This window comes from Lampetra fluviatilis, chromosome 20 (genome assembly GCF_964198595.1).
Source record: "Lampetra fluviatilis chromosome 20, kcLamFluv1.1, whole genome shotgun sequence".
Lineage (NCBI taxonomy): Eukaryota > Metazoa > Chordata > Hyperoartia > Petromyzontiformes > Petromyzontidae > Lampetra > Lampetra fluviatilis.
Genome location: NC_136294.1, coordinates 9245757 through 9389935, shown reverse-complemented (window position 1 = coordinate 9389935; position 144179 = coordinate 9245757). Strand labels below are relative to the sequence as shown.

The 144179-nt window shown below is 52.1% G+C and overlaps 1 protein-coding gene across 1 annotated transcript; it reads right to left on the bottom strand.

Moving 5' to 3' along the window:
* Nucleotides 1-24045: 24045 nt before the first annotated feature.
* Nucleotides 24046-141817, bottom strand: LMX1B (LIM homeobox transcription factor 1 beta). Its single transcript, XM_078865578.1, has 9 exons — nucleotides 141358-141817; nucleotides 133398-133508; nucleotides 118699-118867; nucleotides 39850-40082; nucleotides 34443-34639; nucleotides 29840-29917; nucleotides 27428-27542; nucleotides 26669-26857; nucleotides 24046-25886 (listed from the first exon to the last, which is right to left on the bottom strand). The coding sequence occupies exons 2-9, from the start codon at nucleotides 133462-133464 to the stop codon at nucleotides 25726-25728; spliced, it is 1209 nt and encodes a 402-aa protein (XP_078721704.1). The 5' UTR covers nucleotides 133465-133508; nucleotides 141358-141817; the 3' UTR covers nucleotides 24046-25725.
* Between the last annotated feature and the right edge of the window lie 2362 nt (nucleotides 141818-144179).

The window sequence follows — 144179 nt, the reverse complement described above, 5'->3', positions numbered from 1 at the left end:
ATATCGAAAAATTTGCTTTATACTAATGCAAATATAAGAACTTAAAATATATGAATTGCTTCCAACATGTCGTTTTTAAAATGTTTTAAGTGAAATAGAACAATGAAACATAGAACAATTGTTAAGTTAACTAAGTAAAGTTATAATCATAAAAAAATCTAACAATTCCAATAAGAAAGTAAATAGGACTTTTCAAATCGCAAAAAAAATTGCAGCCTTTGCGATTTGCTAATCGCATTGTTTCAAATTTCGATTTCAAATCGATTAATCATTCAGCCCCACTGCACGCGGCTCTTTAAGGATCGATGCCTCGTGATGTCGTTTGTGAAGGGCACCCACTCCACCGTCACGTGTCCACCGTCACGTGTCCACCGTCACCACAGTGCATTGCGGCTCTGGAAATATCGAGAGGGGTTTTTTTTTCGTTTGGTTTGACCGAATTCGAAACAAATAGCTCCTTGCGTTATTTTGGCTGCCGACCCTTGGTCTAGCGCCACTTGAATCCAGTGCTGTGGAGGCAGGGTTGGTGGATCAGAGAGAGAGCGATCAAAGCATAAAGGACCATGTGCTTTGAAGAAGGACCATTGCCTGAAACGTCACTTATGATGTAGGTTTTTATTTTAAGGCCATAGTGTTATTGACGAATGTGTTGAGTTTATTTTATTTTATTATTATTTGTGCTCGTGCAACACTGCCAATGCAGCAGCATCGGTATTTAATTTGATATAGATGGATGTGTGTGTGTGTGAGAGAGTAGAGAGTTTCCCATACCTGGGCAGTGTGCTCATGACCGGCTCCAGTTTATCAGCAGAGGTCTCACTCCGAATCAGTCGAGCGGCAATATCTTTTCATCGGTTGCGTGACGCTGTGTGGAAGCTACCTGGTCTGTCGCTCCGCACGAAGCTTCAGGTCTTCTCGGCCACGGTCATTCCCTCCCTTCTCTATGCTTGCGAAACGTGGACCCCCCTAGTGGAGCATCTTCGCCGGTTGGAAACATTTAGGCTGGCCTGCCTACGATCCATCCTGGGTTTAACCAGGCTGGATTGTGTGAGGAGCTCACAAGTCCTTGAAAGATCTGGGCAAAGTCCCATCAGTGAGCTCCTCCGGCAGGCAAGGCTGCGTTGGCTGGGTCATGTAGCCCGCATGCCCAGCCACCGCATGCCTAAACAGCTTTTGTTCGGCCGGATCGAGGGGGCTAAACGGGCGCGGCACGGGCTAGAGAAGAGATGGAGTGATGTGGTACAGGAGGACGTGGAGCTGAGTGGACTTGCCGATGACTGGTACCAGCGGTGTCAAGATCGGCCTCAGTGGAGGAGGCTCGTGAAGGACGCTACTGGGCAGTTGGAGGCAGTCGCCCTCCAACAACAACGGAGGGCGGAGGAGCGACGCTCACAACAACGAGCGGAGCGCCGGGTGGCTAAAGCACAGCAAGTTGGCACAGTAGGGGGCACAGGTGGTGCATCAGCCAGTCATCTCGGTCATCTCGGTCAGTCGACCCGTGGCACCTGGGTCTGCCCCGTGACCTCCTGCCAGCGGGCGTTCGACACTTCACGTGGCCTCAAGGTGCACATGGCCTGGCACAAGCGTCGTGGTGACGTCACCGCCACTTAGTGGCGAATGGCGGTTGTTGTTGTTGTTGTTATGCGTATGCGTGCTTGTGTGTACGTATGCGTGTACATTAGGAGCGATGTCACGGTGCGCTACGAACCCGGCGACCCCACTTCACGGCCAACAATGGTGACGAATATCTGAACCAATCCATTGGCCCTCCCCTAGGTCGACTCAGCCTCAAATTAGTACTTGGTGCGGTGTGTAAACAAAGGCGGCCGAGCGTGTTGCTGCCCACCCACCACCCCCTAGTGTGCCGTTCTGCCATTCATAGGTGCTCGCTAACAGCACTTGCCCCAACAGTCTGTGAAGGCTATACGGGGGTTATTTGTCTTTATGTACGCGCACTTAGTTGTGAATCCATCAATCCAAGTTCAATTCCCGCTCACAGCCAACATTCTGTTGACAATCTAGGTCGACTCATCTTTACATGGGTACTCGGCGCGGTGTGTAGAAACAGAAAATCAGCACTGGGAAGACAAAGGCAGCCGGGCGTGGTGCTGGCCACCAATCCCCCCGAGTGTACCATGCTGGCCTTCATGGGTGCTCGCGAAGAGCACTTGCCCCACCAGTCTGTTTGCGCTATACGGGGGTCTTTTGTCTTTGTGGGAGGTAGTCTGGCGGAATCAGTCACGTGGACAGTTGCCCGAGGGACTCACTTCACTTCTGATCCACTGCGAGACCCTCTGGACCGAACTGCCGCAGGGCAATGTTTTCCACATGGTCGATGTCAAGTCATGTCATTAGTAAGTTTTGTATGTAAGTGGGAGTGTCAGTGTATAGGTAACTATGTGTGTGCGTGTATGTAAGACTGTGTGTGTGTGTGTGTCTGTACTTGTGTAAACGTTGTGATAGGCGCTCGCTAACAGCACCTGCCGCAACGGCCTGCTAAGGCTATATGGGGAATCTTTGTCCATATGCGTGTGCAAGGTAAAGGCGCTGCCCTGTAACTTCTGGCTCGCGCCACTGCAGGGAGAAGACCGTCCACTCGAGGTGGCTTTAGAGAGCCCCTCTACGCGGTAGTTTGGGCTGAACATGCGAACGTTGGACTGACGTTGGCAATGCGGTTCGAACTGTTGGCTCAACATTGGATAAAAAAGCACGGACATTGTTAAATAAAGTGGAACAGCAACTCAAAAGCGGACAAGTAAAGCTTGCAGAGAGAGAGAGAGAGAAAGGCGCGTGCATGGAAACTGCACTGGCAATCGCACTGACTGAAGAACATTCAAGTGGGGCTTGTACAGGTCGCGTCGCGAGGATGGATGATGGGCGGTCGTCGAGACGGATGATGGAGTGGCAGCTGAAGAAGAAAACATCGCCCCCGCAGGAGGCCACCCCCACGGAGACGGAGCGATGAAAGCGGTGGATCTGCGTGCGGCGCCAGACGGGCCGCTGCAATGGTAACCGCACGGGACGGCCTTCATCCAGTCGTCGATGGAGCACGGCTGATGTCGATCATGTAGGGGGGGGGGGCTCTGGTGAAAGTTCTTAGTTCAAGTCCATGCCACGCGCGCTGAATCAGACCCGGCGCCCCTGTAGGTCAACTCAGCCTAAATGCGGGCGGTATTGGCGTCGTGGAGACAAGGGCAGCTAGGATTGCATGGTGCTGGACCCAACCCCCCTCTCCCCGCCCCCACAACGTACCATCAATGCCGTGGTCAATCCACCGCTGGATGAAAGCCTCCCCAAGCCGTGGCCACCTCTCGCGACCCTGCGATGTAGTAATCCACCCGGCGCCGGGACTACAACGAGCTGACTTCTAAACGCGCTCCATCTCCTCGGTGACACGTGATCTCGGACGCTCCATTTGTCGGCTCCGTTTATCAAACTAACTACTGAACTGAACATTTTTTTTCTTTCAAATTTTACCAGGTAAGGCTCACTGAGCTATGTAGTTCTTTTTCAGAAGCGACCAGATGATAGCCCAACGTAGTGGCTCATCATATGTAAATTTGTCGCAGCCAAATACTCTAAACGCACATTTCTAAATGTAGAGGGAAAAACCGAAGGACCCAAAGAAAAATCCACGCGACCATGGGGGAGAGAGAGAGAGAGACACGCAAACTCCAAATATACAGCCGCAGGCGTCAGGGTCGGGATCGAACCCACAACCTCCTCCATACCAGGCGAGGTAGTAAACATCTCCTAGCCACCGTGATGATGATGATGAGAGAAAGAGACGCGAAAACTCCGAATATAAAGCAGGCGTCAGGGTCGGGATCGAACCCACAACCTCCTCCATACCAGGCGAGGTAGTTAACATCTCCTAGCCACCGTGATGATAAGAGAGTGACGCAAACTCCAAATATACAGCAGGCGTCAGGGTCGGGATCGAACCCACAACCTCCTGCATACCAGGCGAGGGAGTTAGCATCTCCTCGCCACCGTGCAGCCCGATTCGTCTTGACCATCGGCGGTCGTCATCCCCTCCAGCCAAGTGTCCAGCCCAAGGCCACCCAACTCTTCTCAAGAAGTTTGGCGATGCTGCTGCGTTGGCCGTGGTTACAAAATTAACAAAACAAAAACAACACTCACAGGGTGGCCCAAAATTCACGACACATCGGACCATCTCATGTATTTTAACACTGGCATGAAATGTCTTTAAATTTTGTATTCTTTGAAGTTCATATGTTATCTATTACCATAAATATCGATCGTTCGTCTTCCGTTTTCAGATGACGTTTAAACATCGTATAGGCCAATCAGTTTAAAAGACAATGCATATATTGGCAGAGCGTGTATGTTTGCATGCTCACCACAATTACTGTGTGGTTAATGCACACTTGATCTCTTGCAAAAGTTATCGTTTTCTATTTGAACATCTTAACACCTCTTGTTTTACTGTCAGAAAGGGTAACACCTATGATTATTTTTCATACTTTTGATACTGCCAAAAAAAACGTCGCATAGAATGAAACAAAATTGTCTTATAATAATATCATAATTGTTTTTTTACCCTTTTATCTGGCAACAAAACTGACACCTTTTTTTTACAAGGAGTCATGTTTGCATTGACCACAATACCTGCGGTCGGAATGCAAACAAAAAACACAACTCTGATAATGTATGCACTGTCCTTGAAATTGATTGGTCCACACCTGAGATAAAAAACGATGTCAGTTTTGTTGCCAGATAAAAGGGTAAAAAAGCAATTATCATATTTTGCTACTGGCAAAGGAGGTTCCAATGGTGTAAAATGGTCTTATTTAGGCCACATTGCTCTGTTACATTTCGATATCAATTTCGGATTTTCGTAATCACTCCAACCTCTTCATTCCACCTGTTTGATCTCCGTCCGCCTTCAATGTCTGCCAGAGGTTCTCGCGCTCCGCTGATGTCCCGTTGCATCTCCCCACCTTAATCTGCCGCTGTCGAGCGAACTTGTTACCCGGCCCCGCTTTGCACACGCGTATTCCGAGTTCAACGCTGCAGCTTTCTCTACCAGGTTCTGAAATTGGCCTCAGCTTATTGGAGAGTATATTGAGTACATTGATTATATTGATGTAATTTAAATTTAGTTTTTTCACATCGGGTTATTGTATGGTAGTAGAGTATTTGTAGTTCTTTAGAATTATACAAAACAATTCCCTTCCTTTATTACTGCTGTGGCGTGATCCATCTGAAGACGGAGGCTTGTGTTGCTTCCGAAACGTCGTGATTTTATTTAGTTGTTTTCATTTATTTATTTTTTACCTACGTGACTTTACCGAAAAAAACAAAGAGTATGAATCCTTGCAGTCACTAAAACTTAAAATCTAGAAATAAAATAAACTTGTGGTCACCCGTTCCAGCTGTTATTCAGGTTCATCCTTGCTTAGCTTCTCTGATCGAATGGGAAAACAAAACTCCCAGCGCTTTCTTTGTTTATAACACTGTGACATAAAAAGGAACACGATAAAATGAGCAACGTTTCTGGCAACGACCCTTCTGCATAGCACATACATAGAGCGACTGCAGGTTACACCACGGGGTCTGATGAGAATTACATAAAAAGAAAACGGATTTTCTGACGACCGGTATTACACTTAATTGTAGATTTTAAGTAGGAGACAAACCCGGTGATGGTCAAACAGTTATTGCTAGATAAACAATCTGAGTACGACGTTTCGCGAGTAATTACAACTAGCTTCATCAGGCGACAGCCCAGATTTGTGGAGAAATCCTCCTGTTTCGTTCCTTAAACAAATGGGTAGATTGTGATGGCACATCACTTGTGAGCCCTTCTTGAGCGAAGTAAAGGGGGATTAATGAATGCATATCAATTACAATGGGTATCCATTACCGGTTGGATAATTTACGTGGCAATCGACACACCTTACGTATGGCCATTATGCGTTGCTGGCGCATTGCAGTGTGGGAATATTTGTTCCTCCAATGGGATTTGGCCATTCGAGGCGAGTTGGTCGGAGGGTTGAACCCTCATGAATCACGGCCGTGTGGTTTCCTCATTGACTATCATGAATGAATGAATCATCTCTATCTATGATCGATTGTTCGTTTTAGCCCTCGTTTTGTTGTCGTATTGTTGAATCCGAAATGTTAGACTCATCTTTAAGCGTGCAGTGCTTCGCGAGGCTGAGCGTGAGTTATCTGGTGAATGGGGCGGGGTAGCCGGGACCACACGTGCTATGAAGAAGGACTATGGCTCGAAACGTCGTCTATTATATATATTATTATTTTTAAAGCCACGGGGTTAATGTTGGATATCTTTTTGGCGCCCCAAATCCCAATGCCTGGGTTCTTGTGGGAGACTTTGATATCTCGCTTCTCCGTAAAAAAAAAAAAGTTGTAGCAACGAGATCAGCTTCTGTGCGTGAGATCGACCGACCGACCGGTGACGCGCCCCGAGTGACACTCGACGGCCTGGCCAGGCGTTCATCCAGCAGTGGATAGATCGTGGCTGATGACGACGATGACCATTTGCGACAGCATCATCATCGACAAAAAAATATTCGGCAATTTCAAACGATCGTGGGCGGGTCCTCCGACGGCTGGTCCAAACTTGACTCTCGTCTGCAGCCAAGACAAGCTCTACCAGACAGATGAGTCCCCGAGTAAATGTGCCAAACAAATGAAATAAATAAAAATATGCCAAAAAGGTGCAGTACACACACACAACAGAACCCAGCATGTCAACGTGGCCCTCCTTCAGAAGTGAAGCGACAACATCAAAGCTGGAGTGAATCATAATTGATGAGCGACAGGCCGGTATTTGTGGTTCACGTGCCCTTGAGGCTCGCAGGCTTAAGTTTGCAATTCCTCCTCCTCCTTCTTGCGAGTGCTCGGGGCCGGGGAGTGCTGACGATTCACACGCACGGCGTGTCTGTAGGTGAGCGTGCGCGTCTGTGTGTGTGTGTGTGCGTGGGGAGCGGTAGTGTAGTGGTTAGCGCTACGCTGCGCTATGAACCCGGCGACCCGAGTTCACTTCCCGCTCACGGCTAACACCCAGTGACGATTATCTGAACCGGTCCTGGGTCTCCCCTAGGTCGACTCAGCCTCAATTGAGTACCTGGTGCGGTGTGTAAACATTGCCACTGGGGAGACAAAGGCGGCCGGGCGTCGTGTTGGCCACCCGTGCCTGCCTTCACAGGTGCTCGCTAACAGCACTTGGCCAAACAGTCTGTTAAGGCTATACGGGGGAGCTTTGTCTGTTGTGTGCGTGGTGCTGTCCACACCACCCCATCGTGTGCCACAGCTCCGGCCTTCACAGGTGCTACTCGCTCACAGCACTTGCCCCGACAGTCTGTTGAGGCTACACGGGGGATCTTTGTCTTTGTGTGTGTAATATGCTGCTCACTCTGAGAAGGAGTTCGAGGCTATTCTGCTGAACCTGGAGTGTGCCACTAAGAGGTGGGGCCTTGCCACCCATAAAACTAAGCACCTGCCTGGGTATTTTGTGTCATCAAACAGTCCACCCCCTCAACTCCCCATGAGTGATGTGGCGGTTGCAGAGAGAGAGAGAGAGTTGAGACGTCTCCATACTTGGGTGCTACTGACCGGCTCTGGTTTGGCAGCAGACATCTCGAAATCAGTCGAGCAATATTATTGTTTCATCAGCTGTGTGACGCTGTGTGAAAGCTACCAGGTCTTTTGCTCCATACGAAGCTCCGGGTCTTCTCGGCCACAGTTATGCCCTCCCTGCTCTATGCTTGCGAAATGTGGAACCCCTCTGAAGCAACATCTGCTCACTTCTGAAGCATTCATTGCTGGCCTGCCGACTATCCATCCTGGATTTAACCCGGCTAGATTGCGCGATGAGCTCAGAAATCCTTGAAATATTTGGATACATTCCCATCGGTGAGCTCCGGCAGGCAAAGCTGATTTGGCTGGGTCATGTAGCCCACATGCTCAGCCACCGCATGCCCAAGCAGCTTCTGTATTGACGGATATTTAGGGATAAACGGGCGCGACACGAGCTAGAAAGGAGATTGGTTGATGTGGTATAGGGGCATGTGGAGGTGAGTGATTTTGCCGATAACTGGTTACAGCGGTGTCAAGATTAGCCTTGAAGGAGGGGGCTCGTGAAGTACGCTACTGGGCAGTTGCAGGCAGTATCCCTCTAACAACAGCGGAGCGCAGAGGAGCGACGCTCACAACAACGAGCTGAGCGCCGGGCACCTAAAATACAGCAAGTTGGCACAGTCGGGATCACAACTGGTGCCAGCCATCGCAGTCAACCTCTGGCACATGGGTCTGTCCCGTGACCTCCTGGCAGCGAGCCTTCGACACTTCACATGACGGCCTCAAAGTGAACCTAGCCTGGCACCAGCGCTGTGGTGGTGTCATTGTCACTTTGTAACTAATAACGGATATTGTTGCATATGCAGGTCAGTCACACAGTGGTTCGCGCAATGCACTGTGAACCCAGCGACGTAATATTGATTTCCCGACCACGCGTAACGATAGTGGAGAGTGATGTCAGAACCAATCCTCGGCCTCCCCCTGGTTGGAACTAACATCACCAGCCATGAACTATCCACTGCTGGATTAATACAAATTTAATCATTTGCGCTTAATACGCATTCCACAAGTAATGACTAATCCCATATCTGCATTTCCCATAAATATGCTAAATTTCTCTTGATATGCAAATTCTTTTGTCAAGGCGCTCTTCTCCCTCCAACCCAGCTTAAATATACGCTGCCAAGCCTGGTTGTGTTTCATTCAGACGCTGTCTTTCCGACAGACCTGTTCTTCACCTGAGGACGGCTGCTTGCGTTGTGGCCGAAACGTCGTGAGAATAATTTTATTATGTTTTATTTTTATTATTTTATTATTTCCCTTCTACGTGACTTTACCGAAAGAACCAAGAAGAAGCTCAAAGGCCTCTCCCCAAGCTGTCGCCATTTCTCACTGGCCAACAATCCACCTGACTCCTGCACACAAGCTGATTACATCGCTCCATCTCCTACGACGATCGTCCTCTTGGGTGTGTTCCCTCCGAGAGAGGGAACATACGACACTGAGTATAAGAGTGAAATCTTGCTGTGCACATTGATAACCATAGCCTTGTCTTCTTCCCCATGCAACAGAGTGCGAGCGACACCCCACAAGTATTGTAACGCCTCTCGTATTTTTCTTGAAACATGTTTGACTAACTTATACATCGAATTTGCAACTGCACTATTGGTAATGTTGTCAAGGGGTGGAGTGGTTTGCACAGTGATCTTTTTCCACTGCGCTTTGAAGCCGGCAACCCAAGTTCAACTCCTGGGCACATCTTAAATCAGTGGCGAATTTATCTCGACTCGCTCCTGAGTCACCCCCTCCAGACTCATTTGCCGACTCCAACTAAACCAGCGTGGTGAAGTATGGTCAAACAACCCTCACGACCAGCAAAGCATAGCGAGGCCTCCCGTCCACCATTGGACCCGACAAATGGCTCTAAACATTTGGCTCCTTTTAGCACCGATGCAGAAACACGGTAAAATTCGCCGTGAAAGGAATATCATCGGTGACACGTCGCCATTTGATAACATCGCTCCTTGTTTTTGTTGTCGTGGTTTGTTATTGACTTTTCTTCTCTCTCTCTCTCAAAATGTCGCCCATCCGAGGACACCCCCCCCCCCCTTCGTAAGAGAACCGCACAGGCGAACAGTTTTAGGGCGACAGATTTGGGCCGTGTAGCAGAGGTCGCAAACGGGTTTTGATTCCTTACCCGTACCCGGCCGCAGCAGGGTCGCAAACGGGTACCCGTACCCGGCCGTACCCGTACCCTACCCGTACCCGGCCGGGTACGGGTAGTGTACGGGTATCGTACACTACCTGATTGCGACCTCTGGGATGAAGCCATGTTGCAGGCGCGGGTGGGTTGATTCTAGGAACTTGAATTGTGAGAAGAGACAAGACGTTGGGAAATGAGTGACAAACAGTTACTCACCAGTGACTCACGGTCTACCCGTACCCGGCCGCACCAGGGTCGCAAACGGGTACCTGTACCCGGCCGGGTACGGCTAGCCGGGTATCGGGTAGGGTACGGGTATCGGGTACCCGGTTGCGACCTCTGCCGTGCAGTGGACGGAGAATTGGCACAGTCGACCCAACAACGCGGCCCTCCATGGCCTCTGGCTGGCGTGTGTCCTGAGGAGGGCATCAGTCCCCTTCACCGGTGGCTCTCACTGGCTGCGTGGGGACCCCCTGGGGCATAGGCGGAGATTGTGGAGGGGTGGGGGAGGGGCGGGGGGGTTCGCTTTGTCATTCCTCACATCAGGAATCCGCGGGTGCATGTAATGAATTTATTTATAATCTTAATTGTAAACTACTGAAGATAAATTAATAAAGGTATACAAGTTTTGGCGGGGCGTTGCCATCCTCCTCCCCCTCCCCGCCCGCAACGCCCTGGGGTTACCACGTGTTAACGTGCCAGGGTGGAGGTAACGCGAGGTGATTGATGTGTGAAGCCACATCGTGCGCGAGAGTCATTGGAGAATCATCACGTGCGAGTCCGTCAATCGAATATAAAAGAACTGCGATACATTTGAACTCCATATGGTAACCAGGAACGAAGACGAAAGACCTTTTTTCTAAACTCGCCGATCGTAAGCAACGTTGGTTTACAAGGGTGACCAGCGATCCCGAACGAATTCCGTCTGGTGTCCAGAATGTCCGCTGAAATGGTTTTGTGTTCGCTTGCGGTTGCTAGCCGGTTAGGACAACCTCACAAAAAATGTGCAATTGGTTAAAACATTACGTTCATTAGAGGCCGTCCATAAATGACGTCACGCACCTAGGGGAGGGGGGGGGGGGTCAGACATTTGTGACGATGTGTGACGAGGGGGGGGGGGGTTAGGAATGTGACGTCACATCAAAATGCGCAACTTTAAATAAATATAGACAACACGTTCTACTTAATTAAATAGAATTTTTAATAAATGTTTTCTCCTACAACATCAGAGTGCAGCGCCACATTAAATACGCACTACAATTACAATAGTTTAAAGCGATTTGAAGCATGTTTCATATTTTTTAGGGGGGGGGCAGAGCTTTGCGACGTCACATTTGAGGGGGGGGGGGGGTTTGACTTTTTGTGACGCCGTGTGACGAGGGGAGGGGGTTAAGAATCGTCTAAAATCGCGTGACGTCATTTATGGATGGCCCCTTATTCATACATTTCTTTCTCAGAACCATGTTGGGTCAGCCAAGGTGAGGTTACTCGTTTGAAACAAAATTCAACAACAGGGAGGGTGGGGGGTGGGTAACACAGCAGCCAAACAAAGGTTAAAGTTCAAGTTCATGTATTAGGTGAGCCATTCGGCTCTTGAATCGGGTTCAACCGCAACAAACAAAAAACAAAAACATGAACAAAAAAACACCTTAAAGTGAATATGTGACTAAGTGCAAACAGAAAATCCAAGAAAAGACAGCAAAATATTGCAGAAAAAGTACCGTACACCAACGCTGTGTGCAAAAATCCCAGTGGGATGCAAGTCAAACAACAACAACAACAACCACAAGTCAAACAACAAGTCAAACAACAACAACAACAAGTCAAACAACAACAACCACAAGGATGAGAACCAACTATTCTCTTAACAAATAAACTTTCATATTCTTAGGTTTTCTTAGGTGATACAGCAATCGTGCTGTGACGGTTCCACCTGAAGACGGAAGCTTGTGTTGCCTCCGAAACGTCGTGATTTTTATTATATTTTTATTTTACTTTTTATTAAATTACATTTTTTACTTACGTGACTTTACCAAAAAAACATATGAATCCTTGCAGTCACGAAAGCTTCAAATCTAGAAATAAAACTTTCATCGCATCCATGGCGTTCACAAAGCGTCGTAGGGGCTCAGTGAAGAGTTAGCGAGCGCAAGACCCGACGAGCTATTGATGCTTCAATGTTAGCGTTGCCTTTTGCGCTGTTCTCCCGTCTGACACCGGCGATGAGGCAAGGCCATCAAGGAGGCTCTCTCTCTCGTGTAGGCCAATCAGTTTCTCAAGGACAATTCATACATTATTATTATTATCAAAAGCACGACTGTTTGCATGTTCTACCACGAGCATGTGCGATTAATGCAGACTTGGTGCCTTGCAATAATAGGTGTGTGTGTGTGTCTATTGGGGAGCGATAGTGTAGAGGTTAGCGCGCTGCGCTATGAACCCGGCGACATGGGTTCGATTCCCGCTCACGGCCAACACCAGTGACGATTATCTGAACCGGTCCTGGGCCTCTCCTAGGTCAACTCAGCCTCAAATGAGTATCTGGTGCGGTGTCTAAACATTGCCACTGCGGAGACAAAGGCGGTCGGGCGTGGTACTGGCCCACCCCACCCCCTCGTGTACCGTTCCGGCCTTCATAGGTGCTCGCTAACAGCACTTGCCCCAACAGTCTGTTAAGGCTATACGGGGATCTTTGCTTTTTATTCGGTGTTTGGACATCTTGACATCTCCTGCATTGTTACCGGAAGAGGGTCAACGCCTTTTTTTAAATTGTAGTTTTCCACGGAGCATTGGGCTTGGAGGTTTTCTCCTGGTGTGCACAGCACAATCTTGATTTGAAGCTTTCGTGACTGCAGGAATCCATACTCTTTGGTTCTTTCGGTAAAAGTCACGTGGGTAGAAAAATAAAACAAATCACGACGTTTTGATCGCAACGCAGGCAATCGTCATCAGGTGAATCTCTCGCCTGCTTCAGCAGATTTTTCTTGCTGTGGTTGTCCCACCTGATGACGATTGCTTGTGTTGCGATCGAAACGTCGTGATCTAACACATTCCTGCGGAGGGAGCTGGTAGGAACGTTGGGTTGCTCGGTCAATGGCCAGGGTCAACGGCGGCGTGGTGTATTCCGCAAATATGCCCGACTGTGAGGGCGGGCACAAGCCGGCGTGAGTAGGTTAAACGTTGAGTTTTATAAGGGCACCACGGGGTGACCAGCCCCTCCCCACCCAGCCCCACCCCTCCCACCCCCCACCCAGCCCCTCCTCTCCCCACCCAGCTCCTCCCTGCACGACGGACACAATAATCCCCTGTGGGCTGGTGTAACCAGGAGATTCCTACCAGTATTCTTGTTCTACCTACGTGACTTTACCGAAAGAACCAAGGAGTCTGCACAGCACATGTTATTTTCTGATGCACACCCTGTGATGTAGACATATAACAGCGTACTCATTTTTTTTATGTAAAGCTTTCGTGACTGCAGGGATTCATATTCTTGATTATTTCGGTGAAGTCACGTAGAAGGGAAATAATAAAATAAGAAAAATTAAACATAATACAAATTATCACGACGTTTCGATTGCAACACAAGCAATCATCATCAGGTGTGAAAACTACAGCAAGAAAATTTTAGTAAAATTATTTTTTATTGCTGTAGTTTTGACACCTGATGATGATTGCTTGTGTTGCAATCGAAACGTCGTGAGAATTTTTATTATGTTTTATTTTTATTATTTTATTATTTCCCTTCTACGTGACTTTACCGAAAGAACCAAGGAGCTAAGAATCCCTTTTACGGGTGATATTCGAAGCCGGTTGGCACACTCCGTGCTCTGCGCAGTGCTGCCCCTGCTGTCAGCTGCTCGCCTCGGCGTCACCGCCTCCAGTGGAAGTTTGGTAACGCACCCCCCCCCCCCCTTTCTTCAATGTGTGAGCACTTCTCATGCGCACACACACACAGTACACGCGTGCAAATCCCAACTCACGAATGCCACATGTGCACACGCAATTACAGTTAGATGCATACACACGCATGCGAATGTATTAATCACATATCATGCATATACTAAAGACAAAGCTTTCCTGATAGTCTTAACAGGCTGTTGGGGCAAGTGCTGCTAGCGAGCACGACCGCCTTTGTCTCCCCAGTGGCGATGTTTACACTTCGCACCAGAAGGCATGTACACGTGCATAAACATGTGCACATGAAAGACACACAAAACAAGGCTTGTGTTACCGCCAGCGAGGAGATGGATCAGGATGTATTGCCCGTCTGTGCATGACGTGAAAATCCATCGCAACAAGACAGAGGCAAAAGGAGTCACACATTCAGTTCTTTTGAGCTGGTGGTCTGGATAAGGCTGAGAGTTTTTTTTTTTTTACGCAATGCCGTTCACCTGTGCGTGTGTGTTTGTTCGGTCCGTTTGGTCTCATTCACGGTTGGTTTTCTTCTCGTTGATGACGTGGACCGAGTCTGTAACAATGCATACAATTTACACTGACAAACACAATGACACTTTGCACGTGAAAAAGAAAACACGGCAGAATCGACTGTCGTTTATTTTTTTGGACAATGTCGCGTGTGTGCATTCGTAAAGAGAGGAGAACAACAATTTAATTATTTTTGGATGTAATTATCGGTGTAGGTTAATGCGAAAGCGTTGGACGAGTTTTCTTTAACTATTAGAGGGACACCTTATGTTGACAATTGTAGCGCTTAGTTTAACACGTAGGCTTTCGCGACCAATATTATTCATAATAAACGTGTTTGGGTTTAGATCGCGTTATTTATAAATGTGTCGTAACCCTCCACCACCCGACACGGCCAATCAGCAAAAAAAGTGTCACGTTGACAAAAAGACAAATAGTTCACTACTTTAGCCCCACACCGGTGTGTTGAAGAGTGGAACCACAACATTTTCAATTTTTGAGTTGTACGACGTTTCGCTGGTAATTGCATCCAGCATCATCGGGAAATTCGCCAGAATTCTGGCGGAGGGCTAAAGTAGTGAACTATTTTGTCTTTTACACTATGAGATCTCCTTTACCAGTGGCAAAATATAGTAATAGGTTTTTACCCTTTTAACTGGTATAAAATCTGACACCTTTATACAAGGCATCATGTTTGCAATAACCTCAACACAGCTTTCTTTAGAGCCTAGTCTAGGCTAGGCTCTAAAGAAAGCTGTCTCAGGTGTGGACCAATCAACTTCAAGGACAGTGCATATCACTATCACCATCAGAGTTGTTTCTTTTTGTTTGCATTTTGACTTCTTGTGTTGAGGTTATTGCAAACATGATGCCTTGTATAAAGGTGTCAGATTTTGTACCAGTTAAAAGGGTAACAACCTATTACTATTTTGTCTTTTGTCAACGTGACACTTTTTTGCTGTTTGGCCTTGTCGGGTGGTGGAGGGTTACGACACTTTTATAAATAACGCGATCTAACCCAAAGACGTTTATGATGAATGGTGCGCTTTAGTGTCTACAAACCACATTTCGCACGTGTCATTACCCCCAACACTGAAACGCGTTGTATAATTACCCTCTGTTTTTTTATTATTACGAGAAAGCCAAACAATCGAGGTTGCACTCACCTCCGATTCACAGTCCTGAGCCAGTGGTGGAAGTTCCACGTGCATAGGCAGGCGCCAAGTCAATCCATGAGAAGAAAAAAACAACACTGCTGACATGCCCACAAAGTTGTAGTCGTTCACACGACCCCTGAGGGATGATGGGCTGTGTCAACCCCCAAGCAGGATTTGAACTCGCAACCTCCCGCTTGGTGAGCCGCCACCCTCTACCGCTTAGCGGTGGGTGAGTCAGTAGGTCCGCGTGTGAATGCGTGGGTCCCTGGTCGAGGCCACGGGTGCTCTAAGTCGGTGCAATGCACTTTGGACGCACGGCATAGAGCCGTGTTCTTCACTCATTTTCAGAGGGGGGGGGGCTACTTTCGCCAATAAGACATCAGCAGCGTGAGGGCCGCCACACGTTTCAAACCACTGAGGGTTTGACAGCAGCGCGATGATGATGGTGATGGGTGGGGTGGTGTCTTCACTCGTTGTGTGTTGTCGGGGGATGATCGCACGTCAGGGGCCGCACTAAAGGCCACACGGGCCGATCATGTTCAAAATGCGGCCGCGTCTCAAGGTGCTGTACGGAATCAGTGGGCTTCGTGCGGGAGTAGTAGTAGATGCGTTCCAAAAAAAAGAGGGGCGCAAGAGGCAGCTGCCTGCCAGGTAGCGCACGCAAAAAAGGCAAAGACAAAGACCCCCCGTATAGCCTGTAGGAGACTGTTGGGGCAAGTGCTGTTAGCTAACACCTATGAAGGTTGTGCATACAGTACACGCACACAACGTTGTCCCACGTCGGAACGCATATCCGCACACCAGTGGATTCAAACCGCGTAGTATAACGAATCTTGCGTCGAAATAGGTGAGCGAAATCGCACAAACCGAACCCGCATAAAGCGAGGGAAACACGTGTATCGCGAGACAGAGGCAGTCGGACTCACATCCAGAGGAATAAAGGGTTTGAACCTGGACTTGAACTGGGCGTGAACAGGCAGCCGACAGCACGGAGGGCTGGGGGGAAGGGAGTTCCAGCCTCGGGGTTAGACCGCCCTACCGTGCCGCTCACGTTGAAATGTGCCTTCGCGGTCACCGTTGTCGAATGACTCAATACGAAAATAGCTGTCAGCACGCACAATAACGCGGCACCAGCCTCGTGCATCAGCCCCCCCCCCCTCTGCCCTGCCTCACCCCACGCGCGCGCTCGGTAACACGAAACATCCCGGCAGGAGCTGTTGACTGAACTTCTCATCTGCCGCTCACAGAACCGGCCCTAGACCTTTGGGGGCCCTAAGCAAAATTTGGTTGGAGGCCCCTTTGATGTATGATTGTTTTCACCCACTCGCTAGCAGTGACTCTAGGGGGCCCTCTGCTGGCCACGGGGCCCTTTGCAATTGCAAGGGTCGCTTAGTGGCTGGGCCGGCTCTGGCCGCTCACAACGACAGAGGCCCCCCCACCCCCCACCGCGGCGTCCGCGTGGATGCCCATCTACGTTGAACCCGCGCCGTGTGTCGTCACGAGCAGCGGTGGTGCGGAGTGGTGGCGCAGCGGTGAGCGGCGCTGCGCTTTTGGAACCCGGCCCACTCGGGTTCGATTTCTCGCTCACGGCCACCAACACCCCCCCCACGCCCGATTTAGCACGGGTTGGGTAGGTACGGTGCGAAAGAGGTTCAACATACGTTCATACATTCCAGTGACGATTGTCTGAACCGGTCTTGGGCCTCGCGTAGGTCGACTCATCCTTCAATGAGTGCCTGGTGTGGTGTGTTAAACATCGCAATTGGGGAGACAAAGACAGTCGGACCTGGTGCTTCACATAGACTCAACACTGCCCATAGACTCAATACTGCCCATAGACTCAATACTGCCCATAGACTCAACACTGCCCATAGACTCAATACTGCCCATCGACTCAATACTGCCCATAGACTCAACACTGCCCATAGACTCAATACTGCCCATAGACTCAATACTGCCCATAGACTCAGCACTGCCCATAGACTCAACACTGCCCATAGACTCAATACTGCCCATCGACTCAATACTGCCCATAGACTCAACACTGCCCATGGACTCAACACTGCCCATAGACTCAACACTGCCCATAGACTCAACACTGCACCATAGACTCAACACTGCCCATAGACTCAACACTGCCCATAGACTCAACACTGCCCATAGACTCAACACTGCCCATAGTCTCAACATTGCCCATAGACTCAACACTGCCCATAGACTCAACACTGCCCATAGACTCAACACTGCACCATAGACTCAACACTGCCCATAGTCTCAACACTGCCCATAGACTCAACACTGCCCATAGACTCAGCACTGCCCCATAGACTCAGCACTGCGCTCACTCCTCACCGTCCCTCCCCGACCCTTTCGTGATCCCTAAGCACCCAGTCGCTGGCTGTCCCTCATCCCTCAGTCCTTGTACGCACGCCCCTGCACATCGAGATCATTCCATTCTGTCCCCGTTTTGTAAACTCTGTGAAGCGCCTTGAGCAAAGGCACTCTGCAAGGGCGGTCCAGATGTCTTGTGCCCCCCCCCCTATTTAATTCTCTAAAACCTAATATTGTTTCGTATTCCAACGGGTGCGAAAATAGAAGTGACTAAGCGAAGGAAACCAAAATGTGAAGGGGTCAATCAATTTGGGGGCTCACAAGACAGCAGCTGTATCACCACCACCACCACTCTCTCTCTGTGTCAGATGAGATGAAGTGTGCTGTGGGCAGCACACGCGCATCGCTCGAAGGGAGGGCGGTCGTTGATTGGAGCCCAATGACGGAGCGGCAGCCAATGGGGTGGAGCGCTCCTCGACGGGAGAGTTCAGTTCATTTCAGAGAGTCGCCGTGGAGATGGGAGGACGATTTGAAGCTTTCGTGACTGCAAGGATTCATATTCCTAGGTTTTTTCGGTAAAGTCACGTAGGTAAAACATAAAAATTAATAATAAAAAAATCACGACGTTTTTTTTTACTTTTATTAATTTAAATGTTTTACCTACGTGACTTTACCGAAAAAACCTAAGAATATTGGAGGGCGAGATGAGCTCGCGTGCGGGAGCTCTCAGACGTGGAACTTTCCATCGCAAGACGATCACAGATGTCGAATAGCTGGGGAGGGGGGGGGGGATGAGACCTTCATCCAGCAGTTGATAGATCATCACCGATGATGAGTAGGATGATGGATCCTACTCATCATCGTGTAGCGCTGCGCTGCGAAACCGGCGTCCCGAGTTCGATTCCCGCTCACGGCCAACACCGGTGACGATAATCAAAATCGGTCTTGGGCCTCCCTGAGGTCGACTCAGCCTAAAATGAGTATCTGGTGCGGTGTGTAAACATCGCCACTGGGGAGACAAAGGCGGCCGGGCGTGATGTTGGCCACCCAACCCCTCGTGTGCCGTGCCGGCCTTCATAGGTGCTCGCTAACAGCACTTGCCACAACAGTCTGTTAAGGCTGTATGGGAGATATTTTTTTATATATATAGACAAAGATCCCCCGTATAGCCTTAACGAACTGTTGGGGGCAAGTGCTGTTAGCGACGAGCGCCCGTGAAGGCCGGCAGGGCACACGTGGGGGTGGGTGGCGCTTTCGTCTCCCTCGTGGTATCAACGGCCACGCGCACAAACGCACAGTTCAGCGTGTGAGTGTACAGATTCAGTTAAAAGTTTATTCAAACATGTCTACAATTTACACGGACAATACAAAGCAGCCTGCTTTCCTCGACACACACACACACACACGGGTCGACACTTAACGCTCAGACGAGACACGAACGGGGGGCTTCTCATCGCCATAGTCGCACACCTAAAGCTCTTCTTCCTCATCACCAGCAACAGCAGAGCCAACACACGGGGGGGGAGGTGGGGGGAATGTTCCGACTGTGGATGATGATGATGATGATCATGATGACACCGATGATGATGATGATGGGCTCACTCAAAATGATGCGGGATTTTAAGTAACGTTTTTTGTTTTCGTCTGTTGTCGCCAAAACTGCTCAGGGCAGGTGTGATCGATGTCCCCGGCTGCGAGGAGGAGGGGGGAGGACCACTTTATTTAAGACAGCTGTGAAAACAAGATTACTCATCTTGACGAATGTTCATTTCCATCAGATTTGTTTAGCGGTTTGGGGACGGTAATTTGTCGTCCCATCAAAACGGTTCCCTCCAATACGTATGGGGGGTGGGGGGGGCGGTGTTCATGCCCACTGACGACACTGAGTCCGTAGTGACAACTCCACATTCGTATGGCGGGGTCTTCAATTTAATTGTGACAAAAAAAAGTTTTCCAATAGAAAGTGACAATTTGCTCAGAAAAATGCTCTCCAAGTCTCACGACTCTTGTCAGGAGGGCCCCGTTCAGGAATTTCGAGCCCAATTTCTCGCCGAGAATTTTTGAACGTCGGGAGGAAATCCTAAGCAGCGTGCCTCGAGAAAACCCAACATTGCAGGGTAAGACACTCAAACGTTTTGGTGAGCAACCCACTTTCTGCACCGTCACGTCGCCCTGTGGGTGGGTGTCTCTCTCTGGCATGAGATCTCAGCGCGTTCCACCAACCCCAAAGTCTTTGGATTACGGGCGTAAAAAAGGCAACCTCTCCGCGTGTTATCCTTTAAAAAAAAATACGAAACGTAAATAAATAGTCGGGTTTGTCAACCTCACTTTTAACGAAAAACCTTTCAGCGCGATGTGTGTATAAATACGTGTAACACTTAACACCTTTCCACAACAACCCCTCGCTTTCCAATGAGATTATTTTCACTCCGTTTCAGAGCCTCGAATGAGTAAAATTTCACTTTTTAAAAAATATTGTTTATACGTTTTGTATGTGTGTGTGTGGTTTATTTATTGAAAACTGTGTTGTTCAAACGGTGACGGAGATTTGTGTTGCCTCCGAAACGTCGTGATTTTTGTTTTATTTTATTTTATTTTCATTAATTTTGATGTTTTACCTACGTGACTTTACCGAAAAAAACCTAAGAATATTGTTCAAACGGGTTTCTTTTTAAGACCTGGTGGTGCCCTCCCACCCCCTAACTTCTCAGCAGCGGCGGCAAGGTAATGCAAGCTCAAGGGTGGACTCTGACAGCCATCATTTAATTTTTAACCGCGTACCGATACCCACGTTAAGTAGCGAGCGATTGTGTTGCATGCGCTGAGGGCACGGGAGTTCCATTCGCTCACATGATCTATTTCCACGGATGGCCGTTATTTTTGTTTAACAAAACGACCCTCCCCCCCCCATATGTTTTATTTAATAAGATAAAGAACAGCTACACAAAAAACCCACCCGGCTTGCACAATTATTCTCAGCTTTACCTCCGCACAGATTTGTTTCACGATCGAATTTCGCGTTTTGGCTCCGTGTGTGTTGTGTGTGCGCGTGTGCGCACCGCGTTATCTCCGACGCGGGGTTCGACGCGGTGACCTCGGGACTGATTGAATAACGAGCGCGGGTTAACATGCCAGCACTGATCTCCAATTAAGATTACACTTTTGAGCAAATGGGTCCCATTGCGCGGAGACATGAGAGAGGGGATATCTTGCAAAGGGGGGGTCAGGAGGATGTTTCTTTGCCGATGTAACAATGCCGGCGGTCGTTGCAGAATGATCCCAAGGCAAATTCCCGTTGCCGTTTTTGACACAAATTGGCCGTCATTTCGTTGTCAGAGTGAAAAAATGTAATGTATTACAATTGCTTTCATTTGCAAAGTTTAAGGAACGCAGCTCGCTTTTGGGTTTAACGCATCGCTGCTCCGCAGACTGACACGAGATAAATGGCAGCCAAAAAAAAAGTTATTTTCTCCTGAAAGCCACACACGCACACACAAAAACTGTGGGATTGTGTGGTATTTACTTATATCACAAAGTGGTTACGCCGAATGATTTTTATTTGCATTGTGCATTCAACCCAGACGAGGTGATCCCACGGGGAGCGAAATGATGAAGGAAACGCCACCACGAGAAGAGCCGTTCACTCCAACACACAGCCTCCGTGTCTCAAGGAGAATTTCCCTGTTTCGCTATCCACTTGCAAATCACATCACTACCCCTTGCCAGCACACACTGCACCCCCCCCCCTCCTTTTCACTCCCTTCCTCTTCGCGACAAAACAACTGCTAACACAAAAATATCAGTAAGCCAAGGTTTCCCATCAAGTGAGGCCTACTGCAGGCTTTGGTTTTCTAGAACACAGTCAGAAGTAGTACAACCTAATAAATACTCGTATAAATATGACCCAATTATTGTGCCGCCTCCTTTGTGAGTGCTTAGCTTACAGTGGCAGCTGTTAAACAATTAAGAGAATTGTAGATAAAACCGGTGACAAGCTTGGATGAAACTGAATCGCTGTCACCTCCACTGTTGCTTTCGTTCCCGGTAGCTAGAGAACAGCTCTCTAACCTGGGTTCATGTGCAACGTTTTATTTGCTGGAAAGTCTCCAAAAATGGAACCAGTCTATTGTAATAAAAAAACGAAAGAAAAATAGCGACAGTAATTGCAACGTCACCGGCAATAAATAAATGTGTAGCGTAACGGTGGTGATTTCACTGACCCGACCGAACACAAATGCCACTGTTTTTGCAAGAAGGAGTTGTGGCTGTGAATGAGACGCAAAAGACAGGGGCTGATAGCGGTGCCGACTCAACGATTTTACAACTTTCACCTGGGAAACATTCACGAATTAAACACCATCTTTGGAGGAAACACCCGTGCAATTATCATCCAGTTCCAGGGTTGTCCTGTTGTTGTTGTTGTTGTTTTAAAAGAGAAAATTATGTTTTTCATAAGGTAATACAAAACATTGACAAAAGCTTCAACAGTTTTGTCCCAACACTGCCATGAACTAAAATTCTCGCAAATGTCTGCCCCCGCCTTGCCCGTCAATCTGGGCTCATTAAAAAACAAAAAAATATTTTAATCGTTACTTGACGAAGCTGCGTGCCGAGATTTCTTTTGCATTTTCAACTCCGAACACAACGATTGCGAAAAGCTACCGTCTTAATTGGCCGAGGGTGATCTCGCAAAAGGCTCGGCCGAATGTGCTGCTGCTGGTGGCGGCGGCGGTGGTGGACAACATTCAATCCGAACAAAATTGTGGTCTCCCAAAATCCTGCACAATCAAATGCCATGAGTCGGAGTTATAGGCCCACTGTGCAACAACGAGACTGCCCCTGGAATGCTTGTGCGCTAATTGGCATTACAAGTGACACAAAGGACACCCCGAACCCCCTGGGGAAGCCAAAGATAAATTCATGACAAACTGCGGAGGCCCTAAACGAAAGAAAAGGAATGAATGGATGGTGCTTGCTGAACTAAAAACTGGTCATATAAATAGTGAAATATATTTTATATATATTTACAGTACGCTACTTCACAATATACAGTTAAATGAAGCAATTTGGAAGGAACTTAAGCGAGAAACAAAAACGAAATTCTTTCAATTATTTCCTTTCACTTTAAAATATTTTTTTTTCTCAAATATTTTCAAAAGTTTTTCTCCTCCTCCTCCTTCTTCTTCGAGTCATACATCGTGTTGTTGTTTTCCAGTTCGGGAAACTCTATCAATCATTGTGTATACATTGCACAGACGTGTGAATAATCGAGACTTCACGGAGTTTGGGGGGAGGAGGGGTGCATGTTGGAACTGTGGTGGCGGGGGGGGCGAGGGGGGGGGGCTCCACACTCCTTGGGGGGGTAGAGAAGTTGGGGGGCGCATCGAGGTAACACTCATCCGGCAGCTGACAGCCACTAACGACTCGCTCAGGAATGTGATTGTGATTTGTGTACGTGTGTGTTGCACATTGATCTTCTTTCGCACCGCACGTAGCTAACCGTGCTAATCGTGTGTGGAGCGGTGGTGTAGCGGTTAGCGCTACGCTGCGCTGCGAATCTGGCGACCCGAGTTCGATTCCCGCTCACGGCCAACACCGGCGACGATTATCTGAACCGGTCCTGGGCCTCCCCTAGGTCGACTCAGCCTCAAATGGGTACCTGGTGCGGTGTGTAAAAAGCATCGCCACTGGGGAGACAAAGGCGGCCTGGCGTGGTGCTGGCCACCCACCCCTTCGTGTGCCGTGCCATCCTTCATAGGTGCTACTCGCTAACAGCACTTGGCCCAACATTCTGTAAAGGCTATACGCGGGGGATCTTTCGCTTTGTGTGTACGTGTGTGTGGTTAGTAGGGTTGCCACCTCTACTGGTTTTTCGCAGGATACTCTTTCTGCCTCTGCTTGAGGTAGCTCCTGTCCTGGAGAATTTGTCAGTTGCGTCGTAATCATGATAATGACAGCCACACCACTCCAGAAAAAAATGCATTTACACGTTTACAAATGCAATTTACCTCTTCTGGCACTGCGAGGAATTCCTGTTACCACGATGCACCCGGGGTTTATTGCGCCTTAGAGGTGACAACCCGAGTGTGCCGAGTGCACATGTTGTACATCGTGCGTGCGTGCGTCTGCGCATATCCATCTGTCGTGGGAAGCAGTAGCAAAGTGGTTGGCACGCCACGCTACTAACCCGACAACCTGAGTTTGATTCCTGGCTACAGCTAACATCAGTGGGCGAGCGATGTTCGAACCAGTCCCTGGTCCTCCCCACAGGTCAACTCAGCCCGGTGTGGTGTGTGGTGTGGTATGTGGTGTGGTGTGTGGTGTGGTGTGTGGTGTGGTGTGTGGGGTGGGGGGTAAACACCAGCAATGGGGGGGGGGGGGGGAGGGGACAAATGTGGGCAGGCGAGGTTCTGGCACCACCACCACCACCACCGCCTCGTACGTTGTGCTGGCCTTAATAGGCAATCACTAACAGCACTTGCCCTAACAGTGTATGAAGCTATACAAGGGTGGGGGAGAGGGGGGGGGTCTTTGTCTTTGTGACGTCGATATCTCTGCATTGGCACAGCGCGTTTCGGGGGCGGTGAGACCAGAGCCCTCGCATTTCCCCATCGCCCTTCGCCTCCACCATTGCCGACGTTGATCGACTTCGATCTCGAGGAAGCCCAAGTCAGAGTTCGTTTGCCGATCGCCCCCCCACCCTCACCCCTTTGACGTGCCAGGCATCGAAGCTCGGTGTTGGCCTGGGGTCGTAGCGCAGGCGTGCGTGTGCATCCGGCCTTCACGCAGGCGCTCGCCAACGACACTTGCCCCAGCAGCGGTCCGAGAGGCAGATCGGACGATGCTCCTGTGCGTGCGTGCGCGGGCGACGCTTCGCGTGCGTGAGTGACGAGCGCGCGCGTGTGACATCGACGCTCGTGTGTCGGTTTTTTGTTTTTGTGTGTGTGTGTTTTTGTGTGTGTGTGTGTTTGTGTTTGTGTGTGTGTGTAGCGTGGCGGGTTCCGTGGTGAAGACGTCAAACTAAGAGCCCCACCCCGGGTGGGCCCCAGTGCTGCTGCTCCGCTGTGCGTGGCGGCTGCGGTCACGTGAACAAAATGAAAGCCAAGTGAATGGTAAATTGCAGAACGGGAAGCGCGCGATTGGGCAGTCCCCAGTTTTGCCGATGCAGTGGAATGTGGTTCGTCTTGCTCGGGCGTACGTCCTGATGGCGGGGAATCTCATCCCGCTAAAAGTTCTACCGGTCTTCCTTCAACCACCCCCCCCCCGTCCCGTCCCGTCCCGCGATGGCGTTCCACGTTCCGTCTCAGTCGAGCAAATTCTCCGGCGCGGAGGAGACGTCACCGTCTTCGGTTGGGCGGCGTTTCGACTGACGGTGCTTTCTCCGCGTGGCGCAAACGAGAGCGATTCGTCACGTGGGGGGGGGGGGGGGGTGGTTTCGGTGCGGCCTGCGAGCGAGCGAGGCCTTTCCCTTCCTCCGCGCCGCCGTCAATAAACGCCATCATCGGCCTCGTCGCGATCGCCGTCACCGCCGTCGCCAAACCGTCATCCACTGCTGGATGAAGCAGAAGCTCCCGCCTCGTTGGGTGTGACACCAACGCGGGTGGGAAGAGACAGCGGGACAGAGACGAGCGGATAAGGAAGGCGGAGAGATGGGGAGAGAAAGGTAGACGGTACACGTAGTAGAGACGGAGTGATACGGGGACAGAGGCAGAGTGAGGGACATCGAGACACAGAGAGGCAGAGAGAGGCGAGTGAGAGAGAGGGAAAAAGAGCAAACAGAGAACGGGAGAGAGGAGAGTAGACCGAGACGACAGCTCCGTGCGTGATGCACAGACAAGCAAAGAGACGGAGAGAGAGAGAGAGAGAGGCAGGGGGAAGAACACAAGAAGAGAGAGCGTGACCTAGAGATGGACAGGAAGAGGTGATCGGTAATTCTTTGGTGGAGCGGCGAGGAGGTGTGTCGATGCACACTGACCAGGCAGGGCAAGGGGGGGGGGGCAGGGGGGGCAGGAGGGGGCTACGCAGGGCGTGACGAGGCCTCTAGGAGGTGAAGTAAGAGCTCTGCATGGAGTAGAGGCGGTCGATGGGGTTGCCGACGCGCGGCTGCAGGGCGGTGATGGGCTCCACGCACGCCAGCAGGCAGTCGCTGAGGCCGCTCAGCGACGTGTCGCCCTCCATCTCCTGAAACATGGGGTCGCTCCCTGTCGCCGCGACGACAAAGGGGGGAAGCGTCACCGTCAGTGCGACATTTGGTTAAGCTATTATTATTTTTAAATCCTTTATATTAAGTTCACTTGCTTGCTTGCTTGCGCGCTTACGACCGTGCAAATCTTTCGGTCGTTTTTTAACCCACTTCCCGTGATCCAATCGAGCTGACGTTTTGCACACAGACTCGTTGTGCGTGACAATTTATTTTCGTGAAAATTTTTTTCCAAAATTTTCAACATTTTAGGAAAAAAATAATTATATTTAATTACCAATTGCTTAATGGTGGCAGGCAATCATCTGACCCATAGGTGGCAGCCATCTCAAGCCAGAGGACGAGAGGACTCTAGCCGCCATGCATATAAAGGATTTATAGTGAAAAACTTTGTTTTTACGGGTTAATTTTTTACAACTTATTTCTCATACCGGGTAAGGCCCACTGAGCTAATTAACTCATTTTCAGAAGTGGCCTGGCCACAGATGATAGCTCAACGAAGCGGCTTATTGCATGGAAATGCATTGCAGCCAAATTGCTCTCAATGCGTGACGTTGATTCTAAATGTGGAGGGGAAAAACCGGAGGACCCGGAGAAAAGTCCACGCGACCACACGGAGAGAGACGCGCAAACTCCAAATGCACAGACATCGGGGTCGGAATCGAACCCACAACCTCCTGAGTTAACATCTCGCCACCGGAGCGCCCTTAATATGAGCTACACGCGTGCCCAGCGCTTGCCCCGTACCCCGCCTCTCTTCTCCGTGCTCCGGGAACTCCGTACCGTAGGGGTTCATGGCATCGCCGGGCATCTGTGGGGGCGTGAGGCCCTGCTGGAAGGGGTCGGGCTGGTACGAGGAGGAGGCGGCCTCCATCACGTGCGCGTGCGGCAGCTGCGTGAACGGCGACATCATCCCCTCCATGGCGCCCGACATCATGTCGACGGGCGACGGCGAGAACACGTCCATCATCACTGCGCGGCCGCGTGCGGGGGGGGGGGAGAGCGGTCGATCGTCAGCATCGTCATCACCGTCGTCGTCGTCATCGTCATTCATGATCAATCCACTGCTGCTGCTACTGCTCTTGCCGCTGCTACTACTGCTACTCGTATTGCTCCAGCTGCTATTGCCATGCAGACTCTTGCCACTATGGCTACTACTGCTGCTGCTGCTGCTACTACTGCTAGTGCCACTGCTGCTAGTACCACTATTACTAGTGCCACTGCTGCTGCTACTGCTGCTATTGCCACTGCTGCTAGTGCCACTATTACTAGTACCACTGCTGCTAGTACCACTGCTGCTAGTGCCACTGCTGCTAGTGCCACTGTTACTAGTACCACTACTGCAAGTACCACTGCTGCTAGTGCCACTGCTGCTAGTACCACTGCTGCTAGTGCCACTGCTGCTAGTGCCACTGTTACTAGTACCACTACTGCAAGTACCACTGCTGCTGCTACTGCTGCTAGCACCACTGCTGCTACTGCTGCTAGTGCCACTACTGCAAGTACCACTGCTGCTGCTGCTAGCGCCACTGCTGCGTTTACCTTCGCCCTCCTCCTTCATGCGCCGCACCCCGCGCGCCGCCCCCCGGCCAGGCCCCAGGCGCTGCCCACTCTGGCCCTGCTCCTGCTGGATCTGCCGGCGCGCGAGCTTCTTCATCTGCACGCGGCAGCAGGCACGGGCGAGGCAGACAAAGACAAAGATTCCCCACGTCGCCTGGGCACGCTGTTGGGGCAAGGGCTGTTTTAGCGAGCAGCACCTTACCAAGGCCGGCACGGCACACGAGCGGGGGGCTGGGTTGGCCAGCGCCGCGCCCGACCACCTTCGTCTCCCCGGTGGCGATGTTTACACACCGCAATATTTGAGGCTGAGTCTACCTAGGGGAGGCTCATGACCTGTTCACATAATCGTCACCGGTGTTGGCCGGGAATCGAACTCGGATCGCCGGGTTCGTAGCGCGGTATGCTAAACACTGCACGACCGCTCCCCACACACACACACACACGTGCACACACACACGTGCACACACACACATGCACACACACACGTGCACACACACACATGCACACACACACGTACACACACACACATGCACACACACACATGCACACACACGAGCCCGTGTCATCGAGCGCCTGTTGGCTTTGCCGGTTTGGCGCGTGCATAGAAACCTTAACGCCAAGCAGACCCAGGGTGAGATGTTAACTACCTCGCCCGGTATACAGGAGGTCGTGAGTTTCATCCCTACCCTGACGCCTGCTGTATATTTGAGGTTTACGTGTCTCTCTCCCCGTGGTCTTGTGAGTTTTTCTCTGGCTTCCTCCGATTTTTCCCTCCACATTTAGAATCAACGTGCGTTTAGAGTATTTGGCTGCTACAAATGTACACGTGATCATTTGTGACCAGGTCGCTTCTATATGTAGGCCTTACCTGGTAAAATAAAAATAGTTAAAATGGACATGAATTGTCGTGGGTGATGTACGCGGATAGGAACTGAACCTGGTTCGACCGAATTGCAGTGAACTTTGGGGAAAAATAACACGTACAGCCCTTTTGTCGATCCACTGCTGGATGAGGGCCTCCCCAAGCCTTGGGGGTCATTTGACCATACTTCACCACGCTGGCCAGTGCACGTTGGCGAAGACGGCGTTTCACATGCGAGCACCTATCAAGGATACAGGGCTCCGTGGAGGGGCGTTGCAGGCAGAGTCGACCAAGGGGAGGGGTCCAGGAACAGATTCAGATATCGCTTGGCACTGATACTGGCCGTGGGAGGGAATCAAACCCAGGTTTTACTGGTTCATAACCACTCCCCTGCCACTCGCCACAATAAAAAGACAAAGATCCCCCGTAAAATCTTAACAGACTGCTGGGGCAAGTGCTGTGAGCGAGCGGCGATGAAGGCCAACACTGTGGCACACGAGGAGGTGGGTGGACAGCGTAACGCCCGGCCGACTTTGTCTCCCTAGTGGCGATGTTTACACATCGCACCAGGTACTCATTTGAGGCTGAGTCTACCTAGGGAAGGCCCAGGACCGATTCAGATAATCGTCGCCGGTGTTTGCCGTGAGCGGGAATCGAACTCGGGTGGTCAGGTTCATAGTGCAGCGCGCTAAACGCTACACTACCGCTCCCCACTACACACACACACATGCACACACACACACACATGCACACACGCACACACGCACGCGCACACACGCACACACGCATACACGCACACACGCACATACACACACATGCACACACACACACGCACACACACACACACACATGCACACACACACACATGCACACACACATATGCACACATGCACACACACACACATGCACACACACATATGCACACATGCACACACACATATGCACACATCCACACACACACACATGCACACACACATATGCACACATGCACACACACACACACATCCACACACACACACATGCACACACACACACATGCACACACACACACATGCACACACACACGTGCACACACACACATGCACACACACACACACATGCACACACACACACACATGCACACACACACACAGACATACGAACACGCCTGGATACTCTCGCACATTGCTCCAAATCGGCTGCCCTGCCAATTCCAACTCCGCCCTTCCTGCTCCCTCTGCCACCACGACTCCCTCCGCCACCCTCCCACATGGAGCGTCGTGCACGTTGGCTCACGATCGCCAAGTGATGTCACGTGGTCAGGGGCTGGGAGGGCGACGGGGTTTGGTGACGCGGGGTTTGTTATGACGACAGGAACAGTGACGGGAGGGGGGGGGTCAATGACGTGGTTGTTGATGGTGACGGGGGTTGTTGATGCGGTGAGCGGTGAGCGATGGTAAATGAAGATGGTGAAGGTGACTGGGTTGTAGATGATGTGGCTGGTGGTGGTGGTGGCGGCGGTGGTGGTAGTCATGACGACGGCGACCACATACCTTGGCTCGCTGGTTCTGGAACCACACCTGCACCACGCGTACGCTCAGCCCCGTCTCCGCAGCCAGGGACTCCCGCACCTGCAATGGAAGGGATGAGATGGGCGCGGGGTGGGTGGTGGGGGGCACGATGACCCAGGTTAGCGACATAGAATCTGTGCGGGCGCCCTGCGGGCGGAGTTGAGACCCCCCCGCTCCCCCCCCGGCCTTCGTGGTGCCGCTCGCAAACTTCCAGTAAGCTCCCGCCATCGTCGTTCAACGCACGGAAAGCAACACGTCCGTCCCGATCAACAAGCCGACGTCGGTCCAACGTCGGCTTGTGGTTGCGACTGCCGGACCAATGTTGCGCCCGTCTGCTGGGATGTGATGCGAAAGAAGACGGCTGTTGATCGGAGCACGTTACGCCAGCTGTGACACGCACAGCGACGCAAAGAGGACGGTGCTCGCTAACAGGACACCGCGCCGACAGTCGACGTAGGGCTACGCGGGGGATCTTTGTCCTCATCCCCGTAACCCAGAGGTCGCAACCGGGCACCCGATACCCGTACCCTACCCGATACCCAGCTACCCGTACCCGGCCGGGTATGGGTACGGGTAGGCCGTGAGTCACTGGTGAGTAACCGTTTGTCACTCATTTCTGGTACGAGTAGGGAACGGGTACCTGTACCCGGCCGGGTACGGGTACGGGTACCCATTTGCGACCCTGGTGCGGCCGGGTATGGGTACGGGTAAGGAATCAAAACCCGTTTGCGACCTCTGCCGTAATCGACTCTCGGGCCGGCGGCTCCTCGCCGTGCCACGTGAGCGTTGATCAACGGGCGCGAGTCGAGGCACGTCCTTAAGAGCGGGGGGGGGGGGGGATGACCCCCTTGCTCTCACCGTAATCATTAATCCCCACGCGGTGATTCGGAGCCGCGGGACCGCAAGCGGTCCGTGGTACAGAAAGATGTTTGTTCGCTGGGCCGTGGAGAACGTATCTTGTGGGCTCGGCGCGGCCGAGATTGCCGCGAGGTCGGCCCGGTGAAGCGTTTCCCCGGGGGAGGGGTTTTCGTTCTGCCGCTCCGCCGATTCGCCAACTCCCCCAGCGCCGCTGCGACGTCGCGATGTGCTGACTTCAGCTCCGTGCCAAGTTGTTCCTCCCCCCCCCCCGCAACCCCCACCGCCTCACTGTCATCATCGTCAATCGCGCAACCGACCGCGCCGTCGTGAGTTGAAGAGCCCTCTGGTTCTGGAACCCAGACCTCGCCACGGAAATTCATGCCACGGAGCTCTATGGGCCGCGCGTTCTGCGCGTAGATCCCACTCGCCCACGCGTCAGTCGCCAGGTGAAATCGCCGATGTTTGCATCGGGAGCTGCTGCGCTAGGCCAAACTAGGCGAATGGCCAAACGTGTTCTTCTGCAGATCGTCAAATCCACAACGCTTGAGAGCCACGACCAAATTCACGGCAGGCTGGAACACAGATTCGAGCCCAGGATCTCAGCGGTGGCGGTCTCCTACCCGATTTAATCTGGATGATACAAATAAACACGCGTGAGTCCATCTCCGCATTGTAAAATTCTATAGTGTTTCGGTCCATCGGCCGTTTGGTCTTGTCGAGAAACTCTTTACAGCAGCGTTTGTTGGAGCATTTTTTTGACGCTCATCAGCCCATTAAACAACTGTCTTTATGTTTTTAATGGGTCCATTGATCCAGAAGACCCACATGGACTTATGGACTGAAGGGGAAAATACCGTGAATGACATCGCTGTAATGTGAAGAGATGAACTTTAGTTTGTTTACTTATTTACTTACACAGTACCCTTTATAGGGGGGCATAGCGATCAACCCCGCCCCTCCCACAACTCACTCCCCGGCGATTTGGTTAATCCTCACAACTCAAGATCGATTCCCGTTCTCCACATCGCATTGAAGGTCACGGCCCCTAGTGGCTGCAGAGGTCCACCTGAAGCTGATCGCATCACGCGCAACGCCTACGAACCTCACCGCGACCGTCGATCCCAGCGCACGTGATTCGGCACGTGATTCGGCACGTGATTCGGCACGTGATCCGGCACGCGTAACCGTCACCGTCGAATCGCCGCATCGTTACTCCCCCCCCCACCCCCCGGCGCCGTCACCGCGGTACCCACTGTGCCCCCCGGTGGCTCGTGAACCCTGCCAATTACAACTTTGACCTTCAGAAGGTCCCCTGAGCGGCACGCGTACCCTGCGAAGTACCAGCGCCGCAGATGACGAGCTCGCGGTCCGCGAGGTGGGGGGGTGGGGGTGGTGGTGGATGAGGTGGGGGGGGGGTGGATGAGGTGGGGGGGGGTGGAGGAGGGGGCCGCTCGTGGCGCCAGGACGACACTCGTTGTTTGCCGAGCGGCGGCGGCGGCGGGTGAGCGCGACGCGGCTCGAGAGGGAAGGCGCCTCTCCGCGTGGCCCCGCGTGTGTTTGCTGAAACGCGACACTGCGCGGCGTGCTGACAGCGCCGCCCGTCCCTGCCGTTGACAACGCGCTCTGCTCCCCCCCCCCTCGGCGCGTGAGTCACAATCGCGATGTCTCTCCCGACGCCGCTGGGGATTTTTGCTCCGGCGGTCCAAGTCCACCGCGGGTCGCGTCGTTGAAACGCTGCAGTGAGCCACGCGCTCCATCAGTAAGAGAATCTCTCCCCCGGCGTCTCGCGCTTACCGAAGCCCGCTCGTCGTGGCACAGACCTCGACATGGGAGTCGAGCTCCTCGACATATTGGCATACGCACGGATGGAATGGAATTACTACGACTGAACTTAAACTATTTAACAAAAAAAAAACTTTTTTTTAAGGTAAGGCCCACTGAGCCATGAAGCTCTTTTTTAGAAGCAACTTGGCCACAAATCATAGCCCAACGAAGTTGGATTATCACGTGGAAATGTATAGCAGCCAAATACTCTGTAAACTCCCGTTTCTAAAAACGTGGAGGGACAAAACCAGAGGAGCACGGGGAGAGTGACATGCAAATTCGAAATATGCAGATGTCAGCGTTGGGATCGAACCTACGACCTCCTGCGTACCATGCGAGGTAGTTAACATCTCGCCGGCTCCGTCAATCCACTGCTGGATGGGGCGGTCACTGCGGTGGGTTGGTGACGACCACGTTGCACTTGCACGCAAGTCGTAACAAATCCCCCTGAGAGGCTCATTTGCTACAGGGGGGGGGGGGGCAGCTGCAGTTAGCGAGCACCTATTGAGGTGGTAGAGGTTCACGCGGGAAGCCGGTGCAGCCAGGAGCATGCACACCAGTAAAGCGGATCGCATATCGGCCGCCACTGATGTCAGTCGAGTTGGGGAATTGAACTCGGGTGGGCGGATCTCATAAGCGCATTTGCGCCACCGTCCCCACCCTGGTATTTACGGCGTCATCTCTCGTGCTGCGACGGGCCGGATCGGGGTGTCCGCGTCCTCTCTCTTTGAGAGCTCTCTCCCCCCGTAGGCGGATTTGCCAGGAGGTTGTAGGAGTTTCCCTCGGGGTCTCCTGCATTCTCTCCCGAAGCCAAACATCGCGAATATGTCGTGAGCTTCTTTCGCACCCGTACGTGGCCAACCGCGCTGACCGGAGGCGCGGGGCAAGGACAGCAAACTAAACACACGAGGCAAGGCGAGTGCGTCTCTGGACTGGTTTCGACACGCGGTGTCTCATCAGCCGAGTCAGGCCCGCTTCAATGCCGGTGAAGTGCCCATCTTGCAAGCGAGGACCCCTCTCTTGACGACATGGATCGTAGCGCGACGGAAAACGGTGTTCTCTATAACAGCGGTCGGCAAACCAAAAAAACACAAGAAGAGCCAATGTCTGCGTTGACGAATTGTAACGGATCACCAGCGTGTCGGTTTGCGTTCAGGCGGCGTGTGGCTCTCCAACGGAGCGTTAACCAAGGTGGTTTGTTTTCTTTTTCTTTCGGGTGAAGATTGTTGTTCTAGCGAAGGTTGTTGTTGTTGCTGTTCTTGTACGTATGCTGAACTTCTTCCACACCGTACGTAGCCAACCGTGACAATCAGAGGTGCGGGGTGGTAGTAGCGAGTGCTGTGTAGTTGATTGTCCACGTGTGCTCTTTGGGGATCAGGCCGTATTTTGACATCACACGCCCTTAACCCCCCACCCCCACTCATTGCCCCCTTTCAGGAATATACATTTTAATTCAAGGATTTACCGTGAAGGTACGATTCATTGTCGTTTGATGCCACAAGTAATGAAGTTTACGAAGACGTTTCAGATACGAACACGTAGCTCATAAACGTGAAGGAAATTACGATGCCTGTGATTGGTAGTTATTCCCAGACAGAAACATTAAGAGACGGACACATGGACAAGCAAACACAGGCTTGGAGGGAAGGCCAAACGGATGGGCGGATGGACGGTCAGACGAAATTATAGACGGCCAACAGACAGACAGGCAGGCAGGCAGGCAAATGGATGGACGAAGGAGCGATGGATGGACAGACGGCCGGGTGGACGTTCAGACAGACAGACAGGCAGGCAGGCAGACGGACGAATGGATGGACAGATGGCCAGGTGGACATTCAGACAGACAGGCAGTCAGGCAGGCAGACAAACGGACGCTCAGACGGACGGACGGATGGACAGGCACCTTGCGGCAGGGCTTGGAGGAGACTTCAAAGGAGGCTTTGAAGGCCCGCCGCTGCTGTGTCGTCAGGATGGTCCGCGGCCTCTTGGGCCTCTTGGGGTCCTTCTCGTCGCTGCCGCTGCCGCCCCCTCCGCCCCCTCCCTTGGCCCCGGGGGCCCCGCCCGGGCTCCCCTTGACGCCGTCCTCGTCCTCGCTCTTGACTGCGCGCACACACACATGGTGGGGTTGGCGGATCACGTGCGGATTGGCGACGGGGGGGGGGGGGGGACGATCAAGTTGGCGGTAGGGGCAAGCAGGTCGCAGGTCAACCCTCGGGTTGCTAGCCCCATCATCATCATCATCGTCGTTGTCATCATCACTCCAGGTTCAGTATGATTATTACGCGATAAATGGAAACTTCTGCGATAAAAAAAACTTCCGCGGTCTAATTCTACGGTTAAATAGTGGACATCATCACAACACACGCAGCCTCTCGCCTGACACTTCACCCAACAACAACGATTTTCATTCACACTATTTGTATTTTACCAGGTAAGGCCCACTGACCGATATAGCTCTTTTTCAGATGCGACCTGGCCACAAATGATAGCTCAACCAAGTGGCTTATCATCACGTGAAGATGTTTAGCAGCCAAAAACTCTATAAACCCACATTTCTAAATGGAGATAAATCTGTGCGACCACTGGGAGAGAGACACGCAAACTCAACATTTTGCAGGCGTTAGGCACTCAGGATCAAACCCACGACCTCCTGTATACCAGGCGAGGTAGTTAACATCTCAGATGGCGATGTTAACATCTCGCCACCGTGGCTCCCCAGATATCGTCAAGAGAGGGACCCCTTGCCCTGTCAGATTGGCAGCTCGCCCGGATCGACTCAATCAAGCCTTGCTCAAGAGACGCGCCGCGTGATAAACCACCAGTTCAGAGTTTTGCTCGTCTTGAATCAGCTCCTCTGAAATTACGCGCTCCAAGGAGGGTCGCGCGGCTGACATTATACAGACTATACTATACCTGATAATTGGTTTTTTACCCTTCTATCTGGCAACAAAACTGACACTTTTTTTACAAGGAGTCATGTTTGCATAGACCACAATACCTGCAGTCATAATGCAAACAAAAAACGTCATCTGGTCCAACCCATGTGAGACTAGGCTCTAAGGAAAGCTGTCTCGGGTGTGGACCAATCAACTTCAAGGACAGTGCAAACATTATCAGAGTTATGTTTTTTGTTTGCATTATGACTGCAGGTATTGTGGTCTATGCAAACATGACTCCTTGTTTTGTTGCCAGATAGAAGGGTAAAAAAAACTATTATCATGTTTTTTACTGGCAAATGAGGTTCCAATGGTATATTGTACCTGCCAAGGAGACTTGTTGTGCGGTTATCTGTTTAACCAACAAACGAAGTCTCGCGTTCGAGGAACGGAGCACTTCGCGGTCACCGATGGCTTCCTCGCGGGATGCGCAAGTGACCCCCCATCCCCCCCCCCCACGTTTCTCCCCATGCGTGTCTGCGCGTCTAACGCACGCACGCGCGGCGGTGGCGGCGGCGATCGGATCCGCTCGGAATGTTTGACATGGGATTAGCGGGGGGGACACGTGCACTCACAAACATTCACTCAATACCCGATAAATACGAGACGCTCACAGAAACACATCTGTTTCTGCTTTTCCACCACCCCTGCCGCCCCCCCCCCTATTGACTTTGTATTCGGTGAAATGGATTCATTACGAACCCTGCACTCGGATGTCTGTTCTAAAAATACTACCCCGATGATCTTGCGATGAACGGGGGCGGAGGGGGGGCCTACAATGTCATTGGGGTGCTCTTGCCAACAACATCTGGCCGATCCAGCGGTCAATTGTTTTCCACAAGCCTCACTCTGCTGATGAGACCCAGAAGGTCGAAGCCGGTGGACAGTTTGCCCGCTTAAACGAACGCTGCGTTCGTAATATTGCGTTGGAGAGCCAGTCGGCTGATGGGACAAAAATGTTGTCATTCATGCGCGGAGATGGAATGGGGGTTTCTGTTTATATTTGCTGATGAAGCAGTGGTTTGGTGCCTCTGTGGGCTAATAACGGCCCTGTCGAGAACGCTTGAGCCAGCGCCACCTGGGAGAGATCCCGGGTTTCAAACCTTTGGCGTGCCACCTGCAATTATAAACCGAGTTCCAAAGCGGAGTAGTCTCATCTGGTCACCACTGACCGCACACCAGATGGTAGATGCGCATTTTGACCGCGTGTTTCTGCTTTGCTTAACGCTCTGACCCTGTACGATGTTGAGTGTGAACTCTTTGACATCTCTACTGTTTTATTTCGTCGTAATCCACGTCTCCTAAAAAAGAAAACGTGTTATTTTTTATCTTAAGAGGGCTCTCACCTGTTTTGTTTATAAATTTAGGATCTGAATGTATGTATGTATGTTGAACTTTTTCGCACCATACGTAGCCGACCGTGCTCATCGGAGGTGCGGGGAAAGGCCGACAGTGTGACTGATATTCAGATTTTGGGTAGAGGGGGATTGTGGGAAGAGGACGGTTTGGGAAGAGGGGGATTGTGGGGAAGAGAAGGATTGTGGGAAGAGGACGGTTTGGGAAGAGAGGGATTGTGGGAAAGAGGGGGATTGTGGGAAGAGGACGGTTTGGGAAGAGAGGGATTGTGGGAAGAGAGAGGGATTTTGGGAAGATGCCGAGAAGGGCGAGGGCCGCCAATGTCCGGATGCTGGCGAGCGCCGTGCACGTGGGTGGCTGCTCGACGGCGTGGAGGGAGGTCATGGCGCGCTGCACGCCGAGAGCGAGCGTACGCGCGTGTGTGTGTACGCGCGTGTGTGTGTACGCGCGTGTGTGTGTGTCCGCGCGTGTGTGTGTGTGTAAGTAGAGAGGCCCCATTAATTACAAAACGCACAGATACAGTGCGCGAGGCGGCTGGGTAGGCGCTGCGGCTCAATGTCCCGTCTTGTGGGGCCATTGCGACACTGCGTTTTTTGGGCTGACACTGGTATTTTTAGGCTGTTTTTTTTTCTCGGTGCGTGCGTGTTGTTTGACGCACGGTGCGCGCGCGTGTGTGTGTGGGGAGCAGTAGTGTAGCGGTTAACATGCTGCGCTACAAGTCCAGTGGGACCTGAGTTCGATTCCCGCTCTCTGCCAACACCGGTGATGACGATCTGAAGCGGTCCTGGGCCTTCCCGATGAATGTATGTTGAACTTCTTTCTGGTGCGGTGTCCAAACATCGCCACTCGGGAGACAAAGGCGGCCAGGCATGGTGCTGGTCACCCACCCTCCCGTTTGCCATCCCGGCATTCATAGGTGCTCGCTAACAGCACATGCCCAACAGTCTGCTGAAGGCTATATGGGGGATCTTTGTCTTTTTGTCTATGCGGGGAGCTGCAAGTTACCGCACCCCGCTCTATGTCAGGCCACCCGAGTTCGATTCACGCTCACGACCGATAACAGCGGCCAATATCTGAACCGGCACTGGGCCTCGCTTAGGTCGACTCAGCCTTAAAGGAGTACTTAGTACAGTGTGTAAAAAAAAACATCGGCACTGGGGAGACAAAGGCAGCCAAGTGTGATGGTTGAAACACAACGCCCTTACGTGCTGTGCCAAACCCCAAATGGGTGCTCGCTAACAGCGCTCGCCCCAACATAGGGGGATCTTTGTCTTTGCGTATTGAGTGAAAAGCGCCACAACCCCAGCAATCTGGGTTCAATTCCTGGCCGCAGCACTCGCCGCCGTGGGTGGTAACCTGGCATGGGTTTCCCCGGGATTGACCCGGCATTAATTGTGCGCTTGGCAAGGTTGTGGCTTAACATCAGCACGGTGGGTGGTGGGTGGGGGGAGAGAAAAAACGGCAGTCAAGGCGTGGCTGGTGCGGGTCCCTGGCCCCGCAGGTTCCCAGATGTTGTCGTTGGTGATCGCCACACGGTGGCCGTTCGGAATGCCAGCGAGGCGAAACGCGGCTCCGCTGAGCCTCACTCGCCGACAGCCGGCAAGCAACGGGCACAGCGGTTCGTGCCGCGCCGCGTTCTTCCCCGCGATAGCCAACACCAGCGGCAAGTTTATGTTCCGACCGAATCCTGGTCCTCCTCTACATCAACAGAGGAAGCCCTGGCGTGGTTCTGGCCACACCGCCTACCCGTGCCGCCGTTCCGGCCTGTCACAGGCGCCAATAGTCTACGCAGGCTTCACGGCGGCGCGTGCGCCTGCAAATTTCTATTCCGGCGTTCGTTTTGAACCCACAACGACAACAACGACAACAATAATAACAACCCCGCGCGAGCGCGCGGCAGCATCGTCGGCGCGATTGTGGAGCCGAGGCTTTGTTTGTTTGTCGCTCGCCGAACTCAATGCCCACCCCCCCCCCTGTGCTGCCCACGCCGCACAGAGCCGCCCTTTGTGGCGGCGGTGCCGGTGCCGGTCCCGGGGCCGGCCTGGACGTTTCAAGGTCAGCGAGGGGTTTGGCGGCCAGGGTTGGGGGTGGGGGTGGCGACACGCCACCTCGGGTGAGGATCAGCTAACCCCTCCCCCCCCTCCCCGCCCACCACCCCCCCCCATTCGCACGCTGGCGCAAGCACAAGACGAGGGTTCCCCCCTGACGTAAATCGGTGCTCGCTGACAGCACCCGCACCGACGGTTCGCCTGAACGTACACCGTGGGATGTTTGAATTCGCGTGCGCACGTGCAATATGCACATTGCATGTGTCCGTGTGTGCAGGTACACGCATGTATGGTTGTGCGTATGTGCGCACGTGTTGACACGTGTGTATGTGTGTGTGTATGACCTTGAGGTAGTGTAGCGGTTAGCGCGCTGCGCTATGAACCCGGGGGCCCAAGTTCGATTCCCGCTCTCAGTCAACACCAGTGACGATTATCTGAATCGGCCCTGGGGCTCCCCTAGGTCGACTCAGCCTCAAATAAGTACGTGGTGCAGCCTCAAATGAGTGTGTAAACATCGCCACTCGCGAAGGCGGCCAGGCGTGGTTCCTGGCCACTGACCCCCTCCTGTGCCATGCCGGCCTTCAAAGGTGCTCGCTAACAGCATTTGCCCAGAAAGTCTGTTAAGGTAGGGTGCTGTCGTGCTGAGTTGTGAACTCCCTCGCCTGGTATACAGGAGGTTGTGGGTTCAATCCCGACCCTCACACGTGAATATTACGAGTTTGCGTGTCTCCCTCCCCGTGGTCGCGTGGTTCTTTCTCCGGGTCCTCCGTTTTTTTCGCCTCCACATTTAGAATGAACATTCGCTTCAGAGCATTTGGCGACCATCAATTTCCAGTTGTGTACAAGGCTAGCTGGAGGGGGCGGGGAGAGGGGGGGGGACGGCGGGTAGGCCAAAATGTGCAATCTTCCCCTATCCGCCGTTGTTCGATCCTCGTTCAACGCAGCTCGCTCGCTCGCTCCCCCCCCTCACCGGAGTCGGAGGCGTCGGGGCTGGCGGAGCTGAGCATGTCGCGCTCGCGCTCGTAGTCGGGCCGGCAGAACAGTTGTCCCTCCTTGAGCACGAACTCGTCGCCCTTGCGCAGCGGGCGCTCGCACACGCAGCAGCTGAAGCAGCCCAGGTGGTAGACGCTCTCGAGGGCGCGCATCACCAGCTCCGACGGCGCCACGGAGCCCATGCAGCCGGCGCACTTGCGGCCGAATAGCCTGCGGAGAGGGAGAGCGAGCGGGGTGAAGCACAGTCCGCGATAACCACGCGAGACGCGTAACGTGGGCCGAACAAAGGCAGAGACGCGTGGGTAGCTTCTAGAAGCATCCAGCAGCATCCCACCGCTTGTTGCTACTCGCGCGACGTGCTTCTGTTCACTCGACCGCGTTATATACAATTCGCATCCGCGTTATAAAAAAAGTGTGTTCCCCCACACATTCATCGCGTCCCATAAGCGTTATGAAATCAACACGTGGCGCTATGGGCGAACAGACTGCACGCACGTACAGTCGTTCGTTTGTTTCCATCCGTTCAGTTTCAGTCGTCAATTCGTTCGGTCGTTCGTCACGGGAAGCTACCGTGAACCACCGCCCCCCCCCTCCACCTCCTCCGAGTTACAGACAGGCAGACAGCGCTAATGCATTAACGCTTTCAGTCTTAGTTAAGGTGGGGGGGGGGGATACATACTATCGCAGCGAGGCTTTCACGGAAAAATAACAAAGGTGCTATTGTTACGATTATGATTATTGTTCTCATTCATAAACCTCTTCAGACTAACTGAACAGCGGCCCAGTCCACCAATGCCCCCCTTTTTCTCTCCTAAACCTCACGTCGGAGCATTTTGAATGGAGCCACTGTAGCGATGTTGGCCACGGAACGCCCGCGCTTGAGCCACATTTCCACGGCTCTCGGTGGAAATAAACATTTCCTAGCTGCTTTCTTTTTCATTGCATGTGGCTTTAATTCTCATGGCTACACAGAAATTAAATTGGGGCTAATGCTAATTGACCTTTATGGCAGAGTTGCACACACACACACACACGCACGCGCGCCCGCGCGCACACAACTATCATGTAACTAGCATAATTAACTAACGCACACACACAAACACAAAACAAAAGAGTTTTTCATTTCAGCGGTTGACAAAAAACATATTTGTACAGTTTGTAACCCCCCCTCTGTCCCCACCCTTTTTATGTAGTTTGGTGGTACATTAGGATCATCAAATCACCAGCATTTGAATATTCCATGGGTTGAAAGGGGCGCTGCACCGTGAACCACGCGGCTTGGGTTCTATTCCAGACTATGGCAAACATCAGCGAGGACCAATGTCTGAACCGGTCCTAGCGCCTTCCCTGAGATCAACTGCGTAGGTTACCCAGTGTCGGTGCGTTGTATAAAACATCGCCACTGGGTAGACAAAGGTGGCTAGCCATGGGTGCCATCACCTCGTGCGCCGTGCACACCTTAATAGGCGCTCGCTGGATGAACTGTCGTTGTCCTGTACTACGCTTCCACGTCTATGCTCCCCCGCCTGCACCAACCCACCCTTTGAGAGTGCGTGTTGGCGCTCCTATTGTCAAGATGAAATGCAGTGATTTGGCTTTAGCCTCCGTTTCTGGAAACATCCCACCATGGTGTTTAGGTCTTGGTTCAGAGTGGATTCGATGTCGTTGAAAGTGGCTGCTTGCGTTGCCAGGGCAAGGCGATCCTGAAGAAGACGAGGAGGAGGAAGAAGCAGCAGCACCAACTCACCCACACCGAGCAGCGCGGTGAAGTATGGTCAAAAGGGGGCCATGCGCGGGGAGGGAACGACGCGTTTGGGTGATGCAGCGGCTTGCCACCGCGCCACCGCCGGCGTTCAAGGCTCGCCGATCGGTAACCGGGGGCGCAGGAGCCATTCCCAGCCTTGGTGCCGATAATTGCTCGGGGTTCAGTCTGTCGGCCATGCCAGCGATTCCCCGCCGGCATGGCCGGCAGGCATAGCGAGCGACACGGGGTTGACGGGGCAAAACCACCCGGTGAACGTGCCACTGGTGGGGGCCCAACGTTGGCCCAGGGATTGGCCAAACGTTCACTGGGTTGCTGTGAATGTGTCGTCTTGAGTGGTGGTGCATTATTATTATTAATACTACGCAACCAGGATTTCTCGGGAAGACCGTAAAGATTTCCCAGGACAGCAGCTGCCTCAACAACAAGAGGAAGATCCTGAGAAAATGAGGACAGGTGGTAACCCTAGCCGTGACATCAGTTTTGCTCCAGGCCACAGCCAACAATGTTTGTAGCCATATCATATCCTTATGCAGACAATGTGCGAGGACACACGGAGATGTATTTATGCAAAAGACACGGAGAGAAAGAGAGAAAGAGATAATGACGGACTTTAGCCCTGTGTCAATGCACTGCTGGAAGAAGGCCTTCCCACGTTACGGAGGTCGTGGAGGTCATTTGACGCTGGTCAGAGCCGGTTGGTGGAGAGAGGGCCCAGGAACGGTTTTGATGCCACTGGCTGCTGATGTTAGCTGTGGTTGGGAATCAAACCGAGGTGAGAAGGGTTCACAGCGAAGTGTCCAATACACGCGGGCCTCTGCTTCACCCGAAAATGTGATCTACACCGAAGCCAAGGGTCCCTATTCAGTGACCAGCGACCCGCTGCACTACCGCTCATTGCACGTACACACACACACAAGAGAGAGGGTGCCCCATGTAGCTTTGAACAGAATGTTGGCCTCAGTGCTGTTAGCGAGCACCGGTGAAGGCCGGCACGGCACATGAGAGGATGGGTGGCCAACACCACGCCCGGCCGCCTTCATTTTTACACACCACACCAGGTACTCATTTGAGACGATTATCACGCTCGGCTACACACGGTGCAGAAGGGGTTCAAGTGAAGGCCGCGTTGACCTAAGGCGAGGCCCCACAATGTTGGTGGCCACGAGCGGGAATTGAACCAGGGTCACCGGGTTCGCAGCGCGGCGCGCTGACCGCTGCGCCACCGCTCCATCCACACAACACGCACTCGCGCACTCCGTGTCCGTACATTTGGGAGAACGCACACGCGGACGTCAAAAAATGCGTCCTTCGGCAGTGCGCCAGAAAATAATGCACTTCTCTCCGCTCGCAGAGTGGATGCGCCGAGCACTCAACCCTTGCAGGCGCGCACTGAACACGACACCCGCCCCGCGCAAATGTGCTGCGAAAATCCTGCAAATCACGCAAACCGTCTTCCGGTAGCGAATTAATTATATAAGCTCTCTCTTGCCTCGATTGTGGCATATAAATGTCGTGCCTTTTTTCCCCTCTCTTCACCCCCCCGTCCCCCCCCCACACGCGCACACACGCCACGACCAACCTTTAAAGGAGAAGAGAGGGGTGGAGGAGGAGGAGGAGGAGGGCCAACAGCGAGGGCAGTAAACACACGAAGCGATAAGTGATGCTTTTGAGCATTGGCCAGGAACTGTCATCGGCTGGTCATTAGACTCGGCCACCTGGGATAATTCAGCCACCGCTGCCGCTCCACTCAACCAACGCAACTTCCCCTTCAGCCCCCACCTCACTCCAGCACCACCTGCAGCCCTCCCTCCCCTCGCCTCCCTCCCTTCCCCTCGCCTCCCTCCCTTCCCTCCACCACGACCGCCGCTGCCGCCAGTCGCCACCGACAAGTCCGGCAGAGACAATGAGGTGTAAAGAGGCGATCGATCGATGGGTCTGGGTGGCTGAGCCCGCGTGAAGGTGCAGGAGGGGGGGGGCGTGAGCGGAAACGGAGGGTTCTCAAAGAGTCGCGAACGAGTCCGTCGCAAAAAAATCGCTCAGCGAGCGCGATGGAGTCGCCGGCCTCACGCGCGCGCCCGTAAAGGGGGAAGGGCCCCCCCACCACCCCCCCTGATTGACGAGGTGACACGTGAACACCACCAGCGCCACGATCAATCCAACCGACGTATAAAAGCCTCCCCAAGCCGTCGGCATCTCTCGCTGCCCCACGACGCGACAATTCGCCCGGCAGCTGGCGCGACGGGTCCGTCTCCACCGCTCCATCCCCGCGAGCGGACGCCGTCCCTCGGCCGGCGAACCTCTTCGTTACTCCCGACCGCCGGCCGTCGATCGTTCCGAGCCGACCGGCAGTCCTGACGCCGAGCGACGTCACCTGCGCTCAATTATCCGACACCTGGCGCAGGTGACGGTCGGAGCGCACGGAGGCGCGGGCATTGTGTGAGCTCGCGCGCTCGCACAATGCCCGCGCGTCCACTCGTCCACTCGTCCACGCATCGGACCCACGCCTCGCGCCGCGCGGTCAGGCCGTGGCGTCCGTGCGCCCGCTCAGCTTGGAGGAGGACGCCGGGGAGAAGGAACCTTGCCTCTGCCACGTGCCGCTGTTTGCATTTTTCCACCTCTTGATTCCTGCCGTTAGATTCCCTCCAGCGAAGAGGCAATCGAGGGCCCTCTGCCCCCCACCTCTTATCTCCCGCCTCTCCCCCCTCTGTAATTACCACTCGGCTTTGTGCAACGCCAGGGACAATGTGTGCATTGTCCGCACCTTAAGGGTGGCATTATTGCCACTCGCATCAGCTTTCAAAAACACAAAGCTGTGTCAAAGTCAACACGGAGGTGGCGGCGGCGGTGGCGGCGGTGGGGTTTGTGTCCGCCGCTGTGGTCTGCTGCCCCGAGTTTATAAAAACCTCGTCGCGTTTCTCCGCGCGTTTCTGAGACAACAATAACGGCGGTCCGAGCCCCTGGCCGCTTGCTGAGTTCATCGTCGGTGACATTTTTCAGTTTCATTTTCGCTCCACGATTGCAATTTGTCTACGCACGCATTTAAGTCAAAATCTAATAAAATCGTCCCGCTTTTGGAAAGCAATCGCAGGTCGTTTTTGCCGTTGGGATTCAGCCCCCTGCTATGGCGTCAGGGCACTCACGTCCTGCTCTTGCGAGTGATGTCACAGGGCCTCTGATGTCCACGATGCCTTTTACTCCATTCGCATGGCATCTGCGTGTGCCCAAAGGCATAAATCCCAAGCATCCATGTGCTCCGACTCATTCTACACTATATAAGAAAGGCAGAGCAATTTAATTTCGACACTGTACACACGTATAGCCTCATAGACGTATATGTTCACATACACATACATCCCTTTCCTCGATCCACAGCTGGATGACAGCCTCCCCATGCCTTGCAGGTCGCTTGACATGCTGGTCAAGTCAGGTTAATACAGGGGGGCGTCTACGACTGGTTCAGACATCACTCACAATGGATGTTAGCCGTGATAACATTTGATGGTGCATTGGGATCGGAGTGCAGTGTGCTAACCACTGCGCCACCGTTCCTCTCCATATGCCCATACCTGCACGTGTGCGCTGTACACACACACACTCACACACACACTCACACACACACACACGCGCTCTCCCACGCATCCCCGTGCATGTTTACGCACACCGGTACTCGAACGTGGTCCTTTACGCACGTAATCCACATTCTTATCCGAATACACACAAACACACCGACCCGCGCACGCAACCCTACGGAGAGGTGGGGAGGTCGTTAGCGGAAAGCTCTGAAAGACAACGCGAGTTGAACGAGAGCAACTTGGCAAGCTCAACGGAGCTTCAAGGTAGGATGATCGCGCTCCCGCTGACTTGCACGCTGTGCCAACGCGTACTCAACAGAGGTCAAAAGTCGTACCGACCGTTGTTTCCGAACGCGAACTGTTGTCGTTCCACGCCATCGTGGATGCTGGACAGAGGGCAGAACCGAAATCCGCAGCCAGCGAGAGGAATTCGAGCGCAGCTGACTGGCTCCGAGGCCGATACGTACCCACCCATCCACCTACCCACCAAACTATCCACCTACCTACCGACCCACCCGCCTACTGACATACCCACCCGCCCACCCACCTTCCTACCTATCCGCCCAGCGAACACACCAAACGTATTACTGTTGACGGACACAGCGTGACACCCGTTCGCGAAAATTGAAATATCCTGGGGTTTAATATTGATACACATATCCCACATATATACAAAAAACCCCAAAGGGGTGAATCAATGATGATGATGTCCGCACAGAGATAAAGAGGGTGGCTTGGGTGGGTGGGCCGTGCCCGCGATCGCCCCGGGGGGGGAGGGCAAACAATCGCGGGGCGCTTCCCACGTGTGTAGCGGAGGGCTGCCCCCCCCCACTCCGCTCGCCTCCACACCTGAGTCCACACGCAGCCGGCTGACGGGCCGATTCGGCGTCTTCCTCTTCCATCTTCCCCTGTCTGTCTGTCGTCGGCGAGCCCCCATTCGTCTCAGCTCGACACGACGCTGCCACCCCCCCCCCACCACCCACCGCTCCACGCAGAGCGTGTGCTTGCGGGGACAGTTGATGAGTGATCGAGCGTGCCGGCGGTGCAACTGCGCAGAGGCCCGCGGGCGCGGGCGGATGGGGCGGGGGGGGGCAGGCGCCGGAGCTACGAAAAGGAGGAAAATCTTGGACGACGGGGGGGGCAGAAAAAGTTCATCGTCGAGGACGTCAACTGGCGAGGTGCGGACGGCCGTGAAGATATCGAAGCACCTGTCGCTCGCCGCGCGCAACTTCTCTCCCGCTCGCAACGACACTCGGCGGGTTACATGGATGCGCGCGCATCACCAAGGCACAGCGCGCATCTCCCTCATTGTGCGTGCATGTGCATGTGCGTGCGTGCGCGTGTGCAGGCATGCGGCGTGAGCCGAGACGCGGTGGCATCGTGGTGTGTGTGGGGCGTGTGACGTGCGTGGGAGGGGCGTGTGACGTGCGAAGGGCGTGTGACGTGTGTGGGGCGTGTGACGTGTGTGGGAGGGGCGTGTGATGTACGTGGGAGGGGCGTGTGATGTGTGTGGGAGGGGCGTGTGACGTGTGTGGGGCGTGTGACGTGCGTGTGACGTACGAGGGGCGTACCGCGTGCCGCGACGCTCCCCTTCAACCCGTGCCAGGACGAGACCCCCCGGGGCTCTTTTAAAAGCTCGGTTCGGGGCCAAGTTGACAACGGGCTCAACGCATCGGGATGATGGCCATTATATAATGCTGAGCTGCGAGCGAGCCGCATGCATCATTGACCGGGGGAATGTGTGTTGAGTGGATGAGTGCGTACGGGAAGGCGATGACTTCCCATCTACCCACCTACCTGCCTCGTCAATCGTCAACCCACTCAATCAACTGCTCAACCACGTACCTACCCAATCACCCCTCTCTCCACCTGGCTAGATGGGTGATGAGCACGGTTGGCTACGTAAGGGGCGAACGAAGTTCAACATCCATAGTAGCCACCCCCTATCTACCTACACAGCCAATCAATCACCCGCGAACGTAGTGACCTACTCAAGCACACACCTGCCTACCTCGTGAACCACCCACCAATCTATCTCCTCAACGACTCAACCATCTCCCTACCCAAACACCCGGCTACCAACCTACTTACCTAAAACCGAAGGCTAACTCACATGATGTAAAAGTAAAAGGCTGCTTGCTCACACGACTGCTCATGCAAGGTCCTCCACTAAAGGGAGCTCTAAAGAACCTCTACATAGAGGGTATGTTGCCTACTCTTCCACGCTGGGCGTGCCCACACTTTACCCCCACCGCACGCGGCCTGCCAATCGGACTCACTGCGGTGAACCCATCTACTGGACACTACTTGGGTGGACAGAGGCGACATACGAGGGGGGGGGGAGGGTGGATTTAAGAAACCTGCACCATTGCTCAGACTACTGAGGCTGTGGGTCAATGGCATCGAACCGGTGACCTGTGCATTGCAAAGTCCATTTACACCACTGTGGCAGCTATACTCTTAGTTCTTTCGGTAAAGTCACGTAGGTAAAAAATGAAATTAAAATTAATACAAATAAAATAATAAAATCACGACGTTTCGGAGGCAACACAAGTCTCCGTCATCAGGTGGGACCGTCACAGCAGCTATCCCTAGGCGATTATTATAATATAACCTCTGCGTGTGACGGACTGCGTGATGACGACGATGATCACGACACAACCTCTGTAAATGAGCTGTGGCGGCTGTAGCCCTGCACGTGCCAGGCATGGCCACCGCTGTGCTAACGCTGTGCCGGGAGGATGACGAGAAGAAGGTGGGCCATCCCCCCCACCTCCGCCCCTGAGATTGTAGAAGCGTGGCACCGGCCCAGTCGCACGTGGTCCTGCAGGGCGCAACTCCCATCGGCGCGCACAAGGTCGGTAAACATTGTCATAGATTTAGTTTTTTCTCGCTCTCTCTCCCGACGTCAATTATAATTCCCTCTCCCTATTCGTCGCCGCGCCGTGCCAAAGATGTCAAGCGATTTTCCTCCTGGTGGTAGACTGGGCCCCATCCCCCGCCCCTACCATAGGAATGTGGAATTTCCACCACTGGCCCACCGATAGAGGTGAGAGCTGCCCCATGCCCGTGTCATTGGGGAGACTCTTAATGGATGAGAAGGGGCTGTCCATGAGTGGGGGGGGGGGGGGGCACGGGGGTGTGGGGCCCGGGGCAAATCACACCGCGTGGGCATCCCGACGCCTTCAAACTAACCTGGGGGCCCCCAAAGCGCGGGGCCCGGGGCAGTCGCCCTGATTTGCCACGTACCCGAAGGACGGCTCTGGGGCCATTACTCGCACCCCGAGCCTCTGGTATCCTTTGCTCAGCTACGAGGCGGCGCTGGTTATGAAAGGGAGACGTCGGAGAAGGGTTCTGGACCAGCGCCGTCTCCTCTCCCGCCGGTGCACGCGGCGCGGCCACTCCACGCGCAGTGCACAATGCTGCTGCTGCTACTGCTACTCCTGTGAATAATGCTGCTGCTACTACTGCTACTCCTGTGAATAATGCTGCTGCTGCTGCTACTACTCCTGTGAATAATGCTGCTGCTACTACTGCTACTCCTGTGAATAATGCTGCTGCTACTACTGCTACTCCTGTGAATAATGCTGCTGCTACTCCTGTGAATAATGCTGCTGCTGCTACTGCTGCTGCTACTCCTGTGAATAATGCTGCTGCTACTGCTGCTGCTACTCCTGTGAATAATGCTGCTGCTGCTACTGCTACTCCTGTGAATAATGCTGCTGCTGCTACTGCTACTCCTGTGAATAATGCTGCTGCTGCTGCTGCTACTCCTGTGAATAATGCTGCTGCTACTGCTGCTGCTACTCCTGTGAATAATGCTGCTGCTGCTACTGCTACTCCTGTGAATAATGCTGCTGCTGCTACTGCTACTCCTGTGAATAATGCTGCTGCTGCTGCTGCTGCTGCTGCTACTCCTGTGAATAATGCTGCTGCTACTGCTGCTGCTACTCCTGTGAATAATGCTGCTGCTGCTACTGCTACTCCTGTGAATAATGCTGCTGCTGCTGCTGCTACTCCTGTGAATAATGCTGCTGCTGCTGCTGCTACTCCTGTGAATAATGCTGCTACTGCTGCTGCTACTCCTGTGAATAATGCTGCTGCTACTGCTGCTGCTACTCCTGTGAATAATGCTGCTGCTGCTGCTACTCCTGTGAATAATGCTGCTGCTGCTACTGCTGCTACTCCTGTGAATAATGCTGCTGCTGCTACTGCTGCTGCTACTCCTGTGAATAATGCTGCTACTGCTGCTGCTACTCCTGTGAATAATGCTGCTACTGCTGCTGCTACTCCTGTGAATAATGCTGCTGCTGCTGCTGCTGCTACTCCTGTGAATAATGCTGCTGCTGCTGCTGCTACTCCTGTGAATACTGCTGCTACTGCTGCTGCTACTCCTGTGAATAATGCTGCTACTGCTGCTGCTACTCCTGTGAATAATGCTGCTGCTGCTGCTGCTACTCCTGTGAATAATGCTGCTGCTACTGCTGCTACTCCTGTGAATAATGCTGCTACTGCTGCTGCTACTCCTGTGAATAATGCTGCTGCTGCTACTGCTGCTGCTACTCCTGTGAATAATGCTGCTGCTGCTACTCCTGTGAATAATGCTGCTACTGCTGCTGCTACTCCTGTGAATAATGCTGCTGCTGCTGCTGCTACTCCTGTGAATAATGCTGCTACTGCTGCTACTCCTGTGAATAATGCTGCTGCTACTGCTACTGCTACTCCTGTGAATAATGCTGCTACTGCTGCTGCTACTCCTGTGAATAATGCTGCTGCTGCTACTCCTGTGAATAATGCTGCTACTGCTGCTGCTACTCCTGTGAATAATGCTGCTACTGCTGCTGCTACTCCTGTGAATAATGCTGCTGCTGCTGCTGCTACTCCTGTGAATAATGCTGCTACTGCTGCTACTCCTGTGAATAATGCTACTGCTGCTGCTACTCCTGTGAATAATGCTGCTGCTGCTGCTGCTACTCCTGTGAATAATGCTGCTGCTGCTGCTGCTACTCCTGTGAATAATGCTGCTGCTGCTGCTGCTACTCCTGTGAATAGTGCTGCTGCTGCTGCTGCTACTCCTGTGAATAATGCTGCTGCTGCTACTCCTGTGAATAATGCTGCTGCTGCTGCTGCTACTCCTGTGAATAGTGCTGCTGCTGCTACTGCTACTCCTGTGAATAGTGCTGCTGCTGCTGCTACTCCTGTGAATAGTGCTGCTGCTGCTACTGCTACTCCTGTGAATAGTGCTGCTGCTGCTACTGCTACTCCTGTGAATAGTGCTGCTGCTGCTGCTGCTACTCCTGTGAATAGTGCTGCTGCTGCTGCTGCTACTCCTGTGAATAGTGCTGCTGCTGCTGCTGCTACTCCTGTGAATAGTGCTGCTGCTGCTACTGCTACTCCTGTGAATAGTGCTGCTGCTGCTGCTGCTACTCCTGTGAATAATGCTGCTGCTGCTACTCCTGTGAATAATGCTGCTACTGCTGCTGCTCCTGTGAATAATGCTGCTGCTACTGCTACTGCTACTCCTGTGAATAATGCTGCTGCTGCTACTGCTACTCCTGTGAATAATGCTGCTGCTGCTGCTGCTACTCCTGTGAATAATGCTGCTGCTGCTGCTGCTACTCCTGTGAATAATGCTGCTACTGCTGCTGCTCCTGTGAATAATGCTGCTGCTACTGCTACTCCTGTGAATAATGCTGCTGCTGCTACTGCTACTCCTGTGAATAATGCTGCTGCTGCTGCTGCTACTCCTGTGAATAATGCTGCTGCTGCTGCTGCTACTCCTGTGAATAATGCTGCTGCTGCTGCTACTGCTACTCCTGTGAATAGTGCTGCTGTTACTGCTGCTGCTACTCCTGTGAATAGTGCTGCTGCTGCTGCTACTCCTGTGAATAATGCTGCTACTGCTGCTGCTACTCCTGTGAATAATGCTGCTACTGCTGCTACTCCTGTGAATAATGCTGCTACTGCTGCTGCTACTCCTGTGAATAGTGCTACTGCTGCTGCTGCTCCTGTGAATAATGCTGCTACTGCTGCTGCTACTCCTGTGAATAATGCTGCTACTGCTGCTGCTGCTCCTGTGAATAATGCTGCTACTGCTGCTGCTACTCCTGTGAATAATGCTGCTACTGCTGCTGCTACTCCTGTGAATAATGCTGCTACTGCTGCTGCTGCTCCTGTGAATAGTGCTGCTGCTACTACTGCTACTCCTGTGAATAATGCTGCTACTGCTGCTGCTACTCCTGTGAATAATGCTGCTACTGCTGCTGCTACTCCTGTGAATAATGCTGCTACTGCTGCTGCTACTCCTGTGAATAATGCTGCTGCTACTGCTGCTACTCCTGTGAATAATGCTGCTGCTACTGCTGCTACTCCTGTGAATAATGCTGCTGCTGCTGCTACTCCTGTGAATAGTGCTGCTGCTACTGCTGCTACTCCTGTGAATAATGCTGCTGCTGCTACTGCTACTCCTGTGAATAATGCTGCTGCTGCTGCTGCTACTCCTGTGAATAATGCTGCTGCTACTGCTGCTACTCCTGTGAATAATGCTGCTGCTGCTACTGCTACTCCTGTGAATAGTGCTGCTGCTACTGCTGCTGCTCCTGTGAATAATGCTGCTACTGCTACCGCTGCTGTTATTGGTGCCGTACCCCGAGTAGATTCTCCGTGAACCCATCATCATCATCCCGCGGCCTGGCGCGTCATCGTCATCACGGACTCATCCCACCCGACAGTGCTTGCATCCGCGCGCACGTGCACACACACTGATACACACACACTGACACACACGCACTGACACACACACTGACACACACACACTGACACACACGCACACACACTGACACACACTGACACACACACTGACACACACACTGACACACACACTGACATACACACTGACACACACACACTGACACACACGCACACACACTGACACACACTGACACACACACTGACACACACACACTGACACACACACACTGACACACACTGACACACACACTGACACACACACTGACATACACACTGACACACACACACACTGACACACACACTGACACACACACACACTGACACACACACTGACACACACACACACTGACACACACACACTGACACACACACTGACACACACACTGACACACACACACACTGACACACACACTGACACACACACACACTGACACACACACACTGACACACACACTGACACACACACACACTGACACACACACTGACACACACACTGACACACACACACACTGACACACACACTGACACACACACACACTGACACACACACACTGACACACACACTGACACACACACTGACACACACACTGACACACACACACACTGACACACACACTGACACACACACACACTGACACACACACACTGACACACACACTGACACACACACTGACACACACACACACTGACACACACACTGACACACACACACACTGACACACACACTGACACACACACACACTGACACACACACTGACACACACACACACTGACACACACACACTGACACACACACTGACACACACACTGACACACACACACACTGACACACACACTGACACACACACACGCTGGGATCGCAGCGTGTCCTGCGCACTGCCCCCGTGAGCAGTAGAGGCTCCGCTCTTTCCCAGGAGGAGTTCGTGCCCCGGGGGCATCAGTGGGAGGAGGAGGAGGAGTTCGTGCCCCAGGGCATCAGTGGGAGGAGGAGGAGTGGGGGGGCTAGATGGGAGGCGGGGGAGGGAGGATGTCACGCGGAGGCTTGGGAGGAGAGGGATTGATTGGGAGGTGGTGGTGGCGACGGTGGTGGTGGTAGCGGTGGTGGTTGCGGTGGTGATGGTGGTGGCGGTGGTGGTGGCGGTGGTGGCGGTAGTGGTGGTAGTGGCGGTGGTGGCGGCAGTGGTGGTAGTGGTGGTGGTGGCGTTGGTGGTGGTGGCGTTTGTGGTGGTGTCGGCGGTGGTGGTGGCGGTGGTGGTGGTGGTGCCGTTGGTGGTGGTGGCGCCTCCCCGGGCCAACGCTCGCGGTGCATTCCCATGACGGGCGACTCTGGGTGGATGAAGCGTAGCGGTTAGAGGAGCGGTGGTGGAGTGGTTAGCGTGATGCACTCTCTGAACCCGATGGCCCAAGTTCGTTTCCCGCTCACGGCCAACACCGGTGACAATTATCTGAACCAGTCCTGGGCCTCTCCCAGGTCGACTCAGCCTCAAATGAGTATCTGGTGCGGTGCGCAAACATCGCCACTAAGGAGACAAAGGCGGTCGGGTGTGGTGCTGGCCACCCACCCCCTCGTGTTTTGTGCCGGCCTTCGTAGGTGTCTCGCTAACAGCACTTGCCCCAACAGTCTGTTACAGGCTACACGGGGAGGGGGGGGGGGATCTTTGACTTTGTGGCGGTGAGAGGGGGGTGGATGGGTGGGTGGGTCAGAGGGAGGTGAGTGAGAGGGAGGTGGTTGGGTGAGAGTGAGGTGGGTGGGTGGGTGAGAGGGAGGTGGGTGGGTGAGAGGGGGTGGGTGGATGGGTGAGAGGGGGGTGGGTGGGTGGTGGTGGGTGGGTGAGAGGGGGGTGGGTGGGTGGTGGTGGGTGGGTGAGAGGGAGGTGAGTGAGAGGGAGGTGGTTGGGTGAGAGGGTGGTGGGTGGGTGGGTGAGAGGGGGGTGGGTGGGTGAGAGGGGGTGGGTGAGAGGGAGGTGGTGGGTGGGTGGGTGAGAGGGGGGTGGGTTGGTGGTGGTGGGTGGGTGAGAGGGGGTGGGTGAGAGGGAGGTGGTGGGTGGGTGGGTGAGAGGGGGGTGGGTGGGTGGTGGTGGGTGGGTGAGAGGGAGGTGGGTGGATGGGTGACAGGGAGTCAGGGAGTGAGTGGAAGGATGGCGGTGCTGTCTGTTTGTCGGCTTATCAACGTGGGCAGCGGCAGCAGCAGGAGGAGGCATCCGTTCTCACGCAGCCACCCGTGACTGCTTGGCGAGGGCCAGGGAGGTGTGACTATCGGCAGTCTCAACCGGTGCCCCACGATTCACGGGGGGGTATGGAGGCAGCCATGCCTCCTCCTCCTCCACTGCCTCCGACAGCCGCCGAGGTGGAGCAATTCCCTGGCCCCCGACTCTCGGCGGTTCGATGAATCGTTGCGAATTGATGGGTGGGCGGGGGGGGGGGGCGTGGTCACGTGATAAATCGAGACTTGTTCCGTCTCGTTTATATTGTTTCGGTTGGCTACGTACGGTGCGAAAGAAGTTCAACAACATATATACATATCACCTGCAGCAACTCCTACTCTGGGTATCGATGGTGGGGGTGGGGGTGGGGCGATTGTTGCCACACCTGGAGACCCCCAAACTATTTTTTCTCATACATTTATCAAAGAAAATACAGTTAAATGTTGTATTATTCTTAGGTTTTCTCGGTAAAGTTACGTAGGTAAAAAATGTACATTAATAAAAGTAAAATAAAAATAAAATAAAAATCACGACGTTTCGGAGGCAACACAAGCTTCCGTCTTCAGGTGGAACCGTCACAGCATGATTGATAGGCCCTGAATATTTTTTTTGTGAGGTTCGGTGCGGCTGAAGCACGCTGTTAGGAATGAGCTTTCATTAATTTAAATTTTTACCTACGTGACTTTACCGAAAAAACCTAAGAATATGAATCTTTGCAGTCACGAAAGCTTCACATCTGGAATGTATTATTATTATTATTGCGGGGCCATATTTACGAGGCTTGGAATTTCGGGACCGCCGCTATGCCCATGACTCGTCTTACAACGAATGTTTGCCACGCCGGCGAGAGGCAGAATGCTTTCGACAACAACAATGATAATGATCTACTTATTTACGCAGAAGAGCCACACCGAGTCGTGGGACTCTCTTTCAGGAGCAACCTGTCACATTTGGGCACCACGGTGGTGAGACATTAACTATCTCGCCTGATATACATGAGGTTGTGTGTTCGATCCTAACCCTGCTGCTGTATATTTGAAGTTTTCGTGTCTCTCCCCGTGGTCGTGTGGATTTTTCTCCGCGTCCTCCAGTGTTTCTCTCCACGTTTAGAATGAACATGGGTTCGGAGTATTTGGCTGCTACAAATGTCCACGTGATGAGCCACTTGGTTGAGCTATCCTTTGTGGGCAGGTCGCATCTGAAAAAGAGCTACATAGCTCAGTGAGCCTTCCTTGGTAAATTTGCTAATCGTTTCTAACACTGGTCAACACACTTTTTCTGGCATAAGGTATTCCAACGGTTTTCTAACACTGGTCCACACACTTTTACTGGCATAAGGTATTCCAACGGTTTTCTAACACTGGTCAACACACTTTTACTGGCATAAGGTATTCCAACGGTTTTCTAACACTGGTCAACACACTTTTACTGGCATAAGGTATTCCAACGGTTTTCTAACACTGGTCCACACACTTTTACTGGCATAAGGTATTCCAACGGTTTTCTAACACTGGTCCACACACTTTTACTGGCATAAGGTATTCCAACGGTTTTCTAACACTGGTCAACACACTTTTACTGGCATAAGGTATTCCAACAGTTTTAAAGTAATTTTGGGGTGCTGATTCCAAATCTGGCATCAGTTTTTGTCTATCACATTAGGTTTTTGAGATATGAAATATTGCATTTTTAATAAAAACTGCAGAAGAAAAGTATTAAATAAATGTGGATATCTACATAAAATGATATTATAAACACACTATCATAAATATACAGCACCATATTTTAACACTAAAGCAGTCACTGACTCGCAACAACTTGCAATCATAAGTGACAGAGTTAATTTCGGGTAAAATCAATGAAAATGGGGTATGCCGATAGCATAAAATGAGATGTGATAGAGCAAATCTGAGATCAGATTTGGAATCAGCACCCTGAAATTAGTCTAAAACAGCTGCAAAAGTCCAGGCCAGAATTTTTTTTTTTTTGTTGACCAGTGTCATAATAATAATTGTGTTTTCAGTCCATTCGTCCAGAGCAGCCGCAGAAAACCCAACTCCTTGCGCAAGAGGGTCATCACTCAATCCCCGTATGGATGTAAACAGATGGCGATCAGTCCACTTGCTGCGCCGCTTTCTCCTGGCGAGCCAGGGCACGGACACCTCCTCGACGCCCACGCGGGAAGGGACTTTGACAACCTCAGCACGCAATCCACCAACCCTCGCTGCTGCTGTTACCTCCGCAGCGCTGGATGCTGCGAAGGGGCGTTCGGAGACAACGCTCGACCGTGGTTGTTGTTGTTTGCTCGCCGAGGCAACGTCCACTCGGCCGAACCATTTCGAGGCGCGCGGAACGAATAGCGCGGCCCTCGCCGGCCCCAGCGGCCCCCCGCGACCGACGAGCCTGAGAACCCGCTCCGGCGATCGGCGTCTCGCTGTTATTACTCGGTCTCTCTTGGCTCCGATAGACGCCCGTATCGGTTTTCACTCTTCGCCTCCTGACATTTCCATTGGGTGGCACCCGAATGTGTGAACTCCCCCAGAGCTTGAAGATTTTTTTTTTAAAAACGAGCTCTCACGCAACCACGCAACCAACGCATTCGCCTTGTCTCGCTCGCGCACTCTACAGATTCGCGTTGTTGTTGTTGTTGTTGTTTTTTTGTAAACGACAAAAAAAACACCCGAATTCCGTTCCTGAATTTTTCCGCCGGCGTCGCGGCGCGAGACGGCGGTGCGCGCACTCTCTCTCTCCCTTGGGGACCGGCCCACGGGAGTGGACATCATGGAGCTACTCCTGAGATCCCTTCAAGTAGACCTGTGGTCCCCGCACGGCAGTGTGGGCAGAACTTTTCCCCACTCGCTCTGCACATGAGAGGCGAGGTTCGTCAAGTGGCAGTCCAACCGATATTTTTCATTCTCAGAACTGAAATTCGGCCAAATGAAGTGCACAGCCAAATTCGTTTTTTGTTCAATCACCTGCGACCAGGCCTAGACCATCAACTCATGACACTTAAGGACAGAGTTCAATCGAAGGCAGCTGTCTGGATTCGAACTCAGGGCCTCAGAGGAGCCGGCTGAGCGTTCCGTGACCTCCTAGCCGCGACACATTCCTGTGCTGCGCGCTGCTCATGAGCGCGAACATCCATCATTGTACTGCACATCTATGCTCCCTCATCAGTGCTCCCCCGCCCTCACAAACCCGCACCGACCAGAGTGGTGAAGTATGCTCGAATAACCCCCCTGCGACCTTGCGCGGGGTTATTTGACGGTGAAAAGTTCCTCCAACTTGTATGGATGCATCATGATTTGAGCAAGCGGAGTGCTTTCTCAAACTTCCTCTTGCACGCACGGCTGGTGAGTCAATAGCCGCAATCGGTTGATCTTTCCAAAAAAAAAAATCCCCCAAACAGCCCCCTTCCACCGAACAGATGTCCAAATTCTCTCAAAGTTCACGCATTTTTATTTCGGCCAGCTCACATCTTGATATTCTGAGTTACGTCAAACCGCGATGATTCAAACCGGCTCCAGATCATCGAGATTTGCGGCGAGAGGCGTTTTCAATCAACTTGAATCGTTGGAAGCCGCCACGCGCCGATACCGCCAAGCGCCGATACCCACACGGGTCCGTTCGAAATTCCGAACGTTGCAAGATTTAAAAAATAAAAAAAAGTTTTTTCCCAAGCACCTGGCCACCTTAAACAGTCAAAGCGCCCAACCTGCCGGAACCAGTGGGTGCAGAAGGGAAGGTTCGACTCCCATCGTTGACCAGGAATCAGTGCGGGGAAAAATACCAAAGCTGTGGTCGTGGAATTTTAACACCCCCCCCCCCCCCCCGTGACACAATTTGCAAGAGTCGGTCATCCTGTGTCCTAGTCACGGAGGTGGCGGAGTGACGGGGCGAGTGCCTTGACCGGCAGGGGCACAATCAACGAAGAACATCTTTTTAGAGGCTTTCTTTAAACTCACTCTGTCTGTTGTTGTCGTTGTTGTTGTATCCTCAAATCTTGTAACTCAATTTTAACCCACTTCCCAATGTCGTATCGACTGCAAACGTGGTATACTTGTGTCATACTGATGGCAATACTATATTCTTTTGATTTAAAGCTTTCGTGAATGCAGGGATTCATATTCTTGGTTCTTTCGGTAAAGTCACGTAGAAGGGAAACATTAAATAATAAAAAAATATAAGCAATAAAATTCTCACGACGTTTCATTTTATTGTTTTATATCTTTATTATTTTATTGTTTCCCTTCTACGTCACTTTACCGAAAGAATCAATAATATAATGCTATATTCTATCATTAAAAATGAAAAACATATTTTTTAAACATTATTTTCTATATGTTATGTTTCGGCTTGGGTCTAATTGTCCACGCTCAACTGACGTTGGCTGTAATTGCCCACGTTCCCTTACGTTATGGCAAGCTTCAGGGCCACTTCCTGGAGTCGTGAAGTTATCCCATTACCAGTACGGTACATTTCAATAAAGCGTGTATTTAAAAAAGTTTTTTTTTAATATTACCTTTTTATTTAGCGCTGCTTTTTTGATTGTTGGTTTTTGGCCAACGATTTATTTTTTTAATCAACGTCACCGGTTTGCTCGCGTGCGAGTTCCCTGTCAGAAACGCATCTCTACCCTCGGGTTGCAATCGTGTCGGCGAATCTCTACCACGGTTACCGTGTGCCCCGCTTCGTGACGGACAGAATTCCATACTTCGCGCGGTGTGTCGATATCAACGTGGGGAAAAGTATAAAGACAAAGATCCCCCGTATAGTCTCAACAGACTGTTGTGGCAAGTGCTGTTTGCGAGCACCACTATATATGTACGTGAACACCCACGTTATGTTGCAGCGGTAAACTCAAGAGGTGTTCGCAAACAATTTACTCGCTTAGCTCAAGTATATCAAGCGGACATCCCGTGTGTTGACTGTATAGGTGTGCGTGGAAGACTGGGGGAGCGGTAACGTAGTAGTCAGCGCGCTGCGCTACGAACCCGACGACCCGACTTTCATTCCCGTAACGCCATTGACGAATATCTGCACCGGTTTTGGGCCTCCCCTAAGTCGACTCAGCCTGAAATGAGTATCTGGTGGGGTTTGTAAACATCGCCGCTAGGGAGACAAAGCCGGCCTCCATTGGCGCTCACTGACAGAACTTGCCCCAAAGGTCTGTTAAGCATAGGTGGGACAAAGTCATTGTTATGCAAGTCCAAGTCGAGTCGCAAGTCATCAAATTCATGACTCGAGTCTGACTCGAGTCCAAGTCACATGACTCGAGTCCACATCTCATAGGTGGGACAAAGTCATTGTTATGCAAGTCCAAGTCGAGTCGCAAGTCATCAAATTCATGACTCGAGTCTGACTCGAGTCCAAGTCACATGACTCGAGTCCACATCTCATAGGTGGGACAAAGTCATTGTTATGCAAGTCCAAGTCGAGTCGCAAGTCATCAAATTCATGACTCGAGTCTGACTCGAGTCCAAGTCACATGACTCGAGTCCACATCTCATAGGTGGGACAAAGTCATTGTTATGCAAGTCCAAGTCGAGTCGCAAGTCATCAAATTCATGACTCGAGTCTGACTCGAGTCCAAGTCACATGACTCGAGTCCACATCTCATAGGTGGGACAAAGTCATTGTTATGCAAGTCCAAGTCGAGTCGCAAGTCATCAAATTCATGACTCGAGTCTGACTCGAGTCCAAGTCACATGACTCGAGTCCACATCTCATAGGTGGGACAAAGTCATTGTTATGCAAGTCCAAGTCGAGTCGCAAGTCATCAAATTCATGACTCGAGTCTGACTCGAGTCCAAGTCACATGACTCGAGTCCACATCTCATAGGTGGGACAAAGTCATTGTTATGCAAGTCCAAGTCGAGTCGCAAGTCATCAAATTCATGACTCGAGTCTGACTCGAGTCCAAGTCACATGACTCGAGTCCACATCTCATAGGTGGGACAAAGTCATTGTTATGCAAGTCCAAGTCGAGTCGCAAGTCATCAAATTCATGACTCGAGTCTGACTCGAGTCCAAGTCACATGACTCGAGTCCACATCTCATAGGTGGGACAAAGTCATTGTTATGCAAGTCCAAGTCGAGTCGCAAGTCATCAAATTCATGACTCGAGTCTGACTCGAGTCCAAGTCACATGACTCGAGTCCACATCTCATAGGTGGGACAAAGTCATTGTTATGCAAGTCCAAGTCGAGTCGCAAGTCATCAAATTCATGACTCGAGTCTGACTCGAGTCCAAGTCACATGACTCGAGTCCACATCTCAGAGGTGGGACAAAGTCATTGTTATGCAAGTCCAAGTCGAGTCGCAAGTCATCAAATTCATGACTCGAGTCTGACTCGAGTCCAAGTCACATGACTCGAGTCCACATCTCATAGGTGGGACAAAGTCATTGTTATGCAAGTCCAAGTCGAGTCGCAAGTCATCAAATTCATGACTCGAGTCTGACTCGAGTCCAAGTCACATGACTCGAGTCCACATCTCATAGGTGGGACAAAGTCATTGTTATGCAAGTCCAAGTCGAGTCGCAAGTCATCAAATTCATGACTCGAGTCTGACTCGAGTCCAAGTCACATGACTCGAGTCCACATCTCATAGGTGGGACAAAGTCATTGTTATGCAAGTCCAAGTCGAGTCGCAAGTCATCAAATTCATGACTCGAGTCTGACTCGAGTCCAAGTCACATGACTCGAGTCCACATCTCATAGGTGGGACAAAGTCATTGTTATGCAAGTCCAAGTCGAGTCGCAAGTCATCAAATTCATGACTCGAGTCTGACTCGAGTCCAAGTCACATGACTCGAGTCCACATCTCAGAGGTGGGACAAAGTCATTGTTATGCAAGTCCAAGTCGAGTCGCAAGTCATCAAATTCATGACTCGAGTCTGACTCGAGTCCAAGTCACATGACTCGAGTCCACACCTCTGCTGTTAAGTTTATACGGGGGATCTTTATCTTTGGGAGACTCGGAGGGAATGGGCGTGTGGATGAGTGTCTGAGTCTATAAGATGGGTGTGTCTGTGTGCTGTAACTGCCGATGTGTGTGCGGAGTGGCAGCATGAGTGGTTAACGCACTGCACTGAGAAGTCTGCGAGCTCGGGGTCCCGCATCAGTGGTGAAAAGCTGAACCAGCGCTGGGCCTCCCCTAGGTCGACTCAGCCTCAGATGCGTCGTTCATGGTGCGGTGCGCAAACATCGTCAGCTCCTGTTGTGCCATGCCCCCCGGCCTTCGCGGCCACTCGCCAATAGCACTTGCCCCAGCAGCCTACCGAGGCTGCACATGGATTCTTTGTCTCTGCCTGTACGCACGTGTATGTGTGTGAAGGTGTGTGTGTGTGTGAAGGTGTATGTGTGAAGGTCTATGTGTGTGTGTGTAGGTGTGTGAAGGTGTACGTGTGTGTGAAGGTGTGTGTGTGTGTGAAGGTGTATGTGTGAAGGTGTATGTGTGTGTGTGAAGGTGTGTGTGTGTATGTGTGTGTGAAGGTGTGTGTGAAGGTGTATGTGTGTGTGAAGGTGCACGTGTGTGTGAAGGTGTATGTGTGTATGTGTGTGTGAAGGTGTATGTGTGTGTGTGTAGGTGTATGTGAAGGTGTGTGTGTGTAGGTGTGTGTGTATGTGTGTGTGTATGTGTAGGTGTATGTGTGTGTATGTGTGTATGTGTAGGTGTATGTGTGTGTGTGTATGTGTGTATGTGTGTATGTGTGTGAAGGTGTGTGTGTGTAGGTGTTTGTATGTGTGTGTATGTGTGTGTGAAGGTGTATGTGTGTGTGAGGGTGTGTGTGTGTAGGTGTGTGTGTGTATGTGTGTGTGTAGGTGAATGTGAAGGTGTGTGTTTATGTGTGTGTGAAGGTGTGTGTGTGTAGGTGTGTGTGAAGGTGTATGTGTGTGTGTGTAGGTGTGTGTGTGAAGGTGTGCGTGCGGGTACGTACGCCTACACAGGCATAAGGAAGCCTCCCTGGGGCGAGGGAGGGAGACGCAGACAGACAGACAGAAGAGCAACCGACCGATGCAAATGTCACCCCCCCGCAGGGTGGGGTGAACCTTGCACACACAGACAAAGACAAAGATCCCCCGTATAGCCTTAACAGACTGTAGGGGCAAGTGCTGTTAGCGAGCACCTATGAAGGCCGCAACGGCACACGAGGGGTGGGTGGCCAGCACCATGCCCGACCGCCTTTGTCTCCATAGCGGCGATGTTTACACACCGCACCAGGTACTCATTTGAGCCTGAGTCGACCGAGGGGAGGCCCAGCACCGGTTCAGATAATCGTCACCGGTGTTTGCCGTGAGCGGGATTCGAACCCGGTCCGGCCAGGTTCGTAGTGCAGCGTAGCGCTAACCGCTACACAACCGCTCCCCACACAGACACACACCCAGACAAAGATTCCCCGTGTAGCCTCGCAGACTTTTGTGGGCAAGCGCCTGCGAAGACGCTCGCACGCGAACGCGCAGAACGCGCAGAACGCGCGCGTCCTGACGAAGGCGTTTGGGCGGTCGCGCTGCGCGACCATCGGCACCGCGCGAGCCCTGACGCGCCGCGCGACGCGACGGGCGATCGGCCCGTGGCTTCTCGTCGCCGGAAAAAGCTGATATGAGCTACCCGTCGGAGGCCGTCGGGCTGCGAGAAGGGCTGCGTGCAGAACGAGAGAGAGAGCGAGAGAGTGAGCGAGAGAGTGAGCGAGAGATGGGGGTTTACATAAAGCAAAGTTTAAAAAAAATACGAAATGATGAACGAAGCAAAGTGCCGAATACACCGAGCATCTTCTTGTTTCCACTGATCGTAAAAAAGAGAGAGAGAGAGGGGGGGGGGGACAGAGAGAGTGGGACAAGAGAGAGAGAGATTGCGTGTTTCCCACCCGACCGCCCAGACATACACACCACACAATGTGTGGCAGCATGGTTATGTTTAATGATAAAGTCTATCACGTGTGTTCATGAAGGTAACCAGCAACTCAAGAAAAACATGAGTGGGACAGAGAGAGACAGAGAGAGGGAAGAGGTCGGAGGCCGTCGGACTGCGAGAAGGGCTGCGTGCAGAACGAGAGAGAGACCGAGAGAGTGAGCGAGAGAGTGAGCGAGAGAGTGAGCGAGAGAGTGAGCGAGAGAGTGAGCGAGAGAGTGAGCGAGAGAGTGAGCGAGAGAGTGAGCGAGAGAGTGAGCGAGAGAGTGAGCGAGAGAGTGAGCGAGAGATGGGGGTTTACATAAAGCAAAGTTATTAAAATTTTTTTTTAAAAAATGATGAACGAAGCAAAGTGCCGACTACACCGAGCATCTTCTTGTTTCCACTGATCGTAAAAAAAAAGAGAGAGGGACAGACACAGAGAGAGATAGGGACAGAGAGAGATAGGGACAGAGAGAGAGAGAGAGAAAGACTCTGCCGTGGCTGTAAGAGGGCACCAACATGTTTTCCGGCAGGGCTCGTTGAACCCCAGAGCTCGGTTTGAGAAAACCCTCCGACAGATCCGCACGCAGACCAGGCTGTGCGTGCGAATTATTCTCAAAGCGGGTAATTTTGTTTTACGTGCGGCACATACAACGTATGAGAATATGTATGTCCCTATACATGTATCTATATATATAAAAGGATTCATAATGACTGATGGTCATCGATGAAGATTGATCGAGGTGCTACGGATATAAATATTCTGAAAGTGCGGATGGGTTATGTCGCACGCACTGATTCGCTCGAGTCGCCCGTTCACCCCCTTTTCACTCGTCCATCGCTACCCTGGCGTGGTGACTTGTCCCGTGAGCTTCAAATCGGTCATTACTCCACTGTGTCGTCTCATCCACCACGCCGTGTTCAACCACCACCACCACCACCACCACCCCACCACAGGTCACAGCAACTCACTCATTCACTCGCCAACTCACTCATCCACCACGCCGTGTTCAACCACCACCACCACCACCACAGGTCACAGCCACTCACTCATTCACTCGCCAACTCACTCATCCACGACATCGCGTTCAACCACCAGCACACCGCAGGTCACAGCAACTCACTCATCCATCCAAGCAACAATCCATCATCATCTACACTCCTGCCCGACGGGCCGAATTCACCGCTCCATCTCCGCGGTTACTGACACAATCCACAAAAAAAATTCCTACCCCCCTACGCCCCCAATAACAAACAAAAAAAAAACCCAACAATAAGAATAATAGAGCTCCAACTTTAAAACACGTGGGTTGCTCGCGGATGACCCATCGGCAACCCGGGGCAGATGAAACAAATTTTGAGCGGTGTGACCCACGGGCGGGTGCGCACGCGGTTTTCGCGACCGCTTATCTGCGAGCGGACGATCAAAGCAGCGTCGCCCACGTGTCGGTGGCGAGCGTCGCGTGAGCCGCGCGGCCGCGCCGCTAAGCCCGGCTTTCCTGCTCATATCCTGCGCGTGGCCACGCGCGCACACACTTGGCTTGCGTTATCGCCGCCACTTTTATCTCGGCGCCCGCTAAGCCGTGCGGCACAACGCAGCTGCAGAGGACGATTGTGCAGTCGGTGGGCCGGTGGGTCAGAGGGTTGGCGGGTCGGTCGGCCGGCAGATTGGCGGGTTGATGGGCCTGTGGGTTGGCGGATTGGAGGGCCGATGGGTCAGATGGTTGGTGGGTCGGCAGATTGACAGGTGACAGCCCCCGTCCCATTGAAGCGACGTGGGCCGTTTGAGTCGGGGGGGGGGGGGAAACTTCTGCAATTTGTTTAGACTTTTAGCAACTTGTAGCCATCTTCTTGGTTCTTTCGGTAAAGTCACGTAGAAGGGAAATAATAAAATGAAACAAAATAAAACATGATAAAATAATTCCCACAGCTGTCTTTCCGACAGACCTGTCCTTCACCTGAGGACGGCTGCTTGCGTTGTGGCCGAAACGTCGTGAGAATTATTTTATTATGTTTTATTTTTATTATTTTTATTATTTTATTATTTCCCTTCTACGTGACTTTACCGAAAGAATCAAGAAGATGAATCCCTGCAGTCACGAAAGCATTAAATCGAAACTTGTAGCAACTGCGAGCGGTTCACGAACTCTCCAATTCAACGCGTCCTCTGCGGCGGGCGAGGGGCGTCGATGTGATTTTAATTTCAAAATCTTTTCACGATTCTCCGCGAGCCGGTTCATCGTCACAATTCTGGCGCTAACCACTGCGGTCAAGAGAGCACCTCCAGTCGATCGCAGGGTTTGCACGAACCACTTACGTGCAAAGATCTCACGCGCATCACTAAATGAATGCATCGGGAGCATGAGAATCAATGTCAATTGACGAATCAATAAATGATCAGTTCACATTGATTCTTACGCTCAGAATAAGGAATCAAGGTCAATTGACGAATCAAGGGATGCCACTCGACTGCTACGTCCGCGGCTCAGCTTTGCGGCACCGCGCTCGCTGCCACCGTGGGGTCACGGTTGACACCACGGACGTGCCAAGTGGAGGTCACCGGTTTGGTTCGATCTCCCGGCGTGGCGGCTTAGCAACAACATAGGCGCAACTTTCTGAAACACGCCCCCCCCCCCCACCTCCTCCTCTGTCCACCCAGCAGCGGGACGTTGATCACCGATAGGTCGCGTGTGGTGGGGGTCAAGCGTGGGTTACTCCCACCTCTTACCAAGACGTTTGACCAGCGTGGAAGAGCGCCAAAATACCTTGTAGAGGGTCACTGTGTGGAGCTCACTCTAGTGGAGACCCTTCCATCAGCAGTGGGCTGAGGAAGCAATTGCGAGGCTGCACCTTTACCTTATTGCACAGCAACGGCATCGCGGTCACAGTGGCTCCCCGCTTAACCACGTGCGGGATGGTGGCTGGCAATTCGACATTCCGATGTCGGGCGCTAAGATTACCCAGACGACAACCGCTGATGGACTTGCACAAAGCGGCACTCGCTTCTTCTGCCAACCGAGGGGGTCGGAGCGGCCGGGGGGGGGGGGGGGCCGGAGGGGGGACCGGGCCGGCTCCCTGACGGGGGAGCAAACCCGCGACCTTCGCGAACCGGCGACATTTGCGAGTTCGCTCCCACGACTCACCGAGCCGGGCTAAGAGAGAGAGAGACGAGAGGCCGGCGCTGTTTTAGCCCAAGCCTGGCGGCGCTCAAGGGCCCACTTGAAATTTCAACGTGCTTCTCGCTCAAAGTGTAGCTTATAGTTACAAAAATTCGATTTCTAACATACGTAATTCAAAATAAGATTTTGCTTTCGTAAGAATGATTTTTTCCGGGTTATTTCACGTACCCACCACCACCCGACACAGCCAATTAGCGAGGTTTGTCACGTGAACAGAACGTGGTGGGTTCACGACGCATTTATATTCACGCGATCTAACCCATATAAAAAAACCCTTTATATTGTGAATAATTTTGGTCGCGAAAGCCTACGCGTTAAAATCTATTTGGCTTTGGCGTGGATAATCTGGAATGAATATTCCTCTTAGCGAACATTTGTTTTCCCTAAACGTTGGCTTTCAGGGCGAGGGGGGGGGATTATGTGTGCTCACTCGCTCGACACTCGCAACTATTCACAACCGTCGCCTTCGCAGCTGCGTCGCGGGGGCTCACTCATTACGTCGTTTTATTCCCTACCCTATTGCAGGAACAAACAAAAAAAAGCCAAGCCCTGGCCCGTTTTTCTTTAATCTTGATAATTCCCTCCGAGGGTCCGGAGGCCTGCTGACTTCGACTTCCTCGCTGGCTTTTCCCTGCCAGACGCTGCGTGGACGGAGCCGCGGGCGTCCTCGCAATTGGCTTCTCTTCATCTGACAAACGCGTCGCGGCCGTTCGCCCCCCGCCCCCCCCACCGTGGCCCCTACGCGCGGGGCCCAAAACGTCAAGCAGCCAGCGGCAAACAGCACTGTTCAAGTTGTAATAGTTAAGACTGTCCGGGGCACGTTCTGTCAGCGAGCACCTTACGAAGGCCGGCTTGGCACACAAAGGGGTTATAGGCGGCAAGCACCACGCCCGGCCACCTTTGTCTCCCGAGTGGCATTGTTTACACACGACACCAGGAACTAATTTGAGGCCGAGTCGACCTATGGAAGGCCCAGGACCGGTTTAGATAGTTGTCACTGGTGTTCGCTAACCACTGCACCGCCGCTCCCCACACGCACACACACGTACGCAGATGCGCGGAGTAGATTTACATGCGGTACAGTGCCGGGCTTTCAACGACGCTATTAACACCATGCGGCCGGCGAATTTGAAGTATTTGAAATATTCTGTCGATGTACAGCGGCGATTGTGAGTTGCTCAACACAGAGGCAGACGAAAAAAATATCGCTCGCTCGATGAATCGCATGCTCGATTTAATCGCACGCTCGATTAATCGATCGATTGTTCGCTCGTTTGATCGCTCGCTCAATTAATCGATCGATTGTTCGCACGTTTGATGGCTCACTCGATGGCTCGCTCGATAAATCGCTCGACTGTTCGCTCGCTCGATTAATCACTCGATTGTTCGCTCGTTTGATCGCTCACTCGATTAATCGATCGATTGTTCGCTCGTTTGATCGCTCACTCGATTAATCGATCGATTGTTCGCTCGTTTGATCGCTCGCTCGATTAATCACTCGACTGTTCGCTCGTTTGATTGCTCGCTCGTTTAATCGATCGATTGTTCGCTCGTTTGATCGCTCGCTCGATTAATCGATCGATTGTTCGCTCGCTCGGGATTTATTGTTTGACGTCGGCTAGTTTCCCCCGCGGCGGCTCCGACACGCGCTCCGCTCGCCGCGGCCCCACACCAGCGACCAACCACTCGGAGCGTCGTCGGTCGTGAGAAACCGCGCGCTTCCCAGGAGCTGGGCGCAAACGTCCTGGGGGCGACGGAGGGGGGGGGGCTGGGCTCATGGAACCGGCCTGAGGCACCGCACGGGGTGGGATACAATGAGGGGCGGTCCGTCTTGTCGCTCGCGACGACGGGGAGTTCGCACCGACAGCGGCCGTGCCAAGATTCTTGTTGTTTTGTCCCGTGCCGCCCAAGTATTTGTCTTGACTCACGGCGCCGTCGTCGCGTCGACGGCCGCGTGTGGGAGGCCTCCCACGGGCCGTGGCGTTCGCGGGGGTTTGTTTGGCCGGACTACGCCACGCCGGTCATCGTGGCTTGGTGAAAATGGGCGGGGAGGAGGAGGAGGGGGAGACCCTGGGATTGGCCCAGATATCATTTCCTCCTGAAGTTATCCGTGTCCCGGGGAATTCGGGACGCCGGGTTCGTAGCGCAGTGCATTCAATTCACCTCGCCCACCGCTCCTGCCACTCACGCGATTGCCGAGTGTAAATTTCACCGTTCCGGATCATGCTCGGTGAAAGCTCACTGCCAAGGTCCGCACCAATAGCCTCCCTTGAGGTTTCCTCTTGCTCAGAGACGCAATCAATCAATTGCTCAATCGCAGGTCCTGGCCAGGCGTAGCGGTCCTCACGAGACGTCGCCAGGCCACCCGATCCCGCCTCCCGACGCCGCACCAGAGGTCGCAACCGGGTACCCGATACCCGTACCCTACCCGATACCCGGCTACCCGTACCCGGCCGGGTACGGGTAGCCGTTTGCGACCCTGGTGCGGCCGGGTACGGGTAGGCCGTGAGTCACTGGTGAGTCACCGTTTGTCACTCATTACCCAACGTCTTGTCTCTTCTCACAATTCAAGTTCCTAGAATCAACCCCCCCGCGCCTGCAACATGGCTTCATCCCAGAGGTCGCAATCGGGTACCCGATACCCGTACCCTACCCGTACCCAGCCGGGTACGGGTAGGGTACAGGTACGGTCGGGTACGGGTACCCGTTTGCGACCTTGGTGCGGCCTGGTACGGGTACGGGTAAGGAATCAGAACCCGTTTGCGACCTCTGTGCCGCACCAAGTGCAGGCCGCTGAGATCACGAGGCCCGAGATGGGCCTCCATCGTACACACCTGGGTCAGCCTCGGCCTGTCGCTTGGGCCACCTCAAACACCGAGGAAGGCCATCGATGGTCGCTCGCAGAGCTCTGGTGTGATCCGAGAGCTCCAAGTCGGGCCGGGCGATAAGTCTGGAGTGCCCCAGCCTCCTGGCTCTAATTCAGGCACCGGGTGAAGCCCTCTTGAATTGAAACGCATCGTTGTAAAATCATCGTTAAGGTGACTGCTTGCTGCAACCGCCTAACATCCTTGAAATCACCTGTATTTAAACTATTTTCTGAAACTTTATATCTGGAGTATAATTAGTCGGCTGATTACAGACCAGGCTGACAGACTGACAGAGCAAACATACAACTCACGTTTAAAAAACAGACAGTTATCATCATTATTGTCGGAGTTGTTTTTTACTTCAACCCATCATTATGTCAGCAAGCTATAAAAGTAATGCTGCTCTGGGCAAGTCAATCTGTGGTTGCCCAAAGGACTGACTTAGTCCCTGGAGAAATGTGTGTGTGTGTGTCTGCCTCCCTTCATAACGCTGCCCGTGTCTGTCTCCGAGCCTGTTTCTCCATGTTTCTCCATCTGTCTCTCTCGATGTCTCTTTGTGTAATCTCCCCCGGTGTCTCTTTCCTGCAGTCCGTCTACCTCTCTGCACGCCTTTATCTTCCAATCTCTGTGAGAGAGGTAATTCTCAGCAATGCCTTTTCTCTCCCCCTCATGCCTTTCTCTCTAACTCTCTCCACGTCTCTCTGTATCTCCCTCTCTCGCTGTCTGCCTGCCTGCCTGCCTGTGTATATCTCTCTCTGCCCTATCTCTGCATCGCTCTTATCAGCCGGTAGGGCCTACCTCGGCACTCTATGCGTCTGAGGAACTCAGGCCTCCTCATCTGGGTCACCGTGCAGGTTGGGGGGTGGGGGGGGGGGGGGTTGGGTCATGCGATCATGGGACAGCAAACTGGGAAAGAACAAGTTGGTGGTGAGGAGGAGGAGGAAGAGGAGGAGAGGCAGTTCTAGCGAGGCCACGGCCGGCGGCGGAGGAGGAGAAAAAAAAGGAAATGTGGAGCCCTCGTACGAAAGCGACGACGTTCAGAAACACGCGGCGGCTATTCGCCGACACGAACGCGCGAGCTTCGCCACGCGGGGCGATAATTAAAAACGCGCGGCCGCCGGGAGAGAGAGAGAGGTGGTGACCCACGGCCGCCCGAGCCAATCCGGCGGATACGAACCGCGACCCCCCGCCTGCAGACACACGGGGGGGCCCACGAGGTGGCAAGATGTTAACGCCCTCGCCTGGTATGCAGGAGGTCGTGGGTTTGATCCCGCCCGTGATGCCTGCTGCTGCTGTATAGTTGGAGTTTGCGTGTCTCTCTCCTCCCCGTGGTCGCGTGGATTGTTCTCCGGATCCTCCGGGTTTCCCCTCCACATTTAGAATCAACGTCGTGCGTTTAGAGTATTTGGCCGCTGTAGATTTCCACGCCGTGAGCCCACTTTGCGGAGCTATCACTTGTGATAGCCAGGTCGCTTCTGAAAAAAATGTGAATATTTTTATTTTTAAATTTGTCACCCCGCGCATTCGCAAGAGGGCTCCCTGTGCGGGCGACGTCCTGTGGTTCTTTCTGTCCGCCGAGTGTTTGCACGGCGGGGGTTTGGTGGAGCTCTGCGGCGTCAGTCGGACGAGCGGCAAAGGCCTCTCGCGTCGGCGGTGCCGCGGTTCAATTGGGAATAATTCGTATTGAGTACAATTAAATACTTGGTGGTTTTGAACGATCAACATTGTCATTGTTGTTGATAAGTCATCGCTACCGCAAAGTGCTCTCATTCATTAATCACGGAACATTGCCATACATCATCATTTGTCACCCTTTATCACTGCCGATCATCCATCACAATTCGTTGGCACCATCGCTCAGGACCCATGGTGCTCAGAGTTCCTTGTACTCCCCCGTCTGTTGTGCATGTGTGTGCGTGTGTGTGCATGTGTGTGCATTTGTGCGTGAGTGTGCATGTGTGTGCATGTGTGCGTGTGTGTGAGTGTGTGTGCATGTGTGTGTGCGTGAGTGCTCAGTCATCTCGGTCATCTCAGTCAGTCGACCCGTGGCATCTGGGTCTGCTCCGTGACCTCCTGCCAGCGAGCGTTCGACACTTCACGTGGCCTCAAGGTGCACATGGCCTGGCACAAGCGTCGTGGTGACGTCACCGCCACTTAGTGGCTAACGGCGATTGTTGTTGTGCGGATGTGCAGGGAGCAGTGGCGAATATCGTGAACAGCAGTGACGACTCTCTGAACCGCTGCTGGACCTCCCCTAGGGTCGACTCAGCCTTAAGCGAGTGCCGGTGTGTATAAACGTCGGCGCTCGCTAACACCGCTTGCCCCAGCAGTCTGCTGAAGGCTACACGGGGGATCTTTGTGCAACGCCGTGCAATGCGTCCCTCTGCTTGGTGGAGGGGAGATGCAACGTGAGATCTAAACGGCTCTTCAACGTCAAACACGCAGGTCACGTGCAGCTTACCCGCAGACGTTCCAAAGAGAGGGGGCCCGTTGGTCGTTGACAACGCGTGAAGAAATTCACTCGTTGCCTTTGTCAACGATAATAATAATACTGAATAAGACGGCGATGTAAACAGTTTTGTTGTCCGTCCCCCCCACACCGCTCACCTCTGATCAGCACGGTTGGCTACTATACGGTGCGAAAAAAGTTCAATATACATACAGAGACATTTAAATAGCATATAACGCTGGGGATATCTATATATATAAAAGGGAAATTTGTGAAATGTTTAGCATACTTCCCAACATGCAACAAACTTGTACACAATGCAAAAAGTATAAAAATAGACTTTTGTATTTTGGGGGGGGGGGGGGGCGCAACAATGGATATATTTTGCACGGCAAGTTAGCGGCGACGTCACATCTGTGATGTCACCCGCATGCGGCAGCGTCACGCAGTGTGGCTGCAGACGTCACGCAGTGTGCCTGCTGACGTCACGCAGTGTGCCTACTGACGTCACGCGGTGTGCCTGCTGACGTCACGCGGTGTGCCTGCTGACGTCACGCGGTGTGCCTGATGACGTCACGCAGTGTGGCTGCTGACGTCATGCAGTGTGCCTACTGACGTCACCCCCCCCCAACCCTCCGTGTAGGCCGTGTATTCATCCAAGACAAGAATCCAAGTCTCGGGCGAAGCCGGGTAGTAAAACCTAGTCAATTATGTAAGGCCGATTGATGATTACGATGGTAATGATTTAAAATTATTCCAAGCAACGCTGGCAATGCCCGCGATGACAATCATTGATGATGACAGCGACTAAATACGTCAACGATGCTGGTGCCGATGGGCGGTCGTAATCTCGGTCATCCGAGCGACGTTGGCATCATTCTCTACAAACGACGGAGACAACTGTGATTTGTCATTGCTGTGATTTGAGGAGGAGTGAGGTGTTCACCAAAAAACAAACACAATAGGTTCGCACGATAGTTTTGTACAAACGCGCTGCGCTACGACAGGACACGTGGCCGTGAGCGGTTAGGTCGCTGCGTGACTACGAACCCCGGTGACCTGAGTTCGATTCCAGGCCACGACTAACGTCAGTGGCGAGTTTCGTCTGAACCTGCCCCAGGGCTCACCCCATCACCGAGCCCGCAGTGACCAAACGTGGTGAAGTATGGTTAGTATCGCCCTCCATCTCCTGTCGCCACGACGACAAAGGGGGGACGCATCATCATCAGTGTGACATTCGGCGGCCGATGACGCACGTTCGGTTTAACTTTTTATTTTAATTTGACAAGGTAAGATCCACTGAGCCGTGTAACTCTCTTTTTCAGAAGCGACCTGGCCACAAATGACAGCTCAACGAGAATTGGCTTACCACGTGGACATTTATAGCAGCCAAATACTCTAAACGCGTGATGTCGATTCTAAACGTGGAGGGAAAAACCGGAGGACCCGGATAAAAATCCACGCGACCGCAGAGAAAGAGACACCGCAACCTCCAAAAATACAGCAGCGGAAAGGGTCAGGACCGGACCCGCGACCTCCTGTATGCCTCGCCTGACTGCGACAATGACTACAACAGTGACATGACTAACAATGCTCGTGGTGGTGATGGGGATGATCCTGACGTTGTCGCTACAGGAAAGCCCCCAAACAAACACCCCAAACACCCCAAACACGAGCAAACGGTGAGGGCCAGCGCAAGACAGCCTCCGCCGTCGTCACCGGCGGCGTCGTCGTCGTCAGGATCTCTGTCTCGTTCCTCCCGGACGGCTCGGGAAGCATTTGGGGGGGGGGGGGGCAGGTGGGGGGGCCTGGGGGGGGGGCCCATGGTCTCATCCGCCCACTAATCCGCCGAGCGCCCCCCTGCTGCGTTCACTTCCGGATTGGAAATTCAAATTCCCTCGTTCTGCATAATCCTTGCCTCTTCATCCCCGGCGAGCGAGCGGCGGTCAATTGAGCGAGCGAGCGAGTGAGACCCACGTGCGTATTTCCTCTCCACCGCACCCCCCGCAGCCGCCCCCCCCCCGCACCCTCCCAATAGCCGTCCTGACTCCATTCCCCTTTCACTGCTCCAAAAAAAAAAAATTCCCACACTAAACGCACGCAAAGGAGTGGGGGTGGGGGGGAAGGAACGTTCGTTCCCCGTGAAGATAGGGGGAGGATGAAAATTTGGCCTCGGTTATGAAACGCGTCGCTACCCAACTCTGGCCCACACCGCCCAACGCGAAGTGGGTGGCTGCAACGCCGGTGGGGTGGGGGGGTGGGGGGGTGGGGGGGGTGGGGGGGTGGGGGAACCGGCGGGATTTGGATTCGGTGGCATCGTTGGGGAGTTTGTTTGGGGCGGGAAGGTGAGATTCGCGTTCGAGCGAATGGTCCAACGCTTCCGTTTAAATTCGGCTCAAGACTAAACCACGACAGATGATGTGAAAGTTCCAAGCCTCCCCCACCAAACCCCCTCGTCCGTTTTCGTCATTATTTATCAAGACGCTTGTCCCCTGTGTGTTCACCTTCGCTCATCCTCGAACATCCGAGTCGACAAAAAGCAATACGCGGGTCTATGATCGTAACGACGCAAACGATTTTGCGATGCTTCTGCTGCGTCGCGAGTGGTGCGCAAGCACAACTACCGACGACGACAACAACGCGACACTCACGGCGGCGGCGGCCTGATAATGCAACGTTTCAGGCAATGGTCCTTTTTCATAGCCGTTTCCTTGCAACGTTGCCCGTGACATATTAGATGATTTTAAAGGCCACGGAGCCATTGACGAACGTGCACCATTGTTCTATTAGACTGAAATACCCCGCTGCCAAAAACACTCGGCACTCGGTACCAAAACGCGCCGCAATATTGCCGCGAATCCACGCTAATGTCCCCGCAGTGAGCGACGGTCGCGTCGAGCGGGGTTTGGTTTTTTTTTTTCTTTAAACCTATTTTATATTTTTTGCAAAAGCACCACGACAAACGCCGACAAGAGGCATCGCTCACCAAAGTCGTTTCTCACGGTCAAAATTCCAAAGTGGATTTAAGAGAAGACCAAAAAAAACACAACGGACAGATTATACACATTACCGCCGGCCGGTGGGCGGTTGGTCTAATTTTTCATTTCACTCGCGAAGGACGGCGTTCAATTTCAAGTGACAACCTCTCTTAGTTTGTCATCGGCAGCAGAGACAGCAGCCGGCCCCAAAAATGCCAGGCGGCCGCATTCTTGAGCGGCAGCGCCGCGTCACCTGCGACACGAACGAGCGCTCCCGGTCTGTGCCCCGCAGTCGGGAGGGGAGACAGCCGGAGACAGCCGGAGACAGGCGGAGACGGGCGGGTTCGAATCGCGCGGTGGTCGTGGCGACGGCGGCTGCTGCTGCTGCTGCGTACGGTTTTCGTCAAAGCCGGGGTTGACACAAAGCGCGGCGCCGTGGGGCGAGGGTGGCCGGCGAGTGACGCGGCTTCAAAGCAGCGACCGGAGCGCCCCGGGGGCGAGATGCGGCACAACGACGACGACGACGCGGCGGTGGCGGTGGCGGCGGCAACCAGCCGCACACCAACACAGCCAGCCACACACACCAACCCAGCCAGCTCCACACCAACACAGCCAGCCCCACACCAACACAGCCAGCCACACACCAACACACCCAGCCGCACACCAACACAGCCAGCCCCACACCAACACAGCCAGCCCCACACCAACACAGCCAGCCGCAGACCAACACAGCCAGCCACACACCAACACAGCCAGCTCCACACCAATACAGCCAGCCACACACCAACACAGCCAGCCCCACACCAACACAGCCAGCTCCACACCAATACACCCAGCCCCACACCAACACAGTCAGCCTCACACCAACACAGCCAGCCCCACACCAACACAGCCAGCCCCACACCAACACACCCAGCCACACACCAACACACCCAGCCATACACCAACACAGCCAGCCCCACACCAACACAGCCAGCCCCACACCAACACACCCAGCCACACACCAACACAGCCAGCCACACACCAACACACCCAGCCACACACCAACACACCCAGCTCCACACCAACACACCCTGCCACACACCAACACAGCCAGCCACACACCAACACAGCCAGTCACACACCAATACACCCAGCCCCACACCAACACAGCCAGCTCCACACACCAACACACCCAGCCACACACCAACACAGCCAGCTCCACACACCAACACAGCCAGCCACACACCAACACAGCCAGCCCCACACCAACACAGCCAGCCCACACACCAACACAGCCAGCCCCACACCAACACAGCCAGCCCACACACCAACACACCCAGCTCCACACCAACACACCCACACACACACCAAAACAACCACCCACTCACACGCCAACCCACACACACCAAAACAACCTCCCACTCACACGCCAACCCACCCACACACACACCAAAACAACAACCCACCCAGCCACCCACACACACCAAAACAACAACCCACCCAGCCACCCACACAGACACCCAAACAACCACCCACCAACCCACCCACACACCCACACACACCCACCCAATCAAACACGTCGGCGATTCTGAGATAGTGGTGGCAATTCTACAATCCTATGGCGGGGCCCAGTCTGGTGGTAGGACCACCACCGTTTTGCACTATCATAGGAATTGGGAATTTCCCCTGCTGGGTGGCGAACGGGAGATGGCCACCACCTCAACGTTCATTTGAACAGAACATCAATGTTTTACTGGGACAAGGAAAACAACACCGGACTGGGTTGTGGTTCAGGCAGTAGTCGTGCTTCGTAAGGGGAACTACGCAGTTTGTTTTTGCTCTGAATGCTGTTTGCTTCATTGCTGTACTTGAATTTAATTAGTTTTGTTCTTTTGTCGTCTTGGTGACCCAAGTCAGTGCTGCAAATGAGGCTCTATCCTGGTCTCTACAAAGTTCTCACGCGGTCAAACAAATTCAAGGTGTAACTCAGAATCACAATCAGAATCTTTCATTATCCTGGAGGAATCCGATGAGCTATGAAGCCCTTCGTCACAGATGTCCAGTAACTCCCCCCGCGCCCCTTCGCCAAACCCGCACTGGCCAGAGCGGTGAAGTATAGGAAGAAAAGAAGCTCCCATGATTGACACGGACTCTATCTAGCAGCGGATAGAGCGAGTAGAGCAAGAGTTCCGAGTTAGCATTTGATCAACGTTTGCGGCGGAGTAAATCACGCCGCGAAGTGAGCCCCTTCGCTCGGGATTGGCATTTTACGAGACGGGGAAGAAAGAAACACAGCTATGGGGAAGACACCTCGCTGTGAGTTACAGAGACTGAATGTGATCTTTGGCAGAGTGTGTGTAATAACGTGCGTTGCTTAGCGATCGTCAGCATGCCGCACGGCCGTGGGGAATGTACGAGCAGCTCAGAGAGAGAGATACAACGACGCAGATGATATGGCATTCATCTCGCAGTGGAATGAAAATGGTTCGTAAGCGTTGATGATGCATCGATTGAATCGGCGAGGGATTGGAAAGTGAGTCGGCGAGTGCCAGAGGTCGCAAACGGGTTCTGATTCCTTACCCGTACCCGTACCCGGCCGCACCAGGGTCGCAAACGGGTACCCGTACCCGTACCCGGCCGTACCCTACCCGTACCTGGCCGGGTACGGGTAGGGTACGGGTATCGGGTACCTGATTGCGACCTCGGGGATGAAGCCATGTTTACAGGCGCAGGTGGGTTGATTCTAGGAACTTGAATTGTGAGAAGAGACAAGACGTTGGGAAATGAGTGACAAACGGTGACTCACCAGTGACTCACGGCCTACCCGTACCCGTACCAGGCCGCACCAGGGTCGCAAACGGGTACCCGTACCCGTACCCAGCCAGGTACGGGTAGCCGGGTATCGGGTAGGGTACGGGTATCGGGTACCCGGTTGCGACCTCTGGCGAGTGCTGGGACATCGATCAGCCCGACTGCTTTTATTGTGAATTCTATCCGGTACCGTGAGATAGGAAATGTACAACAAGAGTATCACAACTGCAACCGTTCGAACTCTCGAGGCAGACAATACGCCTCCTTCACATATCTGACCCTGAACATGAACAAAATAAAATAAAAGCAAACTTCACACATTCCGTATGAAACCACACGGCCTTCTGGGAGTGCATCATTTCAGCAGCAATCGCGTGTGGCTCGGCAGGAGCCAACTCTGGACGGGTTTCAACATTGGGTGGATCATCGGCAAGGGAAGGCTTCTTCTTGGTTCTTTCGGTAAAGTCACGTAGAAGGGAAATAATAAAATAATAAAAGAATACAAATAAACCATAATAAAATAATATAATATGATAATAAAATAATATAATATTATTATATTAATTTTATAATATTTATTATGTTTTATTTTTATTATTATATTATTTCCCTTCTACGTGACTTTACCGAAAGAACCAAGAAGAAGCCTTCCCTTGCCGATGAAGAGATGAATCCCTGCAGTCACGAAAGCTTTAAATCAAAATTTAAGGGAAGGCTTCTTCGAAACGACGCTGCTGATCTGCCATGTGTTCATAGGCAAGGGCCCCTCCCCGTTCGATACAATTTTTTAAATTTTATTTTACCAGGTAAAGCCCACCGAGCTATACGGCTCTTTTTCAGAAGCTACCTGGCCACAAATGACAGCTCAACGAAGTGGCTTATCACGTGGAAATATATGGCGGCCAAACACTCTAAAAGCATGTTTCTAAATGTGAAGGGAAAAACCGGAGGGCCTGGGAGAAGAATCCACGTAACCACGGGGAGAGAGAGACACGCAAACTACAAATATACAGGAGGCATCAGGGTCAGGACTGAACCCAGGACCACCTGTAAACCAGGCGAGGTAGTTAACGTATCGCCACAGTGGCCGCGCTCGACGCAAAACGACGACCACGTGCGTGACACGCGGCTACGCAAGGGAGGCGTGCCATGCCCTCGTTCATTTCGCTAACTCTCGTAGCCTCCGCAAGGTCGCAAACGGTGACGTTCCGCTCGACTATATCCTTACGACCGCGAGACAGGTTTCTGCCAATGCCACCGCTGCTGCTGCCACCACCGCTGCTGCTGCCACCACCGCTGCTGCCCCTGCTGCTGCTGCCACCACCGCTGCCACCACCGCTGCTGCCCCTGCTGCTGCTACCACCACTGCTGCCACCACCGCTGCTGCTGCTGCCACCGCTGCTACCCCCGCTGCTGCTGCCAGTACCACCGCTGCCCCCGCTGCTGCTACCACCACTGATGCCACCACCGCTGCTGCTGCTGCCACCACCGCTGTCTCCGCTGCTGCTGCCACCACCGCTGCTGCCCCTGCTGCTGCTGCCACCACCACCGCTGCGGTTGGCGACCGGCTACTCAAGTTTCCCGCTGCCCTCGCTCGCGCGGAGGGGGCCCCAGGCTCCTGTCCACAACTGGGGGAATCGAAACTTTTCTTTTTTATAAACGTCTTAATGCAACCCGAAGCTGAATGCGGCCTGCCGGAATTAGCGATCTTAACAAAAAGAGGGGGGGGCGGGCGGGTGGGTGAGTGGGTGGGTGGGTTGGGGGGGGGAAGCAAGGGACGAGAGAGAAAGGCAGGGGGAGAGCGAGCCGAGAGTAGAGAGAGAGAAGAGAGAGTGGGGAGAGAGAGGAGAGAGCGGGGAGAGGAAGAATGCAGGGGGTTGAGAAGGAGCTGCCAAGGATTGGCGCTCGTTAGCGAGATGAGGCAGGTGTGTGTGTGTGTCACTGTGTCTGTGTGTGTGTCAGTGTGTCTGTGTGTGTGTGTCACTGTGTCTGTGTGTGTGTCACTGTGTCTGTGTGTGTGTGTGTGTCACTGTGTCTGTGTGTGTGTCAGTGTGTCTGTGTGTGTGTGTCACTGTGTCTGTGTGTGTGTCACTGTGTCTGTGTGTGTGTGTGTCACTGTGTCTGTGTGTGTGTCAGTGTGTCTGTGTGTGTGTGTGTCACTGTGTCTGTGTGTGTGTCAGTGTGTCTGTGTGTGTGTGTCACTGTGTCTGTGTGTGTGTCACTGTGTCTGTGTGTGTGTGTGTCACTGTGTCTGTGTGTGTGTCACTGTGTCTGTGTGTGTGTGTGTCACTGTGTCTGTGTGTGTGTCACTGTGTCTGTGTGTGTGTGTGTCACTGTGTCTGTGTGTGTGTGTCACTGTGTCTGTGTGTGTGTCAGGTGTCTGTGTGTGTGTGTGTGTCACTGTGTCTGTGTGTGTGTCAGGTGTCTGTGTGTGTGTGTGTGTCACTGTGTCTGTGTGTGTGTCAGGTGTCTGTGTGTGTGTGTCACTATGTCTGTGTGTGTGTGTCACTGTGTCTGTGTCGGGTGTGTGTGTGTGTCACTGTGTCTGTGTGTGTGTCGGGTGTCTGTGTGTGTGTGTGTCACTGTGTCTGTGTGTGTGTCGGGTGTGTGTGTGTGTGTCACTGTGTCTGTGTGTGTGTCACTGTGTCTGTGTGTGTGTCGGGTGTGTCTGTGTGTGTGTGTCACTGTGTCTGTGTGTGTGTCGGGTGTGTGTGTGTGTCACTGTGTCTGTGTGTGTGTGTCACTGTGTCTGTGTGTGTGTCGGGTGTGTGTGTGTCACTGTGTCTGTGTGTGTGTCGGGTGTGTGTGTGTGTGTCACTGTGTCTGTGTGTGTGTCGGGTGTGTGTGTGTCACTGTGTCTGTGTGTGTGTCGGGTGTGTGTGTGTCACTGTGTCTGTGTGTGTGTCGGGTGTGTGTGTGTGTCACTGTGTCTGTGTGTGTGTCGGGTGTGTGTGTGTCACTGTGTCTGTGTGTGTGTCGGGTGTGTGTGTGTCACTGTGTCTGTGTGTGTGTCGGGTGTGTGTGTGTGTGTCACTGTGTCTGTGTGTGTGTCGGGTGTGTGTGTGTCACTGTGTCTGTGTGTGTGTCGGGTGTGTGTGTGTCACTGTGTCTGTGTGTGTGTCGGGTGTGTGTGTGTGTCACTGTGTCTGTGTGTGTGTCGGGTGTCCGAGTTTGATTGCCGCTCACGGCCAACACCGGTGACGATTACCTGAACCGGACCTGGGCCTCCCCTAGGTCGACTCAGCCTCAAACGAGTACCTGGTGCAGTGTGTGTAAACATCGCCGCTGGGGAGACAAAGGCGGCCGGGTGTGATATTTGGCCACACCACCCCTTCTTGCTCCATTCTGGCCTCCATAGGTGCTACTCGCTAACAGCACTTGCTCCGAAAGCATGTCGAGGCTGTACAGGGCATCTTTGTCTTTATGTGTGTGTGTGTTGACGTGTGCATGGCGTGTGTGTAGCCTGTGTGTGGCGTGCGTTTGGAGTGTCACAGGGTTCATGGCTCATGCCGAGGCATTTGCACCACTCGCCACGCGTACGTTCGCGTGTGCGCGTGCGAGATTTCGCATGCTTTTGTCTCATCGCCCTCGCCATGTGTGACGATGCGAACACCCCTCGCGCGTGCCAACAGCCCCGCGGAAACGAGCAAGGACGCAACCAAACGCAGCAGCAGTCACGCACTGCAAACAGACAGCGCACTTACACGGGGAGGGACATCAACCCAGCTCACGGGGTGGTCCATCAACCCAGCTCACGGGGAGTTACATCAAATAAATTAAATCACGACGTTTCGGAGGCAACACAAGCTTCCGTCTTCAGGTGAAACCGTCACAGCAAAAATTGCTGTATCATTTCTTGCTGTATCAAGTGATACAGCAATTTTGCTGTGACGGTTTCACCTGAAGACGGAAGCTTGTGTTGCCTCCGAAACGTCGTGATTTTATGTATTTGTTTTCTTTTTTTAACCTACGTGACTTTACCGAAAAAAACAAAAAGTATGAATCCTTGCAAGTCACGAAAGCTTCAAATCTAGAAAGAGTTACATTAACCCAGCTCACGGGGAGGTCCATCAACCGACGCCACCTGCGCCAAAGGGAGTCAATCGCCCGACTCCCGTCCCAACAAACTCTTCAACGCGACGTTGACATCGGCGGGCGGACGGACGGGCGGACGGGCAAAAACGCCCGGGGCATGCGCGGAGCTGCTGCTCCCACTGCCCTTCCACGTACAATGTGAGCCCTCTTTAATCGGTGCCCGGTAACAACTATTTTCCATGACAGTCCACACAGCCGAGCGGAGGGGCGGGCGGGGGCGGCGAGGAGGGTGGGGAGGGGGAGGTTTGGGCACGCACGGCACCTGTGCCAAGGGGCCGTGATTTACTCTGGAAATTTCAAGTCGCCGTCGTGACCCCGAGAAGTCCACCCCCCCCGGCATGCGCGCTCGTCCTGACGGGTAGGCGGGCAGGTGCGTGGTGCGCACCACGCACCGTACGTACGTGCGCACGCACGGTGCACGTTCTGAGCTCCCGGCCACCACCACCCCCCCCCCCCCTTCGGCCGATACGATCACCCCATGGCGTCGCAGCTTCTGAGCTCCCAAACACAGCCCCCCTTTCATCCCCGCGGCATTCCGATCGCTCCCCAAGAGCCGGGCGGCACGGCGTTCCGGCCAGGTGTTGCCGGGCAAGTTCCATTCCGGAGAGTTCGGTGGGGGCACGCTCGCTCGCTCGCCGGCGACTCAGGGCAGCGTCCATGGCGCCACGGTGGCCAGGAGATGTTAACTCCCTCGCCTGGTGTGCTGGGAGATCGTGGATTCGATCCCGACACTGAAGCCTGCTGCTGTATATTTGGAGTTTGCGTGTCTTTCTCTCTCATCATCATCACGGTGGCTAGGAGATGTTAACTCCCTCACCTGGTATGCCGGGAGATCGTGGGTTCGATCCCGACCCTGACGCCTGCTGCTGTATATTTGGAGTGTGTGTGTGTGTTCTCTCTCTCTCTCTCTCCCCATGGTCACGTGGATGTTTCTCCGGGTCCTCTGGAATCAACGTGCATTTAGAGCATTTGGCTGCTATACATTTCCACGTGATGATGATAAGCCACTTTGTTGATCTATCATTTGTGATGGCCAGGTTGCTTCTGAAAAAGAGCTACATGTGGTGCCCTACCTGGTAAAAAAAAAATAGTTTATTGAATGAGCGGAGAGCCTAGGATGTATGCTCAATCAGACTGGCTGAATGATAAAAAAAGGCCACGCTACCATAATGATACATTTATTTGGCCGCGAGAGCCTCACAGAGTCTCAACTGTCCTCTTTCAGGAAGGGCCCTACAACGTCATCGGGGTGTTTGGGGCCAAAAATCTCACGCACGAGAGGAAGCCGCAGAACCGTCCACACTCCAGCCACCTACAGCACCTGGCAAGCCTCGGCGGTCACCCAGTCGAAGTAGGAACCAGATTCAACCGAGATCGCACCCTCCCCCCCCTCTCCCCTGCCAGTGAACGTCAGGCCGACGTTGGCACGTACCGGGAACCCGTTGGACTAACGTCGACACCAACATTCCAAGCTTGGGCACATTTAAGGTGACTTGGGTTCTAGAAATGCACAAGGCTGACGTTTCGGGCAATGGCCCTTCTGCAAAGCAGAGGGAGAGAAAGGGAGAACGGGCAGAGAGACTGACTGACAGCTTGGGATCGTATTGAATCCGTGGCGTCTTGAACGCACTGGAAAACTCAAATAGAATTAATGATATCTCAGACGATCTGATTTCCTTGCCAGGAAACACGGAGCAGCGATTAAGCGATCGGCCAATCAAAGAAACCGACCCGTTACTAATCACAGTAAATGTGAATCAGTTTGAGGGTGCAATTTCTTTCCCCATGTTTACCACTCAGTGGGCCAAGTCTCGTGAATTCCACCTCTCCGAGACGAATGCCCAAGGGGCTGTAAGCGCGTTGGGCGGTGATCTCTTTTTGCGCAAATTTTTCGCCACCTCCGTCGGCAACGCCCCCCGCAGCGACGGCTTTCATCGTCCAAGGGGCAAAGCGACGGGGCCCTGGTGCCGCGGATTGGGAGCCGCGTTCGTACGAGTGGACTGGTCGCGGTGGGGGTTCGGACTCATCAGGGCGGGCTGCCGGGGGGGGGGGGTGGTTAGGAGCGAGCCAACAAGTGCAGCGGTGGTGGCAGTGCCACCAGCCCGGCGGAGGATTGGTGAACGCACTCTCAACGATTGGGGATCTCCGGCACGCGCACACACGCGCACACACGTACACACATACACACATACACACGCGCACACAAAGACAAATACCCCCCCCCTCTCCCGTGTAGCCTGTAACAGACTGTTGGGGCAAGTGCTGTTAGCGAGCACCTATGAAGGCCGGCATGGCACAGGAGGGAGTGGGTGGCCAGCACCACGCCCGGCCGCCTTTGTCTCCCCAGTGGCGATGTTTTCACACCACACCAGGGTGCTCATTTGAGGCTGAGTTGACCTAGGGGAAGCCCAGGACCGGTTCAGATAATCGTCACCGGTGTTGGCCGTGGGCGGGTATTGAACTCGGGTCAACGGGTTCGTAGCACAGCGCTCTAACCGCTACACTACTACATACACACACACACATGCGCACAGCTTTCAATTTGCCACTCTGGCAGATTTTAAGCGAGTTTCCATATTGCTAGAAGGTTCCTTGGGTCAGTTTTCAAATTCTCTAAAGGGTTGCCTTTCTTAAGTTATTCAAGGAGTTTCCATGAAATCCTAGACAGATTTTGGCCACGCATGGCTCAAGCTCACCAGTGGCAAAGACTTTTCTTAAAAAAAAAAGTTTTAAAAAGTACCGTGTCGGTCAAGACTAACGATGGGGTGACAGCCAATGGGGGGACCACGTCAGAGAGGACATCCGCGGCGGGAGATAGAGCGATGAATTCAGCTCGTGTGCAGGAGCCGGACGGATCGTTGCATCGCGAGTCCGTCAGAGAGGAGGCCTTCAACCGGCGGTGGATACATCATGGGTGGTGATATTGACGAAGATGACGAACATTCGTCACGTACAGCACTTGCCAGCACCGACAAAATGTCACGGATTCTGTACAATCAGCTTCTCTCCGCCATGTTTTCGTGTGTAACATTCACACGGGCGGAATTATCAAAAGGGTTAGGAATTCTGCACGGCCAGAATGCTTTTGTGAAAACGCTTTGCAAACGAGCACGCACGTATGGACACATGCGCACGCACACACGCACACACGCACACACGCACGCACACAAGCACAAGCACACACACGCACACAAGCACACACGCACGCACACAAGCACACACACACGCACACAAGCACACCCACACGCACACAAGCACACACACACGCACACACACACGCACGCACGCACAAAAACCACCCGTTCAGCCTTAGACTGTTGGGACAAGTGCTGATAGCGAGGACCTATGAATGCCGGCACGGCACACGAGGGTGTGGGTGGCCAGCCCCATGCCCGACCGCCTTTGTCTCTCCCCAGTGGCGATGTTTACACACCGCATCCGGTCCTCATTTGAGGCTGAGTCTACCTAGGGGAGACAATCGTCACCGACGTTGACCGTGAGCGGGAATCGAACGCGGGCCGCCGTGTTCATAGCGCAGTGCACTAACCGCTCCGCACAACACACGCACGCACGCGCACCTGCCATGGACCTCCCCTCCCCATCGCGTTCGCAATTTTTTCTCTAACCCCGTCGACAGCGCTGCGTTATTTCAAAGTGCGGGAGAGCGAGAGAGAGAGCGATGGAGAGAGCGAGAGAGAGTGGGAGAGAGAGTGGGAGAGAGAGTGGGAGAGAGCGATGGAGAGAGCGAGAGAGAGTGGGAGAAAGAGTGGGAGAGAGAGTGGGAGAGAGTGGGAGAGAGTGGGAGAGAGAGCGAGAGAGAGTGGGAGAGCGAACGCGAGTCCCGCAATCCGGCAGACACCAGCGGAGGCTGCGTGGAAATCTGGAATTTGCGGTCAGGTTATGTGCGGTCGAGTTATTCGCGACGAATTCCGAGTAACAGAAAACCCTCTAAGCCACTTAGAGAGAATTAACAATTTCGGCGGAAAAAAAAAGCAGATAAACCTCGTGAGTGGAAACTGCGATTCCTGACAGAATCGTTGGTGGACCTGCACGGCCGTTCGGCTTTATCCCGTAGCGCGGTTTGGTTTCCTGCTGATGTCAGTGTCGTCGTAGGCTGCGGAAACTCGCCGGTTCCAGTCGATGTCCTGGCGTGACATCTTAATAGAGATAGTTTCTTAAATCTCTCCACCGCCCCCCCCCCCACCTTATACCCCCCCCACCCCCCCGAGTGTGGGTACTGCCACTTTCTCTCCAGGTTATCCGGCCAGCGTGCAAGAGTCAACCAAAATACCCTCTAGAGCAGTGGTTCTCAACTGGGGGGGGGGGGGGGGTACAAGTGGCAATGTCCCCGGGGGGTACGCGAAGTGATGTATAAACGCGTGAAATTGTATCGTACGTGAGAGTCATTGGTGAATGGTCTTGAATTAATCTGCGAATCTCAAATAACTACGATAAAACGTAAATCCATATGGTTACCGAGCACGATGGAAAAAGACCTTTCTAAACTCATTGATCGTAAGCAATGTTGGTTTACAAGAGTGACGTCACGCTTGCAGAGCCGTCCGTTGATTCGCCTGCAGTTCGCTTAGCTCGTTGTGACTTCTCACAAAACGGACAATTCGTGAAACTACTGACGTTCATTATCCGTACGTTCATTTCTCAGAAAACCTGTTGGGCTGAAACAAACTTCACACAAGGGGGTCACAGCAGCGGCCAACAAAGGTTGAGAACCGACTGCCCGCCGGTAGTGCGGCGCGCTCGCTCTGAGCTCCCTCTCGGCGGAGGCCCTTCTGCCCGGTTGCACCGTTACCTGGTTGCACCAGGCAACTGCCCGATTGCACCGTTACCTGGTTGCACCAGGCAACTGTCGGGTTGCACCGTTACCCGGTTGCGCAAGGCAACTGCGCGGGTTTTGGTTCAGCAAATGTTGCTCTAAGGGCCGGCGTAGCATCGCGACTCGAAATCCGCACAGCAACGGCGCTGGCAGTTCTCACTTACGGAGGCTTCAGCTGCCCCGGGAACGGGCTGGAAAGCTTCAGCGGCACTCACTCATTCCCCCCTTCCGTTTCCCCAAAGGCGTAACTCTGGATGCGGCCGAGGGAGAGAGCTTCCAGAGGCACGGCGCGCATCTCCGCTCGGCCTTTGAGCCTCCGCCACGCGGCGCAGCGCTCCGCCGATTGGCTGCGACTTGGGGCGAACGTGGTTGTGGCAGCAGACGGTAGTGGAATAACATTCGCAGTCGGACCGCGCTTCTAGGTGGAGCCATCGACCGATGCATCGTCGGTGCGTCACCGACAGAACACCGATGCGCGGACATCTTCCTCCATCAATGGGGGAAAAACTTGGCAGTGTCGACATTGCGGTGAAGTTCAACGCAGCTGCATCGGGCACCAAACCTCGGTTCAAATCGATGACTTGCCACCCGACCCACAGGTGCCAATTCTCGGACTGTCCAGGGAAATTCTAGATTTGAGGCTTTCGTGACTGCAAGGATTCATATTGTTAGGTTTTTTCGGTAAAGTCACGTAGGTAAAAACATTTAATTAATACAAGTAAAATAAAAATTAAATAAAAAATCACGACGTTTCGGAGGCAACACACTTGATACAGCTATCGTGCTGTGACGGTTCCACCTGAAGGCGGAAGCTTGTGTTGCCTCTGAAACGTCGTGATTTTTATTTTATTTTTATTTTACTTTTTATTAATTTTAATTTTTTAACTACGTGACTTTACCGAAAAAACCTAAGAATATGTCCAGGGCCAACCCGGATGACAGGTGGCAACCCGGACACATGACAACTCCCGCGCTGAACTACGCAATGATTTCGAGGTTCGTGGTCGTTGGTAGGAGTCGCGAATCGATGGCCCACGAACCAAGATCGACTTCACTGTTATAACACCGGCCTCTGTCGCTCGGTCTCACGAGCGCCGTACCTGCGTCTGGCCCTCTCCACTCAGCAGGTTTGGGGTTTCGCGACGTCCGCAGGGCGGCAAGAGCGGTCACTCGCGCTGGCGCTGTGCTTCACAGACGGATTCGGGAGTCTGGCAGCCAGTAGGGGGGCGGTGTTGCTATGCGATCCGATCTCCGCCCGCACACCTCCCCGCAACCTTTTTCCCGGTGAACTGCCGAAGGAAAAGAAACGTTCCCACCCTGCGCCCACCTGGCACACAGGGCCGCGAGATCACGCCGCGCAAAACGCTTCGACGCAGGTGAATTGCGCTGAATACTCTTTGGTTCTTTCGGTAAAGTCACGTGGGTGTAAAAGTTAATCAATTCAATCACGACGTTTCGGGCGCAACACGAGCGTCCGTCATCAGGTGGGACAACCACAGCAAGAAACAATTGCTGATTGTTTCTTGAAACAATTGGGTCTTGATTGTTTATTGAAACAATTGCTGATTGTTTATTGCTGTGGTTGTCCCACCTGATGACGGACGCTTGTGTTGCGCCCGAAACGTCGTGATTTAATTTATTAACTTTTGTACCCACGTGACTTTACTGAAAGAACCAAAGAGTATGGATCCCTGCAGTCACGAAAACTTCAAATCGAGATTGAATTGCACCGCGTTTGAAGTTTGTGGGTGCCGCATTCATATCTGTAAACGGAATACTGCTCACTGGATTAAGGCCTTCACCTCGGTGCCGAGCGAGTCATCGGGGGGACGGGGGGGGGGGTTGTTTAACCATACTTCACCACACCGGTCAACGTGGGTTGATGAAGCGGGGAAGGCACGACCAGTCCAGACATCACGCTGAACCGGGAGTGGAACTCACAGCAACCGGAGTTCAATAGCTCAGTGCGCCCACCGCTGCGTCACCGCTCCTCCCCGTAGTGCGTGTCGAGTATGCGAAGAGGAAATCCAAGATGGAGCATTCCCACTTCTCAAACGAGCGATAGGGCAGCCTGATGGGGTGGAGGGGGGGCGGGGGGCAGCACCACGCCCGACCGCCTTTGTCTCCCTAATGGTGACTGGAACTCGTGTCGCGGGGTTCGTAGCAGGGCACAGCGCCCCAACTACTACACCACCGCTCCCCGCCCCGTCCCCCCACACACAAAGACAAAGACCCCCCGTATAGCCTTAACAGACTGTTGGGGCAAGTGCTACTAGGGATTAGCACCTATGAAGGCCGCCACGGCACACGATTGGGGGGGGGTGGTCAGTAACCACGCCTTCCCGCCTTTGTCTCCCCTTGTGGCGATGTTTACACACCGCTTCAGGTACTCGTCTCGAAGGCTGATTCGACATACACACGCACGCACGTACCCAGCAGCCGGGGGTTATGGGAGCAATGCTAGAAGGGAGTGGGAGAGGGGGAGGCGCGATGGGGAGGGGCAGTCGCCCGCGGGAGATTCGGTTTGGCCGCGGTACAGACGACGGCGGCGGCGCGAGGCAGCTGAGAAAACCGCACGGTCGTGCCCGGACAGGTGTGCTGATTCACCACCACCACCACTATCATCACCACCACTACTACTATCATCACCACCACCACTATCACCACCACTATCACCACTACTATCACCACCACCACTATCATCATCACCACTACCACCACCACCACCACCACCACAACTATCATCACCACCACCACTATCATTACTATCATCACCACCACCACCACAACTATCATCACCACCACCACCACTATCACCACCACCACCACCACTATCACCACCACCACCACCACTACTATCATCACTTTCATCACCACCACCACCACCACTACTATCATCACCACCACCATAATCATCACTATCATCACCACCACCACCACCACCACCACCACCACCACAACTATCATCACCACCACTATCACCACCACCACCACCACCACTATCACCACCACCACCACAACTATCATCACCACCACTATCACCACCACCACCACTATCACCACCACCACCACCACCACCACTATCATCACTATCATCACCACCACTATCACCACTACTATCACCACCACCACTATCATCATCACCACTACCACCACCACCACCACAACTATCATCACCACCACCACTATCATTACTATCATCACCACCACCACCACCACAACTATCATCACCACCACCACTATCACCACCACCACTATCACCACCACCACCACCACTACTATCATCACTTTCATCACCACCACCACCACCACTACTATCATCACCACCACCACCACCATCATCACTATCATCACCACCACCACCACCACCACCACAACTATCATCACCACCACTATCACCACCACCACTATCACCACCACCACTATCATCACTATCATCACCACCACCACTACTATCATCACCACCACCACCATCATCATCACCACCACCACCACTATCACCACCACCACCACTACTATCATCACTATCATCACCACCACCGCCACCACCACAACTATCATCACCACCACCACTATCATCACCAGCACCACCACCACTATCATCATCACCACCACTACTACCATCACCACCACTACTATCATCACGATCATCATCACCACTATCACCACCTCTACTATCATCACCACCACCACCCAGTGCCTGATGATCCCAGTAGCACAAGTAGCTACAGATGTAGTAGCTACTACTACATATGTAGTAGCTACATATGTAGTAGTAGCTGCTACATGTGTAGTAGCTACGGGCCCCGCACTTTCAAGGGCCCCGCGCTAAATGCTTTCAAGCTATCAATTCCGGTTCAGTGATTCTGCACTTGCTCTATTACTATAGTACTATACCGCCTTTGACTTTTACGAACGACTGGGCGTTTAAGGTGAGCGAATTGTCGCATTATCTGGCTGTATAGAAAATGAAAAAAAAATTACATTACTATGCAAGTAAAAATTTAGTGTTTTAATATTTATGTGTTTTTTTTTATTTAGGGCCCCTTTTTAACAACATATGCTACAGGCTCCGTACTAACTTACTCCGGCACTGTCACCACCACCACGAGCCGCCACTCACAGCGCGCACAAAAGACAAAGACTGTTGGAGCAAATGCTGTTAGCGAGCGACTAATTTGAGGCCGAGTCGACCTAGGGGAGGCCCAGGACCGATTCAGATAATCGTCACCGGTGTTGGCCGTGAGCGGGAATCGAACTCGTGTTGCCGGGTTCATAGCGCAGCGTAGCGCTAACCGCTACACTACCGCTCCCCAACTCACAGACACACACGCACACACATGTACACGTGTACACACGCGCACGCACTGTGAATAGATCATGGGTGATGATGGTGATGATGATGGTGGTGGTGATTGCGGTTTTGATTCATTTTACTTGATATCGCCTGCCCGTGAAATATCTTAGCTGGGTTGGCTCTCAGATCTGACAACAATGAAAAACCACAAACTCCAATTCTCTCGGCTCAATCCAAGCAATCATCATCATCATCATCAGCAACGTCGTTCTGATGTTAGTCAAATAAAGCATCGCTTGCTTCGACAACTCATTTGGCGATGACGCCGCCGGGTTGGCAGGTTAACAGATAAACTCACATTCATCAATGGCCTTGAAAAAAAATATATAAAAACCGACGTTTCGGACAATGGCCCTCATTCATAGCATCTAAGTCAGTGTGCGATGCAGAAGAGCCAGTGTTATTGACGAACATGTTCATCTTCTTGGTTCTTTCGGTAAAGTCACGTAGAAGGGAAATAATACAAAAAAAATAAAACATAATAAAATAATGTAATAAAATCACATGTTCATGTAGTTTTTGCTCATCACGCGCTTAGGCCGCTGCGCACTCCAACGGGGAGTGATAATAAAGTGCTTGCTTTGTGGACGAACCGGTCCCTGTCACCACCAATGTGGAATTTCCCACGCCCGGCTATTATTGTTGTTCGCAAACGGAGACGAGTTTGCCGAGAGAGAAGCCAACGCGCGCGTTCACGAGATCGTTTAAACATCCAACTCCAGGCAGATGCGCGATTGCTGCATCGAGTAATCGTGCTGTGACGGTTCCACCTGAAGACGGAGGCTTGTGTTGCCTCCGAAACGTCGTGATTTTTATTTTATTTTGATTTTGCTTTTATTAATTTTAATTAAAAAAAATTACCTACGTGACTTTACCGGAAAAAACCTAAGAATATGAATCATTGCAGTCACGAAAGCTTCAAATCTAAAACAGAAACTAGTTCACCATTCAAGGCCCACTTTTCCAGAAGCGACCGTGCTATGACAGACGAGAACTCGACCAAGCGGCTTATGTGGAAATGTCGAGCAGCCAAATTTCTCGAAACACATTTCTTTTCTAAACGTGGAGAGAGGGAAAAAAACACACCCGGAGGACGCGGAGAAAAATCCACGCGGCCACGGAGAGAGAGAGAGAAAGAGATCGCTCAGACTCCAAACATACAGCTGCAGGCGTCAGGGTCTGGATCGAACTCACGACCTCCTGTATACCAGGCGAGGGAGTTAACAACTCGCCCACTGCACTACTACCTACTACCGCCCCCCTCTCCCCCGCCCGACACGGCTGCACGCACAAAGACAAAGACCCCCCCCCCCCGGTATAGCCTTGAAAAGAACATCGGGGCAAGTGCTGTTATCGAACACACGCGATCTGCTATCTAAGCAAAGCCGCTCCCGGGAGGAGCGTGACACCTGCGCTGATGAGAGACGCGTGTGGGACACCGCTAGGTCGAGCCACGGGGCCCCCCCCGCTCCCCCCGCCCCCCCCCCGCCCCCCCCCCGCCCCTCCCCCCCCGCCCCTCCCCCCCCGCCCCCCGCCCCCTCCCCAGGTCCTCCAGGCGGAGACATCACCGCTCAATGCTCAATTGTCAGGCACGGGGAGAAAAGGGGCCCACGACTACCAAACCCACCGCTGCTGCCTTTGCTACCGAGTAAGTTGACTTTGCGGTCACAAGAAATTAGCCACTATGAGACATCTCCTTTACCAGTGGCAAAATATAGTAGTAGGTTTTTACCCTTTAAACTGGTACAAAACTGACACCTTTATACAAGGCATCATGTTTGCAAAAACCTACTACTAAGCAATTCGTCTTCAAGTATCGTCGTCGTCGTCGTCATCGTACATGATTCATGACAACACGGCTCTCCGGCTCAACGGGCAGTCCGCAAAAAGCCACTCCGCTGTTCTCAGCCGCACGTGTTCGAGAAGTGAACTCGCTTGCTGAAGCTTACGGACTTTCATCTTCTTGGTTCTTTCGGTAAAGTCACGTAGAAAGGAAATAATAAAATAACAAAAAGAAAACATTATAAAATAATTCTCACGACGTTTCGGCCACAACGCAAGCAGCCGTCCTCAGGTGAAGAACAGGTCTGTCGGAAAGACAGCGGCTGAATGAACACCACCAGGCTTGGCAAGAACCAAGAAGATGAATCCCTGCAGTCACGAAAGCTTTAAATCGAAACTTACGGACTTTGTTTTAAGAGACAACGGGGGGGGGGGGGGGGGTGGTGGGAACAACCGGTACACGTTGAACTTCTATCGCGCCGTACGTCGTTTGGATTCGTCGCAAGCCGGTGGTAGCTCCACGCCAGATCGGCCGGACGCATCCGCAAAAAACGATTGTACAATTCGGCCACTTGGCCCAGGTGTAGAGGGGACAGTGTTGTGTGGTGATAGGCAACTGGAAAAAAAAAGCGAGAGGGTGAGAGAAAGGTAATGGGAAGAGGGCTAGGGCGAGAGAGGGGGGGGGTGAGAAATACGGAGAGAGGGAGGGTGAGAGAGATTAACAGAGATACTTTTTTGACTTTTAAACAACTTTTATTGCGGCCAGCAGCAACAGAGACACACAGAAAGAGACACACAGAGGTAGATAAATACTGTGAGCAGCAGGAGGAGGAGCGCGTTTTTTTTTGGGGGGGGGGGAGGATGCTGATGGGCGACTTGGGAAGAGGAGTCTCTGTGTGTTCTTTGCTAAGTGGCCATGGAACTGCCAAGCAGCTGACTTCGTGACCACTTGAGCACACGGAGCGAGGGGAGGGGGAGAGAGCGAGAGAGCGAGAGAGAGGTCTTGACCGCGCATCGCACGTGCAAACTCGGGATGGCAACAGGGTGGGGGAAAACACAGCGGGATTCTAAAAACAAACAGAATCATAAATGTGAAATAAAAAATACCAAATTTTTTTTTATACAAGCAGCTGCCGCTGATGCGGACACACGCGAGAACGCCGCCGACTCGTCGACGGGGCTCATGTGGGCTACGCCGTGAATTCATAATCAACGTTTTTGGGTTAAGATCGCGTTATTTATAAATGTGTCGTAACCCTCCACCACCCGACACGGCCAATCAGCAAAAAAAAGTGTCACGTTCACAAAAGACAAATAGTTCACTGCTTTAGCCCACCGTTGATTATGAATAATATTGGTCGCGAAAGCCTACGTGTTACGCCGTGAATGTCCACGGGCCGAGTGTGAAATTTGCAATGGGGGGGGGGGGGAAGGTTCAAAAGCGAACGTCTTAACGCACAACCCAAGCGAGATGGGACATCGCAGGCCGCGTGCCGGGGTCGACGTCGCGCCTGCAATGCAGGTGACACGCGGAGACGCGCTTTGACAACGATTTGGAACTGCAAAGCAAATCGTTTGCTGATTACGCTGCTGATGCTGCTGCTGCTATTGCGCTGGCAATAATTGCACTTGCACATTTGCCGGCGACCTGTGGGTCAGGGAGCCGCATGCGGCTCTTTATGGGGCTCGCTTCGTGACGTTATGACGTGATTAAGGAATCACCGTCTCGTACTGACATTGCATTGTTTGCTCTTGAAATAGTTTGAGTTTTTTTTTTACCAAATTCATCTTTAGTACAAGACACTAGTTTTCTTTAATTTTGTGTCCCGTACCAAATCTCGCTTTAATGTTTTGCAAAACACGGGCTGTCAGTAATTCCCGAGATATGTGGTATTTTAATTGTTTTGATAATCTGATCATTTTCAGCAGTATTGTGTCTTGAACTAAAGATGAATTACCGAAATTATCAACAGAAGGTGTATATCGGATGAATTGCTTATTCGGTAAGTGTTATATTGGACAGACGGGACGTAACATCAGCGCAAGACTAAAAGAACACCAAAGGAACATTAAATTCTCCCAAACACAGCTGTCGGCAGTGGCAGAGCATGCTTGCCAACAAGGACATTCAATTGATTTTGATCACTTTCAAGTGTTATGCATAACTAATTATTACTGGCCAAGACTAGTTAGAGAATACATCGAAATTGAGAATTCAAATGATTTCAACCGCTGTGATGGCAACAGACTCAGTGCAGCCTGGAAGCATAATATTAAGTAATACGCAACACATTCCAATTCCTTACAAGTGAGTCACATGCTAAGTGGCTGATTATTGATCTATTACATAATTTCATTCACCCCCACCCCCACCTCCGCCTCTGATCTCGAATCCTGATGGGTTCAACAATGATGACGTCACCCTGCTGCTCGATTTAAGACCGGAAGCAGGTGGATGGCTTCACTATTCTGGCAAATCGCCCGAAGATGCTGGATGTAATTGCCAGCGAAACGTCGTACTACTCAAATTGTCAATGTTGTGGATCCACTCTTCAACACACCGGTGGGCTGATGTAGTGAACTATTTGTCTTTTGTCAACGTGACACATTGTTTACTGATTGGCCGTGTCGGGTGGTGGAGGGTTGCGACACATTTATAAATAACGTGATCCAACCCAAAAACCTTTATTATTAATAATACTGGTCGCGAAAGCCTCCGTGTTAAAATGTTTAACCTCCGCACAGACGTATGCGGATGTATGTTGCAATTAGGCTATATAAGCACGATAATTAAATCGCCAGTGTTATTGCTGGATCATTACGTCGGAAAGACAGACCTGTTCTCATTCAGCCGCTGTCTTTCCGACAGACCTGTTGTGGCCGAAACGTCGTGAGAATTGTATATTTTATTACGTTTTATTTGTATTATTTTATTATTTCCCTTCTACGTGACTTTACCGAAAGAACCAAGAACATGTTTAACAGTTGAACTAAATATTTCTGATTCTGACTTGCGGCTCGGAGAGTGCACGTGCTGTCGCTCTCCTTCGTGGAAGTCGTTGAGCTCAAACCGGCGCCGCTCGGAGACGAATTCCAAGCCTCGCAGGGGACACAACACGCACCCAACACGCACCCAACACGCACCCAACACGCACCCAACACGCACGCAACACGCACGCAACACGCACGCAACACGCACCCAACACGCACCCAACACGCACCCAACACGCACCCAACACGCACCCAACACGCACGCAACACGCACGCAACACGCACCCAACACGCACCCAACACGCACCCAACACGCACCCAACACGCACCCAACACGCACCCAACACGCACCCAACACGCACCCAACACGCACGCAACACGCACGCAACACGCACCCAACACGCACCCAACACGCACCCAACACGCACCCAACACGCACCCAACACGCACCCAACACGCACCCAACACGCACCCAACACGCACCCAACACGCACCCAACACGCACCCAACACGCACCCAACACGCACCCAACACGCACCCAACACGCACCCAACACGCACCCAACACGCACCCAACACGCACCCAACACGCACCCAACACGCACCCAACACGCACCCAACACGCACCCAACACGCACCCAACACGCACCCAACACGCACCCAACACGCACCCAACACGCACCCAACACGCACCCAACACGCACCCAACACGCACCCAACACGCACCCAACACGCACCCAACACGCACCCAACACGCAGGCAACACGCACCCAACACGCACCCAACACGCAGGCAACACGCACCCAACACGCAGGCAACACGCACCCAACACGCACCCAACACGCACCCAACACGCACCCAACACGCACCCAACACGCAGGCAACACGCACCCAACACGCACCCAACACGCAGGCAACACGCACCCAACACGCACCCAACACGCACCCAACACGCACCCAACACGCACCCAACACGCACGCAACACGCACGCAACACGCACGCAACACGCACCCAACACGCACCCAACACGCACCCAACACGCACCCAACACGCACGCAACACGCACGCAACACGCACCCAACACGCACCCAACACGCACCCAACACGCACCCAACACGCAGGCAACACGCAGGCAACACGCAGGCAACACGCAGGCAACACGCAGGCAACACGCAGGCAACACGCAGGCAACACGCAGGCAACACGCAGGCAACACGCACCCAACACGCACCCAACACGCACCCAACACGCGTCAGCTCTGCCAGCAGCGAGGCTCTCTCTCGCTGCTGCTGCTGCCGCATAGCCTCCCTCCCACAGGATGCGGTGGTGTTTGCTCACAGTAAATACATTCAAACGAAAGAATGAGGACTCGGGGAATCGAGGAAAAGCGAAGAAAACTGACACGTCTCGCCTCCAGAGATGCCGCTCGCACAAAGGCAAAGGAACCCCACCCCCCGTGTAGCCTCAACAGACTGTGGGGGCAAGTGGTGTTAGCGAGCACCTATGAAGGCCGGAACCGCACACGAGGGGGTGGGTGGCCAGCACGACGTCTCCCCGGTGGCGATGTTGACACACCGCACCAGGTACTCATTCGAGGCCGAGTCGACCTAGGGGGGGGAGGCCCCGGACCGGTTCAGAAAATCGCCACCGGTGTTGCTCGTGGGCGGGAATCGAACTCGGGTCGCCAGGTTCGTAGTGCAGTGCGCTAACCATTGCGCCACCGCTCCCTACATTTACCCTACACACACAGGCACACAGACTAAACGTGCGTGCGTGTGGGGAGCGGTGGTGCAGCGGTTAGCGCGCTGCGCTACGAACCTGGCGACCCGGGTTCGATTCCCGCTCACGGCCAACACCAGTGACGATTAACTGAACCGGTCCTGGGCCTTCTCTAGGTCGACTCAGACTCAAATGAGTACCTGGTTTGACGTGTAAACATCGCCACTGGGGAGACAACGGCGGTCAGGCGTGGCGCTGGCCACCCATCCCCTCGTGCGCCGTTCCGGCCTTCATAGGTGCTCGCTAACAGCACTTGCCCCTACAGTCTGTTAAGGCTACACGGGGGGATCGGTGTCTTTTAATGTACGTGTGTGTGCACGTGTGTTGCACGTGTGTTGTATGTGTGTTATGTATGTACGTGTCTTTGTGTATGTATGTGTATATGTACTGTGTGTGTGTACGTGTACACGTGTGTGTACGTGTGTGTGTGTGTGTACGTGTATGTCTGTGTGTGTGTACGTGTGTGTATGTACGTGTGTGTACGTGTGTGTGTGTGTGTACGTGTATGTCTGTGTGTGTGTGTGTGTACGTGTGTGTATGTACGTGTGTGTACGTGTGTGTGTGTACGTGTGTGTGTGTGTGTACGTGTGTGTGTGTACGTGTGTGTGTGTACGTGTGTGTGTGTACGTGTGTGTGTGTACGTGTGTGTGTGCGTGTGTGTGCGTGTGTGTGCGTGTGTGTGCGTGTGTGTGTGCGCGTGTGTGTGTGTGTGTACGTGTGTGTGTGTGCGTGTGTGCTTGTGTGTACGTGTGTACGTGTGTGTGCGTGTGTGCGTGTGTGTGCGTGTGTGCGCGTGTGCGTGTGTGCGTGTGTGCGCGTGTGCGTGTGTGCGTGTGTGTACGTGTGTGTGTGTGGAGGCGAATCCACCTCTGCACCTCGTGACAACCCCCACAGCCGCGGCTGCAAACCGATCTCAGAGCTCAACACCCCCCGCCGAGGGCTCTCTGTGGCCTCGCTTAGCCCCAGATGAATGTCTTCAAGTGGAAGATTAGGCAGAGCGTTGGCTCGGAGCTAATAAATAGCCCTGCGGACCAACGCTGGGTGGGGACGGATGGCTTGGAGTGGGAGAGGACGGGGGGGGGGGGCAGTGTAGGCTGGGGGGGGGGGGTAGCACAGAGAAGAGGGGGGAGGGAGGGGGGGGGCGAGTGGGGATCAGGAGCCAACGCAACAAAGCCTGTGCCCGCCGGCTAAACCACCTCCCGAGACCACTAACCCTCGGCTAAGTGGGATTAAACGTAATCGGCCACTCTCATTCTTTTGGCCGTCTTCGTACCCGCCTGACATTTCTGAGCCACTGGGGGTTTTTTTTATTGTTGTTGTTAAGTTTATAGATTTTTTTTTCGCACGAAATTTGTGTCTCCTTTCTCTGCGACGTACGGCGTATTACTTGCCCTCTCCCCCCACCTCCCAAATCCTCTCGCTCTGTCTCACACACACACACACACGCGGGGTTGGGAAGATTGTTTTTATTTAGCACGCGGGCATGATACATTATGAAATGGGACTCTAAAGGTAGCGGTGGGATGGGGTGTTGTGTGGAAAGTGGTGCCGAGATGTTTACTCCCTCGCCTGGTATGGAGGAGGTCGTGGGTTCGATCTCGACCCTGACGCCTGCTATATATTTGGAGATTGCGTCTCTCTCTCGTTCATCATCATCATCATCATCACGGTGGCTAGGAGATGTTAACTACCTCGCCTGGTATGCAGGAGGTCGTGGGTTCCATCCCGACCCTGACGCCTGCTGCTGTATATTTGGAGTTTGTGTGTGTCTCTCTCATCATCACGGTGGCTAGGAGATGTTAACTATCTCGCCTGGTGTACAGGAGGTCGTGGGTTCGACCCCGACCCTGACGCCTGCTGTATATTTGGAGTCTGCGTGTCTCTCTCTTTCATCATCATCACGGTGGCTATGAGATGTTAACTACCTCGCCTGGTATGCAGGAGGTCGTGGGTTCGATCCCGACCCTGACGCCTACTGCTGTATATTTGAAGTTTGCGTGTCTCTCTCTCTCCCCTTGGTCGCGTGGACGTTTCTCCGTGTCCTCCGGTCTTTCCCTCCACATTTAGCATCAACATCACGCGTTTAAGAGTATTGCTATACGTTTCCACGTGGTGATGATGATGATGATGAGCCACTTCGTTGAGCTATCATTTGTGATAACCAGGTCGCTTCCGAAGAATGAGCGACAGTACATAGCTCAGTGGGCCTTACCTGATCAAATAAAATCTAGTTTAGTAGGTTAATAGTTTCGTTTAGAGCGGCACGCAGCTGCACCGTTCGAATTTCCCGGGAACGCAGTGGTTATGAAAATACAGAAAATAGGCTTTTAGCATTAGCGGCAATAATAACAGAAGGTGTTAAGAAGTTCAAACACCAAATAGACACACACACACACACCACACACACACCTATTGCAAGGCATCATCAAAGTCTACATTCACCACACGTCCTTGCAGTAAAACATACATACAAACACGCTCTGATATTGTATGCATTGTCTTTGAAACCCATTGGCCTACAGCAAACCTGTGTATGGCCTTGTCTCACCGGCGTTAGACCGGAGAACGCCGACAGGCGAACAGTCTCAAGGCAATTACGTTTCCAAGCGCTCATAGCTGGGGTTGACCACTTACATCGATGGGATACATGTGTTGATACTGGCAACAAAGAAAGGCCCCACTGACGCAGTGGTTGATGACGGAGCGTCTCCTCCTCTCACTCCCAAGTCGCTTGCACGAAGCAACAACAACAGCAACAACAGCAGCAGAAGCATCAACAACAACAGCAACAACAGCAGCAGCAACAACAGCAGCAGAAACAACAGTAGCAGCAGAAACAACAGCAGCAACAACAGCAGCATCAACAACAACAACAGCAACAACAGCAGAAGCAGCAACAACAGCAGCAGCAACAGCAGCATCAACAACAACATAAACAACAGCAGCATCAACTACAGCAGCAGAAACAACAACAGCAGCAGAAACAACAACAGCAGCAGCAGCAACAACAGAAACAGCAACAGCATAAACAACAGCAGCAGCAACAACAGCATCAACAGCAGCAGCAACAGCAGCAGAAACAGCAGCAGCAGCATTAACAACAGCATCAATAATAACAACCACAGCAACAACAGCAGCAGCAGCAGCATCAACAACAGCATAAACACAAGCATCAACAATAACAACCACAGCAACAACAACAGCAGCAGCATCAACAACAACAGCATAAACACAAGCATCAATAATAACAACCACAGCAACAACAACAGCAGCAGCAGCATCAACAACAGCAGCATAAACACAAGCATCAATAATAACAACCACAGCAACAACAACAGCAGCAGCAGCAACAACAACAACATTGCTCAACAACAAATCTGCCCAAACGTCTCCATTCCGTCCAAGCCGTTGCCTTGACCCTCCTGAAACGCAGTCTGGGATTTCTCGAGTCAACAGAGCAGTGGACAGAGCACGCGCGGTGATGGGTGGTGCTGTGATGCGCTTCTGTGTCACCCCTCGGGGAGGATGCAGCGGGACGAGTCGGTGATCGACGTTACGGGAGGAGAGAGAGACAGAGAGGGGGTGGGGGAGCAAGATTTGCATCATCTGCTCACAGTGTCCCAGATAACCGCCTCTGCGGCCCATCATTAAACCCGGATGGGATCTGACAAAGAAGGAATGGTGTGACGACGAAGGAAGAGGTGTGGGGGGAGGATGGGGGGAGGATGGGGGGTGGCATCCAGAGACCCATCGGGTTGGCATCGCCACCACCAGCGGCAGCAGCAGCAGAGGCGGCATCAGCAGCGGGGAGGAGCGGCAAACTTAAAACGTCTGCGCCAGGAGCAGTTTGAGAGCCTTTGTAGCAGTCAGCTGTGACCCCCCCCCCCATCTCTCCCCCCACCACCACTAACCCAGCCTACCCCCCCACCCCTGAACTCACCTCCCCCCCACGCACCCCCCCCCAACTCTCCACCCCCCACACCACCACTAACCCAGCCTACCCCCCACCCCTACACTCACCTCCACCCCCCCCACACGCACCCCCCCCCCCAAACTCTCCCCCCCCCCCCCACTAACCCAGCCGCCCCCCACCCCTAAACTCACCTCCACACCCCCCCCCCCAATCTCTCGCCCCCCCCACCACTAACCCAGCCGCCCCCCCCCCACCCCTACACTCACCTCCACCCCCCCCCCCCACCACTAACCCAGCCGCCCCCAACCCCCCCACCCCTACACTCACCTCCACCCCCCGCGAGCCCCCCCCCACCACAGCCTCACCCCCCCCCCACTGCACTGTACGAGCCGGCATGGCGAGCTGCTTGTGCAGGCGAGGGGGTTGGTGAATCACAGGAAGATCGCGGCGGGAGCGAGGCTCTCCGCCTGCCGGGATAAGCGAGGCAGTACAGCAAGCGGGTGGAAGCAGTGCATCTCTTTTTTTCAACGTTGTTTTAGTGTTTATTTAATGTTTTTTCTTTCAACGTTGTTTTAGTGTTTATTTAATGTTTTTTCTTTCAACGTTGTTTTAGTGTTTATTTAATATTAGTTTTTTTTACAAATATATACATACATATAAAAAGTCTGATTTCATTTCGATGAGATGTGTTTGGTTTAATACAATCGTCTAATAAATTATCTCAAGAGTCTCGTGGTGTGCGTCAGCAAATTGTCCCGTCTGAAACTCGCCAAGGCGGCCTTTTGAATAACGTCAGTGTCGGGGCGGGGACACGGCCGTGTAAGGTGACAGTGCAGAGCTACGTCTGAAACAGACCCTCGCTCACCCAGCGCAAGAGTGGCGATTGCCATAGTGCAACCACGTGCGTGAATATTCCCTCCAAAATTGGAAGATCAAGGACTCTGCCAAACTGCGAATGCGGTGAGGTGCAAACCATCAGGCGTAGATATCACTGATGACTGCCCGATACTCCACGTGGAGTCTGATGGAAGAAGCAGGCTGCTCCGCCACAAAATTGATCCCAACATCACAAGACCATTGTAACCCTGCTGCTTTTCTCAAACGCCACACGAGAGAAGACGAAGATCACCCCGTACTCGTACACCTTTCACGTCTCAAAATTGGTCCCGTGCAGAAGTCAAAGTCCAAACGCGCGTATTGGCACGATTTGTTTGTTTGTTTTCGTTTGCGCAGCAGCCACAGGTGCCCACGATGCGACCATCGACTCGACCGGCATCCTGGATTCGAACTCAGGGTCATATCGGTGCCCCGGCTCCACCGCTTCGAGAAGGGGGCCCAATGACGATGCACGCCGAGCCGACGGGATGGCGACCCGTGAGGGCAGCAGCTTCAACGGACTCCGCCTCCGCACGAACGCAACAACCTCCACACCATGTGCAACTTCAGGGCGAATGAAATTAGGAGGGCGGATTGGAACCACATGGCTTTGCTACAGTGCGTCGCTCTCGATCCATCCATCCATCCCCCCCGCCTCTCCCACCCTCCCCCTCCCCTTGCAGCCCGTCCCCTCTGTGACCCCCAACGCCCACACCTCACTTATCTCTCTGTCTATCCTGCGTGTTTGCCACACCGCGAGCGTTGAATTAGTCGTGTCCCCTGTCACTGGGAATTAGCCTCAGCCAATGCATCAGCAGAAGCGCTCACAAAAAAATCAAAGCGAGGGAGGAGGAGGAGGAGGCAGCGGCGAAACGTGGTTGGCATGGGCCCGCTGGTGCAGGGAATGAAATACGAGCCTCTGTCCGAACAGAATCAAAATCAGAACATGTATTTCTACTGGAGGAATCCGATGAGCTGTAAAGCTCTTCTTTCACAGATATCCAGTAGGAGCGCGGATCAGAACGTTACAAACAACGAACAATACAAGAACACGATAGCAGTGCAAAGAACAGGAAATATATACAACTACAACTAAAACAATCGTTATATCTTACCGGGTAAGGCCACACTGAGCCATTAGCTTTCATTCAGAATCCACCTGGCCACAAATGATAGCTCAACTTAGTGGCTTATCACGTGACCCCCTACCCGCCCCCACCTCTCCATAACCCGGCACCTAGGCTCACGATCCCTGGTGCAGCTGTACGGCCTGTACGCTCAAGAACTTCCCCATTGGCCGAGAGTCGTGGTGGATAACCCCACACCGCCGACACGCGGCGTCGGTGGTGTCATCGCTCGTGGTGGCTTGACTCAGGGAAGAAGAGCCTTCAGCTCAAGGGGTAAAGTCACGTAGAATGGAAGTAATAAAATAATACAAATAAAACACAATCAAATAATTCTCACGATGTATCGGCCCCGACAGACCTGGTCTTCACCCGAGGACGGCTGCTTGCGTTGTGGCCGACACGTCGTGAGAATTGTATTTTATTATGTTTTATTTTTATTATTGTATTACTTCCCTTCTACGTGACTTTACCGAAAGAACCAAGAAGATGAATCCCTGCAGTCACGAAAGCTTTAAATCGAAATTTAACGTTACCGCGGTCAAGCAGGATGTATCGTACGTTGTTCATCCCGCAGGCCTGGTGTGACGATAGTTCAAGTGAGAGAAGGGCCGGGGGGGGGGGTGGTGGGGGGGTTGTTTCGTAAGTCATCTTCATAAGTTGGAGCTCTGATCCGGCTGTGGAACTTAGAGCAGGACTGCCGCACCGAGAATTACGCAATGCGATCTGAATCCATGATGAGGCATCGCAGGGTTTCGAAGGGATCTCAAGATGACGGATGTAGCAGCCCTTTGCTTGTACGTGTGTTGAACTTCTTTCGCACCGTACGTAGCCAACCGTGCTATTCGGAGGTGCAGGAGGGTGGCCTTCATCCGGCAGTGGATAGATAATGGCTGATGATGATCATGATGATCACCGGCCTTTTGGGAGCACTCTTGATTCACGACTATTCTCGCGGACCCGGTCGTGATGCATGCAGAAATAGAATCATCCACGGTATGTGGATACCCTGGGATACATATATTGTAAAAGAAAAATGTCTGCTTACAAAACAAGATAAATTAAACAAAACCGGGACAGATGCAGCAGACAAAGAGTCGCAATCCTAACATGCGCGTGCCATGAAGATGGGCAGTCATTGCCAACACCATCGCCGGTTAACTGATTTGATATTTGATATTATTACGTTTGCTTCTCCTAAGGCCGTGTTGTTGAAGAGCTCGTCGCATTTATCCAGGATAAACAAAGATTCTAATTCTTATTGAGTGTGCAGTTCAGATTTTTTTTTATGTGTGCGTGTACGTGGTGCGTGCTAATTCTAATAAGTGTCAGAGTTAGAAACTTTAACGCGGGGAAAATAAATAAAAAAAACTCTTTAAAAATAAAAAACACTGTTTAAAAAAACTGTCTTTAAAAATAAAACACAGTGCCTATAGAAATAAAAAACACTGTTTTTAAAAACCAAAAAACGTTTGCCCCGTGTGGCAACAGAAATTTGAAAACCATGGAAATGGATCTTCACCGGGAAGGCACTTGAGCGTCTTCCCTGACTTGTTTCCGCGCGTACGGATTTCGAATTTCGCAAGCGCCCACAATTCCCGCGATGTATTATTTGTCGGAACCAAGCCCATTTATTTATTTACTGAAAGAGGGGTGTGGGGAGGGAGGGAGGGAGGGAGGGGGGGGTCAGGGGGGGAAGCTCCCATTTCATTTCTCCGGCCAAAAGGCCGAGCGGCGACTTGGCGAGTGGGAGGGAGGGCAGCTAAGTCTGACGAGGGCAGCGTGGACAAAACACGACAAGCCCGCGGCGTCCTTTCTGTTTGTCGCGCCTGGCTGCGGTTGGGTAAGTCAGTTAAAAGAGGAGGGGTGGGGGGAGGGAGATCCGATGGGAATCGTTCCGATGGTGACTCTCTGCGGATGAAAGGCAGGCGCGAGAGCACCGATTTAACGCCGAACCACTTTTTTGCGCGGCGTCATCCCATCCTTCTCCATAATCTTCCGCCTGCCACTCCCCCCCCCCCCCCTCCGTGCCCTCCCCCCCCCCTCCTCCTCCTCTCCTCCTCCTGAATCACTGCAGCTCGTTCGCAGACAATAAATGCTGATCCCCCGTGTCACCCGTCAACAAAGGTCGCCGCGTCTTCCCTTGCCAGGCGCGATGATTGTGAGCGCCGGAAGTCGTTACATCCCAACGTGGACTCGCGATTGCTGACACGGCCCTGTCCTAGTTGCTCCGATAAAATAAAAATATATAACAACGATAATTTACAGCCATTTGTCAATCCACTGCTGGATGAACGCCTCCCACACCATGTCGGCCTTGGTAATTGCTCGACTTTATCACGCCGGTCAGTGCGATGTGGGGGTGGTGAAGAGGAGTCCATGGACGGTTCGGATATTTACTCGCCACTGATGGTAGCCGTGGCCGGGAAATCGAACTCGCTGCGCTGGTAGCGGAGTGCGCTGGCCACTGCAACCACTGAAAGTCCGAAATTGATCCTCGTCGAGATGTGAATGACCTCTTTGCATTCGCTCAGATCGAATCGCTAAAACAACACAATGCCGCGTGGTCAATTGATCAAATATCTCGTTCAAATGAATTCCTTTGCCAATAATGCACGCATTCGAATGATGCGTATGAGAATCAATAATTCACAATTCACGTCCAACGACATGCATGTCCTCTGCTAATGTTGCATTTAGGCATTAAGGGACTCTACAAGTTAGTGGCGAAGACACAGCAAGAAACAATACAAAACAACACGGCAAAAAACCGTGACACACACACACACACAACGCCAATCCGCCCCCTCCCCAACTTGAATCATGAATCGAATTGTGAGCCCCGAATTGTGACAAGTCATCAGATGGCCGGAGCGAGGTGAATCGGCATCCCATCCTTAGCTGCTATTGTAATACATACGTTTTGCTACGTACATAATAATAATTAAAAACATCCCGTGAATATGGAAGCTTGTGTTGCCTCCGAAACGTCGTGATTTTTATTTTATTTTTATTTGACTTTTATTAATTTTAATTTTTTACCTACGTGACTTTACCGAAAAAAACCTAAGAATATGAATGCCGTGGAAGCCGGGACGACAGCCACCGAGCCTCGCTTTGGCGACCGCCGAAAACCAAAACCACCAAAAAAATCAACGACAAAAAAAAACCCCGCGCGGGATTAACGCGCCCACCACCAAACCGAATGGCGTCAACTCCACTTGCAATAATTTGGGCAAAAAGGTTCAGCTCAAGTTCAAGCGGCTCTCTGCCCTGCCCCAACCCCCGCCCCCCCCTCCACCACCACCACCACCCCTGTCCCTCCCGGCCTCGCAGCCCGCGACGGAGAGAGCGAAAGCGAGATGGGCCAAACGCAACGACCCCAGCCGTTGACACCCGACGCCACTCCCCCCGCCGCCGCCGCCGCCACCACCGCCCCGCACGGCGTGCCCGGCGGGCCACGGCGTAATGAGAAGCAGGCGGGGAGAAGTGGCGATGATTTGAAGGAATCCCGACTCAACGAGGAGGCGATTCCAAGACGACAGCCCCCCCCACCCCCCGCGTGGTGGTCACGAGGTCTGCGAGCGACGGAAAGGTCGGAGTCGCACGCAACGATCTCTCCCTCGGCCGGTGGCTTTGTCGCATTGGCCCTCGTAGGCGAGCCTTGCGATCTGCCCGACCACGTGGGGCAGCGCCCTCTCGTCTTCCGCTCGCTCAGCGGCGTGTCTATCGAGTGCGCAGGTGGTGCAACTGCACCAGCCCCCCCCCCCCCTGCCGCCGCTGTCTGCCGGAGGGTCCCAGGCGCCAGGCTACAAGAAGGGAGAAGGATTAGCCCGGGCCCTTGCCAACGATCCTCACACACCGTGGCCTCAGCAATATGTATGTCACTGTCTCCATCCTGCCCCCTGCCTCCCTCCCTCCAGCTCGGCGGCGAGTGGTTAAAATTCCGGTTAATTTTGAGAAATCTGGCCAGAGCCAAACGGCCAGTAAATCTGGGCACACAAAGGCAGCCTTCAGCCCAAAATCAACTACTTGTCGGCCTTTGTGGTGCCCACTGCTTGTTGCCACAGAGACGGATTTCCTCCACGGTGCTATGAATTTTTTTTCTTTTTTTTTTGCCTGTCCACCCCCCAACCCCCCACCACGGCTCCCGCTCCCTACTCCCTCCCTACTCCCTCCCACTATGAGGTGTCTCCCCAGTGTCCTGCCAAATGCCCTGGACACCTTTTTTTTCATCGCAAGAAGAAAACAAAACAACACCAAAACACAAAAAAAATTCGCAGAGCCGTTTCAACTCTCGTGTGGATTTGGAGTGAAACTCGGCGATGGATGTTGCGACGCGGCGGCGGATGCGGGGAACGCGCGTGTGTGTGTGTGTGCGTGTGTGTGTGTGCGCGTGTGTGTGTGTGTGTGTGCGCGTGTGTGTGTGCGCGCGTGTGTGTGCGTGCGCGCGTGTGCGTGTGTGTGCGCGTGTGTGTGTGTGCGCGTGTGTGTGTGCGTGTGTGTGCGCGCGTGTGTGTGTGCGTGCGCGCCACGGCGGCGAGCCTCGGGGTGCAGGAATGCGGAGCCGCAGCGCTCGTCTTTGTGGCTCGCCCCCCCGCAGGGCGCCTGGCCCACTGGGTTAGAATGATGCTGCGTGCGGCACAAGCGAGACGGCGGCGTTGGTTCGGGCAGTAACTCCGGCGCCGTCTCCCTACCGCTAGTAGTCGTCGTCGTCGTCATCGTCAACGCCAACGGATGATTTATGGCCCGTAATCCCCCACTCACTTCTCTCGTCGCCCTGTACGAAACACACGCACTGCCGTGCCGCGCTTTCTGCCGCCGTTTGCTCGACGTATATGGCGACTTAATTGTAGATTTGAAGCTTTCGTGACTGCAAGGATTCACACCCTTAGGTTTTTCGGTAAAGTCACGTAGGTAAAAAATGATAATATTATTAATAATATTATAATATATTTTTTAAATAAAATAAATAACATTTCTATAATATTATTAATAATAGTATTATAATATTTCTTAAATAAAATCCATAATATTATTATAATATTAATAATGATATTATAATATTATTATTTTTTACCTACGTGACTTTACGGAAAAATCTAAGAGTATATATTGCGACTCGCAGAAGGCAGTGAGGTGGTGCTCGCTGTTAGTTCTGACGGTTGGAAAAAATATTTTATTTCCACTCTCCAGGTTGGGTCACGCTTTCCCAGGTCACACTGGGTGGGACTACGTTGGCCTGGGAACGCCTAGGAATTCCCCAGGAGGAGCTAGAGTCTGTGTGTAGTAGTGTATAGTGTAGTGTATAGTAGTGTATAGTAGTGTATAGTGTATAGTAGTGTATAGTGTAGTGTATAGTAGTGTATAGTGTAGTGTATAGTGTTGTAGTGTATAGTAATGTATATTGTAGTGTATGGTGTAGTGTACAGTGTATAGTAGTGTAGTGCTAGTCTGTCCCCAGATAAAGGGAGGTCTGGACCGCCCTACTCAACACGCTGCTGCCACGACCCTCACCAGGACAAGCGGAATCAGAAATGAGCCCACAAACGAATTATTTTGGAGTTTTTCTCATCGTTGGTTGTCGCGTTGCAAGCAACGTAACAGAAAAAAAAACGTACTTGGATAAATCACGTGTCATGATGGTTCTCATTTGCTTGCTGTATCAAAGAGCCCCTGTTGTAAACCAGCTTATACGAACAACATTGCCTTTCTAAGGCTTCATTTGCTTCTTGGTATCGTCTCATATCAAACTGTCAATTCGTGTGTCTGCTCAAAACTATTCATTTGTCCGAACCCGTTAAATGTCCCAGTTTTCCCAGGGTCCCGAGTGTTCATCATCAAGTACAATTTCTACCTCGAATGTCACTCTCTACTATCTCCCTTCCTCTGCGCTGGAAAAGGTTAATTGCTGGAAACTTCAGCCGAGTGTACAGATATTTTCGTTACAAGGGAGTTGTCAGTGACAAAAGCGTTTTAAGTTGTGTCTTTGCGTACAACTGCCAAAGCAGTTCCCTTCATATGTTTTGGTCTAAGTTTTGAGATTAATGAATGAGTTTAGTATCAGCCGGGTCCGTACGGGTTGACGACCCGGAATAGATTTCATTACCCGGCACACCACATTCAGTATACATCTCTCGTTATCACGTGACCTAGCTCGCCACGTGCCCACTTCAGTCTGTCGGCCACGCAGAAAGGAATGCAGTTCTCAATTAATCCCTAGATAGGTTTTCATTACGTCTCATCCAAAAAATGAAAAATTTCCCGATGAAACCTTTTCTTTCGTGTCCAAGGAGAATTCTCGCGTTAACAAAACGTAAAAAAAGTTAAATAAATGTTGTATGATTTACATCACCTCTGCGACCTCGCTAAACAGATTTGTGCGTCTCCTGGGAGTTCGCGAGTTCCTCGTTACTAGAGACGCGAACAAACGTAGCAGTTACCAGAGGTGAAATGTAAAACCATACCCTGGATATGAAAAAAGTTTTGACCAATCTGACACAGCCGCACGAGCCACACGCTGACATTGCCAGCATCTTGCGAATTTAAACGCACGGTGCGCATAGACGATGGTCAGTCTTGCGCCGCGTTTGCGTTATAAATGGTTAAGTGTGTGTGTGTGTGTTTTTTTGCAGTGGTCATTTAAATAACGCGATTGTTAAACGGTCCCTCATGCGTTAGTCTCGAATCCGTGATTTAAAAAAAATTGCGCTCATATTTGATTGCGTTCGTTTATATTGGCATTGCATTGGTTTACAGTTTACACGTTAATCACGTGTCATGCTTTCAACGTGTCATTACAAGCACGAGAGATGAAACACGCATGCGTACACACTCGCGCTCGCGCAAGGCAAAGCTCCCCCCGATAGCCTGAACAGACTGTCGGGGCAAGTGCTGTTAGCGAGCGCCTATGAAGGCCATCAAGGCACACGAGGAGTTGGGTGGCTAGCACCACGCCCGACCGCCTTTGTCTCCCCAGTAGCGATGTTTAAACAATGTACTCGTTTTGAAGGTCGAGGCGACCTAGCGGAGGCCCGGGACCGGTTCGGATATTCGCCACCGATGTTGGCCGCGAGCGGGATAATCAAAACCCGGGTCGTCGGGTTCGCAGCGTGCACGACCGCGCGTGCAGCAAGTCTAACGCGGGCGCAAGTTCAACTCGGTTCGGATGAGTCGCCAACACAGAGCCACCCCCCACCCCCCCCAACGTACTGTGTGAATCGCTCGCATCGCAGAGAAGGCGCTGCCAAACAGACGCATGCTCGACATTCTCGGCGAGGTTGAGAATTTCGAGAAATGCGTCGCGGGCAAAGTGGAGCGGGGGACACGGACCACGGTCGTGGCGAGCGTGCGGATGAGTTTCGGATCTGAACGTTGTTCCGGCTTCCAGCACCTACAATTTAGCACGGTTGCCTACGTACGGTACGTGAAAATAAGTTCTACATACCTACACACACACACACATTCTGATTTGTAAGGACGACATCGGATATTTTTCTCGGGCGGTTCTCATCACCCTCGCACGTGACACCAAAGAAACTTCGGATCATCGGCAGATTTAGTGTCTTGGTCTCGTTTTCTGATTCTATCAAATGTCAGAAAATCGGGAGCACGTCCGCAGATCAGAGCCATATTCCTACCCCGTGCCCCTACTGAACATGTGGAAAAGAGCTTCATATCTCATCGGATTCCTCCAGTACAAATACATATTGCGAGTCTTGCTTTCCAACTGCAACGCAAAGAGCATAACCCCCTGACACCGCTGAACACAAACACAAGAACCCGGGACGCGTTCCATAATATAATCAAAAGGGAACGGAGAGCGGAGGATAAAGAGACGCTGCCAACATCTACATCGCATGTGCGAGGAATGAAATTCCGCCACCACCCCCCCCCCTCCCCCCCCACTAGAGTAAGTAGGCACGTGTTACAAAAAATACAATTAGTGGGGTTGCTAACTGCCCCGGTTGTTTGACTTGCATCCCACTGGGATTTTTGCACACAGCGTTGGTGTACGGTGATTTTTTTTCTGCAAATATTTTGCTGTCTTGTCTTGTATTTTCTGTTTGCACTTAGTCACATAATCACTTTAAGATGTTTTTTTGTTCATGTTTTAGTTTTTTGTTTGTTGCCGTTGCACCCGATTCAAGAGCCGAATGGCTCACAGGGCTATATACCTAATAAATGAAGTGAAATGAACTATTGAGTCGTCCCACTCGTCGCCTCCGAGCATCGCGTCTGCTCCACTCGGGGGGTACCACGGAATGACTCTCCGTGCCGCACGAGGGACTGGGGGGGTGGGGGGGGGGCTGCACACGTGGTCTCGTTACCCTCACCTGCTGCTGCTGCTGATGATGATGGTGGATTACACAAACACAAAGACCCCCCCCCTCCCAGCCACACGCTACTCTACTGCCTTCATCAGACTCCTAGGGCAAGTGCGCTGTTAGCGAGCGCCTATGAAGGCCCCAGAGGCACATCGCTGATTGTTCAGACACCGCCCACAAGGTTCTCAACGAAGGCCGCGACAACCTGGGGGGGGGGTGTAGGGGGGGTGTAGGGGGGGGGAAATTCCCAGGACCGCTTCAAACACCCGCCGCTGGTTAATTATTGGCCGTGAGCTTGAATCCAACTTTCGGGGGGTGCGAGCCGGATTCGTGGAGCAGTCAACTCGAACACGAGAAGGCCGCGCGGAGCTCACTGCGCCACCCGAGTTCGATTTCCCGCTCACGGACAAACGCCACCAAACGCCATTGACGATTATCTGAACCGGTCCTGGGCCTGCCTCTCCTAGGTCGACTCAGCCTCGAATGAGTAGCCCGGCGCGGCGTGTACACATCGCCACTCGGGGAGACAAAGGCGGCCGGGCGTGGTGCTGGCCACCCACTCCCCTCGCTACTCGCAAACAGCACTTGCCCCAGCAGCCGTGTTAAGGCTATACGGGGGATCTTTGTCCGGGGGGGGGGGGGGAGTTGGTGCGGAGAGCGCCGAACAATGCGACGAACGATGAGGAGTTGTCCGAGACGAGAGAGACGCTAGAGGAGAGAGACGCGAGAGACGAGACGCGAGAGACGCGGCCGCGCGTGGTCCCCGGCTCCGGGAGGAGAAGGGGGGAGCAGAAGAAGAAAGAGATGCTGCTGCTGCCACAACCTGCGTCTCGACGTTACCAACCGAGCTGCGGGTTTTGTGTTGTCACGTTTACACAAGCCGCGCCCAGAACACTAACACACGCACAACACAAACACACCACACGCGCAACACACACACGAATGTGCAAAACACACACACAACACATACACCTGCGCAACACACAGACGCCACACACACAACACACACAACACACACACGCCACACACACAACACACGCAGCACACACACGCGTGCGCGCAACACAACTCACGGAGAACATCGCAAAGACAAAGACCCCCCCCCCCCCCGTATAGCCTCAACAGACGTTTTGGGGCAAGTGCTACTATCGAGTAGCGCCTACGAAGGCCGGAACAGGGCACACGAGAGGGAGTTGGGTGGGAAACATCACCGGACGGCCGCAATTGATTAATTTGAGGCCGAGTAAACCTACGGGAGACTCGGGACCAGTGCAAGATAATCGTCGTCACCAGTGCTGTTGGCCGCGAGCGGGAATCGAACCTCGGGGGGCCGGGTTCGTATCGCCGCCCCTCCCCTCGCTACTTACACAGCTATACAATTAATATTTAAAATACAACTTTTTTAAAAACACGCTTTTATGAAATATACCGAAATAGTAATGGCAGAACTCCACGACTCCAGGAGGTGGCCCCGAAGCTTGCCGTAACGTAAGAGGCGTGGGCAATTACAGCCAACGTCAGTTTAGCGTGGGCAATTAGACCCAAGCCGAAACCTAACATATAAAAAATAACGTTTAAAAATATTTTTATTTTATTTTTTATGATAGAATATAGTATTGCCATCAGTATGACATAAGTATACCAAGTTTGCAGTCGATACCACATTGGAAAGTGGGTTAAAATTGAGTTACAAGATTTGAGAATCCAACAACAACAACAGAGTGAGTTAAATAAAAAGCGTCTAATAATACAAAATATAATAATAATAATACAATATCCCCTTTGTTTCCTAAGAGGGTCACCCGCCACTGAAGGTAAGCTGCTGCCCGGGAGATCGGAACTCTGATCCACAACCACTTCGGCACCCACCCACAGCCCCATCATCATCATCATCATCGGTTCAAGAAGAAGACACGACTTCAGCATTGTTTCAAGACCCGCGGAGTGTGACGCTGAAGCCGACAGAAAGCGAGGGTGGAAACCATTCGCTGGTGCTTCATATACGTCTACACACACATATATATAATAGACCTGGCCGCCACGTAAATACAGTCTACACATTACACGTGTATGTATGCACGTGAAAAGTCACGCGGGTAGCGAAATAGACGAGCATAAGTGTTCATGAAAACGGCGTTGTAATTTCGATTTAAAGCTTTCGTGACTGCAGGGATTCATCTTCTTGGTTCTTTCGGTAAAGTCACGTAAAAGGGAAGTAATAAAATAATAAAAATAAAACATAATAAAACAATTCTCACTATTATGTTTTATTTTTATTATTTTATTACTTCCCTTTTACGTGACTTTACCGAAAGAACCAAGAAGGCGTTGTAATTGTGTACACGTGTTCTTCTTGGTTCTTTCGGTAAAGTCACGTAGAAGAAAAGTAATAAAATAATAAAAATAAAACATAATAAAATAATTCTCACGACGTTTCGGCCACAACGCAAGCAGCCGTCCTCAGGTGAAGAACAGGTCTGTCGGGGAGACAGCGTCTGACAGACCTGGTCTTCACCTGAGGACGGCTGCTTGCGTTGTGGCCGAAACGTCGTGAGAATTATTTAATTATGTTTTATTTTTATTATTCTATTACTTCCCTTCTATGTGACTTTACCGAAAGAACCAAGAAGATGAATCTCTGCAGTCACGAAAGCTTTAAATCGAAATGTGTACACGTGGTTACATGGAATTACTGTACACTGACCACCATCAGAAAATGTATTAAAATATTCTACAAACCATACTTTTACATTGCCAACTATTCAGTAACACAAAAAAAAACACACATTTCATATGGAACTTGTGTAAACCATGCAGAGATGGACGGCCGTGGATCGGATTCGTTTTAATTGGCACTCATCAGCCGCAGCATAGCCACACCACGTTTGCTCAAATGAATGCTGATGGTGACCCAAGACACGAGGACTAACAACGGCACCTCTTTAGAATGTATTTGCATCTTGCACAACGAGACTGTGTTCGCTATACACGTGTCTTGTGTGCTTGAATCTCCTGGTTTTCCAGCCAGCACTATCGATTGTTGAGCCCCGGCCCATACAACGAAGAGTTAAGGTTATAGTATAAGATGGGGAAATAGAAGATGATGATGATGATGGTGGAAAGAGGGAATTCCAAAGTTGTGCTGTGCGAGGCAAGAAGTAGAACGTGAAGTGAGGTGACCTGCAGTGTGGTGAATGGGTGGGTGAGTGAATTGGTGAGTGAATTGGTGAGTGAATGGGTGAGCGAAGTGTGCTTGATTGAGTGAGTGAATTGGTGAGCGAATGGATGCGTTTATGGGTGAATGAACAGGTGAGTGGGTGAGCGAACGGATGAGTGTATGGGTGAGTGAATGGGTGAGTGTGTGCTTGAATGAGTGAATTGTGAGCGAATGGATGCGTTTATGGGTGAGTGAATGGGTGAGTGAATAGGTGGGTGAGTGAATGGGTGAGTGAATAGGTGGGTGAGTGAATGGGTGAGTGAATAGGTGGGTGAGTCAATTGGTGAGTGAATGGGTGAGTCAATTGGTGAGTAAGGTAGTGGAACACAGTATGGATGAGTCAGTCTGCTAGATCGTGTGTCCTCGACCATGGTAGTGGAGGAATCAATGCGTGACGCTTTGCGGGAACACGAACCAACCCAGTAAACAAGCCAATGTTGGACCGACTTTGGGAAGAACATTTTCTTGCTGTGGATTTCAAGAAAATGTTCTTGCAGTTGATTTCACACCTGATGACGATTGCTTGTGTTGCAGTCGAAACGTCGTGATAATTTTATTGTTTTATATTTTTATTATATTATTATTTCCCTTCTACGTGATTTTACCGAAATAATCAAGAAGATGAATCCCTGCAGTCACGAAAGCTTTAAATCAAAATTTAAGTAGAACGTGTTGTCTACATTCATTTAAAGTTGCGCATTTTGACGTGACGTCACGTTTCTCAAACACCCCTCCCCCGCCCCATCGTCACACATCGTCACAAATATCTGACCCCCCCCCTCCCCCCAGGTGCGTGACGTCATTTATGAACGGCCCCTTACTCGAACCGGGTCGACTCAAGCGAGTAACCCGCTGCGTAAAAACATCGCCAGTAGGCCCCGGGCGTCGTGGTGCTGCCCCCCCCTCGTGCGCCGGTGCCGGCCTTCATAGGCGCCGCTACTCGCTAACAGCACTTGCCCCTCCAATCTGTCGAGGCTACACGGAGGGGGGGGGGTCTTTGTCTTGTTGTAGTGGCTTTGTTATTGCACCTCAAGACTGGGCTGGCGTGAACGCGAAGGGCCCCACACGTCTTAAGACGAGAGCAGCAGCCAGCAGCTTGCGATGAGCTCGACGCTTCTGCATGCAGCGTGGTTGTCGCCATTGTTTACGAGTTCACACGGAGTCTACGCAGCGTGCCCGATGTGTCGGCATGTTTCACTACGCAACACAAACTACGCTGCTGCTGCATGCACCGCTGCTGTTATTGTGGTGCGGTGTCTATGCATGTATCGAATACTCCCCGAGTACCGCAAAATATATAAAGTTACCTGCTGGTGGCTGCTGCTGCTGCTGCTACGACTACTACAATAAGACGTATACACCATCGGCAACGTTTCGGGCGATGACCCTTCTTGTCAGTAGATGCGTTTTCTATCTACGCAGGCACGTGTAGCAATGTGTGCTTGCCACGTGCTGTGAAGAAGGACCACCCCCTGAAACGTCTATTTATTGTTTAAAGGCATCGCGCTATTGACGGCTCTGTTGTTGAGTGCCGAGTATTATTGTGTACAAGTTGTGTGTGTGTAGTGTGTATAGTGTGTGTGTAGTGTGTATAGTGTGTGTGTAGTGTGTGTAGTGTAGTGTGTGTAGTGTGTGTAATGTGTGTGTAGTGTGTGTGTAGTGTGTGTGTGTAGTGTGTGTAGTGTGTGTGTAGTGTGTGTGTGTTGTGTGTGTGTAGTGTGTGTAGTGTGTGTCGTATGTGTAGTGTGTGTGTAGTGTGTGTAGTGTGTGTGTAGTGTGTGTGTAGTGTGCGTGTAGTGTGTGTAGTGTGTGTGTAGTGTGTGTAGTGTGTGTAGTGTGTGTGTACTGTGTGTGTAGTGTGTGTAGTGTGTGTGTAGTGTGTGTAGTGTGTGTGTAGTGTGTGTGTAGTGTGTGTAGTGTGTGTGTAGTGTGTGTGTAGTGTGTGTAGTGTGTGTGTAGTGTGTGTAGTGTGTGTAGTGTGTGTAGTGTGTGTGTAGTGTGTGTAGTGTGTGTGTAGTGTGTGTGTAGTGTGTGTAGTGTGTGTGTAGTGTGTGTGTAGTGTGTGTAGTGTGTGTGTAGTGTGTGTGTAGTGTGTGTGTAGTGTGTGTAGTGTGTGTGTAGTGTGTGTGTAGTGTGTGTAGTGTGTGTGTAGTGTGTGGGTAGTGTGTGTAGTGTGTGTGTAGTGTGTGTAGTGTGTGTGTAGTGTGTGTAGTGTGTGTGTAGTGTGTGTAGTGTGTGTGTAGTGTGTATCGTGTGTATGCACCGTGCACGCTCCGAGATGTATGCACGTCGGTAAGTGTACACTTACACCCGCAAGTCTTTTTTTCTGCGTGTGTGCTGTTGGTGTATGCACCAATGTGTGTGTGTGTCAGTACACGTGTGTACTCTCCTTACCCTGGCCGTGTGTACACGTGCATGTATCATCGTGTGTGCATAGATATAGGCAAAGACAAAGACCCCCCGTATAGCCTTAACGGACTGTTGGGGCAAGTGCTGTTAGCGAGCACCTATGAACATTCTAGATTTGAAGCTTTCGTGACGGCAAGGATTCATACTCTTAGGTTTTCACGGTAAAGTCACGTAGGTAAAAAAAATGAAAATAAAAAATAAAAACACATGAACATATATATATACACACACGCACACAATACCAATGTATTCTTAAAACAAGTGTGTGTACACACACTTATCGTAGCCGGGCCAGCAGTAATTGCATGAACACGTGAGTGTATGCATCATTGACGTGTTGATGTACGTGTACTCGTGTAGCTGTACGCGTCGTCGTGTTACCGCTGCGAAAGAGCTCACACTTGAAGTCAAACAGGCAGTCCTTACACGAACATATATACTGTCGCTTTATGTACGTGTCAGTAGATGTACCATTGTATGCATCCGTACACTCACTTGTAGGAGGTCTGGGAGTAGTTCCGCGTGGAATATGCATCAGTGCGTACAAATATGCACCGCTGTATTCGCGTTCGTCTTCGCCATAATTCCATGGACATATCAACATGTGTATGCGTCGGTGTGCACGTACCAGTGTGTGCATCAACTCGTGAACTTTTGTGCGTATGTACATCGATGTTAGGCACCGCTGTTTGTAATTCACATGCAGCACCTCTGCGTGTATTAAAACACGTTGCCAGGGTGTGTTTGTCAGGGTATGTATATACGTACTGTGAGTGGTATCACATGAGACCCGCTTGTAGTCGGGCTAGGAGTGCTTGCACGAACACTTGTGTCAGCTCGTATGTAATCACGTGTGTATCATTCCGTATCAACGTGTGTGTGTGTATCATTCCGTATGCATCAACATATTTGTATCATCCTGTATGTATCAATGTGTGTCGATCATTCCGTGTGTATCAACGCGTGTGTATCATCCCGATGTATCAATGTCTGTGTATCATCTCGCATGTAATAACGTGTGTGCATCATCCAGTTTCAACGTGTGTGTGTGTGTATTATCCCGCATGTATCACTGCGTGTGTATCATCCGGCGATTATCAACGTGTCCGTGTGCCATCCCGTGTGCATCAATGCGCGTGTGTGTGTGTGTCATCCCGTATGTATCAACGCACGTGTGTGAGCGCGTGTATGTGTGCGTGTGTGTGTCATCACGTGTGTATCAGCGCGCGTGTGTGTGCATGTGTGTGTCATCACGTGTGTATTAACGCACGTGTGTGTGCGTGTGTGTGTGTCATCACGTGTGTATTAAGGCGTGCGTGCGCGCGTGTGTATGCGCGTGCCTGTTTGTGTCATCCCGTGTGTACCAACGTGTGTGCGTGTCATTCCGTGTGTACCAACGTGTGTGTCATCCCGTGTGTATCAACGCGTCCGCGTGTGTGTGTGCGCGTGCCTGTGTGTGTGTCATCACGTGTGTACCAACGCGTGTGTGCGCGCGTGTGTGTGTCATCACGTGTGTGTGCGCGTGTGTGTGCGTGTGTGTGTGCCATCACGTGTGTACCAACGCGTGTGTGCGCGCGTGTGTGTGTCATCACGTGTGTGTGTGCGTGTGTGTGTGCGTGTGACTGTGTGTGTGTCATCACGTGTGTACCAACGCGTGCGCGCGAACTCACTTGTCGTAGTCGGGCCGGCAGTAGTTGCGACGCTCCCGCGTGTAGCAGCTGCGTGTGAGCGGCTGCCGGCACGCGGCGCACTGCAGGCAGCGCTCGTGCCACGAAGCGTCACTCACGCGCAGCAGGAAGCGGTCCTCGATGGGGCGCGCGCAGCCCGCGCACACCTCGCCTAGCACACACACACAGAGACACACACCGTCATCATCAGCCTAGCACACACACAGACACCATCAGCCTAGCACACACACACACATACAGACACACACACCATCATCATCATCAGCCTAGCACACACACACAGACACACACACACACCGTCAGCCTAGTACACACACACAGACACACACACACCGTCATCACCATCATCATCAGCCTAGTACACACACAGACACCATCAGCCTAGCACACATACACACACATAGAGACACACACACATCATCATCATCAGCCTAGCACACACACAGACACACACACACACCATCAGCCTAGTACACACACCATCATCAGCCTAGCACACACACATACACCATCATCATCATCAGCCTAGCACACACACACCATCATCATCATCAGCCTAGCACACACACACCATCGTCATCATCATCATCACTCTAGCACACAGACACACACACACCATCATCATCAGCCTAGTACACACACAGACACCATCAGCCTAGCACACATACACACACATAGAGACACACACACATCATCATCATCAGCCTAGCACACACACAGACACACACACACACCATCAGCCTAGTACACACACCATCATCAGCCTAGCACACACACATACACCATCATCATCATCAGCCTAGCACACACACACCATCGTCATCATCATCATCACCCTAGCACACACACCATCATCATCATCAGCCTAGCACACACACACACACACCATCATCATCAGCCTAGTACACACACAGACACACAGACACACACACACCATCATCATCATTAGCCTAACACACACACACCATCATTATCATCATCACCCTAGCACACACACACACAAACACCATCATCAGCCTAGCACACACACACCATCATCAGCCTAGTACACACACAATCACCATCATCATAAGCCTAGCACACACACACACACACCATCATCATCATCAACCTAGCACACACACCATCATCAGCCTAGCACGCACACAGACACACACCATCGTCATCATCATCGCTTATGATCAATCTACCCTACAGTTAAATAAAAATAAATACGTGTAAACAAAGACAAAGATCCCCCGTATCGCCTTAACATACTGTCGGGGTAATGTTAGCGAGCACCTATAAAGGCCGGCACGGCACACGAAGGGATGGGTGGCCAACACCACGCCCGGCCGCCTTTGTCTCCCTAGTGGCGATGTTTACACATCGCACCAGGTACTCATTTGAGGCTGAGTCCACCTAGGGGAGGCCCAGGGCCGGTTCAGATAATCGTCACTGATGTTGGCCGTGAGCGTGCATCTAACCCGGGTCGCCAGGTTCGTAGCGCAGCGCGCTAACCGCTACACCACCGCTCCCCACATAGCTACCAACACAGGCGCACACGCGTAACACACACACACGTGTTCCTATTCACAATTATCAATTACAAAGGGCATCGCAGATCGGAATGTGGGCTCTCAAGTGTTTAAATAAAGTACCTCTCTATACATACAAACCAGATACAGTCTAGACTATATACTGCATGCGTGCGGAGCGGTGGCGCAGTGGTTAGCGCACTCGCGCAACGATAATTCGATTCCGGGCCCACGGCTTACCATCAACATTAGCGAGTGATACCCGATCCGGTCCCGACTCCCCTCCCCTACCAACCCCCCCCCCCCCCACATTAATGTTCTGCGGGTTGTTCTTGTTCAGCGCACTGCCTTTGCTGAGCCCAAAAGGGCACGAACGCCAATCGGCCAGCAACAAACAGCTCTACGAGGGTTTACACCATTGGAACCTCATTTGCCAGTAAAACAATATGATAATTGTTTTTTTACCCTTCTATCTGGCAACACAACTGACACCTTTTTTTTACGAAGAGTCATGTTTGCATAGACCACAATACCTGCAGCCATAATGCAAACAAAAAACATAACTCTGATAATGTATGCACTGTCCTTGAAGTTGATTGGTCCACACCCGAGACAGCTTTCCTTAGAGCCTAGTCTCACATGGGTTGGACCAGATGACGCCAAAAGGCATACATTATCAGAGTTATGTTTTTTGTTTGCATTATGGCTGCAGGTATTGTGGTCTATGCAAACATGACTCCTTGTAAAAAAATGTGTCAGTTTTGTTGCCAGATAGAAGGGTGAAAAACCAATTATCATATTTTACTGGCAAATGAGGTCCAATGGTGTAAATGCTTACCCCGAGCTCTCATACTCTGATGGTGCATTGTCTTTGAGTTGTGCGCCTTTTGGCGTCATCTGGTCCAACCCATGTGAGACTAGGCTCTAAGGAAAGCTGTCTCGGGTGTGGACCAATCAACTTCAAGGACAGTGCATACATTATCAGAGTTATGTTATTTGTTTGCATTATGGCTGCAGGTATTGCGGTCTATGCAAACATGACTCTTTGTAAAAAAAGGTGTCAGTTTTGTTGCCAGATAGAAGGGTAAAAAAATCTACGAGGGTTGCCACGGCCAAGGGTTAGGGGCGCGGCGTGTATGCGTTTACTCGGGGAGCGGTAGCGTAGTCGGTTAACGCACTGCGCTCAGAGCGATCACAAGCAGTGGGGGGATATCTGCACCGGTATTGGGCCTTCCCGAAGGTCGACTCAGCCTCGCTAACAGAACTTGCTCGAACGGTGTGATAAAGGCTTATAACGGATGATCTTGGGAAGGAAGTTTCAGAGTAGAACGTCGATTGTACCTACGCAGTAACACAGGTACGCGTGTGTGAATTCAGTAAATTAGTGGACTATTTCTAGGTGCGTACGTCATATCTAAGTAAGATGTGTATCTTTGTGTGCATGCCATTTTTATGCGTTCGTGCGTACCTGGCCTGGCACAGAGACGTCACGTTTACGTATCATCGAATGATCGGTATGCTTGTTGCTGGCGTAGTATGGATATACTTGTGTGGTATGCACAAGTGTATACAATACGCAAGCATGTGTTTTTTTGCACGTCTATAAACGTAGATACAATTTTAACATAATGATGGAGCGGTGGGGCAGTGGTTAGCGCGCTGCGCTACGAACCAGAGCAACACCAGTGATTTACATCTGCACCAGTCCTGGTCCTCCCCTAGGTAGACTAAGCCTCAAATGACAAAGGCCACTCCACCCCCTCGCGCGCCGTTCCGGCCTTCGTAGTTGCTCGCTAACTGCACCCGCTTGCCCCAGCAGCCTGTTCAAGGCTATACGGGAGATCTTTGTCTGTGCGTTAGCCTCACCATCTCGTGTGTCGCCTTCGTGGGTGGTGCGCAGAGTTAAGCTAAGAGTATCTGACTTCAAACGAAACTCGCCACACGCGCGAAACAGTTCACTGCGCGGAGTCCAACGCAGCGTCACCGGCAGCATCACGAAGGAACAGACTCCACGAAACATCGGCTTACACTATGCGACACGACTTTTGTTCCCTGGGTAGGAAGTGTTATTTTTTTCGATTGCTTATGCCTAAAAAGTATTGAAGCTGGCTATTATCCCCCCCACAAACTTTGCTTTTGTGACCAGGACTTTATGTGAACGAAAGACATAAATGCACTGCCCATAGACTCAGCACTGCGCATAGACTCAGCACTGCCCATAGACTCAGAACTGCACCATAGACTCAGCACTGCTCATAGACTCAGCACTGCGCATAGACTCAGCACTGAGCATAGACTCAATACTGCGCCATAGACTCAGCACTGCCCATAGACTCAGCACTGCGCCATAGACTCAATACTGCGCCATAGACTCAATACTGCGCCATAGACTCAGCACTGCCCATAGACTCAGCACTGCGCCATAGACTCAATACTGCGCCATAGACTCAGCAATGCCCATAGACTCAGCACTGCGCATAGACTCAGCACTGCGCATAGACTCAGCACTGCGCATAGACTCAGCACTGCGCATAGACTCAGCACTGCGCATAGACTCAGCACTGCGCATAGACTCAGCACTGCGCATAGACTCAGCACTGCCCATAGACTCAGCACTGCGCATAGACTCAGCACTGAGCATAGACTCAGCACTGCGCCATAGCATCAGCACTGCCCATAGACTCAGCAATGCCCATAGACTCAGCACTGCCCATAGACTCAGCAATGCCCATAGACTCAGCACTGCGCATAGACTCAGCACTGCCCATAGACTCAGCACTGCGCCATAGACTCAATACTGCGCCATAGACTCAGCACTGCCCATAGACTCAGCAATGCCCATAGACTCAGCACTGCCCATAGACTCAGCACTGAGCCATAGACTCAATACTGCGCCATAGACTCAGCACTGCCCATAGACTCAGCAATGCCCATAGACTCAGCACTGCCCATAGACTCAGCACTGCGCCATAGACTCAATACTGCGCCATAGACTCAGCACTGCCCATAGACTCAGCACTGCGCCATAGACTCAATACTGCGCCATAGACTCAGCACTGCCCATAGACTCAGCACTGCACCATAGACTCAGCACTGCACCATAGACTCAGCACTGAGCATAGACTCAGCACTGCACCATAGACTCAGCACTGCACCATAGACTCAGCACTGAGCATAGACTCAGCACTGAGCATAGACTCAGCACTGCACCATAGACTCAGCACTGCACCATAGACTCAGCACTGAGCATAGACTCAGCACTGCACCATAGACTCAGCACTGCACCATAGACTCAGCACTGAGCATAGACTCAGCACTGCCCATAGACTCAGCACTGCGCCATAGACTCAATACTGCGCCATAGACTCAGCACTGCCCATAGACTCAGCACTGCACCATAGACTCAGCACTGCACCATAGACTCAGCACTGAGCATAGACTCAGCACTGCACCATAGACTCAGCACTGCACCATAGACTCAGCACTGAGCATAGACTCAGCACTGCACCATAGACTCAGCACTGAGCATAGACTCAGCACTGAGCATAGACTCAGCACTGCACCATAGACTCAGCACTGCCCATAGACTCAGCACTGCCCATAGACTCAGCACTGCACCATAGACTCAGCACTGCACCATAGACTCAGCACTGAGCATAGACTCAGCACTGCACCATAGACTCAGCACTGCCCATAGACTCAGCACTGCCCATAGACTCAGCACTGCACCATAGACTCAGCACTGCCCATAGACTCAGCACTGAGCATAGACTCAGCACTGCCCATAGACTCAGCACTGCGCCATAGACTCAACACTGCCCATAGACTCAGCACTGCTCATAGACTCAGCACTGCCCATAGACTCAACACTGCCCATAGACTCAGCACTGCGCCATAGACTCAACACTGCCCATAGACTCGACACTGCACCATAGACTCGACACTGCCCATAGACTCAACACTGCCCATAGACTCAACACTGCCCATAGACTCGACACTGCACCATAGACTCGACACTGCCCATAGACTCAACACTGCACCATAGACTCAACACTGCCCATAGACCCAACACTGCCCATAGACTCAACACTTCACCATAAACTCAACACTGCCCATAGACCCAACACTGCCCATAGACTCAACACTGCACCATAGACTCAACACTGCCCATAGACTCAGCACTGCCCATAGACTCAACACTGCACCATAGACTCGACACTGCCTATAGACTGAACACTACCCATAGACTCAGCACTGCCCATAGACTCAACACTGCCCATAGACTCAGCGCTGCCCATAGATTCGACACTACCCATAGACTCAACACTGCCCATAGACTCGACACTACCCATAAACTCGACACTGCCCATAGACTCAGCACTGCCCATAGACTCATCACTGCCCATATACTCAACACTGCCCATAGACTCAACACTGCCCATAGACTCAGCACTGCCCATAGACTCGACACTACCCATAGACTCAGCAACGAAAGACACACATTCGCCCGTTTTCTCATTGAAAATAGGTACATTTACAAATATCACTGTCCTGGTCACAAAAGCAAAGTTTATGGGGAATAATATCCAATTTCTGTACTTTTGAGGCATAAGCAATTAGGAAATAACACTACCCAGGAACAAAGGAATATATAATTCACCACAAACATCGATTCTTATCCCTTGACGGTATCACGCTGATTTGCTACATCACGCGTGTCCGACAATCGGGTGCTTAAACGATCAAATTGTAAACTTGATTTTATGTTACCAGCTAAGGCCCACTGACCCGACCATCACAAATGATGTCTCAACGTGAAGTGGTTTCTCGCGTGGGAACTTATAGCCGCAAAACAATCTAAATGATCAAATTGACTTAAAAAAAATATAAATGGGGAAGGAAAAACCGGAGGACGTGGAGAATAATTCCACGCGATCACGGGGAGAGAGACACGCAAACTCGAAATATACAGCAGGTGTCAGGGTGGGGATTGAACCCACGGTCTCCTGCATACCAGGCGAGGTAGTTAACATCTCCTAGCCACCGTGATGATGAGAGAGAGATACACGCAAACTCGAAATATACAGCGGCAGGTGTCAGGGTGGGGATTGAACCCACGGTCTCCTGCATACCAGGCGAGGTAGTTAACATCTCGTCATCGTGGCTCCAATTTTTTAAAAGTTTGCCGGTTGCGTGCAATGCATGCGGTTCCACGCGATCCATGCCGCAGCCACGAGTGGCCGCTACGTTCACGACAAAGATGGGGTGGTGGAGGTGTAAGAGTTACACCCGCACTCCAGAGCGGATCATTACGTGAACTCGGGCCCTTATCTCGCAGAGAGGAGCGGTCCTTGCGTATTTCACGCACGGCTGCTGGAAGTTCGTCAGCGGCATCGGTCCAAAGCCAGCCCCCCTTGACCCTAGCCAATGAGGTACCTCCGATTAGCACAGTTGGCCACGTACGGTGCGAAAGAAGTGACGTACATGCATACGGAATGTCGGAAACCGGTCCAGAGTTCCGATTGCGTTTGAACAAATGCTAATTTAAAAAAATAAATGTACTCCAAGGCAGGCTGTCTAGGCTGATGGGATGTGTAAACAAACATTCTCCGCTTTATTTATTCTCCGCTTATGTTGCTTACATTGATATATTCACGTTCTCCACAAACGACGCTGATGACGATGTCGCGTTGCGTGTAAAGGGGACTTAGCGAAGCGCGCCCCCCCCCCCCCAAAGCGCGGGGCCCAGGGCGGCCGCCCCGATTCGCCGTGGCCTGGGGGAGGAACCCCTGAACACCACAAGACGCGGCGGAGGCCGCAATCCGCAAGGACGATGACTCCACAACGTGCAAGGATGCTGTCGACTGGGTACCCACTGGCCCGGGAGATGGACAAACCCAATCACGGGACTTGCACTCGCAAAAACAAAGGTTACCACCCCACCGTAACATATTGTTAGGGGAAAGTGCTGAAAAGGGCCACTTGGCCGAAACGTCTTTTTTATTGCACTCAGCGACAGCACACGGTTCTTGTGCATCTCATTAAACGCGCAAATAAGCTGAACATATTACACCATAAAGCAGGTGCCCAAATCAAGCACGTGGTGCAAAGTACATCGCGGCTTGTTGCACATCATACGCATCAGAGTTAAAAAATGTAACGATATTGTCCAATTCTAGATTTGAAGCTTTCGTGACTGCAAAAATTCATGCTCTTAGGTTTTTTCGGTAAAGTCACGTAGGTAAAAATAAATAATGTAAATAAATAATAATAAATAATATTAAAAATTATAGAAATAAGATAATAAATCACGACGTTTCGGAGGCAACACAAGCCTCCGTCTTCAGGTGGAACCGTCACAGCACGATTGCTGAATCAAGTAAAGAGAAGTCCCAAGAGGCTGCTGCTTGTTGGTACTGAGCCTTTGTCATGTAGATGGCTATGCTGCTGAGTGGGTAAAAACTCAAGGCAGGCAACCAGCGTGTGAAAAAAGAAGCTAAACATGATAAAACAAAACTGGCTGTCTATTAGTAAACTGTACGGTATCTAAAGAATAGTACCTGTCAAATAAGATGTTCCAAATATGTGTAGTTAAATCTTTTTTGCATGGTTAATAACATCTTTCCATAGACTTAACACTTAACCCCATATATTGTCCAATACATATAATCGATACAAACACGATTAATTCACAGCACATTGTCTATCCGCTGCTAGATGAAACCCTCCCCCGCGCGCCGCGTCGGTCATGGAAGTTGATTGACCATACCTCACCACGCGGGTCAGTGCGCGTTGCCGATGGGAACTGAACTCAGGAGGCAGGGTTCACACGGAGTGCGCTAACCGCTGCGCCACCACTCCAACATAACGTAGATCGCAGGAGCGTATAAATTGCACGCGATGTAACAATACGAACACTCTCATTTTACGACGCGTCATTCGTGACTAATAGCATCCGATAGTGCCGTACATTAATTATATATATGGACAAAATCCCATAAACAGCCACTTGCAAGCAAAATAAAAACTTTTTATAAACAAATTAGGAAACGGCATCAAAACAAAAAACACAAACAACAACAACAACAAAGTTACCCCCCCCCCCATCCTCTTCTATAATTAATCAACGAAAGTTTCGCAAGAATTGTATTATACTGGAGGAGCGTCCATCATGCATGCCGCGCTATTTAAATGGCGCGCTCTGGGTCGTAATTGATTATCATCGGAATGGTTACACGCGAGCCGAGCGGGGGTACGTACGGTGGGCTTGATAATACGATCGATTATTTATGGATGAATGAGTTGAGTGAATAGCTGTACAGACACACACACGCGCGCGCACGCTTATAACCCTCTTAAACACACACGAAACGCCCGGATCATTACACGCCTGGCTATTATTATATGACCCTATTAACACACAAGACAGAGACCCCCCCCCCCCCCCCGTGTAGCCTGTAACAGACTGTAGGGGGCAAGTGCTGTTTGCGAGCACCTATGAAGGCCGGCACGGCACATGAGGCGGTGGGTGGCCACTGGCCAGCACCACGCCCGACCGCCTTTGTCTCCCCAGTTGCGATGCTTACACATCGCATCAGGTACTCATTTGAGACTGAGTCTACTACCTTTAAAAAACACGCGGAACAGACGTGCATGTACATGGACGGACAGAAACACAGTGAAGAGAGCGTGATATTTGTCGATACGCATGTCGATACACAGACAGAGACTACGGCGAAAAGAAGAAGCGTACGTTTGTCGCATTTTGTTACACGGGACGATCCCCTTCATCTGTCACAGGAAGAGGACATGCACACAAGGCGAGATTAGGCAGAACCCCACAGCAAGCTAAAGCACAGATATATACACAACATACTCTTATGTTTTTTTCGGTAAAGTCACGTAGGTAAAAATAAATAATAAAAATAAAATAAATAATAATAGAAATTATTTATAAGAATTATTATTTTTATTTATTTTATTTGTATTATTTCTTTTTACCCACGTGACTTTACCGAAAAAACCTAAGAGGACGAATCATTGCAGTCACGAAAGCTTCAAATCTAGAATGTACACAACATATATAGACACAAACACAGACATGTACAACAATGCAGACACACACGCACATTAGACATGCACATACAGTATATAACCCAGACGCGTGTGTGTATATATACAAAAGATAAAGTAACCCCCCCCCTTAGACTGTTGGGCCAAGTGCTCTTAACGAGCACCTAAGGCCGAGATGGCCGGGGTAGTCAGCACCACCCCGGCCGCCTTTGTCTCTCCGGTGCCGATGTTTGCGCTCCGTGACAGAGACTGGACTCATAACCGGTTCAGATAACCGCCAATTAGCCTCTACGCACAGAAAGACAAAGATCCCCCGTATAGCCTGCAACAGACTGTTGGGGCAAGTGCTGTTAGCGAGCACCTATTAAGGGGGTGGGTGACCCAGCACCACGCCCGGCCGCCTTTGTCTCCCCAGTGGCGATGTTGACTAGACACACACCGCACCAGGTACTCGTTTGAGGCTGAGTCGACCTTAGCGGTGGAGGCCCAGGACCGTTTCAGACAATCGTCAGCGGCGTTGGACTCCGCGAGCGTAGCGCGCTCACCGCTTCCCCCACACACGACACACACACACACTGACACACACATACACAGACACACACTCACAGACACACACACACAGACACACACACAGACACACACACACAGACACACACAGACACACACACACAAGACACACACACAGACACACACACAGACACACAAACAGACACACACACACACAACACACACACAAGACACACACACACACAAGACACACAAGACACACACACAACACACACGCACACACAAGACACACACACACACAAGACACACACACAGACACACACAACACACACACACAACACACACGCACACACAAGACACACACACACACAAGACACACACACACAAGACACACACACAGACACACACACAAGACACACAAACAAGACACACAAACAAGACACACAAGACACACACACAAGACACACACACACAAGACACACACACAAGACACACACACAGACACGCACACACAAGACACGCACAAGACACACACACACAACACACACACACGACACACACAACACACGCGACACACAAGACACACACACAAGACACACAAACAAGACACACAAGACACACACACAATACACACACACAAGACACACACACAAGACGCACACACAAGACACACACACAGACACACACCGTGAACGGTCACCCACTCACTGTGCACCGTCACTCACTCACTGTGCACCGTCACCCACTCACTGTGCACCGTCACCCACTGCGCACCGTCACGTCGACAGCGCGGGCTGTGAACGGCGCTCTCCGATGTGGTGGTGGGTTGGGGGGCGAACGAAGCGAGGGCTCGGATAACGACGCGCGCACATCGCCATCTGATCAGTGCCCGATTCTCCTCGTAGCACAAGTAGCTACTACACGTAGCTACTACACGTGTAGTAGCTACTATACGTGTACTACACATGTGTAGTACTACACATGTGTAGTAGCTGCATGTGTAGTAGCTACATGTGTAGTAGCTACTACATGTGTAGTAGCTGCACGTGTAGTAGCTGCACGTGTAGTAGTAGCTACATGTAGTAGCTACATGTAGTAGTAGCTACTACATGTAGCTACTACACATGTAGTAGCTACTGCACGTGTAGTAGCTACTGCACGTGTAGTAGCTACTGCACGTGTAGTAGCTACATGTAGTAGTAGCTACTACATGTAGCTACTACACGTGAAGTATTGTGCTACGAACCCGGCACCTCCAACGTCCTGCGCCTCCGATGAGCACATACACAAGTGCAGTGCGCTAACCGCTGCGCCACCGCTCCTCGCGCGCAAACGCAATACAAACCGTCTCGTCCATGGCGGGCACATTTTTTAGTTTTCGAGAATAAACTGAAATTGCTGCCGATGGCCGAGAGAGAATACGCAGCGTCGTACGTGTCCCTATTGTACCAGACACAGCACCGCACACACACAGAGACACGCGGCTACGGACACAGTGAGCGGGCGAGCGGTGGCCCAGTGGTTGACGCACTGCGCCCGTGACCCTTGCGGCCTTCGACCGAGATCGATTCCAAGCCGCGGTTTGCTCACAATCAGTGACGAGTGATATACGAACACAATCTCCGCATTGACCAGGGTGGTGAAGTATGGCCAAACAACAGCCCTGCCCGCTTAAGCGACGCGGCGTGGAGAGAGAGAGAGAGGCGGGGGGGGAGGTTTCCACCCCCAAGCAATGGGAATCGAACTCGGGAAGTGGAGTTCATAGCGCCACTGGCGCTAAGCATTGTGCCGGCAATCGTCGCACAGAGATGTCGGATGCTTGTGTCAAACACACGGGCGATGTGTAAGGTCCAGACACGGACGCGCCGTCAGACCCGACTCAAAGACTCTACCCTACTAGAAACGCCGATAGAAAAAGGCGTAAATCACGCTGGAGTTTTCTTACGGATATAACGCGATGTCAATGCCAATGGCATCGTCTGTTAACGCTTTTGTCGGACACACGCGTAGACACACACCGAGTCTCAGATATATAGATAGAACTCAGATGTCTCACGTACATAACGCTCTGCATTTGTCTCATTACATAGACAGATGTCATCTAACGCGTAGAGACATTTCTCAGATATGCAGACAGACAATGTCTGTGTCGTATACGTAACGCCCCGTTTCCTTTACACAGATATAATACACGTGCACCATCTGTGAATAACGCAGCTGCTATGCACAGAGAGCACAGAATCACACACGAAGATACACAAACATATACGCAGTTAGTTATATATCAACAAAAAACACGCACAAGTGCATTAATAAAGTCACAAAAACATATGGAAACACACAGAAATGCATTAATACAAACACACACATATAGCCACAATAATGTATATGCTTGCAGACGTGTATACAGACACAGAGACGTGCAAGTAAATACACACACATACATACATATATACAAAGACGTGTTCATATAGAGAATGTCTAAATACGTCTTGATAGATATATACTCTAACATGAACATGTATATTCGCAGGCGTTCGTGTCTTTAGACAGTCATGTGCGCGTATCAGTTCGACAAACACACAGACTAACAGGCACAAAGACGCACACACACACACATAGACACGTGTATAGAAAGACAGAGACCCCCCATGAAACTTTGAACAGACTGTTGGGGCGAGCGCTGTTGACGATCACCGATGAACGCCAACACAGCACACGGGGGAACGGGTGCTGCCAATACCACAACCCGCGGCCGCCTTTGTCTCCCCCCCCATTGCTAATGTTTACACGCCGGATTCTCATTTAAGGTCGAGTCGACCTAGGGCGAAGACCCAAGACCGGTTTAAATGTTCACCGCTGCAATTGGTGGTGGTAATTGTGGAATGCTTTTGATGTTGTCTACGGGCCGAAGTTGCTCTTGGTAAAACAGAAGAGAGAACGTCTAAGCTCAACGAGCTTTGCTCGGTGGGGAATCAACTTGTGATGAGTCTTCTTACTCTGAGCGCGAATTCATCCTCGGGGTCGCCGAGTTTGTAGCGCAAAGCGCAAACCACGACACTGGCGATTCCCACCCGCCTCCGACACGCAGCCCCACACGCTCCACTCACCCCACTCACCCCACGCTCCCCACGCTCCCCACTCACCCCACGCTCCCCACTCACCCCACTCACTCCACTCACCCCACTCACTCCACTCACCCCACGCTCCCCACTCACCCCACACTCCCCACTCCCCCCACTCACTCCACTCACCCCACTCACCCCACGCTCCCCACGCTCCCCACTCACCCCACACTCCCCACTCCCCCCACTCACTCCACTCACCCCACGCTCCCCACTCACCCCACACTCCCCACTCCCCCCACTCACTCCACTCACCCCACTCACTCCACTCACCCCACTCACCCCACTCACCCCACACTCCCCACTCCCCCCACTCACTCCACTCACCCCACTCACTCCACTCACTCCACTCACCCCACTCACCCCACGCTCCCCACTCACCCCACACTCCCCACTCCCCCCACTCACCCCACGCTCCCCACTCACCCCACACTCCCCACTCCCTCCACTCACTCCACTCACCCCACTCACCCCACGCTCCCCACGCTCCCCACTCACCCCACACTCCCCACTCCCCCCACTCACTCCACTCACCCCACTCACTCCACTCACCCCACTCACCCCACTCACCCCACACTCCCCACTCCCCCCACTCACTCCACTCACCCCACTCACTCCACTCACTCCACTCACCCCACTCACCCCACGCTCCCCACTCACCCCACACTCCCCACTCCCCCCACTCACTCCACTCACCCCACTCACTCCACTCACCCCACTCACCCCACACTCTCCACACACCCCACTCACCCCACTCACTCCACTCACCCCACTCACCCCACGCTCCCCACGCTCCCCACTCACCCCACACTCCCCACTCCCCCCACTCACTCCACTCACCCCACTCACTCCACTCACCCCACTCACCCCACTCACCCCACACTCCCCACTCCCCCCACTCACTCCACTCACCCCACTCACTCCACTCACCCCACTCACCCCACACTCTCCACACACCCCACACTCCCCACTCACCCCACTCACCCCACTCACCCCACGCTCCCCACACTCCCCACTCATCCCACTCACCCCACTCTCCCCACTCTCCCCACTCTCCCCACTCGCCCCACTCGCCCCACTCTCCCCACTCTCCCCACTCATCCCACTCACCCCACTCTCCCCACTCATCCCACTCACCCCACTCTCCCCACTCTCCCCACTCACCCCACTCGCGCCCACACTCCCCACACTCCCCACTCACCCCACACTCCCCACTCACCCAACACTCTCCACACTCCCCACACACCCCACTCACCCAACTCACCAAACTAACCCCACTCACCCAACTCACCCCACACTCACCCCACACTCTCCACTCACCCCACACTCCCCACACTCCACTCACCCCACCCTCCCCACTCACCCCACACTCCCCACTCCCTCCACTCACTCCACTCACCCCACACTCTCCACTCACCCCACTCACCCCACACTCACCCCCCCCCCCCGCGACTCTCACCGCTCTCGGGCCGTCTCGTCGCGTCGTCTCCCCCGGTCCCGTCGCGGGCGACCACCACCTTGGGCATCGTCGGCCGCGGCGACAGCGGCCACGGGAGCTCCACTCGGCGATCTGTGGCAGCAGCAGCAGTAGCAGCAGCAGCAGGAGCAGCGGCAGCAGCAGCAGGATTAGTATCAGGATTAGCAGCGGCATCGGCCGAGAGAGCAGTCGGGCGAGACGAGTGACAGCAGATGAAGCAGCGTTAACATCAGCTGAGCGCCGCGATGTAAAGGCAACGCACCCGACCCCCCCCCACCACCACGACCTCCACCACGACCACCACCACCACCACGACCACCACCTCCACGACCACCACCTCCACCAAGAACACCACCACCCCCACCACCACCTCCACCTCCACCTCCACCTCCACCACCACGACCACCACCTCCACCACGACCACCACCACCACGACCACCTCCACCACCACCACCACCACCACGACCACCACCACCTCCACCACCACGACCACCACCACCACCACCACCACTCCCCACCCCCACCTCCACCACCACCTCCACCACCTCCACCACCACCACCACTTACCTTGACGAAGTTCCTGACGTCGACTCGAAAGTCGCTTTCGAGTCGACGTCTCCGTGCGAGCTCTGGGCGACGTCGCTGCCGCACGTCGCGATCGCGACTGTCGTGCGGTAACCGGCGACCTCGTAGCACAAGTAGCTACATGTGTAGTAGCTACATATGTAGCAGCTACACATGTGTAGTAGCTACACATGTGTAGTAGCTACACCATATGTAGTAGCTACATAGGTAGATACACAAGTAGTAGCTACTACATATGTAGCAGCTACTCATATGTAGTAGCTACTACACATGTGTAGCTACTACATATGTTGTAGCTACTACATATGTTGTGTAGCTACACATGTGTAGCTACACAACATGTGTAGTAGCTACACAACATATGTAGTAACACATGTGTAGTAGCTACACAACATATGTAGTAGCTACATATGTGTAGCAGCTACTACATATGTAGTAGCTACACAAGCAGCTACTACATATGTAGTAGCTACTTGTGTAGCGCTATATATGTAGTGCTACATATGTAGCTACTACATGTAGCTACATATGTAGCTACTACATGTAGCTACTACATGTAGTAGCTACATGTAGCTACATATGTAGCTACTACATGTAGCTACTACATGTAGTAGCTACATGTAGTAGCTACATGTAGCTACATATATATATGTAGCTACTACATGTAGCTACTACATGTAGCTACTACATGTAGTAGCTACATGTAGCTACTACATGTAGCTACTACATGTAGCTACTACATGTAGTAGCTACATGTAGCTACTACATGTAGCTACTACATGTAGTAGCTACATGTAGCTACTACATGTAGCTACTACTGGAGTAGCTACACAAGTAGCTACATGTGTAGTAGCTACATATGTAGTAGCTACACAACATATGTAGTAGCTACACAACATATGTAGTAGCTACACAACATATGTAGTAGCTACACAACATATGTAGTAGCTACACAACATATGTAGTAGCTACATAAGTAGCTACATATGTAGTAGCTACACAACATATGTAGTAGCTACATAAGTAGCTACTACATATGTAGTAGCTACACGTGTAGTAGCTACGACACATGTAGTAGCTATAGATGTAGTAGCTACTACATATCTAGCTACGGGCCCCGCACTTTCAAGGGCCCCGCTCTAAACGCTTTCAAACTATCAATTCCCGGTTCAGTGATTCTGCACTTGCTCTATCACCATAGTAATATACCATCTTCGACTTTTATGAACGACTGGGTGTTTTAAGGTGTGCGATTAGTCGTATTATCTAGCTGCGTAGCAAATAAAAAATAAATAAAAATTTACTATGGAAATTAAAAATTTATGAGTTTTAATATTTGTGTCATTTTTAAAATGTAGGTCCCCTTTATAACATAATGCTACAGGCCCCGCGCCTAGCTTCATCCGGCACTGCACGGACGGCGCTCAACATCAGCCGCAGCAGTCCGCAACGCTGTTCCAGGCCATTACTTTGGAACGTAGCATCCACCTCGCCCGATCTTGTCCTCGCGATAACGACTATCCCCAGTAAGCAAGCCCACTTTGGCACGAGGTTGAAACCACTGGACCGACGTTCGCCCGACGTTCAACGCTTACTGGGATGTGAATACAGGGTCCAAGTAATATAGGGTTCAAGTCCAATCACGTTTAATTGTTTAACCACGTAACTAGTGCCGGATTGGCGTTTTTGTAATCTAGTGGTAGTGCCTTACGCCGGCAATCCTCTGGATGTAGACAGCGTGCACGGATAGCAGCCACTTGTTCTCTGCCTTACGAGTTCAATGCGACGAGTTATCATTCCCGCAGAGGTTTTTGCTTTTTTTTACACACTTTTATTTAACTCACTCTGTCTGTTGGAGTTGTTGTCGTTGTTGTTGTATACTCAAATCTTGTAACTCCATTTTAAACCACTTGCCAATGTGGTATCGACTGCAAACTTGGTATACTCATGTCATACTGATGACAATACTATATTCTATCATATATATTTTTAAACATTCTTTTTTTATATGTTATGTTTCGGCTTGGGTCTAATTGTCCACGGTCAACTGACGTTGGCTGTAATTGGCCACGGCCTCTTACGTTATGGCAAGCTTCGGGGCCACTTCCTGGAGTCGTGGAATTCTTCCATTAAAGCGTGTTTATTTATTTATTTTAAATATATACATTATTTACTTACTCGGCACACGGCACAAAACTAACCAACTCTCTTGCGTTCTGGACTCAGACAGTTGTTGGCAACTACTCCGTCAACAAAAGCTACGCCGCTTGCTATTTCCGTTTGCTGTACGGTCGTCATTCAAATGGGCCGTGTCCCGCCATAGGAATGTGGAGTTTACATCACCAATCACTCCCCATAGTATCGAAGGCAAAGCGAGTGCACACTTTTACCACGAGCGGGTCCTGCAACGTTTTACTTCTCGCCCGATATGTTCCGGAATGCTGCGATAGGGGCTGGCTCGGTGGGTTGTCGGCGTACGGCACTACCACTACATCCACAATGCTCCCTCTGGTATTGTACCCACGCGTACCATACATCCCTGCAACCTTCTCTACACGATGCTGCACGGCGTGTGAAACCAACTCCTGGAACAGCTCTCCGCAGGACTTGTTCGTGCTGAAGTTCAGCACCGGTAATGACCGAGTTGAAGATACAAAAAAGCTAAAAGGTGTCCTATGGAAAACTAAACATATGTTTTTATTTCACCAGGTAAGGCTCACTGAGCTATATTTTTTGTCAGATGCGACCTGGCTATCACACATGATAGCTCAACGAAGTGGCTCATCATCGTATGGAAATGTAGAGCATGCCAAATACTCAAAACGCGTGATGTCGATTCGAAATGTGGAGGGAAAAACCGGAGGACCCGGGGAAAAAATTCACGCAACCACGGGGAGAGAGAGAGACACACACGCAAACTCCACATATACTACAGGCGCCGGGGGTCGGGATCGAACCCACGACCTCCTGTGTACCAGGCGAGGTAGTTGACATCTCCTAGCCGCTGAGAGAGGAAGAAACGAACACGAGATCGAGTCCGCGCATCTTGGCAATCAGTACATTGCCAAGGAAGATTACACCCCCCCCCCCAACTGAACCGGTCCCGGGCCTCCCCTATGTTGACTCAGACTTAAATGAATATCTGCATCGGGCGTGTAAACCATCCGCACTGGGGAGACAAAGGCGGCCGGGCGTGGTGTTGGCCACCCACCCCCTCGTGTGCCGTTCCGGCCTTCATAGGTACTACTCGCTAACAGCACTTGCCCCAACAGTCTGTTACAGGCTACACGGGAGATCTTTGTCTTAGTTTTTAAATATACATCTATGTGTGTGTTTGTATATGTGGGGAGCGATAGTTGAGTGGTTAGCGCATTGTGCTACGATCCCCGGCGAGGCGAGTTCGATTACCCGCCCAAGACCAACAATATCAGCACTGGGGAGACAAATGCGACGTGGTGTTGGCAGCCAACACGCCCGTCATAGGTGCTCGCGAACAACGTGTCCCAACGATCTGTCAAAGCCTCTACGGGGGGCATCTGTGTCTCTTCGCCTGTGATGCGATGTGTGTGTCAGTGTGTGTGTGTGTGTCGGTGTGTGTGTGTCGGTGTGTGTGTGTCGGTGTGTGTGTGTCGGTGTGTGTGTGTTTCGGTGTGGGTGTGTGTCTGTGTGAGTGTGTGTGTGTCGGTGTGTGTGTGTGTGTCGGTGTGTGTGTGTGTCGGTGTGTGTCTGTCGGTGTGTGTGTCGGTGTGTGTGTGTGTCGGGGTGTGTGTGTGTGTGTGTGTAGGTGTGTGTGTCAGTGTGTGTCAGTGTGTGTGTGTCAGTGTGTGTGTGTCAGTGTGTGTGTGTGTCAGTGTGTGTGTGTCGGTGTGTGTGTGTCAGTGTGTGTGTGTCGGTGTGTGTGTGTCGGTGTGTGTGTGTCAGTGTGTGTGTGTCGGTGTGTGTCGGTGTGTGTGTGTCAGTGTGTGTAGGTGTGTGTGTGTCGGTGTGTGTGTCAGTATGTGCGTGTCGGTGTGTGTGTGTGTGTGTCGGTGTGTGTCGGTGTGTGTGTGTCAGTGTGTGCGTGTCGGTGTGTGTGTGTGTCGGTGTGTGTCGGTGTGTGTGTGTGTCGGTGTATGTGTGTCAGTGTGTGTGTGTGTGCGCACTCGTTCGACGCAGTCACAATTGCAAACACCGTCAAACAAATGACGCTTCTTCGCCGGTTGCTGCTAAATCAAACACGCGTGGGATACACGCGCATGTAGACACACTGATAGCATACACCGCTACTATTCAGGAGTTACACTAAATCTCCTGTGTATGTATATACATACACACACAGTTGTGTGTGTATGTATATACACAGGATTGACTGTACATATCTACATGAACATTTGAGTAGGGAACTAATTGTGTCGTCTCGGAGCATCGCCACGGCTCTGTTCCCACTTCATTGAAACACTCTTCCCGAAACACTCTACAACACTCTCAAAACACTCTACAACACTCTCAAAACACTCTACCACACTCTCAAAAAACTCTCAAAACACTCCACCACTCTCTCAAAACACTCTCAAAACACTCTACCACACTCGCAAACACTCTCAAAACACTCTACCACTCTCTCAAAAAACTCTCAAAACACTCTACCACTCTCTCAAAACACTCTACCACACTCTCAAAACACTCTACCACTCTCTCAAAACACTCTACCACACTCTCAAAACACTCTAAAAACACTCTACCACTCCCTCAAAACACTCTCAAAACACTCTACCACTCTCTCAAAACACTCTACCACACTCTCAAAACACTCTCAAAACACTCTACCACTCTCTCAAGACACTCTCAAAACACTCTACCACACTCTCAAAACACTCCACCACACTCTTAAAACACTCTTCACAATACACACTATCCCTATACACACACACACCGAAGATGCCATCTAAGCCATGCCATTTATTTTGTCCTGAGCGTGTCCATTGACATGAGTGGTCTTTCGCGAACGGATATATTGATTGTGTATATATAATACTATGTATATATATAAAATACCGCGTGTGTGTATGTATATAAATACATACACACACACACAGTATCGTGAGTGTTTCGTGGAAGTCGAGCGGTGTTTCTCCGGGCCACGGTCAAAGTCAGCGGCGAGTGATGCCCGAATCAAAGTCGCTCACTGCGTGGGGAGGGCCACACCGAGACTGCGTGGCCCAAGCCACCAACAGAGACTCACACAGCCCTGTGGCCTGTAGTGGTGACATTGACAAAAGGCGCTTGCCACGTTCGCGATGGGCCTCCACTTGTTTTAACATTTAAATCGCAAACTCGTTTTTCTTCAGATGAGCGCCGTTGGCTTACGGCTAAACGTGCGTCCACGTGGAGTGGCAATTGGGGCCCTCGTTCAAGTGGCCGTGATCGTCAACGAACACAAAGACAAAGATCCCCCGTGTACCCTTAACAGACTGCAGGGGCAAGTGCTGTTAGCGAGCACCTATGAAGGCCGGAACGGTACACGAGGGAGGTGGGTGGCCAGCACCACGCCCGACCGCCTTTGTCTCCCCCAGTGGCGATGTTTACACACCACACCAGGTACTAATTTCAGGCTGAGCCGACCTAGGGGAGGCCCAGGACCGGTTCAGATAATCGTCACTGGTGTTGGCCGTGAGCGGGAATCGAACCCGTGTCGCTAGTTTCATAGCGCAGCGCGCTAACCGCTGCACCACCGCTCCCACAACGAACACGGCCACACACACACAGACACACCACCGACATGTACAAACACAATGGGAGAGACACACACACACGCACAACGTGGACACGTACTAACTAACTACTACACGTCGGTGCTGGTGGGTTAGATCGAGTGCGTGTGTCGTACAAACCCAGGGCCAACGCAACTCAGCCACTTGCTAAAGTTGCCGCGTGCCGTTCGCGTGGCGATCTTACGAGTTTGTCTGTGTGGCGGTGGGTTGCACGACAGACACACACACCACACAACACAACTCACGCGCGCTCGAACCCACCGGAACAACTTTAAATGACGAAGAAAAATTGCTCGCGACAAAGTCTACTACGTGTTAAACCACACGTACACAAGTACCGGCAGAGTACAAAGAATCGCCCGTATAGCCTTCACAGACTTTTGGAGGCAAGTGCCGCTCGCGAGCCCCTGCAACGCACGCGCCACCCGTGTTCAACTTACAACAACAGCCGCATACAACAACAGTCACATGCAACAACAGTCGCATACAACAACAGTCGCATGCAACAACAGCAATCTCCTTCAACAGACTGTTGGGGCACACGTGCTGTTAGCGAGCGACAGCGCCTACGAAGGCCGCGGACTGTGCGGCACACGAGGGGGAAGTGGGTGGTCAGCAGCACCACGCCCGCACGACTTCGCTCACCAGTGGCGACAGAACTACACAACAACTCGCTCACACACAGAGACACACACACTGAGAGAGACACACACAAAGACACACTGAGAGAGACAGAGAGACACACACAGAGAGACACACACACCAAGAGAGACAGAGAGACACCGAGAGAGACACACACACCGAGAGACACATACACACCGAGACACACACACCCAGAGACACACACACACCGAGAGAGACACACACACACACCGAGACACATACAGAAAGACACACACACACCGAGAGAGACAGAGGGACACACACACAGAGACACAGAGAGAGAGACACACACACACAGATACACACACACCGAGAGAGAGACAGAGAGAGAGAGACACACACACCGAGACACACACCGAGAGAGAGAGAGACGCACACACACCGAGAGAGACACACACAGAGAGACACACACACACACCCCGAGACAGAGAGACACACACAGAGAGAGACAGAGAGATACACACACACCGAGAGAGAGACACACACACACCGAGAGACACAGAGACACACACACATAGAGAGAGACACACACATACCCCGAGACAGAGAGACACACACAGAGAGAGACAGAGAGAGACACAAACACACTGAGACACACACACACAGAGACACACACACACTGAGAGAGACACACACACACCGAGAGAGACAGAGAGAAAGAGACACACACAGAGACACACACACACCGAGAGAGAGACACACAGAGAGACAGAGAGAGACACACACAGTGAGACACACACAGAGAGAGACACACACCTAGAGACACACACACACACTGAGAGAGAGACACACACCGAGAGACACACACACAGAGAGAGAGAGACACACATCGAGATACACCGAGAGACACACACACCGAGACACACCGAGAGAGACACACACACCGAGACACACCGAGAGACACACACACCGAGAGAGAGACACACACACGCACACCAACGTACCTGCGCGTGTGTGTAAAGTGGCAGTCCCGTGTCTCTTCAAGACGCGCGCACAACAAGGTGATGTTCTCACGCCGAAAGTTGTCCCTCTCGTCCTTGCCGACCCCCCTAACGCGCACTCAACACTCCTGGCTGCGTCAAAGTCATTCCGCCGTGGTGCTGGTGGTGGTGGTGGTGATGTTGCTTTTATTTGCGCGGCTGCCGCAGATTTCTTCTCGTTTTCTCATTCACGGACCTGGAGGCAAGCGACTCGCTTCAACAACAAATGTAACTTCTCTCTTAACTCGTACAAAACGAGAAGCCGCCGCCGTCGCAAACGCAGCCGCAGCCTTTGCTGGCGAGCTTTTCAACAGCACCACGACCCTCTTCGTAAGGCAGTAGGAGACGGCGGCGTGAACCCGACGGAGCCAGGCTGCCCTACGTGCGTGTGTCCGAGCGAGCGAGCGAGTGAGTGAGCGCCTCCTCCTCCTCCTCCAGCTCAGCACAAGCGACTCTCTCGCTCGACTGAGCTCCGGCTCCGCGCGCGCCCCGGGGCATTATCGGTGCGCGCGCGCGCCGCGCGGAGCGCTCCCCCACGCGGTGATGCGCCGCGCGGATGAAGCACGCGGTTCGAGGGGCGGTGCTGCGACCCACCATCACCCCCCCCTTCCTCCTCGTCCTCCTCCTCCATCTCTACGCGTCCATCCAACCCAACGCGGAATGTCGACTTCCATCGCCGATGTAGCCGCTAACATCATCGACATCATCATCGTCGCTACGCACTCCGTTGATACATTTTCAAGCAGCGCACTTTGTCTGCCTGGTCTCTCTCTCTCTCCGCCGTGTCTCTTGCCACGCTGCGACTTGCTAAGGCAGTGGTGAATCTCCGGAGGCAATGGCCACATCTTATCGAGTGAAATGTGAATTCGCCACGACGCTGGTGGGACGGGCTTCGTCGCCGACTTGGAAAGTTATTAAACTCAACTACAAACTGTAGAGGTCTTCTTGGTTCTTTCGGTAAAGTCACGTAGAAGGGAAATAATAAAAAAAACAGGTCTGTCGGAAAGACAGCGTCTGAAACGCTGTCTTTCCGACAGACCTGTTCTTCACCTGAGGGCGGCTGCTTGCGTTGTGGCCGAAACGTCGTGAGAATTATTTTATTATGTTTTATTTTTATTATTTTATTATTTCCCTTCTACGTGACTTTACCGAAAGAACCAAGAAGATGAATCACTGCATTCACGAAAGCTTTAAATCGAAATTTAACTGTAGAGGTGTTTGTTGTTGCTGTTGTTGTATTTAACCAGGTAAGGGCCGCTGAGCTGGGCATTGCTCTTTTTCAGAAGCGACGTGGCCGCAAATGATAGCCCAACAAAGTGTGGCTTATCATCCTCACGTGGAAATGTATCGGAGCATCCAAATACTCTCCAGACGTGTGTTGATTCGCGTGTTGATTGAATTGACAACAGACATCTGACACTGCGTTTGGCATTGAGTGGTGCGCACATACAATTAACAAGAATAAATACAAACTCAACACAAGTGTCTATTAAACCGCGGCGTCCAAAATAAATATTTAAAATCGGCGACGTTTCGGGCAATGGCCCTTCTGTACAGCACAGAGAGGTCCAATACGTGATGTATACTTTTTATTTTTTTTTAAGCCATTTATTGTATTAAGTATTGTTGTTTATTGTGCTTGTACACAATTACCAATGCAGCAACCCAAACAACTCACCCCATTCGTCACCGGGTCGACGTTTCGGTGAATGGTCCTTCTTCATAGCGTGAAAGGGAAGTTATGGAGGGCAGGGGGGGGGGGTGATTAACTGACTTCCTCCACATCGCGCTGTTTAATGCGCGGCCCTGTGCACCACGAGGCGCGTTCAGACAGCTGACAAATGCGCGGTGTTGGAGTCGATGTGCGTGCAAGTTAACGATGTCAGTAGCCACTGTAAAACACAACGCTTAAACACGTGCAAAAAAAACACTGAATTACATTGTCCGTACGTTGAACTTCTTTCGCACCGTACGTAGCCAACTGTTGCAAAACTGGAGGTGCACAAGCACTCTGCTATCGAGCGCCGTGAGCGTGGAGCGAAGACGATCTTTATTACATAAATATAAAACAAGATGAAGATTACTCAACGCAAGCACAATAAAACAAACACACACACATACACACCAAATGATATATATATAGACATAAACAATTCCACAATGTTTTAACAAGTAACAACAGTACAAAAAAACACACTGAAACGATGGCCGCGCGTCAATGACAGAGACTAAACAAGTGAAAACGTTCGCACATCTAACGTAAACATCGTCGACTGTTACTGCAAAACGACACCGCGAGAAGTATGGGGACACTGGGAGAGAATGCGCGACCCGGATACATCTGGAGTCGTGTCTCGTCCTCGAGAATCACAATGCACTTGGTCGATCATCATTATCATCAGCAGCATCATCAGCAGCAGCAGCATCGTCAGCAGCAGCATCAACATCATCAGCAGCAGCATCATCATCAGCAGCATCAGCAGCAGCAACATCATCAGCAGCAGCATCATTATTAGTATCATCATCAGCAGCAGCAACATCATCAGCAGCATCATTATTATCATCATCATCAGCAGCATCATTATTATCATCATCAGCAGCATCATCATCAGCAGCAGCATCAACATCAGCAGCAGCAACACCTTCATCATAAGCTGCAGCATCATCGTCATCATCGACGTCTCAAGGCTTGCATCCATTCCGGGGGACACACACACACACACAAAAAGATCCACTTCTTTATTTAGCTCCTAAACCCACTCAGAGCTCGGCTCAGGGGGCGCTTT

Excerpts from the sequence above, each read along its gene's own strand:
- LMX1B (XM_078865578.1), bottom strand. The coding sequence starts at position 133,464 with ATGCCCAAGGTGGTGGTCGCCCGCGACGGGACCGGGGGAGACGACGCG. Across the intron at positions 40,083-118,698 it reads TGCCGGCCCGACTACGACAA|GCTATTCGGCCGCAAGTGCG; the intron begins GTGAGTTCGCGC and ends CCCTCTCCGCAG. Across the intron at positions 27,543-29,839 it reads TCCAGAACCAGCGAGCCAAG|ATGAAGAAGCTCGCGCGCCG; the intron begins GTATGTGGTCGC and ends TGCCGCGTGCAG.